Raw genomic sequence first — 141,170 nt, forward strand, 5'->3', positions numbered from 1 at the left:
AAACTGAAGCGTTTACTACCTCCTAGCTTCCTCCATCTCAGAGGTCATAACTCCTCATGTTATGATCATTTAGGTGGAACCGTCCTTTGCACCACGGCCTTCAGAAAATTTCAGCTTCGCTTTAACACTTTGAATGTCTAAACCACCCATTCAGCGCTGGCATCAATCATGCAGAACACGACTTCCCTTCTCTCCAAACTGTAGACAGGTCATTACATTTCTTCTCAGAGACAAAGCTATGCTTTGAGGCAGATGAATACACACCAGAGATAATGATCTTTTTAAAAAGATAGTGGTATCTGACAGCTCCGGGGAAGTTGAACAAGACTTGCCTCCAGCAAGCTGACATGGCAGAGCTGTACAAGCTCGGTAGAAGCTCAGCAGTTCTAGGAGCAGAGTATAATGCAGTGCTTCAGAAGGCGCAGGAAGATAAGGATAACGCCCTGCAGATGGCAGGGAACACTAATCCTACAAACTGAAGGGATACAAGCACACAGAATAAAATTGATTAGCTATACCATATTAAGTTTTGGCACAGATGTCGACCTGGAGGCTTATAAATAAATCCTTCAATTATTTCAAATTAATCTTCCTTGCTGTCCTGAAAGCCACAGACATAACCAACAATTAAACAATTTTGCTAAGTTTTGGCAAAAACCTTCATGATACAAGGATTAAAAATAAAACAAAACCCAAGAAATTCCAGGACAGGCAGCGCTGGCAAGAAAGTGTGGATTCTTTGGGTACCAAGCAGAGGTGCAGAATTGCAAAGAAACAAACACAAGAACCTCAATGGTTTTGGGGTTTTTTTTAAGCTTTTTTTAGTAAATTCAACAATAGTCCATTTCAGAAAGGATAAGGCTTTACCTATATCACTATCCAGAAACCAATGAAAGTTCTCTTAAATTATGGGGAGATCAACTCTTTGTAGTAAACTGCAATAATAGGTACTCAGTTTAAAGCACCTCATACACTAACAAAAGATAAACTACAAAAGCATTTTGAGGGACAAATCAAGAGACCGAGCAGCTCAGTCACATAGCGCAATCCTGCCATGGGAAATGGATCTAGAGCTAGCAGAGAGGCATCTGAGCTAACACAGAGGCGTCTGAGTAATCGCACTCTGGGCTCTGGAAAGATGTTACAAGCAGGGACTGTTAGAAGCAGGGGCAGATTCCTGTCAGCAAACCACTGCCTTTGTGTAATAGAGACGAAATGGTGAAATCCCAGAGTTGTGCTGTTTCTTGTCTGTAAACTAGTCTTAGTGGTTTTGTTTCCCCTTAAGTCAGAGCTGGGGCTCATTTTCAAAGGAAGGTTAGGTACAGAACTGCTCTGTAGAAGGCAGAACATTCTCCTGCTGTAGACCACAGAAGTGAGCGCAGTTAGATGGCATGACTAAGCTATTATGAATGCATAAAATACACTAAAACCAGTTTTGGATGTGTGAAAGATTTCGATAACATTGCTGAAAAATTCAGTGATGCCTCAGTTGGAAGCATGCATTGTCATCTGTCTGACAATTGCCTTGGCGAGCAGAACACAGAGCAACGTCTAGACCCTCCTATTCTCAGCCTCACCAAATTTGTCACTTCATGACACTGGTTGTCACCTCAAACATGAAAAACCTAACAGTGCGGCAGGAAACAGGCTGAAGAAAATTCCACTTCTTGTTAAATCAAGCAGCATCGGAGGATGGTCCAATCTTTTGGTGCCTGTAGCTGAGAGACAGTTTTGTGACCTTCCTTGCCAACCATGGAAAGCCAGCAGCTCTTTCTCTGCGAGCCGAAGTTTGGGACTGGACCGACAGAGCAGGAGACATCCTTCTGATTCTCTTTCCTCCTGTAAGTGGATACAGCGACAGCTGCTCCAAAGCTTGCCATCCGAGTCAAACATAACATGTAGGTCACTAGGTTAGCAAACCTGCCTCAGAGGCACTCACAGGAAGCGTGATCCCTGATCTGGGGCTTCCAGAACTGAAGTCGACAGAGCTTGATGTACAACTCTGGGCAGGTCACTGGAATCCTTTATCTCACCTATTAAAAAGAAAAACAACAAACCCACACAAGAACCCAGCTTCATTTCTCCCCATTTGTCTCTTCAGGTTCTACCTTGAGGACCTTTTCTCTCTGCCCTGCTACAAGTCTACCAGGAAAGCATGCTGCAGGAGAGATCCTGACATTGAGTAGGTGACCACATGTAACCCAAGTGCTCCCATCAGCAGCAGAGCCAGTGACTCCAGGTCTCACAGTTATCCTGCTCCTACCACTGAGCTGTGGGGTTTTTTTTGTTAAATAGTGTTTTAAGGCCTTTGCCTGCATGAAGAAACTCAGAGGAAGTTGGTCAATGGGTATCGGAGCTCCATGGCCAAGAGGAGGACGGGGACTGACTGCCCAAGAAATGACTCGGACAAGTGCACGTGGGTTAGGAAATGGGACAAAGACAAGCATGTATATGCTTTACAATGCAGTCTAAAAATGGTTTAAACGAGAGTGTGTTCCCATTTTAATTTGTTATGGCTGCACATCAAAAAAGGCAGAAAGCTCAAAAACAATTTAAGAAGCTTTTAAGAACCTGCAGGGATATCAGGAACACAGAGTCACAGTGATCTGGGGCTTCTCCTGAATAACTCTGTGAGGAATTTCACGAGAATTAAGATTAAACTGTTTTGAAAATTATGTTTAGATATCACTTCACTAAGTGTTCCAGAGCGATAACGCTCTAAAGACAGAACAAGTCACATGTGGTTCAACTTTTTTTAATTTTTTTTCTTTTTTTTAATCTTTTACTCCAGGACTAATGCATTAACTAGAGTTTGAGCGCAAACACACACATCATTCTTCATTCACTATTAGGTGAACATTTTTAAAAGCAGTGAAGCTTTTAAGCTTTCCCCATACCACCAGACAGCCTTATTTTTAGAAAAAAAAAAAAAAGAGCATCAGCATGTCTGCTGGATTTTTTTTTTCTGAGATAACTTTCTAGCACGTCCCACTGTAAGTATAAAATACACACAAATGGTACAGCCTTCTGTCCTGTAGTTCACTGGCTGTCCTCTAACCTATGAATCAAGCTATATTAATATCAGTTTGTGCACATGCACTGAAGCAAGCAAGCCAAAAAGCCACACTGATACTTCAAATCAAAGTGTCCTCAACTCTGGTCCTTTTCAAGTCCAGCAAGATGCTCAGATATTCAGAAACTTAAATCCAAAGTGCTCCTATAGCAAAAAAAGCCTTAGAGAGAAAAATAACTACAGTTGCAAGTGCTTTGCATGTTTAGAAGCCACCACTTCTCCAAGGAGAAAGATGTATCAGGAAGAGCATGGATTTCTTGTCCCTGATCATGGCAATTCACTGAACCTCCATTAATAAATATACATTAATAAATGACGAGCAGTACTTCAGCCCAGACTTTGAGCCAGCAAGTATGCCTACCACATGGGCAAAACCCACCAAATACACAAAGTTCCCATGGCAGAGTTGGGTAAACGTCTAAAGCACAAGCTTGGCCACAACAGTGGTAGATCAAGGTACCAGATCATTACAAGCACAGCTGAAGAGAGATCATGATGTCTTGTCTTGGTCACTCACACAGCCTTATGAGTCATACGTGAACACTTGACTTATATTAGACCTCAGCGACATGACAAAGAATTGAAAAGGAAATAAAGCTCATGCTGGCACAGCCACTGCCATGCCAAGCCAACTTTACAGCCACCACATACCAACCAGGAAGGGAAAACAAAATATATTGTCAGGACACAGGGAAACGCAAAGTGCAAAACAACACAATTCTCATGAGATAAACTTGAGAGACAACGAATCCCAGCACAGCACCTCTGCCCACCCTACTTTAAAACAAGGAATAAATTCAAAATCTACTGAGCAAACATAACCTCAGGAGAGGAAAAAAAAAAAACCACCAAAAAACCAACAACGCAAAACCAAACAGTTTAAAATGCTGAACACAACACATTGACAATGGAGTAGAATGGGACAAACTTTATCACATTAGCTTGCCTTCAATTTACCCCAAGGTGATAGAATTTTAACTTGCTGCCTCCATGTCGAGAGGCAAACCTAACGGTGCACATGATAAGCTCTGCTCCCTTTTGTGAGAATACCGCCTCATAACTGAGTGACTTAAAGAGACCAAGGGGAGATGTTTCAAAATACATTATGTTACCAGATAGGGGAGATATTGATGTGAAAGAAAATTTGAACAGAGAAGTCTAAAGAGTAACAGCCCAGTAAGCATTCCAGGACAAATCGCCCCCTTTGTCACTAACTTATTGCTTAGGCTACTAAATATCACGCTTTTATTCCCTAATTTTAACAAACAAGCAAAATGCCCATTTGGAAATGGACTCTGATATCACCTGACAGGCAGATTATGAGAGATGTCCTACTTTAAAGGAGGGAACCAAAATACTGCGAGTGATCTATTTCAGCCCATCTGTGAGGCTCACAGCAAATGAAACACATTAAGGGCCAAAACCTCCAATGTGGAGGAAAATGTACCAAAGAAGAGCACTGAGAAGTTGTGCAGAAAACCATCATACCCTTTCTAAGGGAAAAAATGAGCATTAAGAAAAGCACAGAACAAGATAACAGTGAGATTAAGGGAGCCACTGAGTGGTCACCAAATTACGAGGCCAGAGAACAGGGTACCAGTGTGGCTAACACAAGTGCTGCAGTTCCATATATAGGAGGCTAAAGGTAAACAAAAAGGAAAATTAGACTTCAAGGAAACCAATAGCCCCACATACCCAGCAGCACACAACCGATACCACAGCTGAAGATAAGGGAGGCGCGTGGACTAGCTGAACTGGATGCATCAGCAACTTAACAGCAGGTAAATAACTGAGACTAAGCTAACAAACTATCAGCAATAGCAAGACTAATGACAAGATGCACATGACACTGCATTAAAATATCCTGGAGGAGCTTCCTGCACAAGTGATGGAGAGCAGATGCTGAAAACTTTTAGAGTTAGCAGGAACCTCGAGAGAGTTTGGTTGAAAAGGGGAGAGGCAACGAGAAGCGATCACTTAGCTATGGTTGTGCTTCATGTGTTTGAAAAAGAGCACACCAGGAGAAATACACAACCTATTCAACCAGACTTATAAATGAGAACAAATAGCAGAGATTGAGGGACAAAGCAATAACAGTAATGTCCTAAAGGAAGTGACACAGGAAGGGTGCCAGCAGGAGAAAGGACCTCTTTTGCCGAGTGGGCTTCGGCAGAGGACAACAAAGACACCTGCAAAAGCACTTGCAGAAGAGTGGACCAGATTTAGATGAGAGCAAAGAACAGATCAATTCTTTGCATTTGGGTAAGTGCAAAAGAAAAATACATTTAACAGCATCCTAGACTCTTAAAACGATATGACGAGTTTTGAGAATGCACAGTCCTTCAGAAATACACTGCCAAGGAGTCCGAGACAAGATGCGAGGGAGTATTTCAGATGGCTCGCAGGTGATGAGAACTGTTAAGAGATTTCTCTAGTTCAGTAGGGAAATAGCAAAGGTTTAAATACTGAGAAGTAAACGGGGAAGAGTCACAGTACACAGATGTATGTAGGTCTCCACATGACAATAACCTCATAGCACTGATGCATGTAGAGAAAATTATGATTAAAGATCTGAACTGTGGACCAGCATGAGAAAAAAGTAAATTTTTTTATTTCCACACAAGGAAATAAATGCATTCACTCCAAGACAAAGGACAGAAAAATTAAAAACCTGAGGCAAAACCAGTGCTAAGCGGGGGAAAAAAAAAAACAACTCTTGCTTATGTTGAAGAAAACAAATACTGACATAGACATAAAAGGAAAATAACACCAAACACATCAGCATTCAGAAAACAATGCAGTATCTAGAAGGCTGAATAAATTTAGAAAAGGGAGCTCTTACATCGGTGCTTCCCCATGGACTGAGTTCCACTGTGTGAGAAATACTGATAAACGCAGGCTGAACACCAAAATGAACTCTGGGCTCGGGACGGATACCAAGAGATTCAGAGCAATATTTTGCAATAACAGAACCGAAAATTAAAACCAAGACTACAGTCATTCTCGGGACCTACATTAAGACTCTATGCAGAAGGGACACTGTACCTACTGCTGCACAACAGCAGATAAGAAATAGCAGTATAAAAGAAAAAGGGAAAAATGAAGACATGCTGAAGAAACAGTGATCAGCAGGATGGAATCAAAGGTCTTAAAAGAGAAATGCATGCTTGATATTGGCATAATATAAAGCAGTGAAAAGACCTGCTTTATAAGCACTGAACTAAGAGAGCAAAGCAGTACCGTGGTGTTACCACACTACCAAGAAAGGTGCCGCTGCCTAATCTGTTGCCCAAGCATGCAAAACAAAAGATCCAGATAAATAATTGCAGTTGGTAGCTCACTCCACATCTTCATATTTTCTCTGTAAGAGAGAAAACTTGATCTGTAGAAATATTTTTACATGAAGAGTGGGAAAGTGTTTTCAGGATTCTGACCTTTTTACAGTAAAATAAAAATATTCGAGTGATCGACAAAATTCTCCTGAGCGTTTCTGAGCTCTCACGAGGTCCCAGAGCAGCCTGTCATTTTTGTCCCCTGCATACTAAACCCCAAGCCGCACCAAACCGCCGTAGCAAAGCCCTTGTTTTGCAAGTCATACAAGCCCCGGGAAGATGCCCCAGCACCCGAGAAGCGCCGTTAAAAAAAGCCGGAACGCCTCACCGCCCCGAACCGCGGTAGACTGGGGTGCCCGATGCCAGCAAAGCCCCGTTTCATTCACGTTTTGCCGCTTTCTTTTGCGAGCTCCTATAACTTCACACTTAAGCCCAGCTCTTGCCAGCTCCGGGGCCTCCAGGCACAGCAGCGGGAGCGCCCAGCGCGCCAGCAGCTCGGCCGGGCACCAGGCAAGCAAAGCTGGCCCGTGGCTACCCACCTTTTTTCGCTGGTTGCCCGCCCCGGGGGGTACAGGTGACCTCAGCGAGGCAGTACCTGCGGGCCGCTGCCACAGGCCGGCGGGGCTGCGCTGGCTCGGCCCCGGCCCCGCACCCGGGCGGCCTCACGGCCCTCAACCCTGCCCCGGGCGGCAACAGAGGATGGGGCGGGGGCGAGCACAGCGCCCTGCCCTCGCTGACCCAGACCGGCCGCGGCAGCAGCCCCACCCCGGTGCACCGGACCCGCCATCGCAACCCAGCCTGGCCCGGCGCTGCTCCTTCTCAGCGCCAGCCCGGTGCTCGCCCCGCTCCACCTCAGCCCCGCGGCACCCGCCCCACCACTACCGCCTGAGGACGGTACCCACCCCGCCTTGCCTTGCCTTGCCTCACCTCAGCCCTATCGGGGCCGCCGCGGGGCCCGTGCCCCTCCGCCCCGGCCCGGCCCGGCAGCGCTGCTCCTTTGTGCCGCGGCGGCGCACGGCGGAAAGATGGAGGCCACACACCGACCGGCCCCGCCCCGCCGCGCCTGGCCCCGCCCCCCGCCGTCTCCCGGGCGACCCGCCCCGCCTCCGGCCACAGCCCCGGCCCGAGAGCTTCGCCCAATGGCGGCGCGGGGCCGCCTTGACGTCACCAGGCAGCCAACCCTGCCGGCGCGCTTGTTGTGCGCGCAGCCGTTCTGCGTGCTCCTCTGCCTTCCGTAAGAGCAGCGGGAATTGGCTACCAGAGGAAGGGGCTGCCTAAGGAAAATCTAGCTCGATTGGCTCTTGCGGGCGGAAGGGGTGGGGCGGCCGGCGGCGGTGAGCGAACCGGGGCGGGCCTGTGAGAGGGGATCAATGGCGGCGCTCTGGGCCGCGCTGCGCCTCTCGCTGTAACGGGCCGGCGGCCGCGGTACGTGCTGGCGGCGTCGGCCTGAGCCCCAGGGGGGCGGCGGAGTCTGGGTTAGGGGTCGGCTGTTCTGTGGGCGCGGCGGGGAGAGCGGCCGCGGCTGGGCTGAGGGGCTGTTCGGGTGCAGGGGCGGAGAGGGCCGGGCCCGGGCCCTGTGAGTGCGGCGGGCTGCAGGCCGGACGACGGGGGTAGGCCGCTCCCGGTGCCAGTAGGTAGAGGGAAGGTAGAGGAGGTCGCGGTAAAGGCCCGGCGCCGCGGCCTGGCAGCAGGCCCCGGCCCAGCGTGCCCAGGCCTGCGCCGGCGAGGCTCAGCCGCCCCGAGCGTACTCGGGTACCATTAGTAGCGGGTGCCGGATGCCGGTGGCGGGTTTCAGGCTGACCGCACCATAGTGGGGAGCGACTTCACCTCTGGCTCCAGGGTGCCGCCGGGCTCGGTGCACAGCACTTTATTTAATGTGCTGCTGAGGTGCAGGGAGCGCAGCCCAAGTTTCGTGCAGCAATGGGTAGAGGAGCCCGTTATTTAACGGAGGTTTGAATGCCCTGGAAGCTGCACTCGGGTACCCAAGACATTGTCTCTGCTCTAGATCTGTTCCAGCCTAGGTGATGGCACGAGCTGTGAAGTGTTGTGGTTTTTCTTAATCCTGAGCATGTTACCAGCTGGTAGTATCAAAAGGTGCAGTTTACAGCTGTGACATAAACTTTCCTCATTTGTAATGACAGCATATCACTCACTGGAATAGTCACCAGAAAAAAAAAAAAGGTTATTGGGCACCGTTTCCAAACATATTGTGTTTTGTCTGGTCTGGAAGATTTTGCATATGTTTGAGACTGGGGAGGGCAAAGGATACAGCACAATTAGCAAACTTTGTAAGTGTGCTTAACCGTGATGCTGCTTGATTTTTAATTTTTCTCCACACCCTTGTGCCCCAGGATGTGGTTGTCAGTGAAGTTGTCATTTGCTGAAATGTGTTTGATCAGACACTAGTTTCCAGGACTGTAGTGAAAACACCATAGTTGTATGTCAAGACGTAATTAAACCTTAATCCACTTCAGGTATCTTAAAATATATTGTCCAAGTGGACTGGGTGAACCAGAAGGCAGGTTGCTGAAGGCTTTAGTCCCCAGATGATACTGTGCCTTTGCTGCATTCCTCTCTTTCAGTTTGTTTTTAATGACTTTGTCACCATTGTATTGGAACCTTTCCTTTCCTCTCTAAATGGATAGGTCGAGATGACACAGGTGGAGAACCAAGTTATCTTGTTTATACAGCGCTTGGGTAGGAAAGCTGGCCTAGTGATTAGGACCTGTATTCAGGAGGGAGAGTCAATCTTCATCTTCTCTATAGTTTTCCAGCTTGAACCAGCTTCAGAAACGACACTCAAAGAGCAGATGTTCCATACTTTCTCAAAAATGGGCTTGTCTGAGGGTGGGTTTTTTTTGTTAAAAAACAAACAAAAAAAAAAAGAAAGAAAAGTGAAGAAAAGAGAAAATCACCAGCCCTTGGTCTGTTGTTCCTTTCCCCACTTCTTAAGAAAATCCTTTTGTCTTGTCATCTTTTGATAATTCCCACCTTAAGAATGCATCCTGCTGTACCAAATATTTGTGTCATGCTCTAACCTGGATTTCTCCCGAGACCTCAATTTGTCATTTGTATTACAAACAATACTCCACAAAAGTGTCAGTTTTTGTAAGAATTTCAGGAGTCTGCTTCCTGCAGGAGCGGTTCCTTGTGGTACGAAGGAAGGATGATAAACTGGTTCCTTCCATTATTTGGGATACTGCATCCCTCCTTCCCTGGAAGAGTAGGTGTTCTGGGTTCGCTTCCAGCATTGAAATGCAGGCAGGGTGAGATCCTAAATGAATAATATTTGACAGTGCAGGGGGAAATCATCTGTAGTCCTTGGAGTATGTGATGAAGTTATACCAAGGAAATAAAAAAACTAGAAAAAAGTGTGAGGTTAGCATGACTTTAAATAAACAGCTGTGCTTATGTTGTGTTTACGTTGTACTTGCCTGTACGGGCTTGATGTAAGAAACAAAAATAGGCATTAATGCTTCATTCTATAGCATGGAGCTGGTAGAATAAATCTTTAGAGGAGCCAGTTAGGACTTGCACAAGCAGTTTGTTTCATCCTGGGCCTACAGGTGGCAAGAGACCATGAGTTTCCTTCTTAGGGTAACTCCTTGGAGTATTTCCACCCTGCACCTCATACTGAAATAGATACCTGGCCAGTACTCAAGTATTAGGATCTCTTGAAGCAGAGGGCGGGTGTACTGATTGGGAAGGGGCTGTGCTCACTTGGTCAGTAGTGCTGCTTCTGGTTTCTAATCCCAGCCCCATTTTCAGAGGTAAGTGAAAGAATTCCCTCTTTCACTTACCTCTTGAACTCTGCAAAACCCGATAGACACCCACCCCGCATAGTCTCTCCAAGACCAGCTCTCCCCAGAGCTGCAAAGAGGTGCAGAATGCTTTTGAAGGTTAGAGAGATTAGTTGCTAATTTATGAAATCTCACTGTTAATCACTTATAAATATATGTATTCAAATCATTGAAAACAGGCAAGCTTTCTCGAGTTTTCACAGGCTCAGTGGAAAGAAATTAGGTAAAATGAGGGCAGAGTGTCAAACCCTTTCTCCAGAGCAAAGAGGTGTAGGAACTGAAATAAAAGGATGTGAGTATAGGTGTGTGTTTCTTCCTTTATTTTTTTTTATTTTTGATACTTATTTAAGCAAGGTAAATCCAAAGTGGGGTGGGGAAATTCCATTCAAATGTGACTTTTAGAAAAGCAGACTGAGGCAGACAACTTACAGGGAAGAGATAATTATGAAAAAGAGTAAAGCGTAGTAGTAAGTCTTAGCAGTTGGGTAGTGAGTAGGTATCTCGATCAGTACTTACTATGTAGTGGTTTGTAGAGAACTGACATTACTATAAGCACAGGGGGTCTGTTTTTCAGGATGTGTAGTAATGTCTCATGCACTGACAAGTGAAATCAGGCCCCTGATGTCTTTCATACTGTGTTTTTAGGGCAGGCTGTCCCACAATGGATGGGGGAGATGGTACTGCTGACCTTGTGATTAACAAGAGGTTTGTGTCAGAATCGGAGCTAGAGGAGCGGCGAAAGAGAAGGCAAGAGGAATGGGAAAAGGTTCGAAAACCTGAGGATCCAGAAGGTATGGGATAGATTTTAATAATTATAAGAAAGAGACTGGAAAATATTTCACTTCTGTGGGAAACGGATATAAAAGGTAATAGCTTGTATTCTACAAGTTCAAAAGATTTTTACTTGAAGGAACTAAGCACTGTTGGTGATTTAGTATTTTTAACATACAGTCTCATTTCCTGATATGTTCCTTCCTTTCAGAATGCCCTGAGGAGGCATATGACCCACGTTCGTTGTATGAAAGACTTCAGGAACAGAGAGAAAAGAAGCAGCAGGAGTTTGAGGAGCAATTTAAATTCAGTAAGCACCAGCAGTTACTATTTTGAACCGAAACTCATCAGACTGCCTGTATTGTGTGCAACAGCTGTATACAACATCTCATTAAGGGACATATCTGGGTGTCTTGTCTACCTCTCTGAGAGAGAGAGAGGCTTCAGAAAAGTATTACTGAAATTTTGTCTTTTTCAAGGGTAGTAGATGTTCCTGCCGATGACATTGTTCTGGGCACCAAGACAGCACCGCACACGTGCGAAACTCAAAAGTTGCTTGCAGTTTTGAAGCTGCATTCCTGTATAGGCTTATTTTGCACATTAAATAAAAAAACCCCCCTCTGATAGCACTCCATGGAAAAGCGGAAATATAACATGGTTTTGTGACGCTTGAACTCATGCTTTAACACAAGACCCTCCTATTTGAATCAATAAAACAAAATCGTGTTCCAGCAGCTGTTACATTTCCAAGCTGTAATTAGTTGACGCAAAAGTGATTTGAGACTCAGGATTACTATTTGGAAGAAGTAAACATACAGGAGTTGATTCAAAATAGATATTTAACTCTTCTAATGAAATGGAAACCTAATTTTTACTGATGTTGGTATTTCTGGTTTTATGGAAAATTTATTTGTATTTTATCACCTGTATAGATGATAATGAGAACTAGAAATTAGTCAACCATTTTGGGAAAAAGGGAGCTATTGGCTCCATCTAAAGAGAAGTGAGGATGATACTGTGGGACTCCATTTTAAGGCGGATTCTGATTGATTTTGGTTCTTTAGCTGGAAGCCTTACCCTCAAACTATTGTGTTCTTTAAGCTCCAGTTTGCATAACTGGCTTCTGTCTAGAATTTCTCTTGTGCTTGGGATGCAACAAAACTATGTTTTACCTTTAACTGAGGCACAGTTTTTGAGTTCTGTTCAATAAGGCTCCCTGGCCTTGCAGATGCTATCGAGTGCATTACTGATTACCGTGATTGCCTTTCCAGTTTTGTGGTAGACACTTTTAGGATCATTCTGGTAGCCGCATTTCTTTGGGAGTGGTAAGTGGGAGGAACTGGCTAACTAAAGATCAGTGTTGGGTGGACTGTGGACCACTAGTTTACCTCATCAGAGTTCAGCCCAGTTTGGCCATTAGTGGCAAGATTTGTCCCCTAATGTGCTTGAATTTGCCTTAAAATGTTCGTGTTTTCTCTATCCGTGGGCAATTTTTGAGGAGTAGAAAATGAGTTCTGCTTTACTGCACTTTCTGATCAGTCAGAACTGATGGTGGGACTTGGGAGGAGCAACACTCTAATGCTGAGAATTGTGTTTGTATAAACACATAAACGTAGTTACTCTAAGCTTTTTGTGTAGATAAAAACCAGTACATAGCCTAGCAGGTCTTCTTTCTGCTAGGTTATTCAGCATTGCAAGAAAACCTGACTTCAAAGTAAAATAATTTTAGTAGAACGTTACAGCATTTTAAAAGAAAAATAATACTAGCATTCTCCAAAATGCAACTTTTAAATTTTTAATTTTCTTTTTGAAAAATTATGGTAACCAAAATAAGGATAAGTGAAAGTTATTTCCTGTCTCTTAAGTTTTGCTTGTGTTTTTGGTAGTGAAAAGTGGAAAGTACAGATAGCAGCATTAATCATAGAAGAGTTTGGGTGGGAAGGGACCTTTTAAAGGCCATGTAGTCCAATGCCCCTGCCATGAGCAGGGACATCTTCAACTCGATCAGGTTGGTCAGAGCTCCATCCAACCTGACCTGGAATGTTGCCAGGGATGGGGCATCAACCACCTCTCTGGGCAACCTGGGCCAGGGTTTCACCACCCTTATGGTGAAAAATTTCTTCCTTATAGCTAGTCTAAATCTCTTTTAGTTTAAAACCATTACCTCTTGTGCTATTGCAACAGGCCCTGGTCTGTCTGTCCCCATCTTTCTTCTGAGCCCCCTTGGAGTACTGGCAGGCTGCAATAAGGTCTCCCCAGAGCTGCCTTTTCTCTAGGGTGAACACCCCCAACTTCTCAGGCTGTCCTCGCAGCAGAGCTGTTTCATCCCCCTGATCCTTTTTGTGGCTGCCTCTGTACTCACTCCAGCAGCTTCGTGTCTTTCCTGTGCTGAGGGCTCCAGAGCTTAATGCATTGAAATCTCCAAGTGTACCTACAGGATTCTTTCCAGTTGGAGAGCTTCCGGTTTACTTCAGTACACTTTTGATCCAAGTCACCTCTGGTGATGTGACTAAGCAATTCTTGTCCAAGTAGCCACCAGAAAACTGACTACTATCAACCTAGATAGGAAAGGCTTCTAAATACTAAATTAATTGTTTCCCTTGCTGAGTTATGTTAGATCTGTGATGTCTTCCCTTTGGTTGAGGAAACCTGTAAACCAAGTGCTGGAATGAGAAGCATCCCTGAGAGGGGGTAACTGAGAAGTAAATCAGCTGCTGATTTTGAGGCAACCCTTGCAGAATAAGAGATACCTGCTAACCTGGAGAACAAAACCTGTTGCAGACTGTTTAGTAGGGAATCATGTCAGCTATAAGGATCTCTGTGGCTGCTTCTCTTCGTTTGCACATCAGGCAAGCAGAAAATGAAATTAATTCATGTCACTTGCTTCAGAAAATGTCAGGAGTTTCACTACTTTTGCTGTCTGTTTGAAGAGGCCATCAGCAGTAGTGAACGCTGCAAGTTACTGTTTAAAGATTTACGAATGAGCTCTGCGTTCTGATAGTTGGAAAGAGTAGAGCTCAGCCTTTAAAAAGTAACCTCAAAGAATAATTGATTTGTAGAACTCTTCTGTCAAAGACAGAAGCTTGCCAATTATCAGTGTAAATGGATTTCTTAGCTTGCCATTAAAGTGAGTAGGACTTGACTATGTGGGTGAAAAAAGAAAAGGCGACCTCAGGTAAAAGCCTAAAAATCCTCCTATGGAATTAAATTCTAATGAAGACTAAAGGTGATGTTTGGGTTAAGATTTCTCAGGCTCACTACAAACAGCAAGATGTGGTCTTTCTAAAAAGTATTTTTTTATTAACTTTCTAACTAAATCATTTCATTGAGAGATGTTGAACATTTGCAGAACAGAAAATAAAGAATTTTCCTACTGCACTAGCACATACTTTCTTTAAACTAGGGTAGCATGTTCAGAAAGAATTTATTTTTATTTGGAAGTTAGGAATTGTTTTGCTTGTACTTTTTTTTTAAACAGATACTAATCTCGGTTAAGTTACTAATTGTTTGCTTTAAGAAAATGTACTTCCTATTTTGAGGCAAGATTTACGGAGAAGTAATGCGTTTTTTCCAGTTATTGCTTGATTTAAGAAAGATTCTGAGGAGACAGTCTTAAACTCGGTGTCTGAAACCAAAGCAACAAATATATCATTGCTTAACGTGGTTATTCCTTGTTTTGTGTAACCTGTTCCAAATGGCATTTCAGAACTGCAAAGGGCTGCTTGTGTGAAAACTTGGTTGATTTTTACTTGACTGTATCAGCAAGTTCAATAGTATTTCACGGCTTCCTGTGAATTGTGTCTTGCCTTTCTCTGTAGTAATAGTGTTGTGTTCGAACTGTGTTAGTTTGTTGTAGTTTGTGTGCTGGAGTGTGTAAGAGTTTTAGCTTGTTAAGTATCATTAACCGGGAAGTATTTTTACTCCTTAATTACAGAAGCCAGCAGGTAGCTTGTGGGTTTTGCTTTGTGCCCTTTACTTGGCACAGCAGCGTGACTGCTGGAGTACACCATTCATTCAACCACCCGGGACTCTACTCCCTGCATTCGCAGTGACTTCGTGCAAATTGTTCTACCTCAGTAGAACAGTATTAGAAGTATTAGAAATGTCACATGTGAGATGTGGATGCTTGCCTACGTTTATGTGCAGTTTGAAATCATTGGAAAGTGCTCTAAGAGAATGGCAAAGCAATGCAAAATAAATGGCTGCTCCCTAAGTGGTTTTAGCTTACCAATATGCATTCTTTTCCTTTATTCAGAAAATATGGTAAGAGGCTTAGATGAAGATGAGACGCATTTCCTTGATGAGGTTTCTCGGCAGCAAGAGCTACTAGAAAAGCAACGAAGAGAAGAAGAGCTGAAAGAACTAAATGAATACAGAATATCCTTTGCATTAAAATGGCTGGCGGTTATACAGAGGAGGAGAAGAGTCTGGGCTGTAGTTTTGTTCTGTCATTGACACTCATTCTATAAAACTGCCCTACAGAACATATGCAATGATAGACTTTTAAAGTTTAATGTTTTCGTTGTACCTTGGATCTCCCACTGTAATGTTTGATATTTCCCCCCTTCAATCCCCATGTGTCTGGTACTTTTCTTACCTTCTCTCCATTGTTTGGGGTTTTTTTCTCCCTTATTGAGAGCATGAAATACCATAGCTAAAAAGAGAAAAAGAACATAAAAGAAAAACAGCCTATTACTTCTAATCTTTTGCTTTTGTCCTCTTATTGAAAAGCAGCATGTTCTTGTTTGTTTTTTTTAACTGCATATTGGCTGTTTCTAATGTACCTATTTGAAATAATGTTTGAATTGCTCTCTCTGTTGTTGTTCTTGAAGTACTAGTTACTTTTTTCCATTGCTGATAACTGCAGGATGAGAAATTAAATGTTAAACAGCTGTGCAGATGCTCTGACTTTCTTCTGGGAAGTCAGTGCCCGTGGAGACTCGGCTCCTTTGGGTACTACAGACTTTTAGGCAGTACTAAGGGCAAGACAATTTGACTTTGCTGTTAAATGCCAAGTCTTCATGAATATGTGCTACAAAACAATGTAGGATGCTTTTTCTTTCTTATCAGTGCAGCCAAGGGAGGCTGGAATGATTTGAGGATTTCTGTGCTATGCTAAATGTTGGGGTTTTTTTGAGGTTTACTGAATCTGTGCAGAACCTGATGGTTTCTTTGCCTCCTAATGAAAATCATTGCTTTTAAGTCATCAGTGAACAAAGCACAAGTTCTCAAGGATGCTTTAGTATAAATTAAGAGATTGTGGACACAAGCGGGTAGCCAAAAAGAGTCAGCAAATAAAGCTGAATAGTGCCAGTGCTACAAAGATGTACGTTACCTTGTATTAATGATTTTCAACTTAAGGCCTGTGCTCTGTGAAGGGCATCTAAGTTATGTCAGTAATGCATTTATGAAAAAGCAATACTGATGCATTTTTCTATGTCAGAAATAGGCTGTAAGTTGATTGATGGATTTGGAATATTTTCTTGATTTGTTGTATGTAATAATGGGATGTTCATGGGATATATTTAGTTTCAGTGGTGGTTGCTTGCGGGTCTGGCTGATGCAGGGCTCTGCAGTGTAAGATTATGCTGTGGAAGCAGCTGACAGCTCTAGTTAGGTCACATACGTCTGGGGTGAACCATACCAGCCCAGAGGGAATCTATGTTGTCTTGAATTAGCCACATAACACACTGATCCCTGAATTTACCAAGCAGAGCCTGTTCAAGACGTACAGGCACAGCTAACCTCAGTCTTTGCAGTCTTAATAATATCATCTGGCTCTGTGTTTGAAGTCTTGCTGTGAATTAAACTGTAGAATATATTGCTGATGGGGTGGGGGGAAAGACAATGTTTTATAGTCACCTCATGAGAAACTGAGAGGTTTTGCCCATTCAGTTTCCTTTTTTTTTTTTATTTTAAATTTTTTTTATTTAACCATAATATTTCAAGCAACCTCCGAGCAAGGTGGTATTCTTTTAAAATGCAAAAGATATTTTTGTATCTGCAGGTTGTTACTAATGGTTTATCACTACAGTGACAAAAAACAGTGGGTACTAGGTAAATGTGCTGGATCTATAGGAACTGTTCAAGTGCTCTTCTGAACTAATAAGAAGAATGTCAACGTACTGGGTTTGGTTATTTGGCGTTTTTCCTGGTATAACATCCAATTTAAGCTACCCAGAGGCATTAATTTAATGGTAAAACCTACGTCAGTATTCAAGTACAGATCTTTTTTTTCCTTTCTTTTTTTCTTCATTTTTTTTAGGTTGAACAATCATGGAATCATATCTTAAGGATGAACATGCCTTGGAATATGTTAATGTGCTCTCGAGCATAAGCAATTCATATGCATGGATGCATAGGAATTTCACTTCCTCCTACACGAACAACTAGGGTTTTTTTGCTCCTTACCCTATCCAGATCCCACTGGTCTGACAGTGTTTAAAGATTTGCAGATTTTTTTTTTTTAAGCCAGTTCCAAGAAGTGTTCAAGAACAACATCCTCTTGTCTTAAATCCTTTGTAAATGTGGGAAAGGTCCCTATCCGAGAAGCAGGTTTTACTGTAGGACAGCTTTTTTAATGCAGTTGATACTTGAGAGGTTTATTTCTAATGTAGTCTTCCAGAGAGAAGACACTTCTTGGCTAGGTATAGTGTTATATTTGCTAACGACAGCACTACATATAAAATCTCTGTTTAAAATGTGCTATGTCTCTGCTACTTGAGGAGTGTTAAGAGAATGGCAGCCTGGATAGGAGTGAAAAGCCTGTAATTTGGTATCTTTTAGAAGAAAAATATTTGAGTGCCTCAGCCTGGCTTTTGTAGCGCATTACTGGAATATAACAAGGTAATGAACCTAAATGTGGAAGCTGAACACTGCAGTTTGTGGTGTTGTGTGTTGCAACATCAAACCGTGTTTGACAATGAGCTTTCAAATTGCTTCTGATAGCCACAGGATGGCACTCCTGTGCCATCTTAAAAAATAAATAAAATTGAACAGTCTGGTTTTGACTGAGAAGACTTTCAGTTGAGGCAGGGAGCAGTCTGGGTTACTGCTGTATCCTTAGGAAAATAAAATAAGGAATGGCATCTGAACACTCCTAATTGTCAAGTGATTGGAAACTTTGAGTGTGTCGCTTCAAAGGAAGGTGTAAGAGGTTTTGATTTACAGGTGTTCAGTGGAGGAAAAAAACCCTATGACTGCAAATACATGGTCCATCAATATGAAACTCACTATGCAATATTCATCTGCAATAACTGGGGCACGTGTGGAGCTCCACCTTGTGGGTATGTCACCTGATCAGTGGAATCGTAGTCGAAGAAGAGACTGGTAGAAAGCCAGATTTAGGGTTATAAACAAATACCCTTTTAAATGAGATTTGCCTTTTCTAACCTGTGGTTTAAAAGTTTTGCAGAAACTTTTGTGACTCCACTGATAGCTCATTAACAAATGGACCTTGCTTCATCAGGTACAGCTGGACATGAACTGTTCCCAGGCACAGGACTAGATCCTGCCACAGAAGGAGACCTGCTCAGTGTGTGTGCAGAGTGAGTGTGCCTTAATAACAGACCAAGCTCCTCCTTATCCTGTCTGAGAACCTGCTTAAGCTTCTCCACCTCATTATAGTTTCAGCTGGATCCCACCTTGCTAACACTGTTTTAAGCTACTTAATTTTTCTGTGCAGTCGCAGCCTTTTTGGGTGAATCTTGGACCACATGGACCCTTCATCAGATCTGTCTCCTTCCTCTTGGGGTTGGTGTTCAAACTGGCAGTAATAGCCTTGTGGCCCTTACAGAGAGATGAGATGAAAAGTTATGAGTGGTAAATACCAAAACAGACAATTGAACTGTTTTGCTTTGGTAGGCTGAAGTTTGCTGGGCTCAGCAAAAAGAGGGTTTGAGGAGTAGAAGTGAGCCCACATATTCCTACTTAGTTTTTTTGGTAAGGATTAGGGGTTGAAGCAGTGAATTTGAACTAGAAATGTGTTGATCCCCATAGAAGGGGGATGTATCTCTCTATTTATTTTGGTCCAGTCTGACCTTTCTGCTTTTCTAAGACCCTTAGGAAAAGGATGATGGATATGTTTATGGGTGCTGGATGTGTTGTGCATTGCGCCTTTCGAACTTCAGAGAAGCAGCTCCTAGTCTGCTGCCTGGATGTCTTTACAGGGAGAGCTGGTATTGACACCCGAGAGAGGTCCGAACCCAGAGGCTGAAGGCTCTGCTGTTTTGGCCAAAGATGCCAGCTAAATGTCATTACAAATAAGTTTGTTTTGATAGAATATGTGAATGAACTTCACTTGCTGCTGTCAGCAGAGCTGGCTAAATATATCAGAGAGGAAGTGTCTGTTCTCTCTATTCCTTCCTGGTTGATCCTTAACCCTTAATTCACAGCACTCTCACCAAAGTGGGAGTCAGTATGGACCCAAAGAAGGAAACTGAGAAGAAATTGCCCATGAAGTCAGTGGAAAACAAGAACAAATTCTCTCAGGCAAAGCTGTTGGCAGGAGCTGTGAAGCACAGAAGGTTAGTTTCACACCTCTATAAATTCATGAGGAATGGAACCCAGTTAGCAGTGTAAAGCGAGGCAGGCCAAAACTGCCTCCAGAGAGTGAGGTGTGAACCTTAGCCCTAAAGAAAAAAGGGGGGAGGTATAAGAAAAGACCAGCCTTGTTTCTGTAGGCTCTTACAAACTGTGGGGAAAAACATGAAGCAATTCAAATAGATAAGCATGTGTAAAGCAAGTGGGTAGACTCTTCATTCTAGACTTCCAGGCTTGGGCAATCCTGCTTGGGGATCTAGAGGAAATCTGTTTTACATCTCTATTTGTAGATATTGGTGTCACCTCACTCGTGATTTCATTCCGGTTTGCATAATTTATCAGCTGATTTTATCTGTGTCTAAAAAGGATTGTTTTAATTGCTACTGGGAGGCAGCATCGGGAGACATGGGATATGAGAGAAGAGATTTGTGTACCAGTTTGGTCCTCAGGGCATCAGGCAAACTTTCCTTGTTCCTAGCTGATTTGCACAGATACATCAACACCCTTTCCATCCCAGGGAAATGGCAGCTGGGTTTGTGTTGTGTTTGCTGTTTTGATCTTGGCCTACAAACGCAGCTGCTGGGTGTGCTACAGGTCACGGAGAAACTAGGCATGTGGAACCAGCCATTCACCACAGATGAGTCGTCTAATATAGATCATTACTGACCTGTAGAAGTTCAGTCAGTGTTTCTGAATCTGTCCCAGGGAGTGAGAGATTATTTTAGAAGCTTATCTTGTAAGGTGATGTTTAGCCACCAGTACAGCAGTAGTTGCACGTCTGGAAGCTGAAGTAAGCACTTCCACCACCTAATGTGGCGGGGGGTTAGGTAGTTGTTTGGATTTTTGGAGTGCAGAGAAGAGAAACCCTGGACTGATAACAAGCGGCCAACAATGTGGTTTTTTTCTTGTAGCTACTAGCACTTAACCCAGTATGTTGTAGAGAAGGAGCTGGCATGTGCTTAGTGGCAGATCTGAAGTCTGCAGATGGCATCTTTTTGAAGGGAGCATTTTAACTGACATGTCAGTGCCATCACAGACTTGCTGTGCAGTCTTCTATTTTTGCCATCTTGTCTTTTACTGCAAACTATCCAAAACCAAGTGTAGTGCGAGTTCAATGTCTACTCTCTGAGCTTTGTACTTTCCTGTAAAGGATGTATTATTGTTAAAACCTCCCCACATAGAATAACCTTTCATCTGTACTGCATGCTCTGACAGGGACAGAAGAGTTAATGCATAAAAATGCTCGTACTTCATCACTTTAGTTCATCACAGCTGAAGCTGGGAAGTATTTGTTTATGTGGATGGCTTGGGATTGGGAACATGCAAGAGGGGGAAAAAGAAACTAATCAGTGACAATTCAGAGCTATAGAAGTTCTGAAGAGTCAGAAGTCCAAGTAACACTGCTTTCCCCCACCACCACTTTGGACCCAGAAAAGGACCCCTTTCTTTTTTAGTTCAGGCACTGCAGCTGTGTGTGAATTGCTGTAAAACCTACTGGGCTTCTTACGGGGTGCAAGATCTCTAGATGTTTTCGCATAGGCTCTCTAGGTGTTTGAAAGAGGGGAATGAAACCCTGGAAGACACAGATGTTGCACCGTCAAGTGTGGTAATCATCCACATGGAACCATAGAATGGTTTGGGTTGGAAGGCACCTTTAAAGGCCACCTAGTCCAACCCCCTGCAATAAACAGGGACATCTTCAACTAGATCCGGGTGCTCAGAGCCCCGTCCAACCTGACCTGGAATGTTCCCAGGGACAGGCCATGTACCACCTCTCTGGGGAACCTGTTCCATGGGCAAGCCTGTGGTTGTTCTGTGAGGTGGCTGAAGCTCAGGTAGTTATTCCTGATCTCCTGTGGGGTACTTCCAGCTGATTAGGCAGCTCAGGGTTACTGTCTAAGAGGTCTGGCTTGGATTCCCAGAGGCGTGTTTCTGTTTCGCAGGTTAACAGGTGATACTTGCAGTGTAGGCGGTGACTCTTTCTAGGGTCCTGCATGTTCCCTCAGGAGCCCCAGTTAACAGCGGTTAGTGGTGATGATCATCAGGCGACCCTGCTGGCATTTGCTGTAGCATTTGAGGCAAAGGTGTGACTTTAACTTCATGGTAATTAAGTAGTAGCTTATGAGGAACAAGACACTTTCTTCTTTTTTCCACAGTTCAGATGGCGGTAACAGTGTGAAGAGATTGAAACTAGATACTGATCATGATGAAAAGAATCAAGGTATGTCCTGATTTCTGTATGTGGGAAGCTGTCTGTCTCTCACCTGAACAGCAACTGACTTGGTGTTAAATCTGATAGAGGATTGCTTTTCTGCTCCTTCATTATGCAAGACAGCACAGACTGCGGTTGGCATGTTCTCTCTTAAAGCAGTAGAAATGGTAACTATAGGTGCTGACAGCCTGTGTAGGAAGTAGGGCTGGAGGGAACCTCTACAGGTCCTCAGCCTATCCCCTGCCTAAACCATTCCTGACAGATGTTTGCCTAAGCTGCTCTTAAATCTCCCCAGATAGAGATTGTGTACCCTCCTTAGGCAGTTTATTCTAATGCTTAACTGATTTTACCCTTAGAGTTTTACCTGATAACTAATAGGAGTCTCCATAGCTGCATTTCAAGCCTAGTGCTTGTCCTGTCAACAGGAGGCATGGAGAACAGATCATCCCTTTCCTCTTCACAGCAGCATTTGACGTATTTGTATACCTCCGCTATTAGCTTTTCATGCTATGAAGTGATCTCATCCATCCTGAAACCAATTTGTTTCTGAAAATTATGGGGAACTAGAAGAAAAATTAAGTTGTGTTTCAGTCTTAGCTGTCAGGTCTGCAGTTGACTTCCTGTCAAGATACCCTGACACAAACAGGGTGAGCTGCAATTGTGTAATGACAACCCGAGGCGCTTCCTGAATCTCCTTCTGTTCAGTAAACTTTCAGAACACTGGAAGTAATTAATTAGCCGTGGAAGATGGGAGATGTTGACTAGCAGAGCAATGGAATAAAACTTTTCTCCAACTATGCTGTTATATCACAAAAAAAAAAAATTAATTTACACAAAGCGGAGCTATTTATTCTTATTTAGTGGGTTTGGTATTTGACAGGCATCAAACTGACAGCTTTAGAATAAAAATCTGTAATGCCAGCATAGAGTTGGGCTTAAACTAGTGATGAGGAGGAAAAAATCACCTGAGGTTGCAAGTCCTTCCTGTCAGAATAGCTTTATTGTAGTGTAAAGCTGCCTTATGCTTTAATTAAATGCAATCATCCACCACTGATGTGGCAATAGCAGGTGAATGATGGCAGTTCCTGGGCTGAATAAAAGCCCTTTCCTGCGCTCTCATTTTTGACTGAGGTACCTTTCTTTCAGAAAAACCGTCCTGTGTCCCTTTGGGGAGCAGCTCAGTGGGAGGCTCCACGGTCCACTGTCCCCCAGCAGCCGTGTGCATTGGGATCTTGCCTGGCCTGGGCGCCTACTCGGGAAGCAGTGATTCGGAGTCCAGCTCGGATAGCGAAGGCACTATTAATTCCACTGGAAAGATTGTCTCTTCTGTCTTTCGTAGCAACAGTTTCTTTGATGGTCCATAACTAAATCCCTCCGTGTGTAATGTAGTGCAGAGTATCTTCCAAAGCCCTGATGGATGCTTGATGCATCCTTCTGCCCCAAATATAATCTTTCTAGCTAACCTCTCAACTTTAATACACTCAGATACTCCTGAAATAACTCATTATAGCTCTTTTTTTTTTTTTTTTTTTTTTTACTTTCCCCCCAACTTTCCATTTCTGGGGTGCATACTGAGCCTGGAAGAAAGGCTGCCATCCTAAACCAGAAGGCACATCTAGTAATGTAATGAAGGTCTGAGGGTAAGGAGGAGAGAGCTTTATCTTTTAAAATGCTTACGGAAGGAAAGAATTCTGGTGATCGGAGTTTATACAAGACTAACAGGCAAAAAATACTCACTTGAAACAGTGCAGTCTTGTAGAAACAGCCATGTGTTCTGTTTTAAAATGTCATTTTTATTCTGTATTTGAGAAATGGGGGCAGAACAAAAATCAAGCAGATGGTGAAGTATAGATTGCCATGACACTGTAAAGAAGTTTTAGTGTTACATGATTAAAGACATTCTGAATGCATTTTGTTATCTCTGCTTGTGCCATTCATAATTGTTCCCATTCCATTAAGCAGTTTCTCCTCTAGCCAACCAGCCCCTTCCTCAAACTGCCATCCAGGAGAAGTGCAAGCCAGCCTCCTACAAATGCAGAGATGGTGGTGGAAAACTCTTGTTCTGAGTGAGTTCAAAGGAGCTGCAGTTGGCTGTTCTGCTCAAAGGCCGTTGCTCCCGCACTGGCACTTGACAAGTCATTCAGCCATTCTGCATGACTTGTCCTGAAGAGCGTGAATCCAGAGTGTGGGGGATCATAGAATCATAAAATCATGAGGGTTGGAAAAGACCTTTAAGATCATCAAGTCCAACCATTGACCCAACACCACCATGCCCACTAAAGTACCTCCTGAAGTGCCATGTCTACATGTTTTTTTGAACACCTTTGAACTGGATACCCCGGTTCAGCCAAATCTCTTTGGGCAGAAGCTGGAGAACTCCGCCATCCTTTGTAGCTGGTGGTTGTTGAAGTTGTATTGGACTTAAGAAGCCTTACATGGGCATGTTTATGGGTGGTGTGGACCAGGGAGCCAGGCATGAGCGAGAAGTAGGTTATGAAAGCCGAGGGCCTGTCCTTTCTGCCCCTGTGTGCCAATAGCGCTGATGGGAGGTTGTGGCTCAGCTGCTCGGAGGTGAAAATGTCTTTGTGACAGCCTCCTTCGCAGCAGTCCTGCTCTACGTACTGCACTCCGAAGTACGTGCGCTTCTATGTGCGTGCCAAAGGGCAGTGATCTGAACGTGGTGCCAAGCAACGTGTAAGAGAGCGACTGGGATAAAAGCAGTGCAACCTGAAGGCCTTTAGTAGGATTCATTCCTTAGCTTGAGTGTTGAACTTTCCCAAAGGAAATGAGGAGAGTTACGCTCATAAGGAAGCTATCCTTGGCCAAATTCCCTTTCAGTTTGCACGACCCTGTTCCACAGTCGAATCTTTACAAACACTCTGTAATTCTTCCCCTGTTCTGGGCTGCCTGGCACCTCTTGTGTTTGCTCCAGAGTTGCTCCTGCCTCTTCTCTAGCTACTGTAATTATGGCGCTTTCAGGTGGAAAATAGCTAGATCTCTTGCTGCCTCCCTAATGCTTGCCTTTTGATGACTTTCATTGTACTTAGCTGTGGAGTGAAATGCAAGCGGTACACCAAAAAATGCCCGTTTTTCTTGAAAGCTGCATTTGCAAGAGCCTTGAGCAGTTGGAGTAGAGATGTAGGTGTCCTTCCCTGGCATTAAGCTAGATCAATAATCTCTCTAGAGTCAGAACAGCCAGGCCTGGCTGTAAGCATGCTGGGGCCATTTTCCTGAGTGATATTTTGTGCAACTGCAGTCAAAATGGCTGATTTAGACTGAAATTTATAATGGGATTTGGCAGCAAGTTGTGGGCAGACACGGTGGTGGTGGTCGTCCACGGGGGCTGAAGGTGAGGCCAGGACATGGTGCCGCTGGATACGTCGGACCACGCAAGGCCAGGAGAAGATGTAATTCAGTAAAAGCAGGTGTGAGAACCCCCCTGCTTTCCTCTTCTTCCCAGAAGAGCAGGAGTAGGGTACTTGGGGAACGCCTTTAGCTCCTGCAAGCCTTTGGGTCTGAGTCACCTCTGCTGTTCTCATGGCCCGGCCCGTGTAAACAAACTGCAGAGTTGTCCCGGCTCGTCACTCCATCCGTTGGTCCCGTTTACCTTCTTGCAGTCTCAAGTCATCTGACATTAAAATAACTTCAGTGCACTGAGGGACGTGCTGGGACATGAAGAGTGCAAGGGATGGAGGGTAAATCAGACCTTCTTGGAACAGCATCTGTGGCAGTAACCTTGCCCCAGGGCAGACGTGCTGGAGAAGAACGGCTGGCTACGGCAGCTCTGTCATTTAGTGGTAGATTTAGATTTTTGTTTTGTTTTGTTTGTTTTTAAAGACCGTTCTCTCTTTGCCGTCACTGCATAGCGTGTGCTTCATCCCCTCCCCAGGGACAGCTTCATAAACCGCTTGTTGTCTGTGCTTAGTTGTTAAAGCTTTAGAGAGGTGTTAAAAAAAAAGACAAACCCCCACAAACACTCGACTAGCAGAAGAGCTTACTAGCTAGTGCAGCTGCATGTGAAGTTCTCTTTTGGAAAGAAAAAAACCCCCAAATTTTCCAGAGCAACAGACTTTGATCTGGAAAGGCTGCTTCTCCATGTGGAAAAGGGTGGTGGTGGTTGGTTTTTTCCCCTTCCGTGGGGCTTTGCAAGGCAAGCCCTTCATGGACCAGTCCCACCTCTCCGGAGGGATGGGTCGTCACCCCAACCCACGCTTCGGGCCTCACCGTCAGCTTTGGCTCCAGGCTTCGGCCGAGCTGTGGGGCTGCTCGGGGCAGCTGGTGGCTCAGTGTCAGCGGTGCCAACTGCGCGTTTGCTAGCAGTGGTCGGTGGCAATGAGCACAGCCAGTAGCATGCACGTGCAAATGGCCTCCAGGCTTCACCTGGAGAGACACCAACCTCCCACCGCAAGGGCTTTTGCTAGTGGGGAGAAGAGAGGCCAAGTCTGCTTCGGTTTGGAGTGAGGCTGGTGATCCGCGCGGTATATTCGGCTTTCTACCTGCCAGCTTCAAAAGACCTTAATCTAGTTAATGGCGGAAGAAAGCAGCAATTAGCACTGAAGATAGCACATTGCTGACGAGCAGCTCAAAGGAGCTGCTGGAGAGCAGGATTTCATCACCCAGCCCATCTCCTCCCAGGCAGCAGGGAGCTTTTGTTACCCAGACTTGGAAAAGGTTCTGGAGATGAAGCAGCAGTGAACCATGAAACTCCCTTTGCCGGTTTGTTGTGGGTTCACCGGTGTTCTCCCGAGCACACGTGTGTGCGCACGGACACCAGCCCCTTGCCCTCGGCTCGGGCAGGCACCGAGAGCGGACAGGGGTGAGTGAGGGGATGCTTCCCTCAACGGGACATCCATATTCACCTCCGCCCTCAGTAAATCACCCTCTGGCACGCTGCCGTTGATGGCCCGGGGCTGATCCCGCGGCACGGCGAGCAGAAACGCCGAGTGCAGGGTGAGCGGCTGGGGGACCAGGACAGCCCGTGTCGGGGTGACTCGAACACCCCCTCACCGCTGGACCACGCTCCCAGACCTTCCCTTCTAGGAGATGTTTGTTTTAAATGTCCAAGTTTCTTTATTAACCTGAGTATAACAAATATAACATGTACACAGTATAAAAATGAACACTGAGCGTGACAGATGTACAGGTACAACACAGCTACATGAACTATACAATTGACCGGTTCATTGAATGATAATAATATATTAAGCATTTCATTGCTTGGAAAAAGCAAGTTTTGATTGTAAAAATTTAATCCCGTTCCACTGAAATTATACAAAGTACATTCAATACTGAAAAATGACTCAACAGAGCAGGACCGGGGCATGGCCTGGCCCCTTAGTGTTATCTCGGGCTGGGACTGTACAAAATGAACAAAATGAATATACAAAATGAATCCAGACACTTCTCTGGGATGACTTTTAAGAACGTAGCAGTTAAATTAGGAAGTACAAAGTGTTTCAGGGAGGGTATTCTTCTCTTCAAAGCATGTGGAACATGCTTTGGGTAGGACCAAGAGGCTTCGGCAACATGCAGCGGGCGCAGCCTGGCACAGCTCTAGGCGGGCTCCGAGTTGATGGGCGGCAGGTTTTGGTGCTTGAAGTACTGCACGACTTGCTGGGGCAGCTCTGCCAGCACAGCTTTGGCCAGGGTCTCCTTGGGGGCCTGCAGGCCGAAGGGAACAAACGCCGGCGTAAGAACGGCCACAGGGGACTGACCGAGCAAACGCGGCTGGGCTGTCCCCAACTCCGGACCGCGGCGTTTCATTGAAGACCCGCTGGAGTCTACCGGCAGCCTGCATTTTGTACACCCGGGGCCCTCTTCTGTACTACACCCGCCCCTCAGAAGATGCTTCATGGTTGGGGAGGAATAAAATGTCATCGGTAGGTTGGAGAAAACAGGTATTGAGTAACAGGAGGTGAAACGGAAATAGACTGATTCCAAATACACTTCCCCAAAAGAGAGAAGAGTCTTTTTTTTTGTCTTCCCCCCCGCCTTTTTATTCTTTTCCTTCGTCAACTTGTTTCCGCCACGCGGCGCTGGGCCGGGCAGCCGTTGTGCAGAGGGGACGCATGCAGGGCCAGGGCCAGCCTTACGTTTTTCTACACGTGCCGGGAGGAGACCGGGGGTGCCCGGGGCTCACTCCCAGGGCCGGGGCAGTTCAGCATGGCGTCCTCAGCATGTCTCCCGAGGCCTGAGCGGGAGACACCGGCAATGGGACTGTGGCGAGGGACATGAGCCCAGTGGCACCCCAGTTCGCCGATGTCACCCTGCTAAAAGGGACTGTTTTTTGACAAGGGATGGTGGAGACAGCATGGAGCATGCTGCGGAGATGCAGAGCACTGTTGCCTCTGCCTGCAGTGCTGATTCACAGAATCACAGAATCGTTAAGGTTGGAAAAGACCTCTAAGATCATCAAATCCAACCTTCAACCCAACACCCCCATGCCCACTAAACCGTGTCCCAAAGTGCCATGTCCACATGTTTTGACAGTGACTCCCTGGGCAGCCTGCGCCAATGCTTGACCACTCTCTCCGTAAAGAAATTTTTCCTAATATCCAGCCTAAACCTCCCCTGGTGCAACTTGAGGCCATTTCATCTCGTCCTATCGCTGGTTACTTGGGAGAAGAGACCAACCCCCACCTCACCACAACCCCCTTTCAGGTAGTTGTAGAGAGCGATGAGGGCTCCCCTCAGCCTCCTCTTCTCCAGACTGAACACCCCCAGTTCCCTCAGCCGCTCCTCATCAGACTTGTGCTCCAGACTCCTCCCCAGCTCCATTGACCTTCTCTGGACACGCTCCAGCACCTCAACATCCTTCTTGCAGTGAGGGGCCCAACACTGAACACAGGATTCAAGGTGCGGCCTCAGCAGTGCCGAGTACAGGGGCACGATCCCTGCCCTGCTCCTGCTGGCCACACTAGTGCTGATACAGGCCAGGATGCTGTTGGCCTTCTTGGCCACCTGGGCACACTTGCCGGCTCATGTTCAGCCGGCTGTCAGCCAGCACCCCCAGGTCCCTTTCTGCCGAGCAGCTCTCCAGCCACTCCTCCCCAAGCCTATAGCACTGCGTGGGGCTGTTGTGACCAAAAATTGACGCTGCCCGTGCCGGCACCGCCGAGGGAGGTGGAGTTGAACGCCGGGGTAAGGCGGGCAGGTACCAGCCCTCTACCTTTTGCCTTTCTCTGCCTCTACCAGGGTTGCTTCGCTCCCAAGGTCCTTGCCAGACCTGAGACCCCGTTCCTGCCTGTGACCCCCTCGCCGCTGCCCACACTTACGTTGCGGAAATCCCGGAAGGGCACGAACTGGACGATGTCGCGCACGGCCTCCTCGCCGGTGTAGGAGCGCAGCACCCGGCTGTCCCCGTCCAGGAACTCCATGGCGGCGAAGTCGGCGTTGCCCACCCCCACGATGATGATGGACATGGGCAGCTTGGACGCCTGCACCACGGCGTGCCTCGTCTCGTCCATGTCGCTGATCACCCCGTCCGTGATGATGAGGAGGATGAAGTACTGCTGCGGAGGGGAAGGCGGAGGGTCAGAGCCAGCGGGGTGCTGGGGCACCCTCGCACCCCAGCCAGGCCCCGCGGGGCGTGAGCGGCCGGGATGCTCGGCAGGTCCCCCGGGAATTCGGGAGCGTGAGGTTTGCCGCTTCCCGGGACAGCCGGCATCACCCCCTCCTTCAGCAGCACCCAGAAATTTCAGGTGCTCCCGTTCCCCCTGGGTTTTGAAAGATCATAACCACACACCAAACCAACTCCCACCCCAAAATATTTTGCTGTGTTGATGGGGAGCATCTCCTGCATCCTAGCGCTGAGTGGCGCGGCGAGGGGCCCATCCCACGCTAGGGGCTCGTCTGTCTCCCATGCAAAGACGGGGGTCTCGGAGGCACCGAGGGGGGGATGCAGAGGGTACCGGAAAGCTGGGGGGATGCCAGAGCAGCGGCATTGGCACCCGCTCCCCTTCCCACGGGGAAAGGAGGGTGCCAGGGCAGGTCCATGGAGCTGGGGGAGGATGGACAGATGGACAGACAGTCCTGCTGGACCCAGTTCAGCAAAAATCTGGGGCATGTGGCCCCCCGAAAAGCCCATCTCCTCCGCCTCAGGGATAGTAATGGTTCAATTCTGGCACATTACACAGCTTGCGTGTGCTGGAGAAATGACGAAAACAAGCACTTAAGCGCATTAAAGCCCTTTGTTCCTCTCCTCATTCTTTCCATTTCCTCTGAAAACCACTACTGCAGCCGTCCTGGAAAAGCCAGAGAGGGAACACAGCCCCAAGGCCATTTCCTTGGGCTTCCTCCAGCCCACATCTCCTGAAACCTTCCCCAAGCGTCGTCTTCCCTTGACACTCTCCGGTGCTAAACTCCCGAGTACAAACGAGGCTGGGTCAAGCTTAAACACAACCTGACGAGGCGGGTGAGGAGTTTTTCCCAAGCCAGGGCAGGCAGCCGGCCCCTTCCTGGCCCTGACCCCTTTTGATGCGTTAGCCCTGCCTGCAGCTCACTGCCCAGGGTTTAGTTTTTTCCCCGAATCTGAACTTTTCAGAGCAAACCATGGGGAGATGTAGGTCTGAAGAGCAGGACCCCAACATCCAAGTCTGGAGGGTAAGACTAAACTTCAGGAGAAGACCTGCATGCTCCTGTGTGGTGGCCAGCACTGGTCATCAGTGGAAGCAGGACAAGCGACTGGGGCTTGACCCTGTCCGGGAACCAGTACGGGAGGAAGAGTAAAACCTTGAGGAGAGCAGCAACGGGAACGACTCGAAGCTGATTCCCCTCTTCCTCCCCCAGCCTCTGCGCATGGCCAAAAAGAAGAAACCCAGAAAGGACTTGTTCCCTTTGTTCCCTTTTTGCTGCGAAATCCGTAACAGGATCAGAGAAAAATGCTGGAAAGGATGCAGGAAAAGAGGAGGGAGCAGAGCTCATCCAATGTTTATCGCTACGTATTTCAGAGGCCAAGTGGAATAAGAGCTGATGCTGGGGGTCAGCCTCGAAGCCCGGGGGGCTGCAGCAGGGCGAGCTCGTGGGGAGCGTCGCGGGGAGCCGCGGGCACCGCTCGAGAGCGTGGGCGGGAGATTCCCCAAGCAGCGACGGCAATTTTGGAGGAGTCCGTAAATGGCGGCGGGGCAGGGGGTGCTGGCGGCACCTCCGGGCTCCAGCTGCGGCACCCAGCCGAGCCGCGACCAGCGGCTGCTGCGGCAGGGGCCACAGCCGGCTCTCCCTGGGCTGGGGTCTCCGTTGGCACACCAACCTGGCAGTACCTTCCTCCTCTTTTTGTTGTTAAAATGGCCCGTCTCTGAATCCACGGGGGGGGGGGGCTTCGGGGATGACTCCTGATGGTTTGTTAACGATATCAGCAATTAGGCTCGACTTGAAGGGATGAGGCGGCGTTAAGCAGCACGCAGGCAGAAAAGGGGAGGTTTGGATGCAGGGACCCTGCTGGAAAGGTGTGTTTTAATTCCCCAAAGCTTATTAATCCTTCCCTGAGAGTCAAATCACGTGTAATCCCTCTGCCTCTTCCTCCCCAGCACGTTTTAGTCCTCCCATCCCTTAAGTGCCGACGGCTCCAGTGCTTGTGATCCGCGTTGCCATGGAAAAACTACGAGGGTTTTTTTGTTTTATTTGAAATGTTGGGAGCAAGCGAGAGCAGGAGGAAGAGGAGGGCAGGTCCAGGCGGCCACCGACGCTGGTGGCTTTGCTGCACGCACTGAAGATGGAGTGGAAGAGAAGACCCCGGGGGAGTGAAGAGCCCTCATCAATAACGCTTTGTGCTTCCAAAAAAAAGGAAAAAAAAAGACCGAGCCGACCCAGGCTTGCCTCTGACAGCGCTGTTAGTGCCCATTATTTGAAATCTCCCTTGATTAAACTATTAGTGCTGACGAGGGGTGCAATTTGCATACGATTAGCGCCTCTGCTCAGCGCGGAGCCTGCGGGCTTCTCCCTCCCCCACTGAGGCCGAGAGGGAAAACGAAAAAATGAGGAGCGACCCGGATTTGTGCTGAATTAAACCGAATTCAAGTACTTCCTTGTGCCCGGAGCTGGGAACAGCAACGGTGCTTAAGGCGAGGCTGGGAAGGGTCCCCTTGGGGAGGAGGCTTCAGGTGTGATCCAGCTCTTCTCCAGGCAGGAATGAGGAAAGCTGGGGCTCCTGCCACACACGTGCTGATGCCCACGTTGAGCTGCTTTTGGCCAGCAAAACCCTGTGGCCAGACCTGCCATCCTCCGTGGGCAACCTGCTGCCACAGGGACCAAACAGGCACCCAACCGAGCTCCCTCTTTGCAGTCTTCATGCTCTTCGCACCCTTAAGAAGACACCCAGGTGACCATCGGCACGGCTGGACCCGCGGCGGCAGCTCCCAACACACACGGGCATCGCGGCACCTCCTCAACGTGCTTTACACCACGGCACAGGCTCACTCCCTCCTTCTGGTGTTTGCAAGGCTGGATGTGCACCCCCAGATCTCCCCGGGACGTCTTCACGCAAGAGAGGGAGATGCTTCCTCCAGCCGCTTGTTGTGCGTGGAAGGGAAATCAGCCCCAGGTTTGAAGTCACGCTCAACCTCTGCCCTGTTGCCCACATTTCCCAGCCGCATTACAGCAGCAGCACCATCCTGGTGCAGGAGGCTGTTTTGAAAGCGAGGACCACACTCCTCAGGACTATTCTTCCCCACTTATCCGTGGGGACAGAGGTTGCCTCCTCAGAGCAAGGCCCCTTGGAGCTCAGCAGAGGATGTTTTAGGAAAAAAATCAGGAGAAAACAAAGTTATCCTTTCCTGTCCCTTGCCAGCTGTGGGCTGGCACACGTCAGGGACTCCTGAGCCCGCGCTCACGCTGGTGCGGTGGTGAACAGCCCTGGCGGCGTGTCTGCCATGAGCACACCCCTTCCTTCTCCAGACCTTCGCAGCCCTCAGGCCTGGGCACCATCCCGGGGCAGTCTCAGCCCCCTGACTCCACTGCACACCGGCCTGTTGGATCCCGTCACCCAGACACTCCTGGGGGGCCTTGCAGGCCTTCCCCATAAAAATGAGGGAGAAATCGATCACTTTTTCGCCATTCGTGATTTTATACATCTCTGATATTCCCAGTTGACTTCCCAGGCCAGATGGTGCCAGCCTTACTACTTCCCGTACAGGAGCTGCTCCACGCCACGGAGTGTCTTGGCCAACTCTCTGGCTACCGTTCCCAGGGCTGTTTGATCCCCTTTGAGATAAGGGGACCAACATTTAAGGAGGTGCTCAAGACATCTGTAGAAATCCAAGGGACGCCCACCTCATGGCACCTCCCACCCTCGTCTCAGTTCTCTCCCTGGTGATTTCTGACTTTCCACAGCTGTGGTTTTGTTGACTGCCGTCAAGTTTTTGAGCTGTTTTTTTTTTTTCTCCCTCCACCTGCAATGACTCTACATTCTCCGCGTGAAGTGACGACGGCCAACTGAGAGCTCATAGCTGCAGGGACCCCAGGGATGGTTCTGGTGGGAAGACCCTGCCTCCCTGCCCACAGCAAAGGGAAAGACACAAAATAGAGCTTAGGCTTTGCTTTCCCCTCCCCAAAGCCATTGGGATTGCCATCACATCATGGGATCTTGCGGACTTACAGATGCAGCCTCCTGTTGGGTGGCCTGAGCCGCGAAGCGGGCCACATGGTTGACGATGGGGGAGAAATTGGTGGGTCCGTAGAAGCGGATGTGGGGCAGGCAGGCCGAGTACGCTTGGACAATGCCCTCCACACCTTTCAGGGAAAGCAGAGAAGCCAGGCGTTACAATGCGCCACAGCTCAGGCCCACCACAAATCCAATTAAGCATCATTAGCTCATGCTGTCATGAGAGCTAAAGTTAGACCTATTTTTTTTACCCCCCAAACTCATCCAGCTCCACAAGTTTGATCCGTCTCAACTCAAATTTTCTAATACCAGGGCTTTGGTCTTTAGTCACTTTGTAGTAGGTCCTCAGACCTTTTGGGGTAAGAGAGCCCTCGTAACGCGCACAACCAAAAGGCGGCTTTCCTTAGGTTTCTACAAAAATCTCAGAATCAGCCAAAGAGGAGAAGCAAAAAGAAAAGCAACTCCCGGTCTCTGAGCACAACCAAAAACCAGACAGACATGGAGCAGAGGTAGCAGAGAGAAGCAAAACAATCCCAGAAGCACCCTCTGAGCTTCCAAACTGTGTTTGGGACCTACAGGTCATTGGAGACCCTTCTGCTTCTGCCACAGCAGAAGTGGGTAAATGGCTGCTCTCCCGAAAGGAGGCATGAGTGTGCAATTAAAAAATGACTTTTAATTCCACAATTAGTCAACCGATAATCCTTCGGAAAGGACCTGTCGCTGATAAGAGCTGCAGGATGGTGGCTTCTGCACCCTTGTTAAGACCTGCAATAAATCAAGTCCAATGAATGCTTTACAGCTACCGGAGAGGGACTGAATGAAGCGAAGGCAGCAGAAAAGCAGATGTTCACAGCCAGCTTTCATGAACCAGCGAGCAAGGTTTGGAGGCTGCCCGAGCCCCTGTTCTCCTGGGGTAAGGCAGAGGTCAAACCAGGCAACTTTTGGAGTCTACGTTAGCCCTTACCACTTAGATTTGAGCAGTTCTTCAGCCATGACCATGACCAGCTCTCAGTTGCTACAGGAAGCATTAAGTCTGAATTCCCCATCAGGCAAATTCCCCAAACAGGCAGGTTTGCTGGAGGAGCAGGTGGCTGGTAGGACACACCAGCCATGAGAGCGAAGGTGGATCTTATTCTGTCTGAATCCAGTTGCATTTTTACACTGGTCCTTCCTACACGCACCCAAATTTTCTCTGCTTTCCTCTGAGTGCACCCTTAGCATGTGCTCTGCTTCACCGTTAATGTCTGTCCCTGAACAGACCTTGAAAAATCCTGGAGATGTTATTGGAGAAATGGAGAGGGAAGGACAGAAGACACCGAAGGCATGTAAGGAGTCTTAAAGACCTGGTAGATGCTTACCTGAACAGAATGGGTTTGTGGGATTGAAGTTGATGGCAAACTCATGGGATACCTGTGGAGAAGAAAAGACCCAAATTAACACGGAGGGCCAGTGCAGAGCAGGGTGCTCACCATCAGTTTAGCTGATACTGCAAGGCTGGTTGGGTCTGATGCTCCCATGGGGTAGGACCCAGTGGTCACAGACGTTCCAGTCCATCCTGCTGGGTCAGCAACACTTCCCAGCCCTCTGCTACCCAAACAGCAAGCAGCAGCAAATACAAACGTGGTCACAGTTGAGCAACATTTGTGGATGGACTGGTTCGGCAATCCCCCCGTCATGGAGCCACCTGAAATTATCACATCACGTGTTCTTCCCCAGCTATCAAAGCAGGCTTGTCCACGTGGCTTCACACTGGGTGCCCAGAGGGAAAGCACGCAGAAGGGATGCTCTCAGCCAGCTGGGCCATCTCACCAGTCACTAGGAGAAAATAATTCATCCTACTGCAGGTTATAGAGGGAGAAAACTCCATTAACATCGCAGGGAGCCCCAGTTCTGGCAGCATCCCGGTTCCTCATCTCTCTGCAAGTGGCGCAGTGCAGCAGGCAGGAAGCAGGCACAGAGGGAGCTGGGTTGAAGACCTGATCTGGCATGTCAACTACCATAACAAAGCCAGCAGATGATTAGCTTCATCATCTTCATCATCATGAGGGTGAAAGGCAGCACAGGAGAGGTGACATGAATGCTTGGGCGTGGTCCCAGCACAGTCTGGGATGGTTTTCATTGACTGTGAGACCATCCCTCCTCCAAGGCAGATGCAAGATCCTTTAGGTTTTACACCACCTCCTCCCAAGCTGAGTGAGATGGCTGTCACAAGGAGGTCCTGTAGGACACTGACAACGGCAGATAGCCCCGCGCACCCTGATCCCTGGTTTGTTGCACTAGCCCATCCAGAGAAACCAAACAGCAGTGCTGACTGCGAACCACAAAACCTTCCTCATCTACGGGAAGACCCTGCAGACAGAAACCACAAAACATTGGGCAACGGTTGCTTTGAACCCATCTGTTCCAGCAAAGGCAGGGCAGCTGAATGGCTCGGGTGCAAGAGAGGGTCAGGACTCCTGGCCTCCAGTATGAACCTTGCCAGTGTTGGCATGGGTCAACAGCTTGCTTGGGGAACAACGATCAGATCTGGGGGCGTAGGCATTCCTCACTCTGCTACCCGCAGTTTAGGCACCTTAAGAAGCAACAAGACTCTCAGGAGCACCGAGGACGTGCAACTGCCTCTTCCAGCACCTCTGAAGCTTGAAGGGGGTGATTGGGGCTTTCAGACCACCAGCTCAAGGGCTCTGAAACAAAAAGCTCCCGCTCTGTTTGTGCCAGAGTTACAAAACAAGGATATTTTCTCCCTCTCAGAAGGATGGTGGTTTGCTGAGTTTCTCAGCCAGGGGATCGCTTCAGGACATGCGTATTCATAACGCTGGCAAAACGACTGTCCTCTAAAGCGCTGCGTGAAGCAGAAGTCCTCCTGAGACGGCAAAAGCAACACGCATCTGATTCAGACTTTCCAATTATACTGGGCATTGTGTCGAAAGCAGCAGAAACTATTTTTGCAAGAGGCTGTGGGGTGGGAAATAGCAACCAAACAAAAGTAGGTCAACCAGAAGTCCTCCCTGTGCTGCAAAGCTGATGAGCTGTCAGACCGGCAGACGTCAACAGCCTGCTTGGGTCTCTCCATGCCTGTTGAGCACAACCAGTAACGCTCCCAGCCACCAGTAACCTCAGGGTTAGAGACATAGTCCGAGACACGTGACTTGGTTTTGCATACGCCCTTTCTCGTAGAATCCTCAATTTTGGGCAATATATTCAAATTCAAATTTCTTGATTTTCAGTTGTAAAGGGCTCACTTTTTTTTTTTTTTTACAAGATGTTCAAAATTCTGCCGTATGAGTATTTATAGAGATGGCAAGCAAAAATATTTCCGTGTTTTTCACTGCAAAAGAGGATTTTCTCTTTCTTTTAAGCAGTGACGAAATGGTTTGGAGCTGTGTTCCTCACCGTCTACACAGCAGACCCCCTGCATGGCAGACATGTTGCAAAACCTCCTCTGGAGTTTTTATGGATTATATATATCTCTCTGCTAGAAAATTCAACAAGAGGGCTTCAAAATAACAACAACAGAAAAAGGATCTCATTCCCTATTCAGCTCGTCCTTTGAAAACCAGTTTCTGTGGAGCCCAATTAAACATATAGGGAGCACCTACAGGTATCACATTCATCCGGTAACCTGCAGGGAGAAACTCTGGGCTCTCTGCCACCTCCCCCAGCGATCCCACCCCTGCTGCAACTCAGTCTCCCTATATATGAAAAAAAAAAAAGGCAAACGGAGGCAAAGCCTTGGGGCTGGCACATCGACGATGCCGCCAGCTTTGGCTGGAGGTGCTGAGCTCTGCAAGCACAAAAATGTTTCCCTTTGCCTGACACCAACAGACTAGATCTAAGGAAGAATTTTTTTATGGTGAGGGGGGGTGAAACCCTGGCCCAGGTTGCCCAGAGAGGTGGTTGATGCCCCATCCCTGGGAACATCCCAGGTCAGGATGGACGGGGCTCTGAGCAACCTGCTTGAGTTGGGGATGTCCCTGCTCACGGCAGGAGGGTTGGACTAGATGAGCTTTAAAGGTCCCTTCCAACTCAAAGCGTTCGGTGATTCTGCGATTTCTATTCCCAAACCCGGGGCAACCGATGGGGCTCCAATGTTAAGCACCACCCTCTCCGCTGCCGCCTTGCCTTTGCGCATCCCCCAGAAACTGCAACCCATCTGTTTCCCTCTCCTGTTCCCTACTGGGAAACCGCTCGAGGCTCTGTACGGAGCTGCTACATGGCAAGATGTTCTTTGACATTTCCAACGAGACTTTTGTGTGCAAAACATCTCGCTCCAACAGCGCCTGGGAAGCGTTGGGGGAGCCATGGCAACGGGAGCAATTTATACGACTCTTATCTCTTAATGATTTTCCCCATTTTCACCCCGGTCTGTGGTCTACAACAGCCGCCCTTCACCGCGTCCCCCCGGGCGTATCGCTGGCCACGCTGCTCCCCACCACCCGCCGGCAGCCGTTTCAAGGAAGAACCGATGCTTCGGCTTTGAAATTCCCCGAGACTTGATGGCCAAAAAACCTTTAACGAGCCAGTCGAGCCAGTGGTGCAGAGACCCCGTGGGCCGGGCGAGCTGGGGAGGGATGAAGCCCCCGGCTGGAGCGGTGCGGGGCCATGCACGGGGGATGTCCCCGCTGTTAACGTGAGACAACTGATGGGTCACTCCAGGCGCTGGTGACCTTTAGGCATGGGCCAAGCACCTGGGGAGGGAGAGCTGCTCTCCGCTGGGGTTCACCTGGGCTTAGACATCATTCCAGGGGAAAACGAGGTGGGTTTTTTTTTTTTCCCCAGTAGCACTTATGGAACATCTCCAGGCCCATGGGAGCAGTGGGAAATACTTCTGTGGCGGGCGGAGGGTGGGCAGAGGGGTGGCACCCCTCTGCCCCCAGCCCCCAGCCAGCATCCTCAACCCGGTACCCGCCTCCAGCCTCGTAGGAAGGGCCGTTTCCAGCCCAGCAAAGCCTTTCCCACGGGCTCTGAGGGATGCTCGCTGTAACCATTAGCCCCCAGCAGCCCAAGCCGCCGTAGCCCTTCCATCCCCACTGCGTTTTCCATTCCCATTCCTCTCCCCAAGCAATAAATCCCTGACGGCAGCCAGCTGTTAGTCCTTGGAAGCTGCCTACCAAGATTTTCCCACCGAAAGCGGCAAAGCAACAGACCAGAGACATTTGCCGGCCAAGGAGGATGAATCAGCTCCAAAGTGCACGCGGCGGGATCTCCCGCGGCTCGCAAACAGCGAGAGCTCCTACTCCAGTCACGCGAATTTTGGCTGCTGAGAGAGCGGAGAAAAGCGCAAAGCCGGAGCGGGGCAGGACATTCCCAGCCTGGAGAGCTGGCAGTGACGAGCTTCCCGGCCCGGCTCCCGGCCGCTCGTGCCCCGCCGCGTTCCGCCCAGAGCAAAGCTCTCCTCCCAAAGAACACAAAAGGTTGGCTGAGGTTCGACCCCAGCCCAAAGCCGGGGGCTTCTCCAAACCAGCGAGCAGAAGGAAACTGCCCTGAAGGGTGCGAGCAAAGAGCAGCCGAAAGACCCAGCCAAAGGTGGTCATGGTGTCCCAGCGCATCTTCTCAGCTGTAAGAAGATGCTCCCCGCCAGCCAGCGTGGGCTGCAGGAGCAGCCCCAACCCCTGCCCACGGCATCCCCCCTGGTGAGCAGGACTCTCCAGCTCATGCCCTTCCAGGACCAAGGTCCCTTTAACCCTTCCGGCACCTAACCCCAACAAAAGATCAAGGTGGCTTTTTGGGAAAGCCCCTCTGCTCCGAGCCTTGCAGGCTCTGCCCGTCGAGGCTACCCAGCAGCATCATCGGCAACATCATCACCATCATTGCAGCAACATCACGTCGAGGCTACCCAGCTCCCAGCCCTCTCGCAGACTTTGCTGCTGTCTGACACATTCGTCCAGGGGCCTGTTCCCTTGCCCAGAATTGTCCCTGCCTCCTGCCAGCAAAATGAACCAACAGGGAAACCCCTTCAGCCTTGCCCCTGCCCAGGTAGTATCAGGACAAATCCATCTCAAGCGTGGAGATGGCCACAACATTTCACCTTCCAGTCCGGCGGGAGCTGGGCACCAAATCCTAGAGCAGGAAACATCTTGTCCCTAGAAGAGAAGGAGGAAAACGTCTGGGTGTATTTACACACAGGCTTGCACGGCTCTAGCGATGGCCTCCCCATGCTACCCGCTGCCCAACGCCCAACTGCAGTGAAAGCGCCAGCTATGCAGCCAACTTTGGCCATGAAAAAAGGGTGCCAGCCTTCCCTTATCCCAGAACAACACCGTGCCTTTAAAAATCATGAGGGCTGAACAGAGGGAGAGTAGATGTTCCCCTTTTGCTTTTCATCTTTAGTGAGAAAAAAGTCCAGCTTTTCTTCATCACCCACAGGGATCAGGAGCATCCTCTCGCCCAAATACCTGAGCCTCTTGCAGTCACGTAACCCCTGAGATTTGAAAAAAATGAACCATCCATTTTGGTCACAAAAGCCAGCGTGACAAGACGTCTACGATGATATTTTTCTGTGTTGCGGCTGCTCTCCAGCTGCCCCCAGTAAAGGATGTTCCACCTCTGCTAATGCACCCTTCCTCCCAACAGCAGCGATGCGGGGAGAGGAGAAACCCTGTCCTTACTCCCTCCTCCTCCTCCTGCATCCCAACGTACACGGCAATTTTCTCCCACGGAGCTTTTCAAAAGCAAGGTATTACTTAGTCCCGGCTTTGCAGACGGGAAACCAAGGCACGCACATCCCAGCAGCCCCTCGGGGACCCAGGGAGATGTCTGCAAAACAGGGATGGAGGCAGAAGGGCATGGTGCTTACGAGTCGTAGTCCTGGATGATCTGGCCGACAGCCCAGATAGCCGACAAGTACTCGTTTGTCCCCATGGGGTTGATATAGTGCAAAGAGGAGGGGTCTCGCGGGTTCCCGTTGGAGGCCGTGAAGTCAATCCCAACCTGGGGGGCAAGAGAGAAGCACAGAGCCGTCCTCCATTAACACCCATTACCACGGACCTGGTCACCGAGCCTCCGTTGCCTTTGAGGTCCACACACAGTCCCATCAAGATGCAAACCTCAAACTTTTGAAAAAGTTTTAACAAAATCCAGCTCTTCACCTTCCCTAAAAAAAGCTGATTAAATACTAAATTAGGCAAAGCCATCCAGTACTACAGCTGTATTTTTCACCAGCAAGCAACTCATAAGGTGTTCCCAAGCAGCCTCTGCTCCTGGAACAAGCACCACCATCGCCAGCTCAGGACTCTCGCCGCCCATCTCCCCGGCGTTACGCTCAGGAACTGAGTAGTCCCATGGACACCAAAGCAGCCACGGCCACCTGGGCATTTGGATCTCGAGGTCTTTGACCAAAGAGTCACAACCCCGAGCGGAGCTTTCCCTGCAGCTGCTCTTCACCAGGCTTCCCTGGGCACCAATATATGCTGAGCTCTCAGGGGACTTCTTTGTCAGCAAGGCACTCATTTTTCTCCCTCCTCAATTAATTTTTTTATTTAAAGACATTTGTAAATATGTCTATCTCGGGCCCATTTAAATTGGGTCAGAAAAGGCGAGATGCTGAGCCACCCGATTTGAAAATGACTGGGAAGGAAGAGTTGGGAAGAGGCAAGCAGGCGGCGTGACCGCGCTTGCCTCGTTTGCTTGGCAAATAGGCAAAACGGATGACACCAAGCTGGGTGGGAGTGTTGATCTGCTGGACGGCAGGAGGGCTCTACAGAGGGATCTGGACAGGCTGGATCGATGGGCTGAGGTCAATTGTGTGAGGTTCAACAAGGCCAAGTGCTGGGCCTGCACTTGGGTCACAACAACCCCATGCAACGCTACAGGCTTGGGGAGGAGTGGCTGGAGAGCTGCCTGGCGGAAAAGGACCTGGGGGTGCTGGCTGACAGCCGGCTGAACATGAGCCATCAGTGTGCCCAGGTGGCCAAGGTGGCCAACAGCATCCTGGCCTGTATCAGCACTAGTGTGGCCAGCAGGAGCAGGGCAGGGATCGTGCCCCTGTACTCGGCACTGCTGAGGCCGCACCTTGAATCCTGTGTTCAGTGTTGGGCCCCTCACTGCAAGAAGGACATTGAGGTGCTTAAGAGTGTCCAGAGAAGGTCAGTGGAGCTGGTGAGGGGTCTGGAGCACAGGTCTGGTGAGGAGCGGCTGAGGGAACTGGGGATGTTCAGTCTGGAGAAGAGGAGGCTGAGGGGAGCCCTCATCGCTCTCTACAACTACCTGTAAGGAGGTTGTGGTGAGGTGGGTGTTGGTCTCTTCTCCCAAGTAACCAGCAACAGGACGAAAGGAAACGGCTTCAATTTGCACCAGGGGAGGTTTAGGCTGGATATTAGGAACAATTTCTTTACGGAGAGAGTGGTCAAGCATTGGAACAGGCTGCCCAGCAAGGTGGTGGAGTCGCCATCTCTGGAAGTGTTCAAAAAACGTGTGGATGTGGCGCTTCAGGACATGGTTTAGGGGACACGGTGGCGCTGGATTAATGGTTGGACTTGATGATCTTGAAGGTCCTTTCCAACCTTAGTGATTCCGTGATTCTGAAAACCCAAAATAACTCTGCCAGCTAAACTGAGCCCGGGGGATTCGCGAGGGATTTTGTTCCATATCCATAACAGGAGAGAAAGAACTGTGATTTGGCTGAGAAGGGCCCTTGGCCTGGCTGGGGCATGAAGACAGAATCACAGAATCACAGAATCACAGAATCACTAAGGTTGGAAAGGACGTTCAAGATCATCAAGTCCAACTTTCAACCCAACACCACCATGCCCACTAAACTGTGTTCCCAAGTGCCACGTCTACATGTTTTTTGAACGGCTCCCATGACGGTGACTCCACCACCTCCCTGGGCAGCCTGTGCCAATGCTTGACCACCCTCTCGGTGAAGAAATTTTGCCTAATATCCAATCTAAACCTCCCCTGGCGCAACTTGAAGCCATCTCTTCTTGTCCTATCACTAGTTAGTTGGAAGACATCACAGCCCAGGACGTGCCAGGGTGGCTGGTAAAACAGTCTTGATGGGACAAGGGGACATGGTTTTAAACTGGAAGAAGGTAGTTTTAGATTGGAGATAAGGGAGAAATGTTGTACAATGAGGAGATTGGAAGAGGTTGCCCAGAGAAGCTGTGGATGCCCCATCATTGGAAGTGTTCAAGGTCAGGTTGGACGGGGCTTTGAGCAACCTGATTTAGTGAAAGACATCCCTGCTTTCAGCAGTGGGGCTGGACCGATGATCTTCAAAGGTCCCTTCCAAGCCAAACCATCCTATGGTTCCATGAAAACCCAGCTTCTTTGCCAAGCAACCTTACAGCCCTATCAACCTGCGGTTCACTGCTGTAATGCCCGCGCCCGCGCGCCCAGCTCCGGCCCAGCCACCGTGGGCACGGTCAGAGAGGAACAAGGGAGGGGGCTCGGGGGGGTTCAGGCAGACGCGTGCCCCGCTCCTGCAAGCAACGTCACCGAGAGCAGCACGCGGGCAGCAAATTTCGGAGGGATGCAGCTGGTCTGTCTCCGGCACGAGGCAAAGCGGCCGAGCACAATGCCCCTCTTCTCTGTGGCTTCAGCCCTTCTCTCCCCACCGTCTCCCTCGGTAGGGAGGACACCAGCGGCCTTTCCAAATCACCGGGGTGCGTGCGGCAGCTCAGGCCTTTCTGCGGAGCGTTGCAGGCATCGCAAACCCACCCAGGTTTTTGGACCATGGATGTCTTGGGAGGGAGAGGAACCCTCCAACACGCAGTAGATATTTCGATGGGGAGGACGATTTCTGCACTCAAGCCTAATTCACACAAGAGCTCTGTGCTACCAATAAACTTAATGATTTTCTCCTCTATTCGCTCTCCAGCACCAAGACCTTAGCACACAGCGGCAGAGCGGCACACAAAAAGCTCTCCCAATCGCTCCTGTTCCTATGGCAACTCGTCCTCCTCCTACTACTCTTCCCCCATCACGTTTTCAGACGGAACAACAAAATACCGACTGAAATACTGTGAGTGCCCATAGCTCTCCGGATCCTACACCAGCAAAGTTTGCAGAAATTAAAAACCTCACTTCTGCATTGTGGTGGTTTCACGGGGGGTTGTATTGTCCTCATTTAGTTACTCTTGACAAGCCATGGTCTTGCTTGAAAGAAGGTGGAAATGGCAGTTAAAAATGCAGAAAACCGTCTCATTAACAGCCCCAAACCTCTCAGCTGGCTTGCAAAATAAGGAGAGCTTCCATAAAAAAATGGAGGGTGGTTAAACCCTGCGATGGGGAGAGAAGTCAGTAACATTTAGTGAAGGTCTTTGTGAGAGTCTGATCTTCAGCCGAAGTCTAGCCAGCTCCCTCCGTGCTTTGGATGCACCTGAGCATGGCAGTAATGACCTCCAAAGCCCCAAAACCACGATTTAACAGCAAAATGGGGAAGCTCCTCATTGCCTTGAAAAGCCACCCAAGCTGGTGCCAGATCTCATGCAGAACCTCCCTCCCCAGTTTCGACCAATACATACATGTTACTATCAAAAGTCCTTACGGTAAACATCAGCTGGCAGCCTCCCAGGATGTAGTCCAGGAAGGAGAAATCTCTGGTTATCTGAAAGAAAAACCCAAGAAAAGTGTTTCAGCAATCTTCACCGTTGCAGAACAAAAAAATAAATACATGGGAAGTGCCCAAGCCTGCAACGAATGCAAGTCTGGGCCTTTGGGGACCTTCAGTCATGCAGCAAAGCAAATGGGAAGAACCACTTGTGTCTCTTATGGCAGTGTTTTGGCACTTCATGAGACACGTGGGGCCAAGCAGGGCCATGTGTTGGTCCAAAGCTGGCATAGAAGGCCTGGACAAGGATCCCTGAGGTCCTTGAGAGATCCTTGAGATCCTCTCTGCATGGCCAAAACAGTCTCACACCAGCTGCAGACCTGGTGTGGCAAGAGTTGTGTCGGCACGTTCCCCATCGTGCTACTACCATGCGAAGGGAGGACTTCACCAACGCTCCACCTCGGGAGAAGGACCTCTCCGACCCAGACCCAGCCCTTTGCCCCTAAGGAGACACCAAGCATTTGGTAGGCTTGCACAGCTTGGGCTCCATGCAGACACTCCCCATGTTGAATGACCCCTCCTCCTGGGACTGTGACCACCCGGGCACAGGGTGGCATCAGCAACTTGGTACATCAGATGCTCCAAGTGGAGAGAACATGAGCCTGAACATGAGCCAGCAGTGTGCCCAGGTGGCCAAGGCGGCCAACAGCGTCCTGGCCTGTATCAGCACTAGTGTGGCCAGCAGGAGCAGGGCAGGGATCGTGCCCCTTTACTCAGCACTGGTGAGACTGCACCTCGAATCCTGTGTTCAGTCTTGGGCCCCTCACGACAAGAAGGACGTTGAGGTGCTGGAGCGTGTCCAGAGAAGGGCAACAGAGCTGGGGAGGGGGCTGGAGCGCAAGTCTGATGGGGAGTGGCTGAGGGAACTGGGGGTGTTCAGTCTGGAGAAGAGGAGGCTGAGGGGAGACCTCATCGCTCTCTACAACTACCTGAAAGGAGGTTGTGGTGAGGTGGGTGTTGGTCTCTTCTCCCAAGTAACCAGCAACAGGCTGAGAGGAAACAGCCTCAAGTTGCGCCAGGGGAGGTTTAGATTGGATATTAGGAAAAATTTCTTCACCGAGAGGGTGGTCAAGCATTGGAACAGGCTGCCCAGGGAGGTGGTGGAGTCGCCATCAATGGAGGTGTTCAAAAAACGTGTGGACGTGGCACTTGGGGACATGGTTTAGTGGGCATGGGGATGTTGGGTTGAAGGTTGGACTTGATGATCTTAGAGGTCTTTTCCAACCTTAATGATACTGTGATTCTGTGAAACCCAAGCAGAAAGGAAATCTCACTTTTCATTGGTGCTCTGCAGGTCCTGCGCTTGGAAACACAAGGGCGCTGGAGGCAGAAGGGATGGGGGGAGCTCGGTAAGCCCGAGCTCGGCCAGGGCCAGAAGGAAACATCCCAGCATCGTGTACTCACTTTGCAGGACTTGACAATGATGATCCCAGAGTTCTTGTAATTCTTTTTTTTCTTTTGCTTTTTGGGGTTAATGCACTCTAGCTCGAGCTGTAACACAGGAGAGACAGACGCCGGTGTGAGCGCGGTGCTGGGCTGTGCCGGGTGGCTGCAGATGCCACCACCGGCCGCATCCCGCAGGCACCCTCCTTCCCGGCGTTTCGGAGCGCTGAAGAGGCATAAATGAACCACAGCGAGCTACTGCTATTTAATGGTGGAAATGGAGGCACGAGGACCTGCTTGGGAAGGGGCTGCTTTTCCTTTCCAGGGGCTTTCACCGTGCCCAGGACCCGGCGCGTGGCAGCCGAGACACCCCAACGAGGCTATGGGGGTCTATGGGATGGGGTGGGGGCAAGCGGAATGGGTTGGGGCAAACACAGAAATAATTAGGGCAGGCCACCACCTTTCCTCAAAAGCTCTGGGAAAGTAAAATGCTTTTTGAATATTGAGAAAATTGCTGTTAAATTTCCATTAAAAAAAAAAAAGCTAAAATGAATAAAAACTCTTGTCCATGTTTAGTCCATGTAAACATGAAGGTTTACATGTGGGTTGGTCTGGGCAGGGGGAGCACATAAAGAAAGTCATGTCCATTCTTCCAGCTGCAGAAAAATGAGAACATTTAAAATACTAAAATCCTTAAGTTTCCCGAATGCAAACATTGCATTTCACAGACAGAACAAAATCAAAATATGGATCTATTGACAAAATGCCCTAACTCTGAACAAACCTGGGCAGACAGTCCAGCCCAGAGCCACTGGTGGGTAATTCCCACATGGGTTCCACGTAGGACAGTGGTGGCCAGTCTGTGCGCCCTGCCAGTGGCCTGCTCTGACCAGCCCAGTGATGGCCCTGGACCTTCTCAGACCAGCACAGTGATGGCCCCAGGCCTGCTCTGACCAGCCCAGTGATGGCCCTAGACCTTCTCAGACCAGCACAGTGATGGCCCCAGGCCTGCTCTGACCAGCCCAGTGATGGCCCTGGACCTTCTCAGACCAGCACAGTGATGGCCCCAGGCCTGCTCTGACCAGCCCAATGATGGCCCTGGACCTTCTCAGACCAGCACAGTGATGGCCCCAGGCCTGCTCTGACCAACCCAGTGATGGCCCTGGACCTTCTCAGACCAGCACAGTGATGGCCCCAGGCCTGCTCTGACCAACCCAGTGATGGCCCTGGACCTTCTCAGACCAGCACAGTGATGGCCCCAGGCCTGCTCTGACCAACCCAGTGATGGCCCTGGACATGGCAATGAGCCTTTCCCCCCATCTTGGCCAAGCTATGGCTGGACGGTGCTGCTCCTGCCTGCAAGCACGCCTGCACATGCTACCTGGTCAACAGCAAGAGCTCCTCTGTCTCCGTTTCTGCGTTTACCCCCATCAACGTGGCCACATGAAAGGATGAGAAAGGACACGAGGAGCCACCCCAGGGAGGAAGGATGCTGAAGGGCGACATGTAGTGATGGCGAGCAGCGGCCGCTTGCCCTTGGAGCCACCGTCCTCCACCCGCAGCGGCTCTGCTCAGAGAGCGGCATCGGCCGGGGAACAGCTTTACCGGGGAACGGAGGGTGCCCGACCTCCCGTGACAAGCCTAGCAAGGGGAAGAGGAGCCCACCCCCAGGAGGACCCATGTTACGCGCAGGGGCATGGCAGCACAGCCACGCAGCAAGGTGAGTTTTACTCTCTTCGAACCAGCATCAGTCAGGGTCCGATGGAGAGAAAAATCTTACAGCGAGGCTGTAGGTTGCAAATCCAGTGGAAAAACGGGCGTGACGCCTGCCTCTGGCACCATCAGCTTGCGCAGTCCTAGACAGGACACTTCATGCCTTTGTGCCTCAGTTTCCCCAGCCAGGAAACTTTTCTCATTGCCCCATGCATTGTGTTTTACACATCCCCACATCTCGGCCAAGAACTCCTCCTGGTTTTGTAATCCTAGTGATGACAGCAGCGAAAAGCCCTGATTATACGGGAGTCTCCACGACATGCTTTCAGTCAGGTGGCATCTGCCAAGGCTTTCGACCAGCGCTTCGGGGGGAAGACGGGGACACCTTTGGCCACAAAACCGATGGGGAGTTGCAGAGCAGCTGGCTCTCCTGTGGACCTGCAGCACAGGCAGCCCCAGCAGCACGTCACACCTCCCCTCCTGGCCACCCAAACCACAGGGCACCCCCCCCAAATCACGGGTGCTGCTTCAGACAGCTCAGCAGAGCCCAATTTTCTGCCAAGACTGCCTTAGCCCCCTCTTTATCTCAGATGCTTTAGCTACGGCCTGGGTCACTCACGGTGCGGGTGGGAGGAGAAAGAGGGTTGGACTTTGGCTTCTTCTCAGCACATGCTGAGGGTCTCCAGCGCAAGTACCAAAACCCACCACCAGCCCCAAAGAGCCCCTTCCTCGTTCTTCCCCGAAAGTGTGTCGGCACTTACCGGAAAGGCATCTTGGGCTTCGCACATCCTGGCCACCGAGGTCTGAAACTCCCCGATGAAGTCATGTCCGCCATCGCTGTCGTAGTCGTAACACATCACCTAGGGCAGAAGGAGCACAAACCAGCCTCAGGACGCAGTAACCATCTCCTGCGAGGAGACCCGATGAAGTTCCCAACCTCTCCTGCCAGAGACCCCAAAGAAGGGTGGGGGGTTTTTAGGGGTTTTTTTTTGGGGTTTGGGCATGGTTCTGGTTTAGTTTGGGTTTTGGTTTTGTTTTTTTTTTCATAAACAACCACAGCGTTTGAGACGTTCAGCGATGGGTCCCAGAGGCCGACCCTCACGACACAAGCCGAAGGGCCCCCCCGTTACCTTTATCGGCTTCTCTACATCTCCGTCGCACAACGACACCAAAGGCAGAGCGAACGGCTTCCAGACGGGGTCCAGCGTGTACTTGATCACCTGCGGGGTGGGAACGGAGGGATGCCGTCAGGGAAGACCCTCCTGCAGGAGAAGACCCTCTTTCCACAAAGGCGTTGCGGGCAGAGACATTCACAGGAACGTTAGGAATTATTAACCCTTCGCCGTGCAGGGTAGACGGCGCGGAGGACCTCGGACCCTTGCAGCCGAAGCGGCGACCGCGCAGCCCGGCGGGGAATTGGTCCGCGGCCGCCGCCGCGGGCAAACAGCCGCGCTGGACCCGAAACGGGCATCTCGTTTCACAGGCAGGATTTTCTGCGAGAGCAGGGGAAAGCCCGACGTTGCGAGTACGGTTTAGCAGAGAATTGGTAACCACCAAGCTGGTTACGCTCCCGCACCGAAAACTGCAAGAACGAGGAACCTTATTTCTCTGTGTCTGGCCTCAAAACGCACGGATGGTCGCCTTGCTATGGGCTTCCTCCGAGGGCAGCAGGATACATCTGGGGCTGGTGAGGAGAAGGCTGTCACAGCACCCGTTGCTGGAAAGCAAGCCTGGCTAGACCCTTACCCGGCGAGACGGGATAGACAGTGGAGGAGCCGGGCAGCAACCCAGAGGAAAAATCAGTTTACACGTTGCTCCCCGTACACCTGACCTGCTTAGAGAGACCCCAGTTCTCGGCCACGTTCGCCAACGTACGGGAGAAATAACCACCACCCTCTCCTGCCGCCGGAGGTGACGCTGTGCTTTGTTACGGCCGTTTGCCGCGGCGGGACAACGGGCTCCTTAACCGAGCCTCGAGGGGACAAGAAAAAGAGAGGGGGTGAGACGGGGACAGGAAAAAGAGGGGGTGGGATGTCTTGCGTGATGGGACCCTCGGGCTTGCGGTGATCTATTGCCCCCTCCTCCTTCCGCCAGCTGCCAGGGGCTACACGCAGACCCGGGGGGGGGGGGGGGGAAAAAAAAAAGCAGTCTTGAAACAAGCTTTGAGGAGGGGGAAAAAAAGCTGTTGAAAAGTACTTATTAGCCTGGTTTTAAAGCAGAAGCCAGCCTTCTGCCTCTCCCAGCAAACAGCCCTGCGGGCGTGCTTCTCCCTGCCCGTGCTGTGCCTCTTGCTCATAAATCACCGGCTTTAGCAGCTTGGCAACATAACCAGAAGGGAGCTCGGATCAGAATAGCACAGCGGGTGTAAACGAGGGGCAGGGAGGGGTCAGCTGCCCCTGACCGTACCCACCGGGACCCCGCTACGGCTCTCTGCCTTCTCGGCCGGGGCTCCAGCTGTTAGACGCGAGGCCGAGTGCTCGTGCAATGAAGCTGGAGATGCCGGAGCATCCTCCCGGGCTAGCGGAGGATCTGGAAAACGCTTGTTTTAACCTTTTCCCCCCACCACTGTCCCCCCGGGCTGCCTCCCACCACCTCTCTCGACCACCCCCCCAGGTCGCAGCTCATCCCGCCGCTCCTGCTGAGCGGGGTTCACGCGGGTTTGAAAGACCACCTCCCTCTCGGCTCGGCAGGTACCGCAGTGAGTAGCACAGAAAAGACCTCAAGACCTCGCTGGCCTCAGTAAAGCTTCATCCGCTGGAGTCCAGCAGCCTCAGCCGGAGGCTGGGAAGGCAGCTGCGAGGCTTTGAAGCCCCTGGATCCCACCTTGCGTCGATGCGATCGTGCCACGAAGAGCAAAAGGAGCCGCTGTGAGGACGGCGGGTGTCTCAGCAGCTCGGGTTCGAGTCGTGCTCACCTCCGTTCTGTGGACCAGCATCCATTTCCCGTCGTCACCTGGTTTATAAAACTCCAGGAAGGGGTCTGACTTCCCAAACAGGTCCTGGGGGAGAAGAACGGGGTGGGTTACACGGTGCTTTGCAAGCAGCTGGTCCAGCAAGAGCCGGTCCGAGAGAGACCCCCTTCCCCGGCAGCGCCAAACCCTGCAGATGTCCCTCGCGTCCCCACGAGACCGGCCAGCGGGCAGCACCCACGGGTGGCACCCGGCCAGCCCTCTGGACGCAGATGCCACGGGAAATGACCCCCAGCTGGGAGGCAGCTGCGTTTGGGCTTGGAAAGACATCCAAAGCTTCAAAGGGAAAAGGGAACTTCATTCCCGTTCAGAAAAACTAAGACGTGGCCAGCAAGAAAGCAAGTCCACAATATTCCAAATTATTTAGCAAAGCCCTTGCAGCTGGGTTTTCCTCCCGAGGAGGGGGAGGTGGCTGCCTGAGTCCCGCGAAAAGCTGGAGGAACTTCTTACGGGTTTGAAAAGGAGCTTTTTGGGCTTCCAAGTGATGCCGTGGGGATGCGGGGGACTGCTTGTGGAGGAGGAGGAAGCACGGACACCCCGGGATTCCCGGTCCACAGCCAGCTCAGGAGGTGGCAGCTGGGATGGACACAGGCTCCGGTGACGGCAGAGAGCTTTGAGGGGTGTCCTGCTGCCGCCCCAGGCAGAGCAGCCCGGTTTGCCGGTCCGGTCGGCCCCGCTCCATCCGAAGCAGGGGTGGGAGATGGCTCCGAGCCCCAGGATCACGGGCTGCTATTTTAAAACGCCAAAACCACGAACATCTCACCCCCGCAAGCCTGGCGGGAGATGGAAACCGAGCAACCGAAGGGACTCAGCAGAACAGATCGTCTGCAAACTTGTCCGAGCACCTAAACCTTCCGAACCGGTCCTTGCACGCCACGGAGGAGGAGGGCGGAGGTGGCTTCCACCAGATGCGCTTCCCCAAACCGTGGCTCCCCAAGCCGTGCCCAAGCATCGCGCCTGGCCGCTGCCCTCCTGCCATCCCCGCAGAGGCGGCTCGGGGGCTACGTTCCGCAGGGCTGGTCCTGGGTGAAGATCCCTCCCCTTCTGCAAGTCATTTTTTCTTAAAACAGCTCTGCCAAGAGCTGATCCAACATAAGATCAAGGACAAGAGCCTCAGGCTGGTTCTGCTGCTGTCGTGCTCCCGCCGTGCAGCTTCGGCATTTAAAGCAAGGTAGCTAGCCTCGGGTGGGGAAGCCACGGACGTGTGATGGGGAGGAGGACCTGCCCGTGGCCTGAAGAGAGGTCCCAGCCTTGGGGTGGTCACGGCAGAAGGAGCTGCCTGGGGCCAAGCGCAGCTCCAGGCCGGGTTTGCGGCACAGCTGCCGGTAAGGGACGCTGGCGGCTTCGGCTCGGCGCGTGCGGCAAGACGATCCCACGGACCAAACCCCGTGAGATCCAAACCCTTCACATAATGACGGAGCCTCCCGCCGTGCTCCTCAGCGACGTGCTGCGTGGTGCGGGAGGGTGGTACCCCCCCGGGGCTGCAGCCTTACCCCCTGTGGTTTTTTGTTTCGCCGCTTCTTCCCCCCCGTCTTTCCTAAGCTTAAATGATTTTTACCCAGCTCCCACGGCTGCATTTCATCCATGACAAATAAGCGACCCGAAGATGCTGAGTTTTGCCAGTTTCCTCGTCCAGGGACCATTTTACTTCGCGTTCTGCTCTGAAGGGCCATCAGCATCCTTTGCCCATAAGCAGGACTTCGAGCTGGGTCATAGGGCTCGGCAAAGAAACCTCGTTAGCTCTTGGTAGCGTCAGGCAGTCACCGAGGCAAACCAGAGGAAGGACCTTTCTGCTGGCATCTACTGATAAACGGAGGGAGTCGCGGAAAGAACGGGATTTATCAGTTTTTAGCTTACTTAAACACAGTCCTTAACCCAGCGTAAGCAGGTAGACACTTAATGTCTGTACCTCGACTGTGGTTCCGAAGGGCAGCAGACCGACACGTATCGTGTCCTAGTTGAAGGATACACCAAAAGATGCCACCTCTGCATAACCTGGTAGAGGAACTTGGTTGCAAACCAGGTTAGAAAAGCAACTCCTGCTCATGGAACAAGCGATGCCGCCAGTGAAGTCGCCGACGCAAGCGGACCCCGCCGTGAAACCCCAGCCCTTGCTTTGCAAGGGAGCAGAGGCTTTTTCTTGGGGTGCTGGGGTTGACCCTCGGCCACGTCTCAGAGGCAGCCACCAGCTCGAGGGCATCTGCCAGCCTCTTTAGGAAATGCCGTTATTTAGGGATTCCTCAACAGGGGCATTTGGCTCCTCGCACTAGGCAGGGTAAGCAGGAGGGCCAGAAAAGAGCCGTTTCCAGCAGGTGGGAAGAACGCTTGGGTAAACCAGGGATCCGTCCGGTTTGGACAACAGGACTGGACAACCCACGTCTTCTGCCCCAGGAAATACCCTTCTGCCTGGATGCTGCTTCTCCCTGGTTTGAAAACTGAGGGCCGTCCCGCCAATAACGCAATCCCCCATACCCAACCCCGCTCACCTTTTTATCCAGTTTTCTGCCGGCCACGCTCAGAGTTATCACCCTGTTATCCGAGAGCTCCTGGGCAGCTATCTGAAAGACAAGGGAGAGCTGCACTTATTTTCAGCGTGAAAAGTAAGTGAACACCAAAACCCATCTCCCAGCTAAGAGACAGCACGATCTAACGCATGTGATATTTCACTGTTGAGGCGTTCAACTAATTTTACCTTTGCAGGTCAATTTGGGACCAAAGCCTACTGCCCGGCTCCTCCCTGGAACGGAGAAGGATGGAGGAAAAGCCCAAATTTCCCCTGGACAGGCATTGCCGTTTACCTTGCGCCGAGGCAGCGACCCGCTGGCGTCAAGACAAAACCGGGCATGTTTTTTTTAGCAGGCTGCCAGCTACGATGCTGGTGATGCTGCAGCCGGAGCCCCTGGCACACCCACCGACCTCCACAGCCTCATCGCTGGGGCTGGGTCCATGTGAAACACCCCGGCAGAGCTGGGGGTCCATAGGTGCAACTAAACCCCTCAAGCGGACAACCTGAAGGGAGAATGAGCTGCCAGGACACCCCAAGCAGTCTCCTTCCCCCATGCCATCGGGTCTCAAATTATGCTAATGATAAACTCATGCCTTTTCTTGGGTCTCGCATGGCTTTTCTGCACCAGGGCTTCTTCAGGACCTAGAGAAGCCTCCAAGGACTGAGCCGCAAGGAAGCAGGAGCCGTGGAAAGCCTTGCCAGCAGGATGTGCCTCCTCATCCTCCATGTCCCAAGCCGGAGGATGGGAAAAGCAGCTGCCCCAGCTCTTGGGGAAGATGCCAGTGGCACCAAGGACTCGAGCCCTGTCCCCGCGCCCGACGAGACAGCCCCGAAGATGAAAACCCCGCCGTTGCTCCTGCGGAGCTACAGCGGGCGGTGGTGCAGCCCAGATTGCTTCAGTTTAAGAGACTTTATTCACGTGTGCTCCAGAAGGGCTTCGGCTGCCAGCCACCAGTGGGCCGGTTTTGTCTGGAACGTGGTCTGATGAGTCTCTTGGTATTTTAAGAAAGGGAATGTTTATAACAAAAAAACCCCACATTTATTCACTTCTGTTACCAGCCGTTTTCTGAATCACTTGTGTTTTTTTTTTTATTGTATTTTTTATTTTTCCTCCCCTCAAGGCTGCATCCTGCCCAAGCATCTGCTCCCCACGTCTCCCTCCTCCGCTCCCCGGGGCGGGATGAGCCGTCACCCAGCACCCCGGGCCGCAGCATCCTCCCCGGGTAGGAGCCGGAGCCGGCACGGCCGGGAAGACGGCGCGGGCATTTCCCTCACGCGCTCCCGAGCGTGGCTGCCGCCGAGGAGGCTGTCCCTCGCCGGAGGCATGCTGCGCAACGACGGCACGGCTTTTCGGAAGGCTCCCAGAAACCGAGGGGACGGTTTTCCGCAGATCGGAAGGCTGCTGGCGCGTCGGAGAGCGGGGAGGAGGCGGAGATGCAGTGTTTGAATCCGCCTGGGCCACCGGGCAAAGGGACGAGCCACAGCTCCCCAGCAACCTCCCAGCCTTTCCAGGGAGGACTTTCCCTTTGGTCCCCAGAAGACGTGTCCATCGCACGCAAAACCCAATGTCCCCCTCTGCCCCGCGCAGCCATGGTGCCAAAGTTCCCTATTGCAAAGACACGGCGTCGGTTTCGTCCCCCGCCTAGTCCTCGGCGGGCGTGCACGGGCACAAAAACCAGCGCGAGGAAGAGGAGCTGTGGGGAAGCGGATGAAATTTGCCCTTTGCTGATCCCCACGAAAGCGCATCCAGTTGGTCTCCAGCATTTTAGAGCTGGCTGGAGGCGACGTGAAAGCCAGACTGCGCAGGTAAACCAGGTGCGTCCTTGCGCCACACTGCCGCAGGCTGCTGGTGGCATCTTCTCTTGGCCAACATGGACAATAACGTCCCCACCGCTTGTGCCTCCAGAGGTGAGCAGCAAAGACCTTGGGATCGACTTCTACAAACGTAGTGGCTCGCTTCGGGATTTTCCCCATCTCTTCAAACCTAGGGACCCTCACGCGATCCCATCCAGCCAGCCGAGGTTCTGCTGTTGCATTCAGCCCTCTGGCATCTCGGTTAAGAAACAGGATACTTGGACAAGACGGAAGGGGATGAGGAAGGCAGGGTTTGGCTCCAAACTCCATGTTTTTTATGAGTGAGTCCAAAGCAGAAGCTTGCTCCTTGGTTGGTGTCCATGGCCTGTGCTCCAGTGCCGTGCCAAGCGGTGAGGAAAGGTGTCCGCCACACGACGCTGTTGTCATCACCAAGCCAGGGCAAAAAAAGAAAAATAAAAACCAAAGCAGATCAGAAAATTGCCCCAATGGTACCAAATGAAGTAGACGTCTCGGACCCTTTGATTTTTTAATGACATGTTAGTGACAGATCGAGACCTTCCTTTTTTTTTTTTTTTAAAGCGTGTAACCGTTGAACTTGACTGGAAACTTCTCACCTCGTCCAGCACTTCCCACTCAAGCGTCGGACAGGACATCGAGAGCCGGCTCCTCAGGGATGCCACAGGGCATCCGGCACCGCTTGTGAACTCCTCCGCGGCTTTTCCTCTTGCGTTTTCAAGACTAACTGCAGCAACTAAGAGAGACAAGCTGGCAGCATCTTCCCAGCCTCCAGAGCAAACAGCGATGGAGATGCCCTTGCAGCAGCCGGGTCCTGGGCTTTTAAACCCTTCCAGCGCTTTTAAACCTGACCGACGTTTAACTCCTTGCTGGCCTTTCCTTCCATGCCTTCGCTGCCCGTCTGCGCCTCTCGCAAAACCCGTAAGAGGGGAGAGATCCAAAACCGATGGGAGATGCACCTTAAATTTCATCTGTTCTTTTCTTTTTTAAAAAAAAAAAACACATCACTAAAGAGGTCGGCGGCGGGAAGGCCACTGCTCTCGGGCGCAGCGGCCGCTGCTACGAGAGTTGTCACTACGGCACAGCTCCCGTCCTCCTCCCGCGAACAAAACCACCCATCGCTGGCAAAGGAATCAGCCCTCAACCGATGAAGAATGTTCATCAGTTGAACCCCAGCCCCCCGGGCCCCGGGTGAGCGTCCTGCATTGCGCACCAGGTTATTAACCGCCTTTACACACTCCATAGGTAACGTAAAGGAGCAACCGTACCGTTATCGTCCCTTTCCCAGCTGGCTTGCCGTTCCCCAAAAGGAGAGTCCGTGTTATTTTCTTGCTGGAGACGATCTAGAGGGGCCAAAGAAAACAAAATCGTGACTGTACAAGTGACCAAAAGCAGACTCATCAGCAACTGATCATCGCTCACGTTGGTTAGTTCAGATGAAGCGCTCACAGCGGTAGAAGACAAGACACCATGTTTTGGGGACAGCCATGGTGCTGTGAATACCACCACTGTGACCCGAGCCCATGGGGTGCTGGGCACGAGAGGCTGAAGCATCGCCTCCCCTTGGGCCCAGGGACCGGCTCTTTGCATGGAGGAGGTCAGCGGGACCTCACCCAGCCAGAGCTACCGTGAGTTGTTCCCAGCAAAATCGCAGCTCAACTTCTCAAACCCCGTTTGAAATACTTCTGGCATGACCCCCGCCACCAACTTGCTTTCAGGCCACGTTTCCACGGGCGAGTCCTGACGACCAGCGCCGTTCCAGACCCCCCACATGGCTGCTGCCACCGAGCAAGGAACAAGGGTCAGCACCCAAAGGCATGTCCTCCCCTTCGCTTCTGGCTTGTAAGAGGCCGGACAGGACAACGTGGCAGCTGAACTAAACCCCCTGAGGTTTTTCCCAGCTCGCCTGCAGATCTGGGGATCCCGTAAGTTTTCCCCATGAGGCGCAGACCCCCACATGGGGGTCCAGCGACCTGCTGGAACCATCTGTGCTCTGCTCCCATACCTAGAGGGGACCCTTTCGAGGTCTAGAGGTTGCAGTTTAAAAAAATGCCATCCCATCCATCCTCCTGCCTCCACCTTTGGTCCTACGTCACAGTCAGAAAATAATAACGATTAAAAAAAAAAACCCCTTAATGAAATGGCTTAACTTGTGGCTCCTGCCATCCAGGTGACCCAGCCATGCTTGGCTTCCCCTCGTTGCTCCCCAGAAATGTTGTCCTCCCTCCGGGGAGACCTTATTGCAGCCTTCCCGTACTTAAAGGGGGCTTCGAAGAAAGATGGGACAGACTTTTTAGCAGGGCCTGTAGCAACAGGACAAGGGGTAATGGTTGTAAACTAAAGGAGGGGAGATTTGGATGAGACATAGGGAAGACATTTTTCACATGGAGAGTGGTGAAACCCTGGCCCAGGTTGCCCAGAGAGGTGGTAGATGTGCCGTCCCTGGACACATCCCAGGTCAGGTTGGACGGGGCTCTGAGCAACCCGCTTGAGTTGGAGATGTCCCTGCTCATGGCAGGGGGGTCAGACAGATGACCTTGAAAGGTCCCTTCCCACCCAAACTGTTCTATGTGATTCTTGCAATTTCAAGGCAAAAACCCTTTCCCGCTGTGGCTTGCCAGCCAAGCCCCGGTGCTTTTGATCCGCAAACGCATGGGAATCACCAGCCAGCGTAACCAGATGTTTCTGCCACGCTGTGTAGAGGGAGGCGAAATCTCCTCGCAACCCGGGCTAGAAGAAACCACAGACACCCTCCAGCCTGCAATTTGCTCTCTGTTACATTTCGTTTGGCCACAGAGGTCATTACCGGCCCATGAATGACCCAACCATCCTTCCAAGTCTTACCACAGACCTAATTAGCTACAACAAAACGATCTGGCTGATCTGACAGAGCTCCGATGCAATCTCGAAATTGAGAAGTCAGACTGTGCGGTTGTTCCTGCCCACAGCTGCTCTCCTTCCCTTCGACAAGCTGATCGTGCCTCAAAACTGGGCAGGCTCACGGAAACATCTCACCGGACAAAATCTAGGCATCAGAAAAGCCACAGCAGGGTATGACCGGGCTGTGCTGCAAGCCCGTGCTGGCCACAAGGAGGGGAGGCTAAGAGAGAATTTCGGGGGAAGAAAGAAGATGAGAAGATCCCTCCGTTCCCAAGCTGGTGTCTCTTTGTGGACTAAAGGCGACCAAGACGCTCACATGGGAACCGCTGCAAAAACTGGGCACACGCATAAGCCAAGTTCCCTTTTGCAGAGCGTAAATACTTGCATGACATGACAGAAGCTCCCAGCTGCCTTTTTTTTCTGACGGATGAAGACCACCAGCTGTGCCTAAAGACACAGCGGACAGTTACACCATGCCCGTCAGCCACCGTTCTGAGCAAGCACCGTGGATGTGGGACCTGCCAACAGCTGCCCATCCCCACCGTTACCACAACCACAGGATGGCCTGTCCAGTCTCTGAGCTAATCACCTTTCAAAGCACCAGAAAGGGTTGGGCTCATCTGGGAAGACCCAACAAGCAGGAGGAGATAGGTCAGACCCTTCCACCTTCCTCCCCAGCGCATATGGGTAACGTTCCCCTCCGGCAAGAGCCTGCAGAGCCCTGGACTTCTGCAGAGCCACATTTAGGAACAGTAAGGTTTCCCCTCCGTTTCCTTATGTCCATAAATTCTCTGCTTGCAGCTTCCACCAAGACCGTGACCTTCACAACAAGAATTGCTGAACTGCCCCACACCAGAAGTGGCTGCGTTTCAGCCACAGGAGAATTAACGGCAAAGGGTGGGTTTGGTCTAAATCACTGAACGCCGGCCTGGGCTGTTGCCTACACCGTCTCTTGACACCTGCAGGAGCAGAAGTAGGTCATCACAGAGCAATTCCAAAAACCCAGATGCTAAACCTCAAACTCTGTAAAGGCCAGTGCTCTTCTAGCAACGTCAAGCCCTTGAGCTGGCAATGGGGAGGTCATTTGGCCCCCCTTGCCACGTGCAGTGCCATGTTGCGGTCTGTCTAACAAAGCAATCGCATTCATGAGCATCCGTGAACATCTTGTGCCGGCTGTCCGTGGTTGACCCCCCTATTACAGCGTCTGCTTCCCTGTGGTTCCCACCACCGAGCACAACGGTTTCTCCCGGCCCCTGCGCTGGTGCCAGGTACCACAGCAGCCCCGAGCAGCCAGATGCTGCAAAATAAAGGAAAAAATCCTCCTCGTTCCCTGCCTCTGAGTCAGAGCGAGCTCAGAGGACAAAGACATTCAGAGAATGTAGCTGCCAGCTTCTAACAGGGTCTGGGCTCATGAATGCAAAGACCTTCCAAAAGGCTTATAAATTGCATTGTGTCCTGAAAGCTTTCCCACAGGAAAAGCGGAAGACACATTCCTGCACCAAGACACTAAAGTAGGAGAGGTGATTCGCTACACAACGGCAATGGACAAAGCTTTGAAAAATAAAAAGAAAAACAAAACTGAGATAGAAAGGCAGACCGCAATGCATCCTAACTGTAGACATCTGGAGGTTTCCCAATTCCACATCCAAGCTGGTCATCAGGGCTTTTACTATACCCATGGTCAGACGCTGGTACCTCCAAAAGCTTCCAGTTGATGTCCCTCTGCAGGGACAAGCAAAAGCCCACACTGTGGCTAGCTTAGACTTGAGCAAGTAGCCAATAGCCCCAACGTGGGACAGTTCAACCTCAACAGTTGAAGCGTGACAAACGAACGAAACAAGGATCTAAAACAATTGCAAGGTTTTAGCATGTGTCGCCAGGAAGGACTCAGAAAATTTTAGAGGAGATCAGATTCGCAGCTCTAGCCCCCACCCTGTGTCTGACGGGATTTGGGGTCCCTTTGCTGGAGGACAGCGAGCTGCAGGGACCTCGGAGACTCACCATGCCCAGCGTGCAGGAGAATTCGCCCAGGAAGTCATGTTCGTACAGCTGCATGCTCGACTTGTCCTGGTCAAACAGGGCGAACTTGAGCTTCTGCACTTCTTCAAAGTGGTAGTCAATGATGAACTTCTTGGCAAAAGCTGGGTTGAGGTTGTTCACAGCTGTCTCTGTCCTGTCGAGCTGCAAAGAAAAAACGAAGAGGCATTTAGGCGTCTGCGTCTTGCCTCTTTGTCACTGCCCTCTCTCTTCAAGAGACATGACTTCATGACTTCAGCCAAAGCCGCCCAGAAATCCTGCAGTGACCATCAGAGGGTGAGCGCAGCAGGCGTTCAGCAGAGCTATCCCTAAATGCACCCATAATACCCAGCATATGAGGGGTGGGACCCGTCTAAATGAGTAACGACGCTTCACGCAGAGTGCTGCATCCCCAGGGATGGGGTGCACGGGGCTGTACAAGCCCACCCCGGCCAACAGCCAGGACAGGAGCACCCACCCAGCCAAGGCTCAGCGCGGACTCGAAGCTCGTTGAAGCCGGAGCCGTTTCATTGTGTTTCCAAGCCCTGTTCTCCCAGGAGCTGAAGCTCTCACGCACCTCCGATCCTCACCCGGACACAGCTGTAATGCCAAACCTGTTTCTTTCAGGCTGTGCAGCTAACACAAGGACAAGCAAAACAAGAAAAAGTGTCACGAGCCAGAGCAGCAACCCTCTAACATTTCTCTCTAGACCTCAAACCAAAACACTCGTGTGGTTTCTTCTTTCTTGGCCTTCCGTGGGAAAAAAAAGAGAGAGAAAAAAAAAATCACTGAGGCCATTTTTCATCGATTTCATCAAGTGTCAGGAGAAACAAGAGGCCGAAAAGACCCAGAAGACAAGACTTCAACAGGCTTTGCCATATCCTGAGCTATTGCGAGCAGCCTGGAAGGGACGACGTCTCCAACGGCTTGGAAGGGCAAGCGCACGGAGGACGACGGCAACTGGAAGGCGCGTGGGGAACCTGCGGTCGGAGGGGAAGAACCGCGGCGGTCTGCAGTGTCCCGCAGCCGAGAGCGGCCATCAGAGCCGAGGAAACCTGGCAGGCAGCCACTGGAAGCGTGGGCTTAGCGATGCAGCGTGGTGCGGGCGGACAGGAAGCCTTGCGTGAGCCAAAAAAGGGGAAAAAAATAGAAATCCCAGGGACAGCCGTGCCGGAGGTCCCGGGACGCTGCCCTCTGATGACGGAGCATCAGTCCCACACCCTGTAACTCGGACCGCAGGAGGGCTGGGAGGACGGCGGCTCCAGCCAGGCTCCCGACGCTGGCTCGCACAGAGACGGCAACCCACGGTTTTAGCCGAAGTGGCAGAAACTGGGAAAACCGGGAAACTGAGGGCTGAGAAAAGCTGGCGTGTTTACTTCTGGAAGACAATGGCCAAGGAGGGGCTGAACTCTAACGTCAGGACCCATCGTCTCTGCCAGGCCATCACCCATCCCGAGAGGCACCAGGGAAGGGCAAGTTTGGAGGATGCTGGCGGCACAGCCTGAGCACTGAACAAGAAATGAAGGGGGAAAACCCCTCCAGCAAGCAAACCAAGCAGGAGCTTTTGTCAGGAGAGCAGCTATCAGTATCGTAAAGAGGTGGCTGCGGGTTTGCGAAGGGTGTCCTGCCCCAGGCAGCCCCACGGGAAGTGCCGACGGCTCCGAGCATCCAAGCCGGAACCAGGCACGTGCCCACCAGAGGAGCTGGCAGTGTCGGCCTTTTGGCCTTTGGAAAGACCACCCCATCTGCCTGCAGGACAGCACGGAGACCCCGGCCATGCCGCAGCCCTGACCAGCATCCCACCTCGTCTCGCAGCTGGGACACCCGCTCTCAGGCAAGGCTGAGCCACCTTCACAGCCCAGGTCCCAGGGCAAGACCTCTGTGGAAAGCAGCCCCCACGCCGGCATCCGTGGGCAGTGCCAGAGCCAAGAATAAGCTCGGCAGAGCAGAAAAAAGCCTAAAAAAAAAAAGCCTAAAAAAACCCCACAAACACATACCTTAGTCCCAAAGAAACTCATTCAGCACAGGGAGGCAGGTTTTGGAGGGACGGAGTGGAAATGTGATGAGATCGCTATATATACCAACTATCACAGTGTTTTTTTGAAGTTGGTTGCTTAGTCTGTCTTAATTGCCAAGAAACGCTGAAAGTAAATGCTGTGTTCCCAGAACTGCCACCTGCTGCACTCCAGGGAATCAAATACATCAACACCAGCGGGCTGTAAGCTTCACACAGCTTCACACAGATCCTTCCCTCTCTGCCGCCATCCCGTACCAAAGGACGCCAAACGTCTGCTTGGAGATGCAGTGGACCAGGAGCGGTGGGCATCCATGAGCTCTACCTCATTTCAGCAGCGCAACGCACGCAAGTCCCCTTTCAAGCCTAGGAGACAGGACTGCGCAGGCAACAGAGATGGATTTTAGCTCCTTCCATGTTCTCTGAACTACAGGGAAGCCGGGGACTGAGGGAAACCAGTCCTCTTGTTCCCAGGCACCAGCCTGAAGGAGGCAACTTAAGGTCCCATCTCCAGCTTTGCCCTGGAAGGGGTGGCCCGGGGAAGGGGAAGAAAAACCCATCACAAGTGTCTTGAACTAACACTTTGGAGGGATGGGGCTTCCTTCAACACCCGGATTAAACTGCGTGATTATTCTCACAGAATCACACACAGAATCATTAAGGTTGGAAAAGACCTTTAAGATCATCAAGTCCAACCATCAACCCAACACCAGCATGCCCACTAAACCGTGTCCTGTTCTCCTGCCTATTGTCAGTGTGAAGCACAAGATCACAAGCCCCAGCTGATTGCTGCACATGGTTTGGTCTTTGGTTTGATGACCAGCGGTCACCTTGCCCATGACCATCATGTACAAAACCTCTTCACACCACCTCCACCAGGAGACAAGCATGCCGTCAGCTCCTGCCTTCCCCTCCACCCTCAACGCTTACAGGTCTGCGTTCCCCATAAAAAGCAGAGGTGGCTTCGCCACCCAAGAGCAGAAAAGCACAAGGATTTTAAGAGGCAACCAGGCTAATTAAAGATATCTCTTTGGACAAGAGTCTTGATTCCACAAAACGAGCACAAACGGGGAAATCATGTCCAGCAACAGCCCTTGTGTTCAATGAACGCAGCCGGAGAGTCCTCCGGCATCCGAAGGGAGGTTGGCGAGAGACCTTCAAGCATCCCCAGCACGTGGAGATGCTTGATGCTCCCACACGTGGAGATACTCTCCCAAGTGCCAAGGAGAGCTCGAGCTGAAGGCACAGGGCTGGCCAGATGACTCTGAGCAGCACAAAGGCAGCGGCACGGCTGAGTCATGTGTCCCCGCTCCTGGCATCGCAGGCCAGGTCTTTCATGGCGCCTGCGAGATGACATCATCGGGCAGAACATCTAAATGTCACCCGTCTTCATGTCACTTCTCGGCCTGTGGTTTGTTGTCCCTCCCTCCCCCATCCCTTCCGAGGCTGATTCAGAAAGGTTTTTTTTTAATTCCTGTTAAGCTCAGCAAGACAAAATAATTGTGTTTGGGAACAAATGTGACAGCCAGAAGGAACAGCGAGCAGAAACCTTTCTGTCGGCATCAGCTGGTGCCGCAGCCCCGTCACCAGATGCTGGCACCACCGCGGCTGGGGCTGGTCCTGGAGGAGGAGACCCACTTCCTAAGCCGGGTCCGATGGTTGGGATGTGTCGCTAGCCCGGTGTGGAGGACATGGGCAGTGTGGTGGGATGCAACATGCTAACCTCCACCGGAACCGCAGCAGCGGAGCGCCAGACGACCTGCCGCTCAAGGCCGACGTCCACAGAATCACAGAATCGTTAAGGTTGGAAAGGACCTTTGAGATCATCAAGTCCAACCGCCAACCCAACACCACCGTGCCCACTAAACCGTGTCCCCAAGTGCCACGTCTACACGTTTTTTTGAACACTTCCAGTGATGGTGACGGTAGTCCAGTGCCTATCGTGCCAATTAAAAAGAAGCTAAAAATAGCAGAGGAGAAGCAAAAGGAAAAATAAAACCACCACACGTTTGTATTGTAAACAGAGCTTTGGAATCAAAACTGCTGGACTGAAACATTACTGACAGAAAGAGAAATTGTACTGAAAAGTACAGTCAGGTCAAAGAGATGACACCTATCAAGGCTGGAAAGCTCATTAGTCTCACCCAGGCTGCTGAGCAAAGTTAATTGCACACCATGGTAAGGTGAGCTTTGCCCCTACAACCTCCCCGCTGGCAGCAAGGAGATCCGCTGCAGGACACCCTAAAGCGATGCCCATTGATTCACCAGCTCTTTGGCCAAGCGCTCTAAGACTGCCCAACTGGTCCAAGTATGTGAAAAATGAGACCACCTAATTTCCCAGGAATTGTGATGATTTTTATTTGGCTTACATGACTTAATGCCCTTCAGCTCCTCATTTTGTGCTGCATCCGACCCTGGTGCCTGTATCCATCCGTCACACCCCCACGCTCTGCTTACCTGCTCCCTCTCAGACCAGCTGATAAGGCGTCTTACACTACCTACAACTGCACTTATAAAATGAAACCTCCATGTTTTTTCTCCAGGCATTGTTAGCCCAAAGCCTTTCCCACTGTAGCCAAAAGGTTTTTCTTAGGCGCAGAGCTAAAAGCTCTTCCACAGACTCCGGAGTTTGGATTCACGACACCAATTTTATCACAGTCGGCACCTTGCCCAACTCGGATTGCTGCTGCAGGAGATGGTGACTACAGCTTCTCCACATGAGATGCTGAACAGTCAATAAAGCACCACAAAAACCATCCTTAGGGGTTCCCAGTCCATGTTGTGCACACCCTGACCGCAAAACCAAGCCCAAGACGTGCATCTGCCTGGGAAGACACACCCAAGTGGGGCCTCTTGCTGTTGCAGCAGCACTGCTGGTGACAACCAAGGCCATGCTGCTCAGAGCCAATATGGGCAACCTCTGGATGAGAACTGTGGTGCCGGCAGCACGCACAGCACCCGGTCCCCGACACAGCATACCCCTCAGCCCCTTCCCTGCGGGAGGGGGATTTTCAGAGGAATACACATCCAGTTGGCGGGTATGCCGGGAAGCAAGCTTTTGGGATCAAGCCAACAGTTTACTTAGCGCTACGAGATAATTCAGACAGCTGCTGAGGGTCAATTCCCTTGCGCTCCATTATCCTGGTTAGCGGCAGCCTCGTCCCGCTGAAGCAGAGGGCTAGGAACCACACTCAAGAGCTCCTTGTGCACTGTCTGCATCTCAGAGAGGATGGGTTTGTCTCCTGCTCACCCACGGCTGGGGATGGCACAACCACGGAGTCCTCCTGTCCTGTTACCAGTGGGTAGGGAGGGAGAGGAATGGGTCTGTCCCATCCTCCAGCTCTTGGCTCCTTTAGCGCATGCAAGGAAAATAAAAATACACCACCCTCCAGCTGCGGGAGCATGGCAGCGCGCTCCTCAGTGCCCACAGCCCACGGGCTACAAGCAGCCACGCACATCTGCTGAGCGGGACGTCCCGGTGCAGCAGGGACACCCAAAGCCAGCAAGGATAGTTGTAGGATCACAGGCTGGTTTGGGTCGGAAGGGACCTTTGAAGAACATCTAGTCCAGCGCCATGCCGTGGGCAAGGACATCTGTCACAAGACCAGGTTGCTCAAAGCTCCGTCCAACCTGACCTTGAACACTTCCAATGACGGGGCATCCACAACTTCCCTGGGCAACCCGTGCCAGTGTCCCAACACCCTCATTGTAAAAAATTTCTTCTTCATGTCCAACCTAAACCTACCTTCTTCCAGCTTAAAACTGTTGCCCCTTGATCTGTCACTACAAGTCTTGGTTAAAAGTCTATCCTCATCTTTCTTATAAGTCCCCCTTATATATAGGAAGGCCACAATGAGGTCTCCCCGGAGCCTTCTCTGCTCCAGGCTGAGCCCCCCCAGCTCTCCCAGCCTGGCCTCCCAGCAGAGCTGTTCCAGCCCTCGGAGCGTTGCTGGGGCCTCCTCTGGCCCTGCTCCAGCAGGTCCGTGTCTCTCCCGTGCCGAGGGCTCCAGAGCTGGACGCAGCCCTGCAGGGGGGTCTCCCCAGAGCGGGGCAGAGGGGCAGGATCCCCTCCCTCGCCCTGCTGGCCACGCGGCTTTGGGGGCAGCCCAGGACACGGGTGGCTTCTGGGCTGCAAGCTCACGTTGCCGGCTCGTGTCCAGCTTTTCACCTACCACGACCTCCAGGTCCTTCTCCATGGGGCTGCTCTCCATCCCTTCATCCCCAGCCTGTGCTGATACCGGGGGGTTGCCCCGAGCCAGGTGCCAGACCCTGCACTTGGCCTTGTTGAACATCATAAGATTTGCATGAGTCTGTCCAGTCCTCCAGTCTGTCACGGTCCCTCTGGATGGCATCCCTTCCCTCAAGCAAATCAACTGCACCGCTTGGCTTGGTGTCATCTCTGCAAACTCGCTGAGGGTGTAATCCCACTGTCTACGTCATGACATCTCCCCTCCTCTCTTGCTGTAGGAATTACCTTTCTCATTTGTAAGGAGATGGCTTCTGAAACCAAGCGAATAACAAGATCATCTGCAGTTTCTTCTCAGGGCCTCCCGGTATCAAATACAGCACGTATTTATGAGATTTCTGGTAAGAAGGAAAGACCAGTGTCTGCAACGAGATCATTCAGGATTTGCCAGCCGGTTGCTGTCTGTCTGCAGCTGAACTGATCTAACCCCTTGTCCACCCAGCTCTCAAGAGTCTCCTTCCCCATCCCATTGTCCTGCCCTCTCCACAACCAGTCTGTGAAATGCCTGGCTTGAAGACCGTTGACCTTGATATACTTCTTGAAGGGGGCCACAGGTATTGAGAGCACAAGCTGCCCTGGAGAGCGTTTTTCCGTTGGACTGACCTGCCCAACCCTCACTCCTGGCCCCCAGAAAGAGCCAACCTTTCAAGTGAAACCCAGAGACCAGCTTCCTGTGCAACTCAGGATCCAAGAAGTGGCTTATCTTGACCTGGAAACACGCCCCGTCACAGAATCACTGAATCATTAAGGTTGGAAAAGACCTTTAAGACCATCAAGTCCAACCATCAACCCAACACCACCATGCCCAGTAAACCATATCCTGAAGTGTATCCTGAAGTCGCAAGCAGGACCTCACAACATCTAACTGTCACATGGGACCAGCACTTCAGGCACCCAAATCCGAAGCACCCTCAGCTTACAGCAGACTGAGAAGGGGCTGGGACCACTTTGAAGGTGGCAAGATCCTTTCACACCTGCCACGCGCCTTGCCAGAGGTTGGCATTTTGAGATACACAGTTAAATGTAGCCCCCATGACCAAGCAGAAAGCACCGATGAGGAAAGGACCAGTTGCAAAGCACAGAACGATTAACACACCGGCGCCGTGCGCACAGCCTCAGGAGGACCAGAAGAGCATCCATCTCCTGTCGGGGAGTAACGAGGACCAGCCTTGTAGCAGAGCACAGAGGGAGGAGACACCAGCACGGGCAAACCACAGGAGGAGGAAATCCACACAGCTTCAGGACTTACCTCCACCCACTTCCCGTTGACCTCCATGAAGAGGACGCAGAAGGGGTCAGATTTGGAAGTGACATCCCTGTCCAGAAGGTTTTGGCCACAGATGGACAACTCGACTTTGCAGACGCAGTACTGGGAGCCGATGGGCCCCACTGGCGTGGAAGTCACGGTGTACGCCATGGACGCCAGCGGCAGCAGCTCCAGGCAGTCTGAGGGATACAAGAACGGAGAGAAACCTCAGTGCAAGCAGAAAGGCAGAAAACGCTCTATGGGCCCCGGTGGGTTGGGCACAGACAGAGGGGCCACACCCAGAGCTTCATGCTCTAAGTCACACTCAATAAGTTATGAGGTTCTCCTGGCTCCAGAGCATCTGCCCTGCCCAGTCACCATCCCCATGTGGCCACCACACCAGACGTCCTGAGTGGGAGCCCAGCAGAGCACCTACAACCTGCCTTGGTTTTGCTCCATAAATAACAGTTTTTCAAGGAGAGGTAACATCTTCTGCTCAGCCCCCCAACAGAGTGGAGGGTCCCCAACCTCTTCTTCCAGCGTGCTGGGTTTTTTTTTGTGGGGAGGAACTACACCTCCATACCATCTTTCAGCACGAAAACTGGCCATTGTCTGGCTGGTCCCAAGCCATGGACCATGGACCTAAGCTGTGAGGGCCAAGCTTGAGCTCTGCCCCCCCAAATCATCACGGGGAAAGGAGTGAGACCATGAGGATGAGTAGGGTGGAGGGCAGCTCCAGCCCTGGCTCAGCCCTATCTCCACCCAGCTCATCAGGCCAGCAGAAAAGAAATGGCTCTGGCAGCAATTAAAAGGCAGCAATAATTGGTTCACAGAAGAGCAAGGCAAATACGACCACCACTGCATGACCTGGTGCATGGGATGATTTACAGGAGCCTGATAAAAAACCTTTTGTCATAAGGAGAGTTTACCAACATTCCATTACCAAAGCCATTTTGTAGAGATAAACGTATGTTATACCATTATTAGTGCAAAATCCCATCCCACACAACGGTTTTGCCTTCTAATGTGCAGTTCGCTTGGCAAAAGCCACCAAAGGTCTTCAACAGAGAAGAGGAAAGGAGGCGGGGAAAGAGAGGAAAAAGCATTTTCAGATTGATTTACACCAAAAAAAACCCTTTGTGGCTAGAGTTGCTAGTGGAGAGACAGCTCTTTTCGGCAGCTGCTTCAACACCTTTCACCTTCTTTTCCCAGAGTGGCTCCTGGCTTATCCGCCTCGCCTGAAAACCCCGAACGTCACCTTCCTCCACCTTGACACGCCATCTGCCGCTCTTCGGCGGTGAGACCCCAATTAATGCTCTTTCTTTGGTTTGCCCGGGCATGAGTCTTCACAAGCACTTGTGCTGCTGGGCGCGGGGTCGCTGCCCTCCTCCCTTGCAGTTCAGGTTTCCCCTCGCCCAGACCAAGCCCATCGCTTCAGGACATGGCTTAGCGGGCACGGTGGCGTTGGGTTAACGGTTGGACTCGATGATCTTGAAGGTCCTTTCCAACCTTAGTGGTCCCGCGATTCATGCCGTCGCTCCCCGTCCGCAGCAGCCCAACGCCAAAACGGCGGCAGGGTGACACCCAAACGGCGGCACGAGTGGGCGACCACCCGTCTACCGCGACTTCGAGGAGAAACGTGTGCAAGAAGCAAAAGTCCTCGCGGCTCATCCGCGGCCACCGGGGCGATGGCTCCGAAACACCCGTCCCCGCCGGAGCTGCCCCTGCTCCTCTCAAGCCCACGTTGACAGTCGCAGCTAAAACAACGGGGGTTTTTGTTGTGGTGGTTTTTTTTTTTCTTTAATGCACAGAACATGTAATTGATGTCTTAAAATAGCCAGGCCTGTTCTATTTATGCCGCTGTCTGTCTGCCGCTCCCTCCGAAAAGCAAACACGGGGCAGCTGCGCTGGCGTGGAGCTGGTCCTGCCGGAGCAGGGAGATCTGGGCTGGGTTTTTCCATCTCCCCTTCCCCCGAATCTCAGCAGAGGCAGCAAATGACTCAGTGGAAAAAGCTTTTTCCCAGGGTTAGCAGGCACCAAAACGTCCTCCCGGCGGAGCGCACGGTCAAAACGGGCAGAGGAGTGGTGGCCGGCACCAGTCGGGGCCAGCCGAGGGCACAGCCCTGGTGGGACCCGCGTCTCCTGCACAGGCACCCGAAATCAGGAACCGGGACACCGGCTTCTTCAGGAGAGCTTGATGCCGTCTCACGGGTGCCAAGCACAAGATCCCGCGATTTCCCCCTCCCCAAGAAGGCAAAAGGCAGTGAGAAGGTGCCACCGCCCCTTTCCCCACCACCCCAGTAAAGGTGATTTTTCCACTGAGGAGCTGCTGGTCTGGCCAGCCCACGGAGCCCCCAAGGGATGGAGATGACAAAGAGATGGGCAGCTCTCCCAAATCACGGCTCGAACTACTCCTTGCCCCCAGCTCCAGTGCTGGTGTAAAGCCCTGAGGAGTGTAACCATCCCGATTCAGCCAAAAAGTGATTAGCTTAAAAGAAAAAGTCATTTTCCCAGCCAGCTTGGCTCCCAAACAACCCCATGAAAAGGGCAATGCTCGGAGAATAATGAAGGTTGGAAAAGACCTTTAAGATCATCGAGTCCAACCGCCAACCCAACACCACCGCGCCCACCAAACCATGTCCCGAAGTGGTCCTCCCTGGCTCAGAGGCTTCACACCTTGAAGCCCGGTGGCTTCAGCAAGCTGATGGCGTTTTAACTCCGCGGCATACGGTTTAAATTCAGGGAGGGGTTTGAGCTGGCACCGAAAGATCCCGCTCGCCATCATCCATATTCCAGTCTCTCCTTTTTTCTTTTTTTTTTGGTTCTCCTCCGCCCTGAACGAAGCCCTGCGACTCGCCCGGCGTCTGCAGCCAAATGTTCTCCCGACGTACGATCCCAGCTGACGGCTTTTGCGCCCATCGCGTGGCCTCCTGCCAAAACACGGCCAGGCTCCCCCCATGAGAGGTCTTGGGGACAAGCACGAAGGTCCGACTGCCCCAACGTCCCATCCGCCATCGGCCACAGAAGACGCCTGAAGAGGTCCCACGTGAGCGGGACCAGGGTGGAGGGACGTGGTCCCCAAATCCTTTCTGGGCTCTGGCTTCCAGGACCTCCCGAGCCGGATGCATCTTTGTGCCTCGCAACCTTCGGGTGTTTTTTTCTCCAGGACTTGGTCACCTCCAAGCTGCTCCGTCTCCACAACATCCCGCAGCGAGGGGTGTCGCCGGCCGGGGGCATGCACCAGCCCTGGGACCACCCAGAATATCCGAGATGAACGTCGGGGAGCCCCGGAGAGACGCACACGGATGCTCTCCCTCCTCCTCCTCCTCACCCCACGGCCCCCCCAGTCCCTACAGGAGACCCCCAAAGCATGTGCAGAAGGGCCAGCTGGAAGCCCTGGGATCTTCCTCTCTTATCTGGCAGAGGAAGGCGGGGGAAGGACTTATCTGTCTGGCAAACTCCCTCCTGCCCTGGGAGGTTCCCCTTCCCTCCGCGGAAGGGAAGCCCCACCAGAAGCTGTCGCTCAAGCCACGCTAAGGCCCCGTTTTAAGCATTAACAGGGAAAAAGGAGAAGGGAGGGGAAAAAAACCAAACCCGCCGTGCCACTGTGCTTTAAGCGATACATTTTAGGGGCTTTTTAAAATATTAATAGCTTTGTCAAAGTTCAGTGACCTCCACTCCTTAAAGAAGTCGGACTTATGTTCACGGGGGATTCCAGGGATGTTTGAAACAGCCCCAGAAGTACCAATATCCACCAGCGACCAATGCAAAGACCCCCCGGGTCCCTCCCTTGGGACGACCTGTGATTTCGGTTACACCCCACAGAAGTCACCCGTGACTCAGTTTACCCCCACGACAGCCTACTGCAATTACAGAAGCAAATTTCCTTTCTGGAAGGGGAAAATGAGAGGGACGAGTATCAAAGAGGTAAATTTGGGTTCCTGTCGAAGCACATGCCTGAGCTGACGGGTAGCGGAGACACAGCGGGAGCGCGGCGGTACCCGAGGGAGGATGAAGAGCAGGTGGAAACGGGTTGTCAGAAGATGGGAGCAAAGGAGAGGAGCGGGAGGAGACAGAAACCGGTTGCCCCAGAGCTGAAACGCGGCACCCACGGAGCTGGAGACACCAGCAAAAGCCGGGACGAGCCGTGACGGGCGCCCGACGCCGTCAAAGCCCACCCCGGCCGCTTCCTGTCAACAACCAGAGTCATCTCCTGAATTATTCTGCAAATAAAAAAAACTCGTTACCTCCTGGGAGCAATTAGTCATGCAGGCAGCACCGAGCTGCTGGTCCCCTCCCCAGGCCGTGCCTCTGCCTCGGGGATGCTGAAAGGGGATGCTTGGGCGTGGGAACGCCCCGTAAGGATGTACCTGGGGTACCCGCTACCATCGGGGGATCTTCATCTCTCTCCTGCAAGGCAGGGAAAGGCTAAAAACTGCCTCCAAGCATCCCAGCACGGGTGGCACCGCTGGGACTGAGCTCAAATTCTCCCAAATTCCCAGAGTAGAGCCGGCGCGGGCGTGGGGGGGGTCCAGGCTGGCACACTGTGAGCGAGTCTCACGGCCCTGCCTGGTGAAAGGGGCCAAGGGGACTGTACCGAGATATTTTGGGGACCTGCTACCGCGGGAAAAAGGGTTTCAGGACACGACAATTAAGTAATTTCCCCACTGAACCCTTCCTGGTGGACGCCGTGCCTACCGACACTTCGAGGGGTACCGCTGCTCGTGCCGATGGCCGGTTTTCTCGCGTTGCGGCTGCGAAATCCCGTCCCAAGCGAGGTCCGACGACGGCTGGTGGCCACCTCGGGGCGGCAGCAGCTGCGGCTCCATTTCACGGCCGGGCAATAGTCACCCACGGCACCCAGCTCCTCTCAGACCTCCGCCGTCCCCAGGAAAGCCCCCAAACCTCGGCGCAGCTCGGCGCTGGTGTCACCCTCCTTGCCAAAACCCCAAGCGACTGCGCCGACGGGTGGGCGAGCAGCACCCAGGTGAGCTCCCCGGGGCAGGGGGTTGACACGATGGGCAGAGCCACGCGAAGCGGCTCGGGGTGACCTGGGAGTCACAAATCGGAGGGAAACCCGGAGGCAAACCCCGTGGCACCAGAGCTGGCCCCCCCAAAGTGGCTTCACATGTTGGCCCCTCCAGAAAGGTTGTATCCCCGCTGCCCGGCCGGCGAGAGACGATGCTGCACAGCGGTACCCAGCTGCGCTGGAGACCACAACCTTCCAGCCAGCACACCAGGACAGGCACGGGAGGTTCCCTGAGTCCTACAAGGAACAGGAATAGCAGCCCAAGGGAGAAACTGAGGCAGGAAGGGAGGATGAGCCGTAGTCCCAGAGCAAGGCACTGAACACAAGTCCATCCCGGCAGCACTTCTTGCATTCAGGCACTTTCAAGGGAAAGAGGTCTTGGTCTTGGGTGGAAAGAGGTCTTGGGTGGAAAGAGGTCTTGGGTGGAAGGAGGGCTTGGGTGGAAAAGATGTCTTGGGTGGAAAAGACATCTTGGGTGGTTGGAACGTCCCATCATCCTGCTGCGATCTCTTTGCTTTAACGCAGTACAACGCCATTTGGTGATAGCTCAACGAATTTATCACAGGGGAGAGAGGGGAAGGCAGCTTTAATGCTCTGGGAAAGGGTTCGAACACCTTTTTTTGTGGTTGGAGAGCTCTAAAAGCAATTTGTATTTGAACGGTCGGCTTTGGCAGGTACCGGGCATGCAAGGAGCTGGGGCAGTCTAGTGGGGAGTAACCCAATGGCCCCAAAACCCTTTCGAAAGGCACGTGGTGGAAGGGGGAAGCGGAGGGGCAGCTGCGACCCAGGCCCCCGGCTTAGGACACGCATCCAGCCCTGGTCCGGCCGGCAGCACCACCGACCCCTTGGGGTGCCCGGGGGGCTGCATCGCGCTCCTTAGCAGGACGAGGGCTGGCCAAGAAAGCGGGACTGATCCCGCTCCCACACCCGACCCAGGCAGCCCCATCCTCCCGTGTACCCGCCCGGAGGGCACCGCTCGGCAAAGGGCAGCCCATACCTGTCCCATGCCCTTGATGCTCAGATGTCCATCAAAAGCAGGTCCCACCCCGGGACCGGCAGCACCCCCAGAAGGACACTGTTGAAGGGATCGGTGATTCGGGGCCAGGTAGACAACGTAACAGCAAAAGGCCCCTCTGAAAGAGAAACCGGGACGCTCCGGGGACCGTAACACCATCGCGCTTCTGTCGGCAGCTGAAACCTCCTGTTTAAGCCCAGGCGTTCACCGAGGCTGCACCAGCTTCCGAGGACGGCTCTGAATGGGCCCAAAGCTACGTTCCCATCAAGCTCCCACCTCAACCCGTTGCTCATCCCTGGGAGGGATGGAGGCAAACAGGCCAGGCACCGCCTGTAGCAGCCAGGACGGACGGGGCCAGGGCGGTGGAGGAGAAGAGAAGGGAGGGAGCCAGGATGCGCAGCGGGACTGGGCAGGGAGTGGGACGGGCAATGCAGATGCCAGCTGAAAAACGAGGCAGAAGAAGCCCCAGCTCCCTCGGCAGTCCCCAGAGAGAGACGTCAAGGGGGACCTGTACCCCCCGTGGGGTCTCAAAGACGCTGCAGCGTCCTCTCCCCCAGCTCCCAGGGGACCCATGGCAATCAGCGTTGCGGCAATTAGGTGGCCAGAGTTCGGGTCAGATTGACCCCAGCACCCCAGGAGGGTGCAGGCAGGGATGCCGGGATCCCACCCTGACCGTGCGGGGAGTTTCATCCAGCGGGAGATCCCCCTCCAGAGACCAACTGCAGGGACAACAGGGACACGACCCACGAAGCCACGTCCGAGCACTGGTAAATCTGGGACTGTAGCTTTGAAGGAAGAAGCACTTCCCAAGGCAGAAGGACCTGCCCGTGGGGATGCTCGTTGCTCCCTCTGCAGCCTTGGGTCACGGACCTCCATCTCGTGGATTTGGGAGCCCCATCCAGCTCCTTCAGCTGGATGCCAGCAGGCAGGAGCCACCGGGCAGGCAGGACTCGCCGAAGGGGTGTGGGCACGTGCCGGGCCACAGGATGGGAGCAACATGGGACGCAAGGGGACATCCGTAAGCAGGTGCCGGAGCATCGGCTTCCCCAGCACTCCACGGAGTCGGGGCAGCGACAGGTACCGTGACAGCACGTCTTCCACCCGTAATCACGTTAGCGGGTCTGGCACGTAAAACCCCGGAGGGGAGAGGGATTAAGAGACGCTGTTATTTAGCCCATGGCGCTTGGCGGAGCTCCCCTGCTGCTCTCGTGCAGCACCCACAACCGCGCTCGGCGCTCGCGAAGGGCTCGCGGGCGCCGGCTGCTCTGCAGCTACCCTGGCCCCAAGCTCGGCTGCGGCAGCCGTCCCGCCACAGCCGGAGAGGACGGGGACATCCTGTTTTCTGCTTTCTGCAGACCTCGTCCTTCGAGCAAAGCCCTTCCTGTGCTGTTCACCCTCTCCTCCAGCCGAGGGTCTGACCCGAGGCTGACCGCTGCCTGACTGCAAAGAGGGAGGATGCTCTGAAGAAGGCGGACGGATGGGAGTGACGACCAGAGTAAGACTCCTCCACCCAGTCCCATCCTGCATCCCCCTCTCCTACCGCAGCCCCGATGATGTCTCCGAGGGTCTCCGCATTCCCCCCGTGGTACCACCTAAACCTGCCGCCCTGGCTGCTCCCCACATCCAAGCAGAAACTGGAGGTCCCCGGGGCTGCTCTGCCCAAAGCAGCCGCCCTGTAGCCAAGGGGACCTGCTGTCCCCCCGGGACAAGGGCATCGGGAAAGGCAAGAGCCCCTCCGGCAGCCTCATGCCCCCACCAGCGTCCCTCCGGGATGTGGGGACACAGCCGCTGCCCGCTCACTGCTCCAGGACCAGAGGACGGGACCCACGTCCTCGCAGAGGGGCTCACAGCCGGCAGGGACACCGAAACTGGAGATCTCGGTAAGCCGGGGCTGCGCGAGTAAAACCGAACACCTTTAGGTGCAGGGAGCCCCGGGTGCCGGCTCGGGCGCCAGCCCAGCGCCCGCGGGCAGAGCCTGCCCCGGCACCGGGGCGCGAAGGCAACGGCGTTGGTTCTCCAGCCCTCTTCGGATGAAGTCCGAGAATGTCATTACACCACCCCCAAAGCAGCTAAAGCCACTAACCGGAGAAAAATCACGAGTCTGAGGAGCAGGAGAGCCGAGTGCTCCGGAGCAGGCAGGGCTCCCGGGCTCCCAGCAGCAAAGGTGTTTCCGTAATTCTCCCCCAGCGGAAGGCAAAGGGCTCCAGCCTGGCAAACGAAAGCAAAACTCGCTCCTCCACGCCCGGCGGTGACGTGCGGCAGGAGGCAGTGCCATTGCTGACGGGGGCCTGCAGGAGCTGCAGGGGCTGAGCGCATTGCAGGAGAGTGCTCCAAAAATCAGAAAGTGGCAAAAAAGACACAAAAAAAGTATTTTCCTCTAAGCCCGAGAGAAAATAGACAAGCTCTGATGGCTCCTCCCAGACAACCACACCACGGGTGCCTCTGCAGGAGGCAGAGCCCGGCCTCGCCGCATGCCCCGCACTCGCTGCGTGCGCCGCGGTTGCTGTGCTCCCTATGCTCACCGCATGCCCTGCGATCGCTGCATTCCATGCGCTCGCTGCATGCCCTCTGCCCGCTGCATGCCCTCTGCCCGCTGTATGCCCTGAGATCACTGCATTCCATGTGCTCACTGCATGCCCTGCACCCGCTGCATGCCCTGCGCCTGCTGTATTCCATGTGCCCACTGCATGCCCTGTGCCCGCTGCATGCCCTCTGCCCGCTGCATGCCCTGTGCCCGCTGTATGCCCTGAGATCACTGCATTCCATGTGCTCACTGCATGCCCTGCTCCCGCTGCATGCCCCGAGATCGCTGTGTTCCATGTGCTCACTGCATGCCCTGTACTCACTGCATGCCCTGTGCCCACTGTATGCCCTGAGATCACTGCATTCCATGTGCTCACTGCATGCCCTGCACCCGCTGCATGCCCTGCGCCTGCTGCATTCCATGTGCCCACTGCATGCCCTGTGCCCGCTGTATGCCCTGAGATCGCTGCATTCCATGTGCTCACTGCATGCCCTGCTCCCGCTGCATGCCCCGAGATCGCTGTGTTCCATGTGCTCACTGCATGCCCTGTACTCACTGCATGCCCTGTGCCCGTTGCATGCCCTGCGCTCACCGCACGCCCTGCGCTCGCTGCATTCCATGTGCCCACTGCATGCCCTGTGCCCGCTGCATGCCCTGAGATCGCTGCATGCCATGTGCCCACTGCATGCCCTGTGCCCACTGCATGCCCTGCAATTGCTGCATTCCATGTGCTCGCTGCATGCCCTGTGCTCACTGCATGCCCTGCGCCTGCTGCATGCCCTGTGCCCGCTGCATGCCCTGTGCCCGCTGCATGCCCTGAGATCGCTGCATTCCATGTGCCCACTGCACGCCCTGCACCTGCTGCATGCCCTGTGCCCGCTGCATGCCCTGCACTCACCACATGCCCTGCGCCTGCTGCATTCCATGTGCTCGCTGCATGCCCTGTGCCCGCTGCATGCCCTGCACTCACTGCATTCCATGTGCTCACTGCATGCCCTGTACTCCCGCTGCATGCCCTGCGCCTGCTTTATTCCATGTGCTCACTGCATGCCCTGCACTTGCCGCATGCCCTGCGCCCACTGCATTCCATGTGCTCACTGCATGCCCTGCACTCGCCGCGTGCCCTGCGCTCGCCGCGTGCCCTGCACCCGCTGCATTCCATGTGCTCACTGCATGCCCTGCGCTCGCCGCATGCCCTGCGCTCACTGCGTGCCCTGCACCCGCTGCATTCCATCCATGTGCTCACTGCACGCTCTGCGCTCACGTGCCCTGTGCTTGCTGCATGCCCTGTGCCCGCCGCATGCCCTGTGCCCGCCGCATGCCCTGCTTGCCAATCCACATGTGGTTTCCAGAGCGGCGGCAGCTCTGGGCTTGCTGCTCAGAAACGGGGCAAGGGCAAGCGAGGGGCAGGGCGAGAGGAGAGCGGAGCAGCGTCCTCCGTTCGGGCCGCGCAGCGACGGCCACGCCGATTCCAGCCCCCGCCGGCAAGCGCGACCTTGGCTGGGCTCCGCCGAGAAGATCACGCGCTTTCGCTTGCCCACAGGCTTCCTCTGGGAGCTTGATTTAGGGAAATCTGTGATTCAGGGGCGGAAAACGTCGTGATGTCGCGGCGAGTCCTGGAGAATCGCATCGAACCCTGTGCACAACCGCCCTAGAGAGCGGACCCAAGGAAAAGGTTTACGCGGCAGCTCTGCGCCCGCCGCGGGACAAACGCCAAAGCAGGAGACACAGCGGGGGAGGACGAGGCACTCTCAGGATTTTGGGGCAGATTTTAACTGCCAGCCGCCGCATCAAACCCTTCCCACCCCTACAGCAGCCGCAGAAGCTGCTCTGACGGCGGGAGGGGCTGTATCTGTTTCAACAAGCGGATTTGGAGGAAGGAGTTGACTTAATTACAGCCAGACCCTAGGAAGGGTCAAGGAGTAGGGCAGGGCAGCCCCGTGAGGAAGGTGGCTGGGCGGCTGCTTAACTTAGTAAAGGTTTTTCTAAGTTATTGAAAAAGTGATATTATAACTTTATACCTTCTAGATATTCTATATATATATTTCTATATATATAAAAAATATAGAATTTCTTCTAAATATATAAACTTATAAACATATATAAAATTTCTTGTAAATATACAAACTTCTTATCAACATATAAAATTTATAAATATATAAACTTCTTATAAACATATAAAATTTATAATTAAACTCCTTATAAACATATGAAATTTATAAATAAACTTACACATGAACTTTATAAATATATAAACTTCTCGTAAACATATAAAATTTATAAATATACAAACTTCTTATCAACATATAAATTTTCCTTATATATTCTGATCTATTCAGAGTTATTGAAAACAAAAACGCTGGCTTTCTGAATTTTAACTGAATTCCCATTTCCAGCCAACACCATGGTGTAGGGGAGGGGCATCATCACTTAAGTAACGAGAAATATCTTGAACCGATTTCTAACAGAACCGCTTGCCCCCCTCCCCGCCCCGGCAGCTTTAGACACCGCTCGAGGGGGTACAAAACGCAGGTTTAATGGCTGCGCAGCACCGGGCTTGCTCTTTAACAGCAAAAATTGCATTCCCAGCTCGTCTCGTTTTTAAAATCAGCCTCACGAGGGCTGATGTTTCTTCCTAAATCCTCAGCTTCTGGAGTCACGTGATGACGGAAAATCCAGGGCTGGGGGGGAAGGCGACTATTTCAGACCCGAGCTTTTTCCTGCTGGTTACAGGCAGAAAATCTGACAGCTCCCAAAGCCTCAGCAAAAGCAGCAGCAGGCAAATAAAAAGCGGAGCCCTTCTTGCCGAATACTATACTTGTTTGTTTTTCCGATATTTTAACGATATTGTTGCGATCTCCAAACCCACCTGAGTTCCCAGGAATTACTTTTTCCACTGCTCCTGCGATCCAAACGAGTAACCTCGCAAAGCCAGCCGCCAGGAAACCCAGCCAAGGCAGCAAAAAGTGATGACTCGGGCCCCTCAACAGATATTTTACAGCGGTTTAAAAGACAAACTGTAAGATTTTGGGCGGGGGAAAACTGTTCAAGTCTTTTTTTTTTTTGTCTTTTTTTTTTTTTTCCACGCCGCTTTAGTTTTGCGTTCCTGCCAGGCGTACCAGTTTCTAGCGCCTGGCTCCTCCACCGTGCCAGAAAATTTACCTTTTCTTCCCCTTTCCCCCCGCCCTGCCCCTGAGCGCAAGCCAAGGCTCTCACATAAAGAGTTCCTTATGAGAGCTGGCAACCCCCGAAGCAGGGCAGGAGACTGCAAGGGTTGCTTTTTCCTCAGTTTAACCGGGAATTCCGTTCTCGGCACGCCGACGGCTGCCCGAGAACAAGCCCTGATTTACGGTGTCGCGCGCGGCTCCGGCCAGCTTCCCCCGGGCAGAGGTTTCCACTGAAGTCAGTGGGAAACTCTTTCCACCGGCTGTAACTCGAAGGAGTTACTCGTCCCAGACTCCACGTCCCACGCTGAGACTGCTGAGAACAAACCCAATGCAATTCCAGTACGCAACTGGGCAGACTGGTAAATCACGGTGTAGCTCGCAGCCGCTCCAGCACCGCGTAACCCCACTGTTTTGGGGCGAGGGAGCCGGATCGCTGGACGACGAGCAGAGACGACCCCCCCAGGGCAAAGAGCATCTTCACCTGCAGCTGGGCTCCGGCGGCCGAACCCTAAGAGGGTTTTTCCGCACCGGTGCGGGGGCCTGCGCCCCTCTCCTCCAGCACAGACTGGCCAGGCACTGGGGTCCCCCGGCCCCCCGCGAGCCACGGCTTTACCAACAGCTTGTGAGCAACCGGCACAGGGTCCCTCGCCGTCCCTCAGCGCAGACCCCAGGAGCAAGGATGTCCCCAGGGTGAGACGCGCTGGTGTGGCTCTAGACGACCTCATTTCCCTTTAGACCGAGCTCAGAAAGGCAGCGGGGAGGGAGAAGCGGCGCAGCCCCCGCGTAGCTACAGCGCGATGCCTGCAGCCTGCCCGAGAGATGCAGACGGCGACCCCGACCGAGGAGGCCCCGGGAACGGCGCGGCGCGCGCCGACGGACAGCCAACGCCGTCCCCAGCGTGGGGAGGGGTGCCAGGCTCTCGGAGGGCAGCTCCAGGTCTGCTTGTCCACCCAAGGCCAGCGCTAGGGGCTGCCTACACCACAGGCTGGTGCACTTTTGGGGACACCTGGAAACCTCACTGGGTGCCGTCGCTCCACGTTACCCTGGCTGGGATGCTCCAGAGGCAACAGCAGAGAAACACCAACGCACATCACCAGAAAACGTGCGTCCCAGGCTATCGCACGGCTGTAACCAAAGCAAATGCAGCGTTTCCCCAAGGTTGCTCCAGGAAAGCATCCTCCACCGACTCCGTTCTTCGAAACGGATCATTTCCACGTGCCCCGAGCTTTTGTTCCCAGCCTTCCTCCTCCCATCACTCTGCTCCCTGCCCCCCGACAGGCCACAACTGGATGGCGATTTCTGGTCAGTAATAAAACATTTTCTGACCCCAGAAAAGCACAGTGGTATCTCACACCGGCACAAAAGCCCCCGGTACCTGGGCTGGCAAGGAGGGGGCTGATGCCGGAGATGGGGAGAGCGGTATCAGGACTGAGCGCTCCTGGGCTGTGCTCGCGTCAGCCCGATTCCCACTCCAGCTTCTCCAGCAAGGCTCAAGTACATCTCCAGCACGCTTCAAATCTGGGGCTCGAGGTTCATGGGGACCCTCCCAATTCCTTCCTGCGAAGCAGCTCAGGCTCTCGGGGAGTCAGCAGCAAGGACCCAGCCCTTCGGAGACGTTTCTGCTGCCGAAGCTCAGCTCTCGACTCACCTCTATCTCCTGTTCCGCCCTCCTTGCGGCCACCAGCTCCAAAGGGTGTGTTTCCCCACCAAGTCCTCCAGCCCTGCCGGCTTTAACCCGGCCGCTCGCCTAAATTAGGGTTACTCAGCCAGAGACTTATCGCAGCAGGTCCTCAGGCTGGCGGAGCTGATGGGAAAACACCTCCCCGCCTGCCATCCTCCGAGCACCCTCACGCTGCCGAGCGAAACGCTCCGCTGGCCGCTATCTCAGAGGATGAGGCGTCTTGCTGGGCGCGGGGAAGGAGAGAGGGGCAGCCCATCCTCGAGCATAGACCCTCTCGGTCTCCCCCGCTAAATGCGCTGTGCAAAGGATGTCATCGCCAGCCGGAGCAGCATCGGGCTGCAAACGGCTCCCGAAGAAGCGTTTCTGCGCTTCCCCAGCCTTCAGCTCGCCATATCCCCCCCCCGCGACTCGACGCCGGAGGAGAAGGAGAGGCGGTTGCGGCGGCTGCCAGGGAAAACCCCCTACGAAACACCCCCAGCCTTGGGGAGCGAAGCCACCAGGCCCCGGCGCTCGCCTGGGGGTCGCGCGGCCCCTTGGCATCTTTAGGAGTGGATGCGGGTGCATGGAGAGCGGGGACGGGAGGGACAACTTTGGCACCCTGCGTGAATGGAGGGGCCCGGGCTGGGGAAGGGGAGCGTAAAGTGATGGGGGGCTTGTCCCGAGGGACAGGGGTCCGTCCCAGGGGACGGAGGGCAGAAGGGACACCACGCACGCCCGGGACAAGCCAGTGGGGACACCGCCCTGCAGGTCCCCGTCCGGGCGCTGGCAGCGGGGCCGTGCTGGCCGGCCAGCGCCACCCCCCCGCCGGGATACCCGCCGTCACCGCCGGTACATCCCCCACGGCAACCACCACCCACCCGACCCACGGAGAGCCATCCCGCCGTGGGACTGGCTCAGCCACCCGTGCCCGGACGGACGCTCCCCCTCCTCGCCCTCCTCCACCCGCCGTTGGCCCCTCCGCATCCTCGGGTCCGCCGGTACTCACCGCCGCGGGCCGGGCCGGGCCGGGCCGAGCAGCTCCCGCGGGGCCGCGGGCTCAGCGCCTCCCCACGGCCACGGCCACGGCCGCGCCCGCCCCCCGCCATCACCGCCCACCCGCCCCAGCCGGGAGTGGGCGGTGGGGGCGGGGGGCGGGCGGCGGGCGCGGCCATGCCTGGGCTCCCCACCCCCGGACGAGCATCATGCGTTTCGCATTAAAAAAAACAAAAAAGCAAACACACAAAAAACAAGCAAAGGATCCACCCCAAAAACTTGCCAGCTGGCTTCTCTCCCTTCGCTCTTTGCAACAACAACAAAAAAGCTTTTCTTCCGTGTTATGCGCCCAGCTACAACAAAAACATAACTTTGTTGGACTAACATCCCTCGCTTTTAACCGAAAACAGTGCTTTTGGGGTGCCTGGATGCCAGCCAGGGTTCGCCCTGCTCTGCTTTCCCGTCCAGCCGGGTACCACCGGTACCCAACGTACCATTAGCCGCATCATCAGGCGTCAGGGATACTTACGTCGGTATTTCTGATACGGAGATAGGGTGATGAGACTGGAAGTCTCCCTCTCAGGCTTCAGATTAAAGAAACCATCTTTATTTGCACAGGGCCCTTTACTACGGGCACCGTTCGTGCTTTTAAAGATCACGGGAAAATTAGGCAAGTCCCCTACTCCCCCCGGCCGGCCCTCCCCTCTCCTGCAGCTCGAGCTGTTAAAAGGTGGGAGAGTTTCAAGGCACCGAGTCAGTTTTCGGCGTCGATGAGGTCCCCCCCTCTGCCAGTCCCGCTGCCTTCCCGGCACCCCAGGAGCGGGGCTGGGGGACGCAGGATGGGCTCCCAGGTCACAAATGCTCCTGCTCAGCACGGGCAATATCCAGCTAAAAGCTGAGCCCGGCATTTAGGAGCAGACCCCTTCTTTCTGTGTAAACCCGGCCAGAAACCACCACAGGAAGGGACGAGGTTGTGCCTGAAAGAGGAATTCAGTGGAAGAAGCAGGATCTGTGCCAGACCTGTCCTCCTACCTCCGTGCCTGCGGCTTAAAATGGCACTTTGGGGGGAAAAGGGAGAGGCAGCCAGTGTTTCACGAATGCCAACAAGCCTATTTTCTCCCAAATCCCTCTTTTTTCCTGTGTTTTCTCTCCCGCCCAGCACATCGCCTCCAAGTCACAGCAGGTCCAGCGCTTACGTGGAACTGGTTTTAGCAGAGGGGAAGCGGCGGCTGCGTTTCCAGCCCTACGGAACAGCAGCCATCGGGTGCAAAAGCCCGGCCCAACCCGGCTCCAGCTGTTCCCTCGCACAAAATCTGGGCTCCTCACCACCCGCCAGCGGCGTGTTTATTTACAGCAGTGTATTTCTCTCTAAAGATCTGGTCTCAGGGGGCAAAATCCCTTCTGTGCATGAACCAGTACTGACGAGCTCAGACATTGTCTTCCGGAGGCTGCAGGCAGCCTGAAACAATAGGGGTGTGCAGAGCGTCCCGATACATTTCCATTTTTGGACCGTGATAAATCTGAAACGTAATAGTAACAGCTCTAAAAATGGCCCACGTTAATTATCTGTTTGGGAATCGGTTTGGTATTCGGCCATCTCGCACAATCCCCGAGGGCCTCACGTCTTCCTGCATACCAGAAGATTCATTTAACCCCTCAAAATTGGACAAAGCCTCCAGGTTTCCCCTTGGAAACTTTCAGACACAGCCGCAAGCGGGAACACGGACATCAGCGGCACAATGAGAACGGGAAGCGCGCTGGGGAAGGGCAGCCCTAAAAGTCGCTGGTGTTCGAGGCAAGAACAAAGCGACGGACCGACTGCGTCGTCGCGTTTCACGTACAACTCAATCCAAATCTCGATTTTTTTTTTTTTTTAAATGCAACCCACGCACTCGAAATGCAGCACAGAGCCTGGTTTTAGCCGAAATCGTTGGATACAGACAACGGCTTCCCATTTTTGGGGTTTTGCTGACACCTGGTGTTCTGGAAAAGATGCTGTGATGTCCTCCAAGTCCCTTCCCTTGGCTTGCACTGGGATGGCCGCTGGCTCCGGTCAGGCAGATGTATGTCTGGGAGTTAATCCTGAATTTGGGGGAGAACCTGGAAAACGCAGGTGTGAATCTAGATTTCAGAGGTGCCCTTTAGCCTCCCAGGTCAAGAGAAGTGCTGCAGCAGTATTTGTAGCATGCCTCGTTACGTCACCGCAACTCTCATGGTATAGGCGTGCGCTTCCCGACTTCAGGAGTCAGAGGGACTGCAAAGGGGGATCTCCGGTCTCTTTTGATAGTGCATTCCACCACAAGGGAAAACAATCCAACAGTGTGAGCCAAACCCAAGAGATCTCTTGTAGCCATTCAGAGTTTATAAGCACCCATGACCCCGAAAACAAAACCGATTTTAACAGTCAAGCGCTCACCAAAGCAGCATTCTTACTAATTCAGTTAAAGCACTTTTTTTCCCTCTCCCCCAACAAAAAAAGGAGGAAAACAGTAAGCAAGAAGACACATTTCACACTAGTAAAAGGAGGAAAATAAATTATCACGACACCTGAACAAATTCAAATGCAGGAGTGGGTGGCATCAGGGAGACGATACAATGGAGCTGAACAAAGATCTGTTTGATGGCGATATTGTCCGATGTTCCCCCGGTACGTGGGCCTGTGGTGACAGCAAAAGGCTCTGGCTACGGCTGCTCTTGAAGAAGACAAAATGGCCAACACAAAGTGCATTAAAAAGTCCAGTCCCAGTACTTTCCTTCTTCATACCGAGTAAAAGTCAGGCTCTACTACTTATCACACAGAGTACTTAGTCCTACTTAAAATGATGTTTAAAATGCAGGAAAAAATTAATTTTCGGCTCACAGCCTGGACCAAAATGGACTGTTCCTGCAAACTGTCCAACCTCTTGCATCTCCAAAAGAAGTCCTGGGAGACCAGGGCCAGAGAAGAGCCCAGCTGACAAACGCGCTCACCTCCAAGAGCTAACGGCACCGAGACACTTTTCGGTACATGATCACGCTGCCTTTCGTGCCGCACTCTTCCTCTGATGGAAGATTTGCATCTGCAAACTAGATCTGAAAATATAGAATGAAAATAAAGGCCACATTTGGTAAAGCTTTTTCTAAATTCCAGTGTTTGAATCTTGATTACTTCATTGATTAAGGATTTTTACTACCTTTTTTTCTGTGTGGTTGCTTTCAAAGCCTTTTCAGAGCACAGACTCTACAAAATGCGTCCTGCCTCTATGCAACGACGTCAGTATCTCACAAAGCCTAATGCTGACCTTTAAATAAGGACAGTGGCCCCCCCAGGAATAACAGGTACCGGCTGTCAGCGTCCTCTGCCCAAAGGTTTGCTGGACCGGCATTTCCATCTCATTCTGAACGCCCGTGCTGCCCAAATCAGCAGCAAACACTGCTGTAAACAAAACTCCATAAATCAATCCACCACAAGGATTAAATATTTCCAGCACAAACACATAAAGGAAAACATTACAGCACAAGTTCATAAATAATGAGAACGACGTGGCCCCACTCCTGCAACTCAAGCTGTCCTTCCACACTTTCCACTCCGCCACCAAGCAGAAAACTCAGTGTTTGTGATTTTCTCTCTCCAGTTCCCACAGGTCCAACATCCATTGCCCAGCAACGCGTAGGCTTTGGGATTCAGCGGACAGTAGAGGCTTGAAGGATCTATCATGTGGCCAACATTTCAAGCGAACTGACCCCTCGCTTCACCTCAAAAAGGTTAGTGCAATCGAATCTTCCAAAAACCCCACAAAGGTCTACAAAACCCCACCTGAAAAGTCAGTAGTGCACATCCTCTCACACAGAACAGTCAGTTTTCTTACAAATTGTTTTACAACCTCGGTACTTTAAAGTTTCTCACTGATATTTATGGTGATATCAGCCTTTCCCTGTTATCAAAGTACAAATATCGATCATTTTCGGGCAATGGTTTGAAACTTCAAAAGTCCTGAAGTTTCAACTAGGAAACTGAGGCAATTCTGTATGAAAAGGAACTTGCTATGAAGCAAACAAAACCACATATTACTGTTTTTTTGCCTAAAAACCATAGAAGTATTTCACACACAGTTATACACAATTTTCAAACAGCCTGTTTGAGTGTATTTGTAACAGGGTGAACAGTTTACAACTTTGTAAATAATTTTTCGTTCTCTCCCGGAGGATTCTTTTATTCTTTTCTTTTATTTTTATTTATTATTGGCATTCTTTTATTGGAACACCCTGTAAGTGCTGTAATCTTGATTAGAGACAATTAAATACTCTGCTGGCCTTCTGAATGCCTGAGCAGATGCACCCCATCCTCTTGAAGAGAGTTTCAACATTTTTACACCAAGAACACTGCCTGCTCAGCAGCGATTCTTTACAGTCATCTGCTTTTCTGTACAACAAAAGCTCACGAGAAACAAAACACCACCAAGTGTTCACACTTGGTTCAGTGCAGTGAAGGAAGACCTAATAGTTACGGTTTTTAATTGCAGGAACTTTGATTTCCTGGGTTCATCAGTGCAATTTTTGAGGGCAGTGGAAGACAGAGATCAACTCCTCATCAGGCAAGGGCTCTTCTTGGCTAGTAGAAGGAGAAACATAGTCTTGGATCTTGGCTTGTCAAATTCTCAGCGAGGCCCTTGGGCACTGGATTGTCCCACAGCCTACAACGACAGCAAACGTGTTAGTGCAGGACTAGGTGTGGTAAGCGAGAAGGTGGCATGCTGAAGAGCATGGAAGAGGGAGCTTTGGGTTTTCATCAAAGCAGGTGTGACTGGCCACATCTCAGCGACACAGCAGCAGCCCAGAAGCTGCCCACCCGCTGAGATGGACTCACCTATCTAGCTTAGGAGAGAGGTTAAGGCTTTGGAAAGTCCTCAGGCCACTAGGATCTCCGAAAGGGGAGGAAGAACCGAGTTACACACAAGCAACCTGATTCACACGAGCCACCCTTCTTCACCTACCCCATTTGGTGGAGTCTACCCAAAATCTTCCCATACTGGGCCTCTACCTTGCGAAGCAGAGTGCCCCGAGGAGTCAGAGGGACTGCATGCTGTGCTGCGCCCCCCAAACTGAGAAAGCACACAGGGGCCCCAAGCTCCAGCTCCAGAAACGATCCTCAGTGGCTCCTGGGCTGCCTGCACTACTGGGGAAGACAGAGCCAGTTTTTGGGCCAAAGAGACAGCTCAGGTAGGAGCTTGGCTCTGTGTTACCAGAAAGTTATCAGAGGCGCTCTCAGAAGAGTGACTTTTTCAATGACTGAAGGATGAGTGGGTATCTCCTGCGAGAAGTTTCTAGTGGACTTTGATACACAGGGTTTGGAGAAGCAGTGACAAAGAGTGGGAAAAATCCAACATCCAAGTATCTGCACGATACAGATCCCAGGACAGAGTGGCACAGGGTGGGAATGTATCTCAGAAGTGAAACCAGATGTAATGGGAGAAAGAAAACTGACAGGAAAAAATCCAACAAATTTCCTGATGGTGACATTACACAACTGGGTCTTCATTTTTACCTCTTTTAAAGCCAGTTAAGCTTTTCAGTTCCTTTTTCCCAGGACTTTCTGAGGGGGTGGAGCTGGCCTAGAAAACCCTCAGCTTACTTGGCTTGTATCTGCGTCCCCTGCAATATCCTATACCATGCCAGCTAGCCCAGGGCAGCACACCGGCATGGGTCACATCTGTCCCAAGACTGGCCACTCCCAGTTCCCCTTGCTGAGATGATACCCAGCTACACAGTTCCGTGACACCTTCTCACCTTATGAACTGAATTTCCGGGCACTTGGCAAGTTCCTTTGCTAGCTTTGTGGCCCCACAGGCACCAATGTGATTTTTCTCCAGACTGTTTTAAAAACAAAAAGACAAGTTTTAAAATCCAGAACCAAATCAAGAGTGCAAAACAGCTGAACAATCACTGGCTCCTTCTCCTGGCCCAGGAGAGCTACACTTCTGCACAAGCACAGCAATGCCATACAACTTACATCAACCTCATCGTGCAAGAAGAGTGTGTGCAATGCTCCCTATGACCTCCTTCTAGCAACAGGGCTTGTAAGCAGACCTCTTGCCCTTGGAGCACTCTAACAGATCCAGCTGCGAGCTTTGTGCTGAAAAATGCTAGTAACGGCTCCTCCTGCCTCAGACACAACCTTCCTGCTTGTACCTGTAAAGCAGTCAGGCTCTGCTATGTAGTTTCCCTGCCCAAGACAAACAAGACTCAGTTCCTAACCCCATGACCCCTAGACTAATATTTTCATACCGCTGAGAGATGGAAGACACATACCAGGTATTCCAAAGACCCAAGGGGAGGAAAGCTCCATAAACAGTTCTTGAGCAGAATATGACAGTCTCTTCCATGGATTAGGGCTGGGCTGCGATGCCACCATGCCAGCGCTTAAGCTGGCAACATCAACCCCAGCTGCTGGTTGCACTGCAGTTCCAGCACAGGAGCTGCATCTGAGCTTCCTGTGAGCTCCTATGACCTAACGCCCACAATTTGGCCGCTCCATCCTGGGGATGGATTTCCTGCCTTGCTGCAGGCTTTCACAAAGGAAGGCTCTCTGAGCACGGTACCCATCTAGACCATCCCAGACACTGAAGAGAAGTAAAAGCTTGCAGGAAGCAGCTCACCTGAGGTCATTAGGTGATGTGAGTCATGTTCTAGAAATACGAGTTTGTCTTCCCTGACTCAAACAGGAGGCCTTCAAAGACTAGCTTCTGCTTAGATACCTACACTGCAAACACCTTGAATAAAACAAGTGCTACTTCAATGCCTGTGTATCACCCAAGCAAGGCTGGCCCGCTGGTGCATGCAGCAAGGTTACGCAAGAAGTTAAACTGTGGAAACCTGTCTGTCCATTGTTCCTAATGTACGTCCCCTTTTCAAGAGTGCTGTGATTGAAGGCTCAGTGACAGAAAAACAAGTCTTCCTGGGGTTGCTCTCAGGGCTGTACTCACTCTAACACCTTCAGCTTTTCCATCCCTGGGAGAGCACTGGCCAACTCTCGGGCTCCTCCATCTCCAAGGGTGTTCCAAGATAGTCTAAGAGAGACAGGAAATCTCAACTGTGAGTCAGTCGATAAATGCAAGGGGAACAACAGCAGTGCTGTGATACTACCCCCTCATAGATTAGCCTATTTACAAGAGCTTATCCCTCTCTTATCGTGGCAGGTAAACATTACCCTGCTTTACAAGCTTAATTTTGAGGAGTTTCCTCAGTTTCACCACATTTCCGTGTATGGTAAGACACCAGGGAGTGTCACCACAGAGCCTGCAGACTGTGGTTATGTCCAGAGTCCTGCAGGCCCAGGGAATGAGACGTGAAAGATAGAAACGACTGCTCAGCACACAGCTTTACCCCAGGGCAACCCCTCCTTGGTGCTGATGGTGTTAAACTATTGCAGCAGCTAAGTCTTAAAGCCACCTTTTGACTCTGAGCTCTTTCAAAAGATAGCTCGAAGGGCTCTTGAAAGGCTAGGTTTTTCACTTTTTCATGCATTAGCAAGTGAGAAAATTCTTCAGATCCTTTCTTCGCTACTGGCTGAACAGTCTGGCCATTTCCTTCTCACCTGGAAAAGAGAAACCTGGCATGGCACCAGTCAGTGCTTCGCTCAGCTGAATGATCCTGGGGCCACTCCACAGAGCCATTCCTCTACCCAAGTCTGGGGAACTCCAGAATTTCTGTATAGCACGTAGAAGCCAAAAAAAGAAAGGCAGGACAGGATCCAGCTCAAGAATTGGGGCCTTCCACCAAACAAGTTCATGTCCACGGCCTGTTCTGGGATTTCATGGCTATCAGCGTATTGCTCACCATGTCACCCAGATTTCCCAATGACAGAATTCATGTGTGCTTCCACTGACACGGCAAGACCTGTCTTGGTTTCAGCCAGGATAGAGCTGGTTTTCTTCAGAGTAGCTAGCATGAGGCTGCGTTTTGGATTTGGGATGAGAAAACGCTGATAAGGTGCTGATGTTTTGAGTTGTTGCTAAGCAGTCAAGGACAGTCCAGCTTCTCGCGCTGGCCTTCCAGCAAGCAGGCTGGGGGTGCATGGGAAGCTGCGGGGGGACACAGCCAGGACAGTGACCCAGGCTGGCCAAAGAGATATTCCCTACCATATGACGTCATGCCCAGTACATAAACTGGAGTTAGCCGGGGGGCGGGAATCGCTACTCGGGGATGGGCTATCGATCGCCGGGTGGTGAGCAATTGCTGTACTGGGCATCACTTGTTCTTGTACATTCCTTTGTCGGTATTATTATCATTGTTACCATTGTTGTTTCGTTCTCTCTTGCTGTCCTATTAAACTGTTTTTATCTCAACCCACGAGTTTTTTTCCCAGTTCTCTCCCCCATCCCACTGGGGGAGGGGGGAGCGAGCGAGTGGCTGCGTGGTGCTTAGTTGCCGGCTGGGGCTAAACCATGACAGTCCTTTTTGGCGCCCAACGTGGGGAGATTAAGAGTCTCATGCTCTACCGACTGAGCTAGCCAGGCTCCTAACACTACTATTAAAGGAGAATTTGCCTATCTGTTAGTAATGCAGGAGCAGTAACTAACCACATGGTTACCTAGTCTTAGTGCCATGCTGCAAGCAACACACCTGTACACTGAATATTGCTTTACTCATCCCATTACTCCACTGGATTATTGCCAGACCTCTCTCAGGTCTAGCAATAAAATCCTGGCTTTGACCTAATGCCCTGAGTCCTAAGATACCTGTTATCTCCACACAAATACCTGTGAGAAGGAAAGTCTGGTGGGCTCATGACCATCATAACATCCTTTTACTAAAACCATCCTCAAGGACTCTGCAGAACTGAGGCACATAAGAGTAGCGTGACAATCAAGTGTCACCCAGCTGGCCACCGCAGAGATGACTAGAGAGCCTAAGTGACGCACATCTATATCCTGATAGAGGAGTGATCTCAGCTTAGGAGGTCTGTACCCTGCCAGCACCTCAGGCAGTGTTAAGTCTTCATTAAAGCTACAAGTAGCTCAGGACTGATGAGACTGCTGCTGACCCCATCAGATCCTGTGTGCTAGAATTAAATTTAAGGTCCCTCTAGTGCAATGGGGCAAATTGTTTTTAAAAGGGCGTAAGCTGGAGCAGGTTCCCAGCAGGCTCCTCGCTCAGGTTCTCTTGGGCAGGTGAACATGTCAGAATGTAGTCAGACCATCTATGCTGTTTATTGGAAACATGTTAAACATCCAGGCATCAGAGCAACCCCTTTTATTCCAGTGTGGAGAGCGAGATTGCAGCTGGTGGTACACTCTGTTCATCTACAGGATGAATTCACTTTGTTTTGAGCTCTCAGTTCAGACTCTACAACTGCACAGAGAAGCTCCAGCTCTGCTCTGAGAGCCAGCTGTGGCCATAGTGTAAAAAAAATGGAGGCAAGACTTGGACCGTGGAGAACAAGGTGGGGAATCCATCCTGCCTCGCAAAGCTGATGCAAAAAGACCAAGGAGAATGGGCAGAGTTTGAAGATGAGTGTTTTCCTCCATATTCTGTTCAGCTCTCCACATTCAGCTTCCAATAAGTTGCTGGTTATACCAGCAAATTTTTAGCACCGAATTTAGTCAGTTAGTAAATTACTAGTAAATTTATCATTAAAAAGTACTTAGGGGTAAGTATCAATAAGTACAGAAATGTACTGCAGCTGAAAATAGGAGCAGACATTAAAACAAGAATGAACTATGCGTTGAAGCATCTCCCCATCCATTCCCACACTCACATTATCTCCTCCATGGAAGGGCATTGTTGGAAGCCATGAGAAAGTGATTTTGAAGCATCGTCAGTGATTCCACAGAGTTTCAAGCTGAAACAGCAGGGAGAGAAAAAACAGAGGGCACAATGTGCTGCTGTCAGGACTGGTGGGGAATACAGCACTGGTACTGGCACCGTCTGCTGCGCTCCTGCCCTGGCAATGCTACAAAGGCAGCCACCCTCTGCCCCGGCAGCCTTCAGTGCCCTGGTACTCACTCAATCTTCTGGAGGTGTTGAAAACACGGCAGCCCCTCAGACAGGGCACGGATACTTCCTGCCCCGAGGTCATTTTCTGATAAACTGGAAGAGTAATGAAAAAGCTTTGAGTAGCCACAGAAAAAGCAGGTACAGTCAAAGAAAAGTCATCACCAAAACGTAACTATGAACTAGCAAGTCAGTAACTAGCACCCAGACTAAGTGAGGACTCTAGACAGCAGGGACAAGCCAGACTGGCACATGGCAACTCAGGATCAATTCCCTGCTTGGTAAAATGGGAATGACAGCCCTGCTCTAACTCACAGCGTTAAGTCTGTCCAGCAGTGAATTGCTTGCAGAGAGTAACGTGGGGTTATACCGGTGGCAAAGATGGACAGACCTGCAGCACTTGAAACTGGATAATAGTAAATTATACTGGAGTTAATGACTGGTGTAACTTGAGAGGACATGATGGTAAGGGAGAGTGGGAAGACGACGTTGCTCTCAAAGACTCAGGGGGAAGCAGTAACTGCCTTCCAGCCTTTACCAGGGTGTGCTGCTCTGTTCTCGTCTACCAGCAAACACAAACCATGGCAATACCTCCCCTGCTCTAACATATCTCACATCTAAATTACCAACACCCCAATTCAACTTGTTATTTAATAACAAACACTCAACAAAGAACGCTGGCATCAAGGATGCAGGAGGAAGAGCTAATTCACATCACCTCCATTCTTTCAGTTCCGTATTTAAAAATTGTATCACTCCCCAGGCTACTGCATACAGCAGTTCAGAGGCATGTGGCTACACAAAGCCTGGCAAACAGCACTGGCAGACAAGGTCCAAAATGATCTAAGCTGCCCCACAGGCAGCACACTGCAATGACCTTCAGAGAGCGTCTCCTCTCATCCTGCAAAAAGTGTCTAGGACGGGTGGAGGGATTGCCCTCTGCAGAGTCACCCTGAGCACGGAAAGAGCCTACGTGACAGCCTCAGGCCTGCGGGCTGAGATGATTCCCATCCACAGAGTGACACCAGTCCATACGTTTGGCACCAGCCCAAGCGCACCTGCCACAGCCTACCTTATCTCTTCTAGCAGCCCACACGCCACCAGGGCTCTGGCCAGCTCCGTCCCTCCTGCTGGCCCAATGTTATTGTTCTGCAAGCTAACAAAAGAAACATAAGCATTGAAAGATTATTTTAGAATAAAGCTGTAACAAAAGCTCATATTCAACTTGCCAAGAAAGTAACTGCTGCATCTTTTGAACCAGTGCCCAGTGCTGGCGATAACCTGCGTTCCTTGTCGATTAGTCTTAACAAAAGGGCCTGGAAAACAGGGAGCCAACAGCGTGGGCCAGCAACGTGGCTAGCAGGTCACACAGCTCCTGTTGCTGTCAACGACATTTAGCCCGAAGGACGCGCGAGTTCAGTGGATTTGCCCCCGCTCGCAACGAAGGAGCGCTGTCAGCCAGTCGCTGCAGAAGCAAAGGCTGCACAGTACTGCCAGGAGTCTGCCTCCAGATCTGTGCACGTGGGATCCGTTGGAGGTGAGTGAGGAACAGCCTTAAGAACAAAGAGCAGATGGGCAATCTCATGTCTGCAGATTTTCCAACACCCTTCCAGTGAAGACAACCTACCCAGAGGACTAAAGTCTCCCACCACTGCGGTTCCTTTTCTAAGCTATCTTTTGATGATACCTTAGACACAGGCTGGAGGACACGCCGCTAGGCTAATTGAGCCCAGTGAGCTCTTCTGGCTCACCAATTTCTTGCTTTGCTACTGTAGAACAGTATGAAAAAGTCCTATGTGTTAGAGCCCTGGAAAGACTCCCATAAAAGGTTTAAAAATATAATACCACTGAGTTCAGGGGGAAAAATGACTCAGAGGTGCCTGCACAAAACAGCGAGGAACCACAAAAGGTGCTCTGTATTTATGCTTACATTACATTGCACCAGAAGGAGAGGACAGCCAGAGGCGTTAGAAGCTAACATACTCAAAAGCAATTTTAAGGGTTATTTTACTGTATATACAAAGCCTGGTTCATCTCTAAACTTAACGCCACAAGAGATAATGGAAGAACAGTTGATGTGACTTGATGAAGCAGAGTTAACTGTGGAGGGTTTCTCAATCCTGAGACACTTAAAATAACATCTAAACAAGAGCCCAGCGCACCACAGCAGTCCATGCCTTCTTTCAGGCATCCCGCATATTTCCAGGATATGCAGCTTTCCTGGGGCAGAGGCTGACACTTACTGCAGGATCTTGAGGTTGGTCATGTGAGGCAGACAGAGGGCAAGTTTCACTGCTGCCCTGTCTCCAAAAACATTCCTTGACAGTCTGGAAGGAGCAGAAATGAAATGTTACTCGCAGCGAACTACAGAGCCTCATTAGTGTGTCACCCACACATACCTGCGACTCCCATTCCTCACTCACATGTGCATGGGACTATGTTGAAAGGAGCTAACGTCCATGATTCAAAGGACACTGAGAGTGGGAGTAAAAAACAACAAGGTTTTGTAACCCTGCAGCAGGAGTGAAACAGGGAAGTAAAATTGACTTGCACTTCAAAGCAGCACACTGATCTCCTTCCCTGACTAGGTCGTCTTGAGCTGGAATTAAGACCAAAATTGCACTTTTTAATATGTAGCCTTGGTCCCATATGCTGTAACCTGAAAGTTGTATGAATAGCTCCAGCATTTTAACTGTAACAGAAATAATTTTTTTCTGATCTGTTATTTCTTGAATTATTTTATTTCTTTAATATAGCAGGGGCACATTAGTTCTATAAACTGGTCTGCAATGGAATGATTGATAATAAATCTGGCTGAGTAAAGCCTCTATCTGTCATTTTCCCTCCATTTGTGCTCAGTTTTGGGCCCCTCACTACAAGAAGGACATCAAGGTGCTGGAGCGTGTCCAGAGAAGGGCAATGGAGCTGGTGAGGAGGCTGGAGCACAAGTCTTACGAGGAGCGGCTGAGGGAACTGGGGGTGTTCAGTCTGGAGAAGAGGAGGCTGAGGGGAGACCTCATCGCTCTCTACAACTACCTGAAAGGGGGTTGTGGTGAGGTGGGGGTTGGTCTCTTCTCCCAAGTAACCAGCGACAGGACGAGCGGAAACGGCCTCAATTTGCACCAGGGGAGGTTTAGGCTGGATATTAGGAAAAATTTCTTTACGGAGAGAGTGGTCAAACATTGGCACAGGCTGCCCAGGGAGGTGGTGGAGTCACCATCACTGGAGGCGTTCAAAAAACGTGTGGACATGGCACTTTGGGATATGGTTTAGTGGGCATGGTGGTGTTGGGTTGATGGTTGGACTTTATGATCTTAGAGGTTTTTTACAACCTGAATGATTCTGTGATTTTTGCAGCCATATGGATGAATGTCGATTTCTCAGGCAACACAGGCACTGCTCAGCCCATATGCCTGTGACACTGGCTACTAAACTGCAGATTCATCTCCTCCCCATTGATGCAGTCTGTACGGTTCTTGGGAATCTCCAAAAGACTGCAGTGAACAAGCAACCCCCAAACCTCCCACACCCAGCACCACACATTCCTATCCCATGTAGCTGTGAGTTTTGACACTGCACTCATAAGAATCAGTCGTAAAAATTACTTTGGCTTTACTTCAGCTTCCTGAAAGGACATTGGAAACTACACACTTACAGTAACTCCTCGATGTACGTGCAATAGGCCAGAGCCTCCATCAGCTTCTCCCCTCCAGCAGGACTAGGACTGTTCCCAGAAAGGCTAAAATAAGCATGAAAGACTCTCAGTGACTGAACAAGAAGCAGAATGCACCAGCTTAAGGTATTTCACTGTTTGCCTGGTGTGATGGGAGACATGGATCACTACACTGATGGGTTACACGGGGCTGCAGTGGTGTGTCCAGAGACACAGGCCTCTGGAAAATGGCCTTGGGGATTTGTGGTGTGTTTTTGTCAAGTACTGAGTCACTTCTGCCCCTGCAGGTACTGGGGGGAAGGAGCAGTTGTCCCTCTCCTAGACAGAACTGGGAATTCCCTTTTCTTGTTCAAGTCATTTCCAGGTTTTTAAGTTCAAAAAATTACAAGGCATACCCCAGAGCTGAGCCTAACAAATAGCCTGGATGCTCTAATTTCTGTTAGCTTGGAGGAGGGACAGTTTGATTCTGTGTATCTGACAGAAAGCCTTGTCTAGAGGCTGTCTCCTCGCTTTGACAAATTATCCATTTCACCTCTACTTCCACTAGCAAAAGAAAGCAGCGTAGCAATGCTGGGGGCCACCACACTGGGAACCCTACGTAGCCTGAGGAAAGGTGCTATGTGGATGTGAGACTTGTACAATCCCCTGCACATTTGCAGATTTACTTTCCAGGACACAACCAAGGCAGGGATCAGCCCGTTCAAACAGCTAGCGAAGACTGGCAAACACCCACCGCAGTCCCTGGGGGTGACTGCCTGAGGACATGGCCGTAACCTTCACTCTCAGAGAGTCTCCACACTGGCAGAAAAAGTCAGTGCCAGTCCCAGCTCTACACAGGGAAAGCAGGAGAGGGAACAACTTCTACTGGTTTGGTAGATTTTATATCAGGTCTTTAATGACATTGACAGCACTGGAAAGTGGAACATCATATAAATGAAGGCGGCACAGGGCTTCCCACACAGGCTTCCCCGCCAACTGTGGCCATAACCGAAATCACTGCAAACAAAACAAAGGGACTTACTCGATTCTTTTCAGGTTTTGCATTTCCAGCAGGACAGCAGCTAGATTTATCAGGCCTGGATCTCCAATCTTGTTGTGGCTTAAACTTTAAAGAAGAGAAGAAAGGCTGGGTTGTAAAGGAAAATGCTAAGCACCAGGCGAAGTATGAGATCTTATTTAATGTCTCCCATCTGCTGGATGACACCTCTGACCTTAGCAGCAGAATCAAAGAGCTGCTTGTCTCAACTATCTCATGAAAGACAAGTAGCTGTTAATGAGGCATTAAAAAAATTGCAAAGAGCAATCAAAATCACTGGATCCCACTGGGTGGGAAATTACTTCAGCCAGAATACCAAGACAGGCAACAGCTGGTTATTATTTGCCAAACTGCTACAGTGGAGAATGGACAGAATCTGGCGGGGGCGGGGGGGGAAGGCAGAACAAGCCTGGGGTTGGCTCTAGATTCAGATCTTTTCACATCAGAAAGTGAAGGGTCCAAGGCTTTCCCAGGAGAGGCCTCTGGCCCTGTTCTGGATCCCAGGGATTCCAGAGAAGATTTAAATCCAGAGGTTGTTTAATCCATTTTCTACGTGACTGACACAGAGTGGGGTTAGACCAAATTCTCCTCTTCTGAACATCAAGCTTTGACTTCCTCCAGCCTGAGGTACCTCATACATGAGCATTTCGCAACGTCCCTGCTTTTGTTACAGCATCGTCTATAAGCACATCTGGGCCCCTCCAAATGTTGGCACTAGTAGTCACCTCTGCTGATGAGAGACTGCAAGGAAGGAGACGCTTACTTGATTTCCTCCACGTAGTGCATATTCCTCAAGGCTTCCGCGAGTCTGGAGCAGCCATCATTACCAATACTGTTATGGTTCAAGCTGGAAACAACATCCCCAGGAAAATGGATGTTAAGCTCCTGTTATTCAGTACCACAAGCCAGGCTAGAGGTTGAGCTGCAGTCACATACTTACATAAGCCTTTTCAGAGATGGCATTTCGCAAAGTGCCAGCACAAGCTTAGGAATGGCAGCACTGCCGAGTTTCATGTAGCCCAGGCTAAAAGATGAAATAGCACAGGAACAACTAACTAACTACTCACAGGCAGTCATGCGAGCTCTCAGAGCAGAGGAGAGCAGAACAAGGGTGGAAGAGAAGTGGGAGTGTATTTTAGTCCCTGTGAATAGTTTTCAGTGTTTTTTTCTAATAGAATTCTACTGGATGCGTTTGGACCCTGATAAAATACCAAAGGAATCCCAAACCCCTGGAGTGAGAACCCAGCCGCTCATGGAGCAAGGTGCCACTATGACCACAAGATGGCAAAGTTCTCCCAACAGCAACACACGGTCTGGTGGCACTTTGTAACAGAAGGGTGCCTTACATGTAGGTGCCTGGAAAAACCATCTGTGTGTGCAGGCCACTAGATCATCCTCCAGGAGTGAAATGCTGGCTCTGGGATTGCTGCACGGGAAACACTGCCTCCCAGCAAGATCCATGCAAAAAAACACTTACCAAAACACTTGATTTCTCCACTGGACATTCCCTGCCACAGACTACTGATCTCTGTCTCTCTCACTCATTGTTCATTGCAAATAAAAAGGAATTGGGTTTTTTTCCCCATCTGAGGTCCTCCAGCCATCAGGAAAACTACATCTGTCCACAGTACAGGCAGAAGCGAGGCTGCAGTTTAACTAAAGCTTCTAGAAAGACCTGGCAGACTCTGGATACAATACACTCAATACAGCAAATACAACACCACAAACAAATACAACACCACACTCACTTGAGCTCTTCAAGGGCCTGGCAATTCTGCAAGCCCGTGATCAGGTAATCAATTCCAGTTGGCATAATACTGCTAGAGGTCAGCCTGCAAAACAGCAAGGACCAAAGGAGGAGGTCGGGTCTCAGCACACTGAGAAAGAGGAGGTTACTTCGCTGACAGGCAAGCTGCCCCATCCCAAACCCCAGCCAGCAGAGACATCAGGGACCGGTAAGTTTGGAGATATTTCCACACCTCCCGTGTACAGGACTACGAGGACTAGGTAGTTCAGAGATATTCACGTGACGTACATGCACCAAACAACACAGTCTGTGCGCGGGCCAACCAACCCCCAGCATTTCACTGGGCAGAGGTGCCCTTTACAAGCCTGCCTCTCACCTACAGGCAGCTGAAGAGGGTTGTGACAAGGACTGAAGGCTATTCATGTATCAGAAACTCTTTTACACAGTAGGGTGCTATAAACTTACCTACAATGTAAACAAGGGCCAAAGTCTCAGTCTCAAACTGCGTTCGCTTCAGAAAGCAAAAGTGAAAAGTGAAGTTAGGGGCTGCTGGTTGACAGCCAGCTGAACATGAGCCAGCAGTGTGCCCACATGGCCAAGGTGGCCAGCAGCATCCTGGCCTGCATCAGCAATAGTGTGGCCAGCAGGACTACAGAAGTGATTGTGCCCCTTTACTCAGCACTGGTGAGGCCGCACCTCGAATGCTGTGTTCAGTACAAGAAGGACGTTGAGGTGCTGGAGCGTGTCCAGAGAAGGGCAATGGAGCTGGTGAGGGGGCTGGAGCACAAGTCTGATGGGGAGTGGCTGAGGGAACTGGGGGTGTTCAGTCTGGAGAAGAGGAGGCTGAGGGGAGACCTTATCGCTCTCTACAACTACCTGAAAGGGGGTTGTGGTGAGGTGGGGGTTGGTCTCTTCTCCCAAGTAACCAGCGACAGGACGAGCGGAAACGGCCTCAATTTGCACCAGGGGAGGTTTAGGCTGGATATTAGGAAAAATTTCTTTACGGAGAGAGTGGTCAAACATTGGCACAGGCTGCCCAGGGAGGTGGTGGAGTCACCATCACTGGAAGTGTCCAAAAAACGTGTAGACGTGGCACTTTGGGACATGGTTTAGTGGGCATGGTGGTGTTGGGTTGACAGTTGGACTTTATGATCTTAGAGGTTTTTTCCAACCTGAATGATTCTGTGATTCTATTCTATGATTCTAAAAAAGAGGAGAGGAAGAAACCTCAAGACATGCACATGGTGCCCCTATAACCACCTTTAGCATGACCTGCAGAGAGCTGTTCAGTTTGCAACCTAGACATGGCTGAGGGGAGATCACAGAGCTCATGGCTATATTGAAGAGTGTTTCAGAGAGAATCAGCGTGGGGCACAGGGTTGAGCAAAAAATAAAGATGTGGAAAAGACTGCATCTGGGGACCTACCCAAACTTCTTCAGCTCTGGAAGAGGTAGCAAAATCCTGACTAGCATTTCTGCTTCATCACTGTGGAGCTCAACATGAGACCATCTGCAAGAACAGAACAACAGATCTGGGCTATGTCCATTGATGACAAAAGGTGCGTCCCAAGCCCACAACTAAAGCACGCTGGTGCTGGGACATTCAAGAAGTGTCATGACATTGACACTTGGCAAGGTCCCATGGGAGCTCCCAGCCATGATAAGAGAGTACAGGTTATCTGGGCAACTCACCTCAATTCCTGAAGCTGAGCACATTTTTCACGAACCCTTTGGTAGAAGCAAGTATGCTTCATTTCTGGCTTGTACAGATTCAATCTGCGGGATACAAACACACAATGCAACCGTCAGTGATGATCAACGGATGCCCACTGCAGTGCCTGGTGCCCCTTAGGACCAGGCTTAGGAACAGATCAGAGCTTTGCAAGTGCCCTCCCTGGACTGTCCTGCTATGTTCTGTCTACACCACAGTCCAGTGCAGGGAAACGCAGCCCTTCCCCAACTGCACGAGAAGACAGCTGCCACCTTCTTCAGCTACACAAAGGGAAAAAGACACTAATGCTATTCTCTCCCTACATGTTCATGCAGAAGCCAGCATGTCTTAAGAGTCTTCAAAGTGCTCGTTTCTTGTGAATGCTCCTGGTCCTGCAGGGAAGGTAGGTAGATCTTTTTTACCTCATGCAGGTCCAGTATGGGCCTGAAGGAGGGTGGCCCAAGAGACACATGCACGTGAATAAAGTTCCTTCTGCATGCGTGGCACAGAGGGACTCTGACACTGAACCCACAGAGACCAGAGCTTCAGACACTATGAAGGTATTTTTCATTCCATGGTGAGTTTCAGAACAAGCAGAAAATAATGACAAATACCCACTTTCTCACCTGCTAACGACTGATTCCGCCTTCTCCAGACAGTGTGGGAACCTTATGCCTAATTGGAAGAGGGTTTTATCTTTACATATCCTGGAAAGGTAGAGATTAGAGAACGTCGTAAGTCTGTGAACTCTTGAGGGAGCAAATGCTATTTTCCAGAAGAAAAATCAGGAGGACTGGATGGGACAGGACTATACTGGTGTGGGAATGCTAACCACCCATCTTTGAAGAGGTTTGCAAACTAGTTCCAAACCCAGGCTCTAATTCTAAATGAGCCCAACCAGGGGCAACAGGGCTTGCTTCCTATGGCCTTGTCCTGTGAGTGGATTCTCCAGTGTGCAGTACAGCACAAGTTCAGTCAGAAGCTTTTTCTGAGATGAGGAGAACACTCCTCTCCTGTATGAATTCTCTGTGCCTAAGACAGGCACCCTTTCTCCCAAGGGAGACCCAGAGGAGGGTCTCCTTTCCACTAAACCTTCTAAGGTGTGTGACCACAAACCTTCTAAGCACTTCTACCTGCCAGACATTTGGGTCAAACTCACTTCAAGTTGGCTAATGGCTTACACATGCACTGGAGACAGAGAAGAGAGAACAAAAGAGCAAGTTAAAGGGCTGACTTCAATCCCATTTACCTTAAAAGTATCAGGCTAGAAGAAAATATCTAAAAGATACCAGAACTTCAAGAGCTACTTACATGATCTCAGTAATGTTTCCATAGGCCTGGACAGCCAGCTCAAGAAGGTTTGTGACACTTTCTTTACATACCCATGGCTCTTCTATGCTGCAAGGCAGAATAAAGGCAGCTGGGCTTTATTCACATGCATGCATCCGTCTCTGCCTCTGTTAGCTGAGTGCTCAGCACGCTGATATAGATGGAAAGGCTGCTTTGCTCATAAGACTAATGTCTACATTGGAAACAGGGTGCAAACTGGGAGCAAAGAGAGAAGCAGCCCAGCTTCCCTGCAGAGGACACAAATATCAACTTCCCTCCTGCCTGCCTGCCACTGACAGCAAAGAGAGGGAGCCTGGCCCTTGTGCTCTAATGCAACACATTTTGGGGGAAGTGAAGAATTTGTTACCCAGGTGAACCCATGCACTGCTCTGGCGAGACCTGGTTAATGACACAGTAGGAATGTGTTCACCAGAGTTAGCAACCTTCTTCGTAAAGCAGGTAGAGACAGTTTATGACCACAGCTTTACATGATGCTTAGTAGGAATCAAGGAGATAAAGCAAAAATACCAGTAACATAGAGTCACCCATGGGAATTTCTCAGGCCAATGCTACCTATCTTTGGAAGAAGCATAGTTCACTTTTGGTTTTGATGAAAGGAGATCTTGGATGATCAGACCAGTCTCAGATCAGTACCTAAAACAGCACAGCGACACGGTACCTGATTTTCAGAGGACCCAGATTTTTCCTCAGTGAATGCAAAAGTCTCTCTGCAGCTTGGACTGTCACGTTGTTATTTGAGGATCTAAAACCAAAGGTCATTGTAATGAATGGCTTACAAATGAGCCCAGCCAAATGGGTCCAAGCAGCCATTAACTCACGTGTACTCTGTCAGACCAGTGCACTCTTCCAGGAGCAAGCACAACTTTTCCAAGTGCTCTGGCTGGAACTTGCACTCTGCGAGTCTGAAAGGATGCCAAAGAGAACAGTCTTAGCTCCTTAGAAACAGTTCAGACTTTCTGATCCAGAAATCTCAGGCATCACAACCTTTCCTCACAGAGAAAGAAAGATGGCACCAAAACCTTGAATGCCTTGCAGGGCTTCCAAAAAAGACTGTGGAATGGTCTGTGAGAGAAAGGGATGTGGGATTCTCTGTGACATGAGAACACTCTTAGAAAGTGAATGAAAGTAAACTTATAATCTATTAGTGTAAAATATCACCATGCCAGGAGCTAGAAGGTACAGGAGGTTTTGTTTGCCTTGTCCCTAGAAAAAGGACATCACCTTTGTCACAGGAATCACCAAAAATAGCTGTACCATTACCTCAGAATCTTTCCCGGGTCATCTCTGCTTGACAACTTGATGATTAAAGTTGCTTTGGAGCACAAACTGCATGGAGAAGATACGCAAGTGTTAAGATTTGGAGGCAAAATGACTATTTTTCCAAGTGGTCAGAATTTAACAATACATCAAACTACACAAAGCAACACAGTGCAGCAGTGACAGTGCAGCAGCAAGCCCAGCTCACCTCTCCCTACAACAAACCACCCCAGGGAAATGCTTCAATAAGGTTTTGTTAATGCTAAACTGGCATACAGAAGCACTGGTGGTTGGAGAAACAATCCTGATCTGCCCTGCTTCTGTCTGCCTCCTCCTGTCCCTGCACTCTCTGCCAAGCTCTGGGGAGAGCTAAAACAGGAGACTGATCTGCATTAAGATAGCCCAGCCAAAAGATTCATTTAACTGCAGGAATGAATGGAAGTGACCCTGGTTAAATCTGGTTCACAAGAGACCAACTCCTCTACGTGAACATAAACATTGACAAGGGCAGAGCTGCAGCATGGCCCAGCCTTGCGGCTTCGCTCCGTCAGAAAAAGCAGTTCATGCCAGTGCAACAAGCCCAGAACCCATGGGCTATTTTTGCCAGAGAGGAAAGGAGATAAAGACACAAAGCCAAGTACAGAACATTGGAAATTGTTTTCAACAGACTCACTCTGAAATCTCAACAACTGAAGTGAATTAGGGACCACATTTTTAGAGAGCAAATGCCGACTCCTGCTCTGAAGAGGTTCGTTTACAGAACACATACAAGAATACAATTAGTACAGCTGAATACTTGTGTCTTTACACACAAAAATGACTTGGCCCTGTGGAATAACGGTTCTGCTAGCTTCCTCTTGGCAGCTATGTCTGGCCAGTAGAAACGGACATAAACAAGAGCTTTGCATGCACTTATACATAAAGGTAGTTGAAAACTCAGCCCTCATCATTATTACCTGAAGACAACAAACTTTACGATAATTAAGAGGAAAACATTCAGGGAAGAATCAGAAATTAGTGAGGAGAAACATGCACCTGACTTGAACTTCAGTGGTACTTCCAGATGCGATGATGGTATTTATGAGATGCAGAACTCCATCCTGAGAAATCCTGTTATGGCTGAGGCTGCACAGAAGAGAAGGAAGGTTTTTCAGGTGGTATCAGGCTTGTCCCCAGGCTCCTCAGCCACAGAGGTGAAATTCAAGTAGGCACCAAAGGCAGTTTGTCGGGTGCTGGGCCCCTTCAGCTGTGCTAAATGTACCGAACACCTCCAAGACCCAGCACTGATGACTTGGGTGACACAGCCAACTTCCAGCTTGCTTCTTGCACTCCAGAGGCAGCTGACTGCCGGAGCAGTTGCTTCCCCACCAGAAAGGGAAAGGGAGAGGCTGGTGTAGGGCACAGCTAAGCTCACAGCGCCTATGTGCCTTGAGTTATTCAAAGATGACAATGTACACAGAAAAGTAATGAACTGAAAACTCGGGGGACTGGGTCAACTTCTGTTACACTACCCCACTCTGGGCCTTGTTATCTCCTGCTGATGCTAACAGAAAGACTTTTACTTACTTCACAGGTTTTGGACCAGACCCTGAGTTACCCTGGCCTGGAGGTCTTGAGTTGTGCTCATGACTCACTCAGACCTTGCCTCCTAAGGCAGGAGTGGGCAAGAAGCATGACAACCAGCTTCAGGAGGGATTGCGTGAACACCTTTCTGCTAGGGCACCTCAGATTTCACAGTACATTTTCTTACTTGAGGCAACACGTAACGGGCGCTCGATGCAAGTGATCCAAGAGGCACCGTAGGCCTTCATCTCCCAGCTGATTCCTGGAGAGACTGAAAGGCAGAAGAACAAGGTGGACAAGCAAAATTCAGCCTTTTAAGCAGCAATGCTCTTCTGAGAAGCTTTGAAGGAAAAAGCCAAAATTCCTGGACTCAAATCCCAGCTCAGCCATTAAAGGTCTGTCTAAAAGAAACTGCTGCCCCACAAAACTACCTCATTCATAAGCTCCAGAGCAAGCTCATGTGAAGAGCTCTGAACACAAGCTCAGAGCAGAGCTCAGATAAAGCAACAAATGCCTCAAAATAGCCACAGAGTGAAAATCCCAAGGAAGTTGTCCTACCAGCTCAAGCCCTCTTAAAATGTATATATAAAGGACTTGTATCATTACTAATCAATTTTGTTTCTAAATAGTTTGAACGAGCACACATATACACACAGACAGGCTGTCAAACCCCACGCAATGCTGAACCACACCAACCCAGCTCTCCCTCAGCGACTCCTGTTCAAGGTCATGGTAACAACACAAGCCCCACTTACTCCACTTCTGCCAGCCATCCACGCTGCTCCAGGACTCTGCAGAGCTCATCTATCTGCCCTTGACCAATGGAACAGTCCGTCAGTCTGCATGAGACAGCAAGAGAGTTAAAGCATGGCCAGCAACCATGCTCAGCCTGAGCAGTGAGCACTGCCCATCACCAGTTGCGTTTTTACAGCAGTCTCCGTGCAACATCACCGAGATGAACGCCCTTAGCTGTGCCAACGTTTGATACTTCTCATAACGCTGAAGTTAGTAATGACAAACCCCATGTTATAGGTGGGAAACAGATCTTTTCACATTTTTTGCCATCTCCTTGGTGCCCAACTGGAGACATGTTACAGTCTTCTTCACAGGGGCACCCAGCAATCATCAGTCCCAAAAAGGTTGCAGACACGTATCACATACACATCACACTGATGCTCTTACGGAGATTATCACCCAGAATCTGAGGCACACATTTGGAAAACGCGGTGGCTAGGGCTCAATTCAGTTGCTTGTGCAGCAGAATTTGGTGCCACTCAAGATGATGAGTAGTCCAGTGGCCACTCAAGAAAGGCACAGGCCTCTACCATCCCAATGCATCTAAATGGTACCGAGTTGCACTTAGGCAGCTGAATTGAGCCCCAAAACTTCAGCTACTCGCCCAAGCTCCAGGACTACCAGCCCATGAGTTCTTCATACAAGAGATCTGGCTAGCATGTTTTGGGTTTTTTTTCCACTAGTGTTTCAAACCTAATCAAAACAAGTGAATTATAATTAAGTGTTGTATGCCGGTACCTGCAGGATGTCTTTTGCCTTCGCATGCTTGCTCCTAAATGCAAAAACGCATTTTCACTTGACCTAATGCAAACATAAAAGACAGTCCTTCAGCAGTGCTCTTCGAAGACAACAAGCTTTCTTGTCCCTTTAAAGCTGAGCTGCTGGGTTCCAAACATTCTGAGTGTCTTACCGGACTTCTACCGTCCTGATCCGCTCACAGAGGTTGATGGAGTTCATGAGTAAGACCATGCAATGCGGGGAAAATGTGTTATTCCTAATACTGAAAAGGAGGGAAAAGAAAGAACAACAAAATCAGTTGCCAAGAAGAAGGTTCCGACACACACAGCCCAATTTTCCAATTGTTTACTTTGCGATGCAAAAGGCTGGATACACCCCATTTGTCTGAAGACCAGTGAGCAAGGATCTAAAGTTTTGATCACTGGCACCCAGCATTCCTTTAACTAAAGGAGAGTCTCCTTTAATCTCCTTTGAGTAAAAAGGAGTACAGACAAAGGATTTACACTGAACAACAACTCTTCAGGGCTACTGGACTAGGAAGCAATCACCTGAGTGAGACATTGTAGCTCCACTACGCTACAACATTTTGTAAAATATGGCTAAGCTCCTTCTGGACTTTTTGTCCAAATGGTGGGAGTGCCCTACGCCCTGACAGCACCTCTCTAGCCTAAATTCCCAGCCTAAATGTCTGGTATGCTGCCAGGAAACACTTTTGCTGTCAAGTGTGGCAGGATGCCAGATCCTTGCAGGGGAAGAGCTGCGAGATGCTGACCACACAAACGGTGTGCTGTCACCATGTGTCAACCAACAAGTCCTACCTCTGTAAGAGATGTTGGAAGTCATGGGACCAGCTAAGTGAGGACTATCTGGGATGCTGTGCCTAGGGTAATTTTCACATCCTTTTTTTTCACCTCTATATGTCACTAAAGAAAAGAGGTTCAGTCTTTCTTTGGTTCTAGAAACAAGACAGGAATGGGTGTGAAAGAGTTTCTGCATTTTCTTTGCCTAGCTTGTTAATCTACAATTACTGATTAATGCTCCTAAGATATGCTGTGGTATTAGCACTTTCCAAACCAATGTTTCATGGCAGCAATTAAAGCAGGGACCCCAAACATTACCTCAGTAGTGTCAGATGACAGAGGTATGGCAGGAAGCTCAGTAATCTCTCAGTGCTCTGGTCATTCAATGAATTTCCAGACAGACTGTAAGACATGGAAGGAAACAAATTCCAAGAGAAAATGGGACAATCTGTAAGTATTTCTACAAAACCTACATGGACATGCACACACAGGTGTGCATGGGGGTGTTATGGGCAAATTCTGAAAAGGCACATGTTCAGAAATCCTCTGAAAGCTGGGCAAGATTTAGTCCTTAGAGGCTGATCTCTGTGTTTCTCTACATCCTCTAGCCATTCCAGTTTTAAAAGTCTTACTTTTCCATTACTGTAAATTTATTAAAATGATGCTACTGATGTATTCTGTGCATGCAATTTGGGTATTATGTTATTTTGATTTGTTATTACTCAGCTTTTGTTCTGACCAGTATTCTTCCAGTTTTCTTGGTGCCCAGCTCCTGCTTGGAGTCACCAGCTCTTCAGGAGTTCAGTTCATGGCTTAGTCGTCCAGCTGCTCTTGCTCTGACTGTACTGCAAGCCAGGGTCTCGAGGTGTAGATGACAACACTTGTGTTGTCACAAGACTGAGGAAGACTACGAGAACACATACGTGTTCTGGAGTGTTTACACACAGACAAGGTAGACTTAGGAGGGGCCAAACTCTGTTTGAAACAGAGAGGGCAGCAGAAGGTGTGGGTTTATCTAAGCATCTGGGTGAAGTTTTGCAGGGATTTCTAGGAGGCTGTGGTGAGAGGAGAGCCGATTTATACCAGCTGCTAACCTGTACACCGACTGTATCTGTGGGTTTTGAGACAGACAGACAGGCAGGGTTGCCGAGTGCACACCACTTACTCAATTTCTGTCAGCTGGGGACATTGAGCCAGTATCTGGCACAGCCTGGTCACGTCCTCTGGACCCACTCTGCAGTCCCTGAGACTGAAGCAAACAAAGCAACTCAGGAGCTAAACATTTCCCATGACTATGGTATGGCAACACTTCCTTCATATCCCAGAGCCCCACATCCTAGGACAAGGCCCACAGCAACCCTCTCGCTTCCACTACATATATTTTGCTATGCACAAGCTAGGACTGTGAAGTCAGAATCTGTGACAACCAGTTGATTGCACTAGCTCTGAGCTGATTCAAGAGAGCCAGTCCACCAAAATACCATGTCACTTTGGGTGTTGCCTCCCCAGAGCCACATCACTGGTATTTAAATTTTCTCAGGAGACTGGACAGCGTCTTTCCCTGGTCAGCACTGTCTCAGCTCTCCCAGAACAAGGCTGGGAATGGTGCCTCCTATGTCCTTCTCCAAGAAAGAAATCACAGAAACCTTCCTGGGTGACAAACTGGCAGGTCTCCATGGGATGAATGTAGTAGCCAGCCACATTTGTATCTCATTATTTATGAATAGAAGCTTCCTCTGCAGGAAAGCAAGGCAATCCCCTCGAGCCTAGCCAAGCAAAAGATGCACTATTTATTTTTCCATATATGCCTGTAGCAGGGCACACCCCAAGTCTATCCCTAGAGGGTGTATGATTCACCCAGCCACCTCTGGCTTATCACTGTGTCCCTCCAGTGACCACAAAGTACACACAGTTGTTGGCCTGGGTTGATGCCAGCTGGCCCAATCTCTTTAAGGCTTTGCCAAATTACAACACCCAAGACCTTCTCCCTTGTAACCAAGTGTTATTTTGGGGACTGACCTCCCTGACCAGTTTCAGCAGTGAAGAGGATGGATGAGAGATATATTAAAGATGCACCTTTTCCAGAGGTGTCTCATGTGGAATCAGTCATGACAGGATACAAGCAGAGGAAAGAAACATCTGCTTTCCAAGAGAACTGAGTCTGCCCCCGAAGGCAGGCTGGGCACAAGACATCTCTCTGAGGAGACACAGCTGGTTCCACACATTACGCTACAGACACAGACCCCCACCGCCAGCTCTCCCTACACTCCTGGGTGGCAAAAGGAAGCTGGGGCTGCCATACCAAAAGCACCGTCCTTTTGCTTCGTGCTTGGGATGCGCCAGGAAACTACTTCTCCATCGGCTGGTACTTCCGACCCTGGGGAAAGAATGGTTTACCCCATGAGTTGTGCTGATATTGCCCCCGTGTACCTGACTCCCCACACTGCAGCTGCGGAAGAGGGTGAGGTGGTGGCAGCGGCCTCACACTCCAGTCTGCCTTTTCTCATCATCTGCCAGAATTAGGTTCCTGTCATCCCCAGAAGAAAAAGGGTCTTATCATCCCTCTTCCAGCTGCCAGAGAGTTCTGCACCCATGCAGAACTTTGGTCATTTGCTCTGCCCTGGTCCAGGAGGGAGACACCTGCAGCCCCAATCAGCAGTTGGATACTGCTGTCTGCTCCATACCCTCAAGCTGCTGTCAATCTATCAATCAGCCATGAAACAGCTCACCCTGCTTCCACCACCCTGACTGGAGTTTGGAGCCGAATGGCTCTTTAAATGGCACACCTGGGATACTCTTGATCCCTAGCCATAGTTTTGCGAGGCTGACTAAGGAGCAACAGGCTCCTTAGTCATGAGCAACACTCATGCCCTGTGGTGAACTTGTGAGCTCCTGGCCCATGTACAAGGGAGTGAAGGTGCCTCAGAAAATATTTCAAAAGGTGGTTTTGAAGCCCAAAAATGCAAGATAACCAAAGTACAGAACAAGATACCAGAGCTAAACCAAAGACAACTATCTTCTCTATACTATTGACTAGCAGCCAACTACTTCACTCTATAAATATTACCATCAGGATGAGCCCAATGTGAGTTCTCCCAAAACTGCAGCTGGACTGCACACCCAGTGACTCTCTCCTTGAGCAGGGACACCTCTCAAGGTTTGTGATCCCCTACCTGAGACTAACAGATCCTTGGTAAGTGACTGACAGCATGCTGAATTACTACTAATGAAACATTACTAATCCATGTAGCTACTCAGTATTAATTATAAACTTTGTATAGATAATTCCATTAGACATAAATCGTTGTCCAAGTCTGAGACTAAGATTGGACCTAGCCGCACCTAGGAGTTTAAGAAGCTGCACCATAAGGAGTTTAGAAAGCAAGGGGGTCCACTCTGAAACTCATGACTCAATGGGAGGATCTTCCTTACTCTTTGCCTCTCTGGTCCCTGTGTGAATCATTCTAGCTCACTTCTAACTCAATTTTCTGTTGTATGTACTTCCATATAGTAATTAATAAGATGAACTTTGCCATCAAACTTGCTGAACCCTGGTAAACCACTGCTAAACTTCGTTAAATTCCACCAAATTTCTTGAACTCTGTCAATTATTATTTTACCCCAATAAAATATACTGCTGCTTCTGTCTTTTGAATGAGGTGACAACACCTCAAGGACTCACACATCACCATCTATTGAAGATTTCATAAGGAGGAGTTTGAAAGGCTTAGACAGATGAGTAAGTATGATTTTACCTGATTCTTTCCCAAAAGGTTAGATGAACCACCTGCCTGTGTCCTAAGCTGTAAGCAGAAAAGAACATAATCAGGATGGAGTTTGAAGATATGTGCTCCTGTATCACTCCTCCGAAACCACAGCTTGAGGTTTTATATAGCAAAAAATAGGAAAAGTACTTCTGGTCATACCTGAGGTTCACTGATTTAACATATTCCAGTGTAGATAAGGACTGAGCTAAGAAAAACACAGAGTTCAGGGAGATCTGGTTGTCATTAAGCCTACAGGAAGAAGAGATAAAATCAGCTACTGCAAGTGAAACTACTAGCAATTTACACAGTGTCATCTGGTAATAGTGATCCTTGTCCAACACTCTTAGAGACTGCTTCTTTGCCACCTTCTGCCTGTGTTTCCAAATACAGTTCTGCAAACACAACTCACTCCAGTATTTTTTAAATTTGTCCCTCACTTTCAGAGTTCAGAGAATCACAGAATAATTGAGGCTGGAAGGGATCTCTAGAGATGATTTAGTCAAACTCTCCTGCTTAGAGGAGGGGTAGACTAGACCAGACTGCTCAGGACGTTGTCCAGTTGGGTTTTCAGTATCTCCAAAGATGGAAAATCCACAGTCTCTCTGTGCAACCTGTTCTAGGGGTGGACCATTCTCCCCACACAAGTTTTTTCTTATGGTTAAATGCAATCTCTTGTATTTCAATACACCAATGCAAGACAAAACAACTCTTTGGCTGTAAGTGCAGTTGTGGCAGTACAAAACCCACACTAATTAAGATCATGCACAGGTCTGTTAGGTCTATCACAGTATCTAGTGTGACCCTGGGCCATGTGCTTGATGCTGTGGGAAAAAAACAAACAGATGAGTAACTGCTGTGTGTTTCATTGCACTGATGTGAAGACAAGCTGAAGACTGTCAGTAACTGGAACAGTCTTGGCTTGAGAACAGTTCAGTTAAAGAGGAACAATAAATATCTCTTTCAATAAAGCACAGTGATGCTACACTCCTTAAGCCACAGTCCTGTACAGTGAATTTGCAATGGGAGTGCCAGGTAAAATACCCAGATAACATAAGCCACCATGGCGACTGAATTCAAACGCCACTGCTGAAGCTGGAGCTCCCCAGCATTTATATTCCAAAGGTGCCCACCCCAGGAGAGGAAGGACTGTTCTCCCTCCCGATGAGGAACCGTGAGAGAAAAAATTCAATGGCCTGCTAAAGATTTCAGCCTGTTTTAGAAACCTGGCGCCACACCTGCACACAAGACCACGTGTCTCCTTCATGGAAGACTGAGTACACAGCCTCTTGGGCACAGATCTTAATCCAGCTTCAAGTGGAGTCAATCTGTTCTGCACTAGAGGTGGGGATAGACCAGATAGCACAGTGGATCTACCCTCAAGAGACACAGAAAATAACTTCACTTGATCCTGAAAATCCCTTTCCAAATGGGGCCTGTGATTCCACAACCAATACTCCCACAAAAACCCATCCATAAGTAAGGAGAAACAGGAGCTACTCACTTGAGAGAATTTAACATTTTCAAATCGGGGAGGACCTGAAAGAGCTGCAAAAGTTCCTTGTCTCCCAGATAATTATTTGATAGGCTAGGATTTAAAGAGAGGCATTTAATTTTCATAGGAAAAAAACCAACAACAGGCACAATCAGCTCTTGCAACAAGAGCTCTGAAAGCAGAACACAAGCACTCTAATCCAAACAACACGTGCACTGCTCCTCTCCACTGACAACTGAAGCCTACAGGGAAACCAGAGACTGGAATTAACCAACATAAGACAGCCAGAAACCTAACTCAGGGCTCATCCTTTTCTCGTGTCCACCCAGTGACCCCTCTGGACTGACAGTGCTTTTTGCTGCAGTTACCAGGGACCAGAAGTCCACAGCTCTGAGAAACGATCAACCTGGGCAGGCCTAACAGAGGAGCCATGGGTTAGTCCTGGATAAGGGTATCAGGCTTAGTATTAGGCTCTGATATTAGAGCCTAAGGATTACAATGGGCTATGGCCCATGTGAGATCAAAGGACATGATTGCTTAAAAAGAGCAAGGGCTAAAAATCTCTTCCACAGGCTGCCAGGCCTAAGGGAATAGCTAGCCTTCAGGTGGTGGTACATAGACTACCTGCTTGTGCTGGTCCTTGTTCTGTCCTCAAAACCCAGCTGTGTGGGAGGTGTTGGCTAGCCTTTCCATTGGGCTGGGTCTGCTCACTTCTTGGTGTTAGCAAACAGGATGATTCCCCCCACACAGCGCTAACAGCAGAAAGTGCTTTGGTGCTGAAGGTCCTTGCACACCGTATGTGGGATCACCAGCAAAAACACAGGCTGCCACCCTCATTTTAGGTGGGATTCTTCATGCCCTGCAGCTTTTCTCCCAAATGGCCCAAAGGCAAAAATGACAGGGTAGGTTCTTACAGCTTCCATAATACCTGAAGTCAGGCTAAGTGATCAAACAGCCCCTTTCTAGATTTATATCCTGCAAACTTTGCCTTAAGAGAGCACTAGAACTGTATGTCTCCTTGGCAAAGGGTATTAGCCCATGTAAAGCTAAGCCTTGTGTAAGGCTACTCTACCACGTTCTCCATACAACGCTGCAGAAGAAAAAAGTGGCGTTTTCTCAACATCCCAAAGAACCGCAGACAAAGACTGTATGAGTTAAGAAGGACTCACTCCAGCTCGGAGATGCTGCTACATTTCTTCAGAACTGCACACAGCTTCTCCAGGTCACTGGCTTGAAAATGACTGTCTGTCAGTCTAGGGGAAAAGAGAAATCAGTAGTCCAGGTCTGCAGAACTGCAAAGACTGTAAACTTCACTCCTTCAGAAAACCAGAGAATAAATGAGGAGACAATAATGAAATTAATAATTATAATCTGTATTATGATAATCTGGACTTTCAGCTCTTGTCTGCAAACAGAGAATAAAGAGACAAGGTAAAGAAAACTTGTGGCACAACAAAGAACCAGGTCCCCAAGGTTCTGGTTAGAAGGCTTTAGGTACAACTTCATTCCTCCTTACTGCAGCCTACAAAACAGACAGGCACGCTCTGTGCTGGAGTGGGAGCATGATCCGATATGCATCTGAACACAGGTCCAGCTTAGGAAGCATTTCTCCAAATATCAGTAGAGAACTCCCCCCAACACACAAGCTCTGTCACCACCATCTCCTCCAACTCCCCCATGGGAGCTGATGCAGTAACCACACAACCACCATGTCAGTTCTGTGACACAACCCACAATCTATTTTGGTTCCCGTAGAAGACCACAGACCCTAATCACAGAGCTTCTAGTGCTGCAAGCTGGGACTGTGAACACAGTGACAAATGACTGACTGAAGGGGCCCTTACCAGCTCTCTGGAGATTCACCAGTCGAACTTGGAGATGCAGGTTACATCAGCTATAGGATCCAGAGATAGGACATGCACAAAATAGAATGAAAATGTGCACAGTACCTTATTTTTTGGGGAGCAGTAGGTGTCTGGTTTTCCCCTCCGTATTGCTGGTCATCAGTAGAGAACACAGGCTCATCCCTAAGTGAGCACAAACCCAGACAAGAGTAAAACACTTATGCTTTAGCAATTTGGTAGGTCCCTGGGGCTACCCTGTCTCTAGCCCACACCCATCTCTCGCCAATAGCAAGTTCTTCTTTCTTTCAGTGATCAACCAAAAACTTGAGTATGCAGGCAAGTGGTGAGAAGGGGAAAAGCCAGATTTGTCATCTAAGCTACAGTCTGATGGAGAATTCAGCTTTTGCCTAAACATGTTTTGTGGAAAGAGTCCACGTCTCCGCAAAAAAATGACCATAAATAAATGGAACATCCAAATCCTAAAATATCTGAGTTTGAAATGTCACCTGGTGCCTTGAAGGAGTCACAGATCATATGTCTCAGGCTGTCACTCTCTTTCAAGCATAGCCACAACAACTGGGTTGCATCCCATGATAGCTCTGCTGTTCCTCCCCAGTTAAGAGGTGGGATGCCAGTGTACCGTGGAAAATGCAATGGAAAATTACAGTGCGCTCAGTCCATGGAGAATAAGGGCATAAATAAATGAAACTACAGCTCCAGAAGCAAGAGGAAACCACTTCTTAAACAAAACATTTGGGTTGAGCTGGTTTGACCCATAATTTTCCGAGGGGAAAAATAAAACTCCAAATTTATTTTGATTTAGGAGTACCATGATCCAGAATGCACAGTGTAGCCAACTAGATGGTTTTAAACATGCAGGGACCTGTGAATCTTTTTGGAATTTGTTTTGGAGGTGTGAGGTTCACTTGGTTTTTTACTGTTCACTATTATCAGATAGTACAGCTGTCACTAAACAGCCTGCTTTGCTTAGGATGTTGTGGGTTGGAATGTCCCCTAGAGACATAAAACATAATCAAACACTACAGAAGGCAGTGGACAACTTCCAAAGTGGCTAAGAAAACCAGGAGAAAGTACTACATTTAGATTCAGAAGGGAAGGGACAAGAACTGCTGTGAGATGAAGTATTACCCTTGGTACCTAAACAGGATGTAAGAACTAAACAAGATGCTGACAAAACACCATTTGCGCACACACACTCTACCTAGGAGGAAGGAAAGCAAACTCTCTGTCTTCTGCAAACCTCAGGACTGCAGTCTCATGACAAAGGCTGTGAAGAAGAGAAGGAATCAATCAATGTTACAATTTGGTTAGTTACAAGACTTCTTGTTTTAAGAATGCTTGATTTTGCTCTGCAAAACTCTTTGGCGACACCAATCACTTAGAACACTCCCAAAGCAAGCAAAAGGTGATCTCCACTAGTTTTAAATCCTGGCTGGTTCAAATTATGCAGTATCAGATGACCCAGTTTCTCTGAACCATTAGAGAAAGTGCAGACAAAATTGTTACACATGAACTCCAGGGGGTTTCCAAGGGAAAGTAATAGGACGTGGCACTTCAGGACATGGTTTAGTGGGCATGGTGGTGTTGGGTTAACAGTTGGACTTGATGATCTTAAAGGTCTTTTCCAACCTTAATGATTCTGTGATTCTGTGACAGAACTTCAAGCTCCACTCCAGGAGGTGTCAGCAGTTCTCATACTCCACAAAGACTCTCTGTCCAAAACTTCCCAGGGCAGAGAGCAGAAAAGAGTCTAAAACTGCCTCCATGCATGAAAGGATACATGGTTTACTGCAATGTATTACCAATTGTCAGTGTTAGTAATCGTCTTTGGACATGTTCTCCACCCACCTCACTTCTGAGGTGACTCAACAAAAATCTCAGAACCTAACTCTTAGACTTGTATATTGGGATTAACCTCAGAAATTATTCAAGACCTACATACCTGACTTGTAACTCCATCATCTTCTGGAAGGTATTTACTGACTTCAACAGACTGCAAATGCCATTAACAGAGAGGCGGTTTTGACTGAGACTAAGAAAGATAAAAAAGGCAATTAGCTGGTCACTGAAATCACAGAGGACTGTCCTAGTGGAAGTGGTCATCAGTGTGAACCCGTTTCACTTCAGAAGTGGCATGGTAGAAAACATACAGGACCACTACTCCTGAGGAAGTAGTTTTAATGAAAGGGCACTTCAGATGCATTTAGACCAGTTTCTGTGCATGATGCTTGAGCAAGTGACCAACTTCAGCCTGAACAGTCTCATCCTTCCTTAAGAGTGCTCAGAGCCGCTTCTGTAGCACTGGTCTGGGTGAGGCCTTTGCCTCCTGGATCCCTGCTCAGCATCTCTGCAATGACCCTGCCAGGCTCAAGAGAAAAAAGAGGCCAATTTGGTTTTGTAGAAGACAACACTTACTCCAGCTGCTTTGAAATTGATATCCAAGGGAGGTTTTCCAGCAGGCAACTGCAGCCTTCATCGCCAAGCTTGTTACCTGATAAACTGAGGCATTTTCCAGTTAATGGGGACTATTTTGAACAGTATAAACAAAGCCCTCAAAACCTGCTTGCTTTCCCTTTCCTACAGTTGCTTTTTTGCCTGGACTGTTCTGTTCTGGCCCAGATCAATCTTCCCTGCTTATCTCTGCATGAAGCAACTTCTAACAAAGAGTTTTGTCCCTAGGGCAACATGATTCATGCTTCAGCCCCAAAAACATGTTACTTTAGAAAACCTAAGTGGGAGTTCAGAACAACAAACCAAGTGAGTGTTTACTGTCCTGCTGGAAAGAAAAAAGGAAGGAAGAAGACACTGGCAAAGGTCTCCAGCTCCTCAATTCAAACCAATGAGCTAGAAAACTGGGGTTAGGGGTGTAGCTAAATTCAAGATATAATCTAGACTGGACTGTCTTGCAACAGCTATTCCTGCATTTTCCAGAGGAGACAGGCTAGAAGGAGAGCTTTACACACAAATCCAGATGGTGTCATATATAGGCAAATAAGGAAAGGTTGGGATGATACTCATTGCAATGTGTAGGTTATGGAGCAGATCTCTCGCCTTCCTCTTCTCACTTCTCCCAACAGAACTGGATGGTCTTAGAGGACAAAAGGGACAACACAGAACCAGTCTGTGTCCCTTCACTGGCTCAGGGGATTTGCTGGAGGAGCTGTGCCTCTGGGATGGCTCCAAAATGCCTCCAGCATGCAGCACTGCTTCCTCAGCAGGGTCTGCTCTGTAACTGGGAGCTCTGGTTACAGTCTCAGGGAGCTAGAGGCTGCAGTTGTCACAGGAATCAAAGGTTGCTCAGTGTTCATCTCCTGATGAACCTCACCAAAAATCCCTAACCAGGATCCCACCAGACATAACACAGAGTGCTGGGACCCCTCTTTGGGGTCAGGCCCCATGTCTCGCTGCCCTCTACATCTAACATCCCCTGCTCCCCACCACCCGCCTGCAGCCACTCGACAGGAAGGAAAGGAGTCACTCACTCCACTTCAGAGAGATGCGGACAGCTCTGGAGAATGGCAACAATCTCCTTTGCATGTTGGGAAGACAGGCTGCAATCCTGCAAACTGTGAACAGGAAGGGTTAGTGAGCAGTGAAGGGATAGTGGAGCCCAGGCATTTCTGGTGTCTCCCCAAATGAGGGCACACAGCAAGCAGCACCAAGAGAGGAAGGTTTTACTCTCTGCTCTGCCGCACACTCCTGGGCATATTACTCTGTCCCTCTGTAGCCAGTGCTGCAAAAGGAATGACGAAGGACACACTTGCAGGGTGCTGTGCAAGTGCAACGCCTTGTGTCAGAGCCGCCTGGCAGTGCCATCCACGAGAAGGGGATGGATGTAATTGTTCTTGTTGTGCAGAGTAGTGAGGGAAAGAGGAGGAGGTAAGGGAGGGACATTTCTCAGCTTTACCATGCCCAGATAACACGCCTGAGTTCTCCTGTTTCAAGAAAGCCACTACTCTTTTCTGGAGCCCAGGCAAGAAAGAAAACTATATGGCTCATACCTCTGGTAGCTATAAGAACATACGGCAAGATGGGCATTATCAAGGGAACTCTGCCTCTCTAGGGCTGTAGAGCCCAATACACAAGAAACAAAGCCACTGGCTTGGCCAGATAGGGATTTCTACTGTTATTTTTATTTACTGATTCAGGTTGATTTCAAACTTTTTCATATATGGAAATAGTGTCTGCCCTTAAGGACCAACACAGCTGCTATTCTTGCCCTTCTGTAGTACCTGTCATATGCAAATCACATTCACCAGCAGGAATTTCAATGCCTTCTCTTACCATAACTTCACAAATCTAGTTGGAGTTTCATGTTCCTTATCCTCTTCCCACCTCAAATCCAAAGATCTGCAAACAAGCAAAATATTTGGCCTTTAATACGCCTTCATAAAACACAAGGACCTGGGAGCGGGTAAGTATTTTCTGGAAGCTTTCTGGAAGAAACCACGAGGTCTGTGTTCTGTCCCACCATTCCACTCAAGGTTAAGTGATTTTCAAGAGCCGGAAGAGCTCCATCAGGAGATGGGAGCAGCCATCACAGGGGGTGTCCACAGGGGATTTCACTGTATATTTGAATCAACTGGACTGAGCCCCAATGATGCAAGATGTTTTGCCTCCATGTGGGATTGTGCCACCACAGGAAGGGACAAACACCTGCACCAGGCTGCCTACAACAGCACAAGACGACTGTTCAGGCACCTGAATAGGAGCAGGTTTTAGTTAACTCAGGGCCGGGCTGAGCCAGGTTATACATGCATGCAAAATATTGTGAGGTCCCTCGAGGACTGCCCAACACAGGGCAAAGTGAGTTCCCCATCAGGGAACAAGAGATTGTTTTGTAGATTCTTAACTAAGGTCAAATTCACCCCTCCCTCAAAAGCAAGCACAAGCAGGGAGAACACAGGAGCCAGCCAGAGAAGGAGAAAAGTCTTTTCCTTCATTTATTCTCACATTCAACTGTTTTTCAGCAGTTTTGCAATAGAAACACAGCACTTCAAGTTTACACAGGCACTAAGGTGCTGCCTTTGTGGAACTGGCTCGTAGGTCTATGCAAAGATAAGCTATGTTGGTTACCTTTCTCCTTGCCCAGGTGGATCCAGCTCTGCCAGATACAAGGCCAAAGGCAACCAGTGCTGTTGCTGGAGTGTTTTATAGTGACACCAAGCTGACAGTTTGAATCAGCATAACTCTGCATATAGCATAACCCCACATGCAGTTTCTCACCTTGGACCTTTCCCAGATGGGCCAGAAAAATATATCATCACGGTGTCCTTCCTGAAAATGAGATCCAAGCCAATGTTAGGGCACAGGTGGAAGGATGACATTTCTTTAGCAGGAGTGCTCGGTAAGGACCAAAGCTGCTGACTGGATGCTAAAGAGGGCATTGACTTCTGCCATGCTAGCACATTGCCACAGGCAAGCGATTGAGCAGCCACGTGGCTAGAGGACAGCCCACATCTTGAACTGGGGCTGCAGTACAGACAAGACAGTAACACAGTTAAAAAACTGAGATTTTTTTGTTTTGCGAGACCAGCAGTTTGTTGGGAAGAGGTTCAGTAGAATGTCCATTCCATTCAGTAGAATGTCCATTCCAAGTGATAAAAAGCTGTATGTAATTTGACTTCCCTTGAGTTACACCAAGGATTAATTTAGCCTGTTAAATTTACAACATAAGAGTTAGGATTTAAAAATTCTACCCTTTCTCTGTCATCCTGGACCTATGAAAACACCAAAACCTGTGATTTAAAGGGACACAGAGATAGAGCTACTCAAATCCACACCTTTTCAGTAAACGTAGCTGATTTATAGCAAATTTATGCTAGCTGGTAAAGAATTTCCCAGTTGATATATTGCAGAGCTTAAAAGCAGGTTTAAATACTGTTATAAAGGAAGAAACATTACAACCTGTAAATCAAATTACAGACCAAGGATAAATGAACTATTAAAAAAATACAAAGAGGAAGTCCATAATATGATGAATTCAACAGAAAATAGAAGAGAGTTTCTGTTTCAAACAGAAAACAGAGAGGGGTAAAATTAGTTTTTGTTGACTGACATTAGCCAACAATTAGGCTGTAAAACCATGTCCATTTAAAAAGTCAGCATTTAAAGAGACAACATATTCGCTTTTGTAACAGCTCTCATGTATCGATACCTGACACACAGTTCAGTAGCATTTTGACACGCGATGACTTCCTTTGCCAAAATGAGAACAGCATTCAAGGAAAGATCGTTATTGCTGAGACTGTGAACATGAAGAAGAACACAACCTCAGCTGCTGGACCCAACAGCATGCTCTTGTTACACAAATGCCCTCTGCTCCGCACCCAAACACCCTGAAGTACACGTTCTTTTAGTTAGTGGGTTTCTCCAAAACTTCAGAATTTTGCATTTAAGACCCAACAAAAGCATTATCAGATCATAGTTCTTCCCTGCAAGCTATAGCTCCCATGAATTTAGAATCAGAGATATTTCCTCTATGTGCAACAGAAGAATCGTTAATCATTTTTGGGTTATGCAGGGAATGTAGTTTATACTTGTATGATTACACAACCAGCCCACACTGCAGTTAAACTCTTGCTATAACAAATCCTATTTAAGTATGGCATATTAGTGTGGTCTAAACCCACACATTTAAAACATCCCCGAAGACATACTACTAGTAACCTCTAAGGATTTATTCTTTAATTGCATGTTTATTCTGTTTCATTACTTGTTGAATCTCACTAAGTCTTGGCACAGAAGGGATTTTCCTGAGGCAGGGAAACGCCAGGGCAGTGGAGAGACCCGCCAGGAGCCGGCAGCTTTTGCGGGAGACGCTGATGAGGCCTGGGCCTTGCCAGAGCGATGGCAGGCCACCACCCCGCCTACAAAAAGCAGCCTGGGGAGGGCCAGCAACCAGAAGCGCTGCCAACAGAGCGGGCAAACAGAACGCAGTGTGGTGTGGCAGTTCACACGGGAGGGCACAGTGAATAGAATAGAACAGAGCCTATGAATAAGATCATTAAGGTTGGAAAAGACCTCTAAGATCATCAAGTCCAATCTTCAACCCAACACCACCATGCCCACTAAACCATGTCCCAAAGTGCCACGTCCACATGTTTTTTGGACACTTCCAGTGATGGTGACTCCACCACCTCCCTGGGCAGCCTGTGCCAATGTTTGACCACTCTCTCCGTAAAGAAATTTTTCCTAATATCCAGCCTAAACGTCCCCTGGCGCAACTTGAGGCCATTTCCTGTCATCCTGTCACTAGTTACTTGGGAGAAGAGACCAACCCCCACCTCACCACAACCCCCTTTCAGGTAGTTGTAGAGAGCGATGAGGGCTCCCCTCAGCCTCTTCTTCTCCAGACTGAACACCCCCAGTTCCCTCAGCCGCTCCTCATAAGACTTGTGCTCCAGACCCCTCACCAGCTCCGTTGTCCTTCTCTGGACACGCTCCAGCACCTCAACGTCCTTCTTGTAGTGAGGGGCCCAACACTGAACACAGCATTCGAGGTGCGGCCTCAGCAGTGCCAAGCACAGGGGCACAATCACTGCCCTGCTCCTGCTGGCCACACTATTGCTGATACAGGCCAGGATGCTGTTGGCCTTCTTGGCCACCTGGGCACACTGTCGGCTCATGTTCAGCCAGCTGTCAACCAGCACCCCCAGGTCCTTTCCTACCTGGCAGCTCTCCAGACTCTCTTCCCCAAGCCTGTAGCGTTGCCTGGGGCTGTTGTGACCCAAGCGCAGGCCCAGCACTTGGCCTTGTTAAACCTCATACAACTGACCATGGCCCACCGATCCATCCTGTCCAGATCCCTCTGCAGAGCCTTCCTACCCTTGAGCAGATCAACACTCCCACCCGATTTTGAAGTTGCTCAAAGCCCCACTTTCAGGGATGGGGCATCCACAACTTCTCTGGGCAACCTGTGCCTCACCACCCTCATAGTGAAGAATTTCTTCCTTATATCTAATCTAAATCTCTTCCAGTTTAAAGCCATTACCCCTTGTCCTATCACTACATGCCGTTATAAAAAGTCCATCTCCAGCTTTCTTGTAGGCCCACCTCAGGTACCAGAAGGCTGCAGTAAGGTCTCCCCAGAACCTTCTCTTCTCCAGGCTGAACAACCCCAGCTCTCTCAGCCTGTCTTCATAGGAGAGGTGCCCCAGCCTTATGATCATCTTTGTGGCCTCCTCTGGACTTGCTCCAACAGGTCCATGTCCTTACGTTGGGTGTCCCAGAGCTGGACACAGTACTGCACATGGGGTCTCACCAGGGTGGAGTAGAGGGGCAGAACCACCTCCCTCGACCTGCTGGCCGCGCTGCTTTGGATGCAGCCCAGGATACGGTTGGCTTTCTGGGCTGCGAGCGCACTTTGCTGGGTCATGTTGAGCTTCTCATCAACCAACACCCCCAAGTCCTTCTCCTCAGGGCTGCTCTCGATCCATTCTCTGCCCAGCCTGTATCATGCTTGGGATTGCCCCCGCCCCTGTGCAGGACCTTGCACTTGGCCTCGTTGAACTTCATGAGGTTCGCACGGGCCCATTCCTCGAGCTTGTCCAGGTCCATCTGGATGGCATCCCCTCCCTCATCAACCACACCACACACTTTGGTGTCATCGGCAAACTTGCTGAGGGTGCACTCAATCCCACTGTCCATGTTGCAGACAAAGATGTTAAAACAGCACTGGTCCTAATACCAACCCATGAGGAACGCCACTCGTCACTGGTCTCCACTTGGACATTGAGCCATTGACTGCAACTCCTTCAGTGTGACCATCCAGCCAATTCCTTATCCACCAAGTGGTCCATCTATCAAATCCATGTGTCTCCAATTTAGAGACAAAGATGTCATGTGGGACAGTGGCAAATGCTTTGCACAAGTCCACGTAGATGCTGTCAGTTGCTCTTCCCTTATCCACCAACGCTGTAACCCCGTTGTAGAAGGCCACCAAACTTGTCAGGCATGATTTGCCCTTAGGGAAGCCATGTTAGCTGTCCCCAATCACCTCCTTATTTGCCATGTACTTTAGCATAGTTTCCAGGAAGATCTGCTCCATGACCTTGCTGGGCACAGAGGTGAGACTGACTGGCCTGTAGCTCCCTGGGTCTTCCTCTTCTCCGTTTTTAAAAATGGGTTATGTTTCCCCTTTTCCAGTCAGTGGGAACTTCACCAACTGCCAGAGCTTCTCAAATATGATGGATAGTGGGTTAGCAACTTCATTCACTAGTTCCCTCAGGACCCATAGATGCATTTCATCAAGTCCCATAGACTTGTGCACCTTCAGGTTCCTTAGATGGTCTCAAACCTGATATTCTCCTACTGTGGGCGGTTCTTCTTTCTCCCAGACCCTGCCTTTGCATTCTGCGACTTGGGTGGGGTGGCTTGAGCACTTGCCGGTGAAGACTTGAGGCAAAAAAGTCATTGAGTACCTCAGTCTTCTCCATATCCAGGGTAACCAAGTCCCGTTTCCTTCCGAAGAGGGCACACATGTTCCCTAGCCTTCCTTTTATCACCAATGTACCTATAGAAGCTTTTCTTGTTGCCCCTGACATCTGTGGCCAGATTTAATTCTTATCAGGGCTTTAGTTTTCCTAACCTGATCCCTGGCTGCTCAGACAATTTCTCTGTATTCCTCCTAGTATATGTATACCTGTATATATATATAGTATACATATCCATATACCTAGTATATGTATACCTGTCCACTCTACCTATACACTTGCTTCCACCCTCTGTAGGCTTCCTTTTTGTGTTTGAATTTATCCAGGAGCTCCTTGCTCATGCTTGCAGGCCTCCTGGTGTTTCTGCCCAACTTCCTTGTTGTTGGGATGCATCACTCCTGAGCTTGGAGGAGGTGATCCTTGAATAATAACCAACTTTCTTGGGCCCTCTTCCCTCAAGTACCTCCCATGATACCCTACCAAGCAGACCCCTGAAGAGGCCAAAGTCTGCTCTCCTGAAGTTCAGGGTAGTGAGCTCGTTGTGTGCCCTCCTTGCTGCCCTAAGGATCTTGAAACTCCACCATTTCACAGTCACTGCAGCCAAGGCTGCCCTTGAGCTTCACATTCCACACCAGCCCCTCCTTGTTGGTGAGAACAAGGTCCAGCATAGCATCTCTCCTCGTTGGGAAAAGGAAGTTATCATCAACACATTCCAGGAACCTCCTGGGCTGCCTCTGCCCTGCTGTTTTGTCCCTCCAATAAATACCAGGGTGGCTGAAGTCCCCCATGAGGACCAGGGCTTGTGAACATGAGGCTGCTCCTATCTGTCTGTAGAGGGCCTCATCCATCCCCAGGCAGAGCTCCAATGCACTCCAGCTGGTCATTGACACAGAGGTCGACACCCCCTCCACATCTCCCCTGCCTGTCCTTCCTAAAAAGCCTGTGTCCTTCCATTCCAATGCTCCAGTCATATGAGCCATCCCACCATATCTCCAAGATGCCGATAAGATCATAGCCCTGCAGGCATGCGCACGTCTCTAATTCCTCTTGTTTATTCCCCATGCTATGTGTGTTTGCATAGAGGCACTTAAGTTGGGCCCCAATGAAGCTGACTTACTGGCTGGAGTGGCTGGAATTCCTTTGTGCTGCTCTTCAGGTGCTCTCCTGCTGACTTGTGATCCTTCTCCGGGCTCTGGGCATCTATTGCTGGCACTGGTATCAAAGTGGTAGAAGTGGTATGGATTGAGGTTCCCCTCCCACAGCAGCTTTAGTTTAAAGCCATCTTCACCAGCTTGGCAAGTGTATGACCGAAGATGCTCCTTCCCTTCTCTGACAGATGGACCCCATCAGCCCCCAGTAGATCACGTTTCTCAAAGCGAGTCCCATGGTCTAAGCAGCTGAAGCTCTAGCTGCGGCACCCATCCTGTAACCATGTGTTGATTCTCCAGATTCAACCAACCCTTTCAAACCCCCTTTGACCGGGAGGATTGATGAAAAAACTACCTGTGCTCCAGAGTCTCTTACCACTGCTCTCAGGGCTCTGTAATCCTTCTCGATAGTCCTCAGACTGCTCCTGGCTGTGTCACTGGTGCCCACATGAAACAACAGCAGCGGATAATCAATGGACTCTACGAGGCTTGGTAACCTCTTGGAGACATCCCTGATACGAGCTCCCAGTAAGCAGCACACCTCCCTGGAGGTGTCAGGTCAGCAAATAGGTGCCTCCATCCCTCTCAGATGAGAGTCACCTACTACTATCAACCCGTCACCTTTTCTTACTTGCACTAGTTGTTATACAGGGTTGTTTTAAGTGGTGTGGGCAGGGAGTGCTGCGGCTTTGACTCCCCGCAGGGGCAGCACAGCTTAGTGGCCATCCCTCTCCTGTAACGCAAACTACACCGAGACTCCAATACTTGTATCAGCTCTGCTCTGCTTTGCCTGCTGCCACTTAAACTGCCCCTGCTAGCTTTTTAAAGGCTTTAAATCCCTTCACAAATCAGCCTGGTTCTCTCCACCTAAAAGGATGCAGATCCATGTTGGGAGTTTTCCTAGCAGTCAGTTCCTCTCATTCAGCACTGTGCTGTTACAGGAGTGTTAGAAGAAGGAGTACAGGAGAAGAGAGCTAACAAAAAGGCTGGGAAGACAGGGATGGAGCCATTCTCTCATGCAGAGGTGGCACACCTCAGTCTGAGCCTGACCAAGGTGAAGAGAGGTGAGGAGGCAGAAGAGGAAAAAGTCATGCAAGGCACCAAGACAAGCACATACATGGTAATTCCTGGAGAGGTGTCAGTGGTGTCAGGACTCCCTTGAGATTATTTTAAAACACCTGGGTAAGAACTGTAAGGCTGAGTCTGTCTCAAACTGAGATAGGCCTCCAGCACAGCCCTGCTTGCATTTAGATGTCTGTGCCTCAGCTTAGTGCCACACATGTCCCCCACTGGCATCTCTAAGAGCAAGTGTCACCCCTTACAGAGACACCCAGTAACCCTGCTCTGGTGAGGAATTAAACTCTCTCTGATTCTATGCTCGGCTTCATAGTGGCTACCACTTTTTAATGGGTTTAAGCTATTTTTACTCACTCTATTTTCTTCAGCTTTTCCATTCTGGAAAACAGGTCCATTACCCTCTTCACCTCCGGATCCCGTATCCGATTGTCCTGCAAGCTGCACACAGATTGATTCTCATTAGTCCCCCATGCCCCCAGAGAATGAGCGGTTGATTTGAGGGTCATTACCGCAACACACTCACTTTATTTCCTCAAGCTGGAGGCACTGTGATGAAGCCTGGACCAAGTTAGTCATCCCCTCAGCTGTGATGCTCCCGCCTGTCAACCTGGAAAAAGAAAGAATCATTCAAGCCGAGCAGAGGGAGGACAGCATCCTGAACAGCATGTGGCAAGCCGGCCTCTGATGTGTGCCTGCACCACACTCCCAGCACACCTACACAGAGGAGGTGGCCTGACTCTGCCACCTGCAACCAACTTCATACACCTTTTCCACCAGGGCAATGCAATAGCCCTCTTGATACCAGCATAAAACAAGAGCCACACATATCCGTGCTGCTCTGCACAGCACTGCGTTACTCCCTATACAGGCGGCTGCACAGAGCAGATCAGCCTTCAGTGAGCAGATGTAATTAAACTGCAAGACAGAAACAGGACAGACAGGAAGACAGAAGGCTCTGACCTTACAAGCAAAGACTTACTCTAGTTTCTTCAGGCTCCCCATTCCTCGTAAGGTCTTTGAAAGAGCAGCAGCAAAGTCATCACCACATCTCCTACCACGAAAGCTAAAACATGAAAAAAAGGGAAAAAACATGAACACAACAAAACCCAAAACAAGCTAGCCCACAGAGCAGGTTAAAACACAATTTAAAAAAAGCACTAAATTTCTTTCTTGTATCACACCATCAAAGCCATTGTATCATGCTTTTTTTTACAGCATCTTTATCTTCTCAAACATCTGGTTAAAAAAAAAGAAAAACATTAAACTTGCACATCAACTGCAAATACCTCAAGAGACAGCTTCTGGCTTTTGGTACAGTGACACCACATGCAAGTGCTGCCACAGATGAACAGTCAGCCCTATTGCATGTCCCACCAGAGTCAGGACGCTGGAGACCCATTCATGAGACAAGGCCAGGTGACACATGAGCAAACCGAACTCACACTAACAGGGAGTGTCTAACAGCTCCCGTGTGATGAGGTGCTGAGTTACGAGAGGGTTGATTTCAGGCCAGATACTTTAAATTTGAGTGGCACAGTAGTCAGAGTAGTGCAAAATATAAAAGATCCAAGGGCTGTAGGGAAGTACCTCTTTTCTAGAGGGAACTAGTGGTGTTGGAAACAATAAACAAACAGGTAAGCTTTCAGGCACGCAAGCTCCCCTTTGAATCAATTGCAGGATGTACTGATTATGGGATGTGTTGGTACAAAGCCTCCCGGGTCGCATCATTCCCACAGCGCCTTCAGGGGGCCACAAGAGCAGAAACCCACCTATGGCCCTGTTGCCCTAAGTGCCTCTGCCACCTTTCCCTAAACCAGAGGAGTCGGGAACAAGCTGCAGAGGTGCAGAGGCATGACAGACATGGCCCATGCCCCAGGAACACGCCTGAGGCAATACTTCTTCTTCTTGAGACAGGTTCTGTACAAGCAACATGCAGCTGAAATGCTTGGGGTCCCACCGCCCTTTGCCTGCCATTCCAAGAGACAGTAGAGTGCTCGTATCCTGTGGACCATAACTGAAAGCAGGCATGGACTTGAATGTGTATGAGCCAAGAAAGAACCCACAAAAATCCCATTCCATTTTCTTGATGCAAGGGAACAGCCCAACCATCCTCGGGCATCTGCCTAATCTGCTCTTTGAAGGCAGAGGACTCCATGTACTGCCCTGTGCCTCTCCATTAGCAATTTAGAGTTAGGATGCTTCATCAGAAAGCTTTTCTAACAGTAAATTAAATGGTATTCCTATTCTTCTTAATGGAGGCAGAGAACACTCAACTATAATGATATCAACATCCAGGAATAGCAGTTTTCACGTCTCCGTTTATGTTCCTCTGCTTCACAGCAGACAATGCCATTCCCTTCAGGTCAAGGTAATTCTCACCCTGGCTGCCCCCCACCTTCTCCACATTAGCAAACTCTACACATATTTCTCCGAGTCATTCATAGTAATACAGAATGAGACCATCCCACAGCAGGATCCCAAGAGATCCTCCTTGAAATGTCCTTCCAGCATTACAGCAAAGCACTGATAGAGAACACCTTAGAGTGCAGTTGTCATCGCCTGTTCATCCAGTTTATGGTGATTTCACTCGTGTCACAATTTTCACATTTACTCGAAGGAAGAACTTACTACCTGCCTTTGTAGTGTTAAGAAATACCTATCATTTTCTCTCTTATCTACTAGACTAACTACCCTGTTGTTTGATTGTTTTAGTCAAAACAAAGAAACAAACACAAAAACCGGCCAGAATGGATTTATCACCTTAATATCCTTGATCATTCATAAATTCATTATTTCATAGATTTCTTCCGTATCAAAGTTATGCTGTTCAGATACTAGGCTTGCCCTTCCAAGCCCTTAGCCCTTCTGTCCACCAACCAGCTCATAACACTCAGTGCATTTACCTCAAGTGCTCTACATTTTTGCAGCTGGACAGAACCTCCAAACAGTCAATGTCCATGAGACATCCTGCAAAATCCAAATGAGTCAGATCCTGGCCTGAGTTTATGACAAAAACCAAAGACGACATGTCCAGAGGTGTCAGTCTAAAGTTTTTAAACTCATACTTGAAATTCAGCTGGCTCCCAATGTGCTGGGCTACTTCGAGGTCTTGTGTTTCAAACGTGCAGTGGCAGAGCTCAATGACCTTAGGCCCTGTCAGATGAGTGGCTGCTAGTTTCTTGAGAGATTGCAGGATTGTGTCCTGCTTATCCTGCACCCAAGCTTCATCTTGTTCAGCCAGCAGCATGAGAAATGTCCTACATTCTTTTGATGATAAGCCCGAGAGAAAGATGTGAAAACTCTCCATGAGCTCAGTCTTTGCCTCATTCTTTAAAGTCCACTTTGACTTCAAAGAGAACTTCTTCTTCAGGTAGTTCTTGTCCACCCTCTTGCTTACCATGAGACACAGTGCTGCAAAAAACTCCTGCAAGCTCAAGTGCACAAAGGCATAGCCAGCCTCTGGGCAAGAGCCACTCATCTTCACCTCAAAGACAGTCAGCAATCCATGTAAGGAAGCAAATTGCTTCACGTGCTCAGGAACATCACCAACATAAAATACAAGCTTCTTATCTTCCAGGCCTTTCAGTGCAAGATCACACAGACCTAAAATGGCCCTCTTGTTACAGTTCAGCTGAGTCACCTCACCACCTGCACACTCTCCCTGCTGTTTGTTTATGAAGATGAGAAGCATTTTGATATAAAATTGTGTCATAGTCTGAGGAAGCTCCACACTCGTCTGATGTTTAAGGAGTAAATACTCCAAACAGATGCACACGACATAACACAGAGCAGGGATGAGACACATGCTCAGGAGCTTGGTGTTGTTCTTCAGGTGAGCAATGGCTTGTTCTTTGAACGAATGCTGATGAAAATACTGGCTGACGTATTCCTCAACCTTCTCATGGTCAAATCCCCAAATTTCTGCTAGCAGATCTACCGTTTTCAATAAGTCGTCAGGTAGTCTCTTAGGTCGGCTGGTGACCAACACTGTGCAACCAGGCAGGAGCTTCCCATGGCAGAGGTCTACAAAGAGCTCAGATATGGACATATGGGTAAGAGTTCGGTCTCCCTTAGAAGAGGATGATACATCCATGTTAGCTGCAAACTCATCCAGCCCATCAAAGATGATCAGTGTATGCCAGGCATTTTCCAGGAGGTACTGGAACAGTGCATCAGGGCTGTCTTTTAGCTGAAGGTATAGGTCAAACAAAAGCTCCTTCAGAGTCAATTTTCTTTTTAATAAATTCAGCTGCCGAAACTCAAAAAGGAAAGTGAAGAGAAACTGAGGTAGGACACCTTCTGCCCATTTCTGGCAAATCCTGTGCATTAGCATGGTCTTACCTGTACCTGGTTTACCAAACAAAAAGATGACCTTTGTCATGCCCGATGGGATCACACTATGAAACAGATCTGACACTTTTATGGCTGTATCTGCACATTCTTCTGGTTCAGAAGCACCTGCCATATCCTCTCGGGGTTTATCTGTTTTCTCTTTTAAGCGGGAGGTTTTGCTCTGCCGAATGACAAGGTTGACAAAAGCTTGGTTGAAAGGCAGTCGCTGCATCTGTTCCTGTGCTGCTGCTCCTGCTGCTCTCCTGCTTCCATAGCTCTGGCGGATAGAATTGACAAGGAGATGCTGGTACTTTTCAGCTGCATCTGAGAGAGAAGACAACAGAGTGAGTATAAGGGTGAAAAAGGTAGTTATGAGCCATGACAGATCCAAAATACTACCACTTATACAGAGAGAAACAATGGCCCTGATCAGAGACTGCTCCACAGAGCTAGGCAGAGATGACAGATTTTGAACACATTAAAATAACCCTTAATTTTTCCTATTTTCGCACAGGAGCCAAAGAAGAAAATTCAGGGAAAAGGTGAAACAGCCTTATATAAAAACTAAACCTTATTATCTCTTTAAGATGAGAATTGGGTATTGGTGTATTACACCCTGTTCACTAGCTCCCCTTTCACCCATGCTGAACTTGCGCCACCCTTGCTCAGCTATCTGCACCTTGGAACAGACATAGCTTTTGCTTTGAGAATCTGAGATCCCTCACAGTATCAGCAACTCTTTGTTGAAGAGAGAATAGTGGTGATAATTAAGGGCGCTCAGCACCTTCTGAACATCCCTATCCTCACTGCTGTTAAATTTGCTGAGTGTTGTCAATGGATGAGATCTGTCCTCCTGGGAGCACCTCCTCAAGAACTTCCCTGTATGCAAACTTTCAGTCAAAAACTGGCTCCAGCCCAGCTGCAGCTGCCATGCTCCCTGTGTTCCCCCACCAGACACTGGGCAGCACTGGACCATGTGGACTGCAAGGCTAAAAAGCAGAGGCAGAAAGGGGTAAAAAAGGGCAGATGTTGAAGGAAAAGATGTGGATACTGGTGTTATTTCCTGGGTGCAAATAAGTTAACTAGGTCCTTCCTCAGAGGAAAGCACAGCATCACTCTGCTTCTGGAACATCTACATACCTAGTCGTTGCTGTTTAACATCCGTATCACTCATGGAGCTGCTGCGATGGCGACGTCGAGCAACCCCTGAAAATCGAAAAGTCAGAAGCATGTCAAAAGAGCATCATGAATGGCAGCTTATTAGAGCTGGGCAAGACTCTCCAGCAAAGCATTTAGGGAGCTGGAGGGGAAAGATCGGAGAGACAAAACATTTTGCAAATTCCACCTGAGTTTACTGAACTGCTTTTGCAAATGTTGAAGTAAAAGCAGAGGTGCATCTAGCTATAGAAAGACAGCTTGCGCTGGTCCTCATGAGGCTAACCCATCTTCTTGTCCCACTCCAAATATGCCACAGCTCTCAGGAGCGACCTAAGGGTCTGGACTGGTTTAAAGACCTTCAGTAACGGAGCTCCCTGAACTTCTCCAGGCAATTCATTCCAACACTTCAGTTTATTTATACAGATTTTCCCAGTGGATAACATCAATCTTGCCTACCACTGTGTGATCTGCTACTTCCCTGGTCCATCCATTTGAGTGTGTTTGCAGAGAAGTCAAGCAGATCCTTCCTCCTCCCTGGGACACATGATCAGCTTTAAGGACTCAACATTTATCTAGTATCGGAACATGATTTTGCGCTTCACAGAGCTGTTAATACCCAAATCTTACCGTTCCCAGCCAACAGCAGCTGGGACTTCAGAAATAAGGAGGTACACACTGCGGGTGGAAGCCTGGCTTTGAAAATCTTTGCAGGAAACAACATGAATTTTAAAAGGCATGTTTTGCAAGAAATGTGTTAGGTTTAGCAAATGATGCTCAGATCCTTTTGCTCAATCCCCTTATTTGCTTAGAAGCACAGTGCTAAGTAGTGCCAGAACCTTAGCAAAAAACAATCATAACAGTCCACCAAAAAGCATCCTAGGAAATGACCCTACTGGCAATACAGCAGCTGGAATGCAAAAAAATGAGGTACATGTAATTCTAGGTTCAGAGGAGCATATAGAAGTAGAGAGACCATTAAGGGCTACAGACAGCCTAATCAAAGACTTATACCACAAGCACTGCACGGTTAAGTAGGGCGTGGAGGAAGTGGTTCTGAGCACATGAAAGAAGCCTGGCAGTTTTGAGACAGAGGTAAACCAAATAGTAGTACCACATATCCCAGCTACACACTGTAACAAAGCCCACAGCCCAATTTCTTTCAGTTGTTCTCCATTCCTCCTCCGGATTTAAGTCCACTCAAAGCAGGATAAGCCCGTGCGATGGACCTGAAAGAAAGCAGGAGCAGGAAATATCAATGACTAGATGTCTCTCAGCTCCACAGAAAGCTTCCTTATGAGCAAAGCCAGCTGCCAGGTCAGCCTCCACGAGCTCAGCTGGCCAGGGCGCACTGTGTGAAGGAGCTACATATACTGCTGTGACAAGCTGCCCTGCATTTTCCGAGACCAACCACAGCCACCTCACTGGTGAGTCTTTTTGCAGGCTGGGCGATGCATCTGCCTTGCTTTGAACACAGGAACTGCTCTGTTTCTCTGGGGAAGAGGGCAAGGAACAGCTATTTCTGGAGAACACACAGCCCACAGATTCCCAGGGCTGTTTATGGTGATTAATTTCCTGTTTATGGTACACTCTCAGATGGTGAGAATGGGCAAAGGTGAGAGAAGCACAAGTCTTTCCTTCCTTTCCCAGTAACTTTCAGCACTATTTTCAAATTTCTATTCCACCAGCAATGGGGGAGATCAACCACATACTCACTAGGGCAGCACAGCAGCTAGGAGCAGCAGTCTGCCTGCAGAGCAGAAAGGTCACTTTTGTTTCCAAGACCTGAAAACTGCATGTGACACATAAGACACAGTATTTGCAGTGCTGTGACTCAAAAGCAGTCTCTGAGTGAAAAGCAGAGGCAAAAGTGTCTCTGTGACCATAAGAACAGCTGGAACTGCAAAGGGTAGGATGGGAGCTACGATTTAAAATGGGTAACACCAGCAGAGATGGGCAAGGCAGGGAGTGCTCACTGCTCAGGGAGCGCAGCACTAAAAGCCTGCCTGTGTCTGGCCAGGAGCAGGGAATGCAAACAGCAGATGCAAACACACAAGTTATAAGGTACCGAGGGAACTGGCAAGCCTCAGCAAGAACCAGAGGTTCCTTCTTTCAAAGCTTGCCAGCTCTGCAAGAAGCTCCTGTTGCTGTGAGCGTGAGCCTTAGCCAGTCCCCAAATTCACACAGCGGGAATAAAAATGAAGAGCAGCTTCTCAATCAAATCATCTATTCTTCATCAATGGGCAATCCAACACCAACCCCATGCCCTGCCACCAACGTTAAGCACTTCTACAGCACACAAGACCTGGACTTTGCTCTCAGCATGGCCTGGGGCCCAGCTCAGTGATTCCTCTGCGCTGCAGCCTGCAGAACACAAGGCTTCATCTCCTGCTGCTTCGTCTTCTCCCAGCACACATTTCAGGAGGACATAGCAAACTGACAGCAGCTTTCTGTGATAATCTGCATTTCTTTTGCCACTACCTCCACCGTTTATTCTCTCACAAAGCTGGATGCCAGAATCACGTTCTTTCTCTCTTTCTGCTGTGAGACTCTTCACATGGGGAGGGACCTGGGCTGGTGTTGCGTTTTCTGGAAACTGAATACCTGGTGACTGAGGAGGCAACTCAGAATTTAGCAGCTTCCAGTTATTCCAGTGCCTGTTACACAAGGGCCCGGGGACATCGCCCAGTGGTGGCACATACTTTCAGTATTTTCACACTGCACCAAAAGCTTCTGACTGACATTTGAGTGACGGATGCCACTGCAAAATGCCATAGGAAGAGGAGGGATCTTGAAAACAAATCCCTCATTTCATGATCTGCACTGAGTAGGACGGCCTCCATCCCAAATTCACCCCTGAAGTAAGCCCCAGAACTACTATTACCCATTCTTGTAAGCTCTGATTCTGACACCTCTAAAATGGTGTCTGCTGGATCAACTCCTGAACAGTCTGTCTGCTCTTCCTTCAAAAGCCAAACCAACTTCCTCCACCTACCAATGAGCCAACCACATTAAAATGACAAAAAGCAGGGGTTTTGAAGGGTGGGTGGGAGATTCCCTTGGCTAGAGAAACTAAAATAAGCGATTTCCTTAGCAGAGTCAGGTCTAACAAGGCTTTTCTGAAATTCAAGGAGGGAAAACAAAATAGGAGAGGTCGATCTGGAAAGCACCAAGAAAAGAAAAATCAAACCTGAAGTTGCAGTGGCTTCCCCACACCGTGCCAGTGCTGTGGCCAATACGTGGGACATTTGTAGCCCTGCCCAGCCCATGGGTAGAGCAGATAAACCCCAAGAGCACAGCACCCCAGGGTCTGTTCCAGCCTTACCTGTCAGCACAGACGACCGGGCACTCACATCTGCGCATGTTTCTTGTTGCTGGCTTAAGTTATCTAAAAGAGTTGGATTGGAAATAAAAAACAGTTACCGCAAGCATCCTGCTCTTGAAATCTGGGGTGCTGCTGGCCAAAGTCAAAGGGCAAGCAGCTCGCAACACACACACTGGCATAAACCAAGACTCAGTATAAGGGCTGACGCAACACAGCCAGGTTTCAGGCTACCCATCTGATCTTTTCCTTTCAGCTTTCTCCAAAACACAGTTATCCTCTGCTTTTAAGGGAGGAGTGAAACAACTTTTCTCTGTAATATATACAAACTCAGAGCGTGGGTGGCATTGGCTGATCTAAAACCACACTGCAGCCAAAAAGGGAAGCCCTACTCTTCCACCTTCCTGCAAAGGAGGAGTTTCTGTGATGAAACCATTGGCAGAGTTAGTTAGCAGCCCAGTCAAAGGCCTTTTCTGACTCACTGCGCAGCTCAAGCTGCCACAAAACCCCACTCAGCACAGCCAGCCCCACAGATGACACACACAAAGCTTCAGAGGGAGATCCTGCTAAAGCCAAATAGAAGCCCGCATGCCACCAGGACTGTTCTGTTCAGATAAACTGATGCCTGAAGGCATCGCTCTCCAAAATCAGATGGGAAGCCTTCATACATTTAATTCCTTTTGCTGCCATTTCCAGCGTTTCCCAGCTGGGAGTGCAGGTCGGCACTCTGGTATTTCTAGCTCTAGCATCAGCACAAAGGAACAAACGATGAGGCTCTAAATGGGCACATGTGCTGCGCCACAGCCTCACACAAAATCTGTTCAACAGCTCAAATACGCCAACTCTTGCCCTGTGTGCCATGTAAAGAAAAGCAAGCCAGTTCTGGTGCTGCAAGACTTGATCCCGCTATCTCTCCACTATCATCCCAAGTACTGCTTGGGCTGCCTCTCAGGCTCGTTTTAGCCCGGATCAGTCCTCCAGTCTTGCTCACCATGCAGACGTAAACTCTTTTCCCTTGGAGTCACTTTAGCTAAGGCAATCTAATGGTTAATCTTGCCTAACCTGAGACCGCTTCGCTACTCTGAAGTGTGGTCCCATATCATCCTCCTCCCAAGCACAAACTCCTGCCCTTGGAACAGCCCCTGCAACCACACAGCTAGGGATAAGGTCAGGATGAACTGAAAGCCACTGCGTGAGCAAAACCAAAAGCAATTCACCTTCAGAAGGATCAATGATGCTAAACTGTTAATACTACAGGTAAACCAGCATAAGCCAACTCCAAAACCTTAAGAGACATCTCCTTTTATGATATGCCACAGCATTAAAAGGCTGAAATTTGTTTCAGCTTCAGCCCTGAGAGAAAGCCCGCATCAGTCCTTGCTTGCTATGGCTTTGCCTGGTCTTTCCCCTGTTTCATTCCTACAAAAATAACTGCTGCTGCAGCTGGTTACCAGGCTGCATCCATCCGACTGATGCAAGTAACAAGAAGTTACTGCAGGCAGATGTGGAAGACAGTACCGCTGAGATGGACTCCTCATGTAAGAGCTCCGTCAAAGTATGATGTTAACAGAAAAGAATTAATAACCAGATAAAGTAACCCAGTAAGGAAGAGGCGCGGTTTAGCTGGTGCAACAGGCTTTCATACAAGACAGCATGTGCACACTGTGTGTATTGCCTAGAACATAACACACAGTGTATTGACTGCACTTTTTAATCAATCATGATTTTCTCTAAAGCCACTGCCTCCAACTGTTTAATGAGAGATATGAGGAAGCGCTTTTCTTGTGGTGTGGGTACTTTAAGACTTCTGTATTTCTTGCCTTTCTAGATCAGGAAAATAAAAAATAGCAATTAAAAATCCGTGGAACAAAAAGGTAGTTTGTTGGTTTTTTCCCTTCACATAAATCTACCAAAAAATTTCATCTCAGCTTTACTGAGGAGGGTATGGACAATTTTTGTTGGTTTTGGCTTCTTACGTCTAATTTTTTTACCTCAACTTACACTTCTAAGCCAAAAGTTGTGCCTCCAAGAAAAAAATGCCACAAAAAATTTCAGCAGTTTCAAAACCTTCCTTCAAGAAATCTGGAAGGGAAAACTTGGCAAAATAAACTTTCTCACCAAGAAATACAGTCTGAAGCTGAATTTTCTGATTAAGAAAATCATTGCCATCGAGAAACTCCTGAGCTACTATTGCATCATTGTTTTCTCTCTCACAGCTATCGTGACACTTTCCACTCTCACAAGTAACTGGGAATCCCTACAGCACAGCACACGACACCTTTTTCCCCACATTTCAAATAGACTTATTTAGCATCTCAGGAACACTACTTTTTTCTCTGGGCAAAGTGACTTTGCCCTTGGGGACACTTCCAATTCTGGAATGCAGATGACAGGACCACCCGTTTCCCACAAGGTCCACAGAACCCTCCATCCTCAAATCGGGCCAAGTCTTACTGAAAGAGACAAGAAAGTGCCCACCAACACCTGCAAGGTGTAGCACAACTGGTGAAAAAGCACGTCTGAAAATGTGAACTACTGCTGTTTGCCGACAATAACTATTTTTGGAGGGACTGATCTTATTCCAGAGATTATGGTGAAAGACAGACAGGGGGAACCAGAAGGAAAGGCAGATCATTTTTTAAACCAAGTGGCTTGGTTAAAAAGGCTTGTAGCTGCCTGGACACCACAGAGGGGAGTGCCACTTCTCACTGACGAGGTCCTGACCACGCAAGTGAGGGTACTAGTGGTCTCACTGCCTAGACTGGTCTGTTGGCTAGGGACGGCCAAGGTGTTGGCTGTGTTTGGAGGCGGTCGAGGAAGCTGGCCCGATCTCCATTACCTTCTCCCGTAGAACTTATAAGCAGTATCTCCAGATCCAGGGGGAGGTCACACTCCATGCAGACATGCTGTGCAAACTGTTTCCAGGTGGCAGGGCCAGCCTTCTCCAGCAGGTTAAGGAGCACTGAGACTTTTTCTTTTTGGTCGGTGATGCCATCCAGGCCATTCAGGGCCACCCCTGGGAGGAAGTGCCGGGAGGTCGTGAGCAGCCAGTCGGGGCGGTAACTGAGGAACTCCACTAGCTGAGGGCGGGCGCTTCCTATGGCTGCTTCCAGGTCTAGATCATCATTCTGAAATGGGGGCTAGAGGGATGAAACCGGAAGGGTAGTGATGGGCAGAGGAGCGAGAGCTGTTCACTCACACTGCCCTGCTGACAAGCAGGCAGGGCAGCCCTTCATGACTCTCATCTACCCCTTGGTCCAACCCAGCATTTCGTATCTGCCTTATGCTCACCATGTCGTGTGGCAAACCCCAGCCCAGCCATTACATGGTGCAAAGGCTGCAGTGCTTGTCTGCACAGGGCCCAACGCAGCAGTACTGCAAGGGACAGGAGCGAACAACAGCCATCAGGCTCTCTGGCATCAGCCAGGGAGAAGCTCCACTGATGTCTGTATTGCTGTGGTGGCCATCTGCCAGATGTAACATCTCAGGCATCTTTCATATGCAGGAGGACCTCTGGGGAGGCATGGGACTCCCAAGAGCAACATATTTCCCTGCACAAAGGGCTGAGGCACCTGTTCTGGCTGCTCGTTCTGTGGTGATAAGCAACTCATTTCTGCTTTGGTGACAATGTCACCCTCCACTTCCGCTTCCTTCCCACAGCAAAGCCATCCACATACGGTCTCTTACCTGCATTGTTGTGTGGTCAGACTCCTTTCAGTTGTCAAATGCAAAGTTGGCTTCTGCTCCATACCCTGACGAAGAACTGATCTGCTAGCGGCAGTGTTTCAGCACACAGTGACACCTCAATGCATGGCGCATGCCTATATCCAGTTGCCTCACTTGGTACAGATACCTAGGGATAAAAACAACAGAGCACGATGTAGATATGAAAGAGCATGGGCAATTACATGGATCACAGATCTAGAAGTTCTGCCTTTGATTGCAGGGTAAGCTGTGGAGCTTTTCATCTCTAGGTAACAATGTCAACTCAATCCAGCAGTGACCACAAAATTTGAGGATCCACTACTGGTGTGATGAAAATGCAGGACTGAGCCTTGTGCCCTAAGATGCAAGTGAAGACGGGCTTTATAGGAACACTTCAGGAATCGCAGCTTTCCTGGTGTCGCTGCCTGACTTGAGTTGGTCTTCTATGACAACCTGCTGCTCTTTGCACCTCCATGGAAGCTGATGCAGAAGTAGCAGCAGCTTGCTCAAGTCAGGCAGTCAGTCACACCAGAAGAACTGTGAAAGGCTAATACCTTGAGGCTACACAGTGCTCACAAGAGTTTCATGTGCTGCAAATGCCACCGGTGCCGGTGCCGGTGCCAGCCGCTCCACCTCTCAGCAGAGATGGCAAAGCGAAGTTTCTCCCCACGCTGCAGCTGGAACTGGCTGGTGTGCAACCACTCCTACCGCAAGTAAAGGGATAAGGAAAGTGATTGCCTTCCTGCACACCTCCAAACACCCTGCAGCAGGGCCCCAGCCAGGCTACAGCAGTGTCAGGACTGTGCTATCTCCAGCAGACAGCTGTCTACATTGATGTTGAAAGCCATCTCCAACTACAACCTCCATCATCATGTTTGGTATGTCTATTGTCACCCATCTGGACTTCTGTAAGGCCTTTGACACGGTTCCCTACAACATCCTTCTCTCTGAATTGGAGAGATTGACTTGATGGGCGGACCGTTGGGTGGAAGACTAATTGGTCGGATGGTCACCCCCAGAGGGTAGTGGTCAACGGCTCAATGTCCAGATGGAGATCAGTGTCCCTCAGGGGTCCGTACTAGGACCAGTACTGTTTAATATCAATGACATAGACAGTGGGAGCAAGTGCACCCTCAGCAAGTTTGCAGATGACACCAAGCTGAGCAGTGCAGTTGACACGCCTGAGGGACGGGATGCTATCCAGAGGGACCTGGAAAAGCTCAAGGAATGAGCCATTGTGAACCTCATGAGGTTCAACAAGGCCAAGTGCAGAGTCCTGCACCTGCGTCGGGGCAACCCCTGGTATCAGCACAGGCTGGGGGTGAAGGGATGGAGAGCAGCCCTGCCGAGAAGGACTTGGGGGTGTTGGTGGATGAAAAGTCGGACATGAGCCGGCAATGTGCGCTTGCAGCTCAGAACGCCAACCGTGTCCTGGGCTGCATCCAAAGCAGCATGGCCAGCAGGTCGAGGGAGGGGGGTCTGCCCCTCTACTAGATTTAGACTAGCTATGAGAAAGAAATTTTTCACAACGGGGATGGTGAAACCCCGGCACAGATTGCCCACAGAGGTGGTAGATGCCCCACCCCTGGGAACATTCCAGGTCAGGTTGGATGGGGCTCTGAACAACCTGCTCTAGTTGAAGATGTCCCTGATCACTGGAGGGGGCATGGAACAGATGACCTTTAAAGGTCCTTTCCGACTCAAACTACTCTATGATTCTATGTTCTCAGAAAGACTGAGAAATACAAACCACAGGGAGTAGCCTCCATTCTCCTACCCCCGCACCAACTACCTGTCTTGCATCTAGAGGGGACAGTTCTTCCAGGTCCAAGACTGCTGCACTGTGTGTGGTGTGGGAAAAATTCCCACAGTTGCTCTAACACCTGAGTTTATGTGGGGTGGGGACGGACAGTGACCAACCTAGTTCAGCAAAAAGCTGGTAACGCTGTTGAGTGGAAGCATCCTGTTGGGTAGAATCATTTCATCCCCCAACAAGACTGGTGCACACAATAACTGCCATTTTCTGAGCAAACACTTTCCCAACCCAACAGCAACAGCCACCCCACTGCTACCAGTTTGGAGGGACAGGGGCATCATGTTGCAGAGCCCACCTTCTCTAGTGTTCAGCCCTCACTCCCCAGACATGCTCTCCTCCACACTGACCATTCACATATCTACAGTAAAAGTAAGCCACTGGCCTTCAGGCTTTTTATTTTTGCCACCTTCTTGACCTGGCCAAGGAGGAAAGCGGGAGGTTTCTATGGTGCCAAGGGAAGAACTCAAAACAGAAGTGGAAGACGGAAGAGCGCTCTGATGAAAAGAGCCAAGACCTTCCCATCTGAGCACTCCTAAGACAACTCCTAATTTATCAGAAAGTTACGCTCATGCTGGAGCGACCTCACAGCAGAGCCATGCCACTCCATCGGGCACATTGCATGGAGAGAACACCACCTCCCCACATCGCTGCTGGGCATGGCACACACCCGGAAGCTGAAGATGAAACAAAAAGCAGGTGCCAGGTTGGAGCACTGGAGATAAAACTGCTCAAGATGTTTGTCCCGCTCATGGTTAAGAGGATATCCCTTCTCCCATAACCTAGCACCACTCTCTGCCCTCTCTGTACTGCCTCTTTGAACAGCCTTGGATGTTTTGAGACAGAGCCACATTAATGCAGCAAAGAGATGTGACCTGACTGAGTCCTACAATGGAGGACTGGATGGGAAGGACCTAATCAGTCTCTTCTGTTCCTGCGCTCCAAAAGCCAGGTAGACATCCAATAAGAGCAAAGCTGGTGGTACTGTACGCTCCTTTACTAACCTCTGACTCTTCAGGTCAAAACCATGTCAAAGTTGGTTGTTATGCAGCATCACCAGGCTGTTACAACAGCGTATCACTGCAAGAAAGACTCTACCTAAGGTCTCGTTCGAGATGAATCTTTCAGAATGCATTGTATAAAAAGCAAGGCAGCTCTAGGATCCATGAAAACCTGGGTAAAAACTCCAGCTTGTAAAAATTCTCTAATGCCTCTCACTCTCTATTCTAACAAGAACAACAAAAAAAGCTCCTGGTGAAATGCTAAGAGAACTGGGCTTAACCAGAATCAGTTTTCCCCTCAGGCTCTTTCCATGATGCCAAAAACTGAAACTCTGAACCTTACTGTAAAGGACTCTGCAAGTTTTCATTCAAAATGTTTTATTATTAAATTTGTTTTATATTATCAATTATATAAACAAAGAATGCTAATAGTAACACATGCATTAAAAACAAAGGAGAAAATGTTTCAATTAACTGGAAAGCTTAAAGGAAAACATTTAAACATTTCAAATTTAAACAAACTGGAAAACAACAGGGCTTCCTGCAAAACAAACTTCATTTCCCAGTAGCCCGATCAGTCAACCTTTAGGGACTCCCATTTCACATTTCTCCAGCCAAAACCCAGAAAACTGTAGACAGTAATGCCTTGACTTTATTCCCCTGATGACCAAGAACAACCTGCTTAATAAGACTGTATTAAACAAATAACTAAAAAATCAGACGTTAATGCCAATGAAGACTGAAAGCCATTCAGGCAAAGACTAGACTCATATGAATTAATGAAAGACTCATATTTGAGAACAAAACAACACTGAAAAGTTAGATGAAAGGTCAGGCAATACTGCACAGCTCCTATACTACTACTACTCTGCTAAACAAGACCATCAGAAATGATGGGCAGCAACCTACAGTAAAATGCCTCTGAGCTCAAAACAAAGCACAAAAACCTCCGAAGAAGAGCCAGAAAACTTTTGAGCCTTGACCCTTGCCCTCGCCCTTCAAATGTACAAACTCCATTAAAACACACTGCAAAAATACGCCTCGCCTCCCCTACTTGGCATTCATGCCATTCCCAGCCACGAAAAATAAAACCGAAACGTGAAGCTCCCTGTTGCAAATCTACCAACTTCTTACACTCTCTGAGAAGCTCATGCTACTTACTGAAAGCCCAGAAGCAGAGCAGCGGCACCAAAAACAAAGTGGGGGTCACGAAACAAAGGAGCTGGGGCACAGCGTCCGCTGCCCTGATTTCTTCACCTGCTAACCCACCGTTCTCCCGAAGCGCACAGCCCTCCGGTGTTTTTTGGGACCTGATGAGCAAAAGACAGAGCAAAATGAAAGTAAAAACAG

The 141,170-nt window shown here is 50.1% G+C and overlaps 3 protein-coding genes across 3 annotated transcripts in view; 1 reads left to right on the forward strand and 2 right to left on the reverse strand.

The window, feature by feature from the left end:
* Positions 1-10,257: 10,257 nt before the first annotated feature.
* On the forward strand, positions 10,258-24,038 carry PSME3IP1 (proteasome activator subunit 3 interacting protein 1). The gene is made up of 6 exons (XM_082005851.1): positions 10,258-10,996; positions 11,188-11,286; positions 15,232-15,355; positions 19,370-19,501; positions 21,674-21,738; positions 22,876-24,038. The coding sequence occupies exons 1-6, from the start codon at positions 10,867-10,869 to the stop codon at positions 23,091-23,093; spliced, it is 768 nt and encodes a 255-aa protein (XP_081861977.1). The 5' UTR covers positions 10,258-10,866; the 3' UTR covers positions 23,094-24,038.
* A 3,133-nt stretch (positions 24,039-27,171) lies between these two features.
* Positions 27,172-66,877, reverse strand: CPNE2 (copine 2). The gene is made up of 15 exons (XM_082005739.1): positions 66,683-66,877; positions 59,159-59,338; positions 55,546-55,620; positions 52,428-52,499; positions 49,888-49,971; positions 48,104-48,193; positions 47,735-47,833; positions 45,282-45,368; positions 43,815-43,874; positions 40,122-40,255; positions 39,354-39,408; positions 34,684-34,735; positions 33,320-33,453; positions 29,004-29,240; positions 27,172-27,390 (listed from the first exon to the last, which is right to left on the reverse strand). The coding sequence occupies exons 1-15, from the start codon at positions 66,848-66,850 to the stop codon at positions 27,283-27,285; spliced, it is 1,635 nt and encodes a 544-aa protein (XP_081861865.1). The 5' UTR covers positions 66,851-66,877; the 3' UTR covers positions 27,172-27,282.
* An 18,649-nt stretch (positions 66,878-85,526) lies between these two features.
* NLRC5 (NLR family CARD domain containing 5) overlaps positions 85,527-141,170 on the reverse strand; it is a gene marked incomplete at its 5' end in the record, with an annotated part of 57,130 nt that continues 1,486 nt past the window's right edge. Inside the window, 44 exons of the mRNA XM_082005626.1 lie at positions 85,527-85,740; positions 86,834-86,917; positions 88,030-88,113; positions 90,804-90,887; positions 91,052-91,135; positions 92,112-92,195; positions 93,283-93,366; positions 94,695-94,778; positions 95,734-95,817; positions 96,512-96,595; positions 96,689-96,772; positions 97,497-97,580; positions 98,922-99,005; positions 99,188-99,271; positions 99,833-99,913; positions 100,518-100,604; positions 101,215-101,298; positions 101,375-101,458; positions 101,817-101,882; positions 102,849-102,938; positions 103,564-103,647; positions 106,028-106,111; positions 106,875-106,958; positions 108,012-108,086; positions 109,465-109,512; positions 109,636-109,725; positions 110,978-111,061; positions 112,138-112,221; positions 112,918-112,995; positions 114,035-114,100; positions 114,776-114,865; positions 115,249-115,332; positions 116,316-116,399; positions 117,118-117,183; positions 118,060-118,110; positions 118,991-119,080; positions 124,847-124,930; positions 125,016-125,099; positions 125,472-125,555; positions 127,396-129,148; positions 129,965-130,030; positions 133,170-133,367; positions 136,141-136,429; positions 137,053-137,154. Of these exons, the coding sequence (XP_081861752.1) occupies positions 85,659-85,740; positions 86,834-86,917; positions 88,030-88,113; positions 90,804-90,887; positions 91,052-91,135; positions 92,112-92,195; positions 93,283-93,366; positions 94,695-94,778; positions 95,734-95,817; positions 96,512-96,595; positions 96,689-96,772; positions 97,497-97,580; positions 98,922-99,005; positions 99,188-99,271; positions 99,833-99,913; positions 100,518-100,604; positions 101,215-101,298; positions 101,375-101,458; positions 101,817-101,882; positions 102,849-102,938; positions 103,564-103,647; positions 106,028-106,111; positions 106,875-106,958; positions 108,012-108,086; positions 109,465-109,512; positions 109,636-109,725; positions 110,978-111,061; positions 112,138-112,221; positions 112,918-112,995; positions 114,035-114,100; positions 114,776-114,865; positions 115,249-115,332; positions 116,316-116,399; positions 117,118-117,183; positions 118,060-118,110; positions 118,991-119,080; positions 124,847-124,930; positions 125,016-125,099; positions 125,472-125,555; positions 127,396-129,148; positions 129,965-130,030; positions 133,170-133,367; positions 136,141-136,429; positions 137,053-137,154 (5,568 nt within the window). The 3' untranslated portion in view covers positions 85,527-85,658. The remainder of the gene's footprint in view (positions 85,741-86,833; positions 86,918-88,029; positions 88,114-90,803; positions 90,888-91,051; positions 91,136-92,111; positions 92,196-93,282; positions 93,367-94,694; positions 94,779-95,733; positions 95,818-96,511; positions 96,596-96,688; positions 96,773-97,496; positions 97,581-98,921; positions 99,006-99,187; positions 99,272-99,832; positions 99,914-100,517; positions 100,605-101,214; positions 101,299-101,374; positions 101,459-101,816; positions 101,883-102,848; positions 102,939-103,563; positions 103,648-106,027; positions 106,112-106,874; positions 106,959-108,011; positions 108,087-109,464; positions 109,513-109,635; positions 109,726-110,977; positions 111,062-112,137; positions 112,222-112,917; positions 112,996-114,034; positions 114,101-114,775; positions 114,866-115,248; positions 115,333-116,315; positions 116,400-117,117; positions 117,184-118,059; positions 118,111-118,990; positions 119,081-124,846; positions 124,931-125,015; positions 125,100-125,471; positions 125,556-127,395; positions 129,149-129,964; positions 130,031-133,169; positions 133,368-136,140; positions 136,430-137,052; positions 137,155-141,170) is intronic.

Source organism: Phaethon aethereus (genome assembly GCF_964289735.1).
Source record: "Phaethon aethereus genome assembly, chromosome: 13".
NCBI lineage: Eukaryota > Metazoa > Chordata > Aves > Phaethontiformes > Phaethontidae > Phaethon > Phaethon aethereus.

Coding starts and splice junctions, on each gene's coding strand:
- PSME3IP1 (XM_082005851.1), top strand. CDS start 10,867: ATGGATGGGGGAGATGGTACTGCTGACCTTGTGATTAACAAGAGGTTT. Junction 10,997..11,187: donor AAAACCTGAGGATCCAGAAG/GTATGGGATAGA, acceptor CCTTCCTTTCAG/AATGCCCTGAGGAGGCATAT. Junction 11,287..15,231: donor TGAGGAGCAATTTAAATTCA/GTAAGCACCAGC, acceptor TCCTTTATTCAG/AAAATATGGTAAGAGGCTTA.
- CPNE2 (XM_082005739.1), bottom strand. CDS start 66,850: ATGGCGTACACCGTGACTTCCACGCCAGTGGGGCCCATCGGCTCCCAG. Junction 49,972..52,427: donor GCAGAAAACTGGATAAAAAG/GTGAGCGGGGTT, acceptor CTTCTCCCCCAG/GACCTGTTTGGGAAGTCAGA. Junction 47,834..48,103: donor ATGTAGAGAAGCCGATAAAG/GTAACGGGGGGG, acceptor CTTCTGCCCTAG/GTGATGTGTTACGACTACGA.